The sequence below is a fragment of the Argentina anserina genome, chromosome 2 (assembly GCF_933775445.1).
Source record: "Argentina anserina chromosome 2, drPotAnse1.1, whole genome shotgun sequence".
Lineage (NCBI taxonomy): Eukaryota > Viridiplantae > Streptophyta > Magnoliopsida > Rosales > Rosaceae > Argentina > Argentina anserina.
In genome coordinates, this window is record NC_065873.1 from 26,089,846 (window position 1) to 26,198,293 (window position 108,448).

The 108,448-nt window shown below is 38.7% G+C and overlaps 14 protein-coding genes, 1 non-coding gene and 1 pseudogene across 16 annotated transcripts; 8 read left to right on the forward strand and 8 right to left on the reverse strand.

Annotated features, from left to right (window-relative positions):
- Window positions 1-6,733: 6,733 nt before the first annotated feature.
- Window positions 6,734-8,418, forward strand: LOC126784263 (F-box/kelch-repeat protein At3g06240-like; annotated as a pseudogene).
- Window positions 8,419-9,144: 726 nt separating this feature from the next.
- Window positions 9,145-12,835, forward strand: LOC126783055 (WD repeat-containing protein ATCSA-1-like). The gene is made up of 8 exons (XM_050508437.1): window positions 9,145-9,385; window positions 9,459-9,879; window positions 10,310-10,488; window positions 11,064-11,301; window positions 11,563-11,717; window positions 11,802-11,891; window positions 12,409-12,477; window positions 12,576-12,835. Exons 1-8 carry the CDS (start codon window positions 9,236-9,238, stop codon window positions 12,615-12,617), a joined length of 1,344 nt encoding a protein of 447 aa, XP_050364394.1. The 5' UTR covers window positions 9,145-9,235; the 3' UTR covers window positions 12,618-12,835.
- A 286-nt stretch (window positions 12,836-13,121) lies between these two features.
- Window positions 13,122-15,408, reverse strand: LOC126784264 (increased DNA methylation 1-like). Its single transcript, XM_050509742.1, has 2 exons — window positions 13,340-15,408; window positions 13,122-13,257 (listed from the first exon to the last, which is right to left on the reverse strand). Exon 1 carries the CDS (start codon window positions 15,406-15,408, stop codon window positions 13,360-13,362), a length of 2,049 nt encoding a protein of 682 aa, XP_050365699.1. The 3' UTR covers window positions 13,122-13,257; window positions 13,340-13,359.
- A 27-nt stretch (window positions 15,409-15,435) lies between these two features.
- On the forward strand, window positions 15,436-17,026 carry LOC126784265 (F-box/kelch-repeat protein At5g43190). Its single transcript, XM_050509743.1, has 2 exons — window positions 15,436-15,449; window positions 15,808-17,026. Exons 1-2 carry the CDS (start codon window positions 15,436-15,438, stop codon window positions 16,958-16,960), a joined length of 1,167 nt encoding a protein of 388 aa, XP_050365700.1. The 3' UTR covers window positions 16,961-17,026.
- A 380-nt stretch (window positions 17,027-17,406) lies between these two features.
- On the reverse strand, window positions 17,407-22,427 carry LOC126782617 (mitochondrial outer membrane protein porin 2-like). Of its 2 annotated transcripts, XM_050507896.1 has the most exons (6): window positions 19,778-21,233; window positions 19,607-19,674; window positions 18,715-18,825; window positions 18,534-18,620; window positions 18,233-18,441; window positions 17,407-17,919 (listed from the first exon to the last, which is right to left on the reverse strand). In XM_050507896.1, the coding sequence occupies exons 1-6, from the start codon at window positions 19,827-19,829 to the stop codon at window positions 17,613-17,615; spliced, it is 834 nt and encodes a 277-aa protein (XP_050363853.1). In that variant the 5' UTR covers window positions 19,830-21,233; the 3' UTR covers window positions 17,407-17,612. The 2 variants fall into 2 exon arrangements, with proteins under 2 accessions (XP_050363853.1, XP_050363854.1); XM_050507897.1 differs by lacking the exons at window positions 19,607-19,674; window positions 19,778-21,233 and adding an exon at window positions 22,180-22,427.
- TRNAT-AGU (transfer RNA threonine (anticodon AGU)) lies at window positions 20,068-20,141 on the reverse strand. The gene has a single exon. It is a non-coding gene; the product is annotated as a tRNA-Thr (tRNA).
- Window positions 22,428-26,530: 4,103 nt separating the features above from the next.
- On the forward strand, window positions 26,531-28,736 carry LOC126782947 (U-box domain-containing protein 4). Its single transcript, XM_050508305.1, has 2 exons — window positions 26,531-27,626; window positions 28,024-28,736. The coding sequence occupies exons 1-2, from the start codon at window positions 26,646-26,648 to the stop codon at window positions 28,084-28,086; spliced, it is 1,044 nt and encodes a 347-aa protein (XP_050364262.1). The 5' UTR covers window positions 26,531-26,645; the 3' UTR covers window positions 28,087-28,736.
- Window positions 28,737-31,918: 3,182 nt separating this feature from the next.
- On the reverse strand, window positions 31,919-33,210 carry LOC126782946 (probable strigolactone esterase DAD2). Its single transcript, XM_050508304.1, has 2 exons — window positions 32,656-33,210; window positions 31,919-32,581 (listed from the first exon to the last, which is right to left on the reverse strand). Exons 1-2 carry the CDS (start codon window positions 33,030-33,032, stop codon window positions 32,152-32,154), a joined length of 807 nt encoding a protein of 268 aa, XP_050364261.1. The 5' UTR covers window positions 33,033-33,210; the 3' UTR covers window positions 31,919-32,151.
- Window positions 33,211-53,661: 20,451 nt separating this feature from the next.
- Window positions 53,662-58,953, forward strand: LOC126805566 (calcium-transporting ATPase 1-like). Its single transcript, XM_050532363.1, has 8 exons — window positions 53,662-53,789; window positions 53,886-54,125; window positions 54,589-54,643; window positions 54,760-56,705; window positions 56,878-57,036; window positions 57,188-57,359; window positions 57,464-57,762; window positions 58,074-58,953. Exons 2-8 carry the CDS (start codon window positions 53,952-53,954, stop codon window positions 58,311-58,313), a joined length of 3,045 nt encoding a protein of 1,014 aa, XP_050388320.1. The 5' UTR covers window positions 53,662-53,789; window positions 53,886-53,951; the 3' UTR covers window positions 58,314-58,953.
- A 1,186-nt stretch (window positions 58,954-60,139) lies between these two features.
- On the reverse strand, window positions 60,140-61,592 carry LOC126784822 (cyclin-D5-2-like). The gene is made up of 5 exons (XM_050510331.1): window positions 61,302-61,592; window positions 61,113-61,199; window positions 60,742-61,039; window positions 60,489-60,622; window positions 60,140-60,393 (listed from the first exon to the last, which is right to left on the reverse strand). Exons 1-5 carry the CDS (start codon window positions 61,578-61,580, stop codon window positions 60,262-60,264), a joined length of 930 nt encoding a protein of 309 aa, XP_050366288.1. The 5' UTR covers window positions 61,581-61,592; the 3' UTR covers window positions 60,140-60,261.
- Window positions 61,593-63,144: 1,552 nt separating this feature from the next.
- LOC126782303 (uncharacterized) lies at window positions 63,145-66,794 on the forward strand. Its single transcript, XM_050507522.1, has 13 exons — window positions 63,145-63,510; window positions 63,734-63,908; window positions 64,034-64,114; window positions 64,223-64,305; window positions 64,395-64,510; window positions 64,611-64,721; window positions 64,879-64,988; window positions 65,202-65,511; window positions 65,601-65,678; window positions 65,799-65,849; window positions 65,980-66,066; window positions 66,197-66,274; window positions 66,442-66,794. Exons 1-13 carry the CDS (start codon window positions 63,501-63,503, stop codon window positions 66,487-66,489), a joined length of 1,338 nt encoding a protein of 445 aa, XP_050363479.1. The 5' UTR covers window positions 63,145-63,500; the 3' UTR covers window positions 66,490-66,794.
- A 324-nt stretch (window positions 66,795-67,118) lies between these two features.
- Window positions 67,119-80,108, reverse strand: LOC126781938 (uncharacterized). The gene is given in 17 exon segments (XM_050507062.1): window positions 67,119-68,853; window positions 69,349-69,767; window positions 70,054-70,151; window positions 70,540-70,605; window positions 70,920-71,033; window positions 71,117-71,211; window positions 71,507-71,568; window positions 71,673-71,832; window positions 71,954-72,367; window positions 72,615-72,667; window positions 74,315-74,523; window positions 75,564-75,611; window positions 75,949-76,030; window positions 76,134-76,797; window positions 76,891-78,364; window positions 78,843-79,582; window positions 79,781-80,108. Coding segments are annotated over 17 exon segments (6,312 nt in total). The 5' UTR covers window positions 80,073-80,108; the 3' UTR covers window positions 67,119-67,531.
- A 1,721-nt stretch (window positions 80,109-81,829) lies between these two features.
- LOC126784733 (transcription factor RSL2-like) lies at window positions 81,830-83,278 on the reverse strand. The gene is made up of 4 exons (XM_050510226.1): window positions 82,631-83,278; window positions 82,271-82,552; window positions 82,044-82,175; window positions 81,830-81,955 (listed from the first exon to the last, which is right to left on the reverse strand). The coding sequence occupies exons 1-4, from the start codon at window positions 83,276-83,278 to the stop codon at window positions 81,860-81,862; spliced, it is 1,158 nt and encodes a 385-aa protein (XP_050366183.1). The 3' UTR covers window positions 81,830-81,859.
- A 7,463-nt stretch (window positions 83,279-90,741) lies between these two features.
- LOC126782010 (adenine phosphoribosyltransferase 1-like) lies at window positions 90,742-94,017 on the reverse strand. Its single transcript, XM_050507153.1, has 7 exons — window positions 93,795-94,017; window positions 93,454-93,567; window positions 93,144-93,254; window positions 92,850-92,942; window positions 91,970-92,119; window positions 91,402-91,460; window positions 90,742-91,068 (listed from the first exon to the last, which is right to left on the reverse strand). Exons 1-7 carry the CDS (start codon window positions 93,988-93,990, stop codon window positions 91,009-91,011), a joined length of 783 nt encoding a protein of 260 aa, XP_050363110.1. The 5' UTR covers window positions 93,991-94,017; the 3' UTR covers window positions 90,742-91,008.
- Window positions 94,018-98,060: 4,043 nt separating this feature from the next.
- On the forward strand, window positions 98,061-99,168 carry LOC126782366 (zinc finger protein ZAT10-like). Its single transcript, XM_050507597.1, has one exon. It carries the CDS (start codon window positions 98,175-98,177, stop codon window positions 98,994-98,996), a length of 822 nt encoding a protein of 273 aa, XP_050363554.1. The 5' UTR covers window positions 98,061-98,174; the 3' UTR covers window positions 98,997-99,168.
- A 5,570-nt stretch (window positions 99,169-104,738) lies between these two features.
- On the forward strand, window positions 104,739-105,620 carry LOC126784558 (LOB domain-containing protein 37-like). The gene is made up of 2 exons (XM_050510021.1): window positions 104,739-105,009; window positions 105,120-105,620. The coding sequence occupies exons 1-2, from the start codon at window positions 104,826-104,828 to the stop codon at window positions 105,587-105,589; spliced, it is 654 nt and encodes a 217-aa protein (XP_050365978.1). The 5' UTR covers window positions 104,739-104,825; the 3' UTR covers window positions 105,590-105,620.
- The last annotated feature ends 2,828 nt before the right edge of the window (window positions 105,621-108,448 follow it).

Here is a 108,448-nt window from a genome sequence, read left to right on the forward strand (position 1 = left end):
TCTTGCTGACTCGCTGCGTCGCAACCGGTCAACAGTATCCCGTATCACCTTCTAGTCGCAATCCTCTCTGACTCTCTGTAGACTACCAATATTTCGTCTACCAAGCTTTTTAAGATTTCGTGATCTGAGTTGAGCTCTGTGTTGTTGCCTTGTTCTGGTGATGTCCTCAGTCTTTACTTTCTCTGCCCTTCCTTCGGGAGGTGGTGGAGTTTCAGATCCTATGTTTCTCAATGCAAACGCACTAAGCATGGGGGTGACTGCAAGTCTGATCATGCTCGATCTCAGAATGGAGGAGCTGGCCTCAGCCATTCAAAACTCCATCCCTCCTCTACCGCTGCCTTCTTATGCGAGCACTCTCAAAAATCCTATCGACCGTTTTCACCAAACCATGATTGAGGAATTTGATTTTTCTGATGCTAATTATAGCTACCATGTCGGAAAGCATGGGCAAAATGTCTCATTCTCTGAGAAAGTTCATAACAAGATTGATTATGAGTGGCGTTGTGTTGTGATTGTCAAGCTCATGGGAAAACTAAATTCCACCAACTCTTATGACTTCATGCTTCGTGGACTTCACAAGAAATGGCAGGTAAGAAGAGGCTGACAACTTATTGATCTCCCTAATGACTTTTATATTGTTAAGTTCAATTTAGAAGATGATATGAATTATGCTTTGTGTGAGGGTCCTTGGATTTTAGCTTGTCAAACTATTGTTGTTCGTAAATGGAAGCTTGATTTCAGTCATCTCTGTGATTCTATTGGTAAAATGGTGTTGTGGGTTCGATTTTTTTGTCTGCCTGTTCAGTTATTTAAAGACTTTACTCTTGAGAAAATTGGTAAAACAATGGGTGATGTTGTTAAGGTGGATAAACTGACTTTAGGCCAGTCAAGGGGAAAATTTGCAAGAGTTTGTATTGAAGTTGATTTAAGTAAGCCATTAAGGCATTTTATTGAGGTTGAATCCATTACTTATAATGTGGTATACGAGGGTATATCTCTTATCTGTTTTGAGTGTGGCTGCTTCGGCCATGATAAAGACAAATGTCTCACTCTGAAAAAAGATTTTGTTCATGTAACTTCTCCTAATGCTGGTTATGTTTCTAAGGATTATGTAATGAATAGTGTGGATCATTCTGAGCCTAGTTTGAGTTTCCATCATCATGCTACTACTCCAATATGTGGGGGTGTTCTAAAAGATGATATAGGACATTGGATGCTTATGTCTTATAAGAACAAAAAGTCTAATGCGAACTCCAGTAGTAAAAAGGCTGGCTTTGGTGGGTATCGATTTGCTGTGTTGCAGAAAGACAATTATAATGATGTTGATGCTAATGACTCCAAAATGACTGATTCTAACTTTGTTCATGTTGTAGCACCAACTATTGTGAAAATATGGAATAATTTACAGGAGAAGAAAAATAAATTATCATCAAGTCCTACTAAGAAAAATCAATCTTTTGAGAATTTGAAGCCTACTCATTTGGCTAATCGCTTTGCTTCCAAGCATTCTCCATCAAAAATCAAGTTGCAGCCTAAAGTTCCAATACAAGATGTTTCACGTGTGTGTGAATCTAGTGGCACAAAATCTAGAAAAGTACTCCAAAAAGTGAAGAAAGGTTCATCATCTAAAAAACAAACTCATATCCTTAAGGAACTTCCCTTTGAGTGTGTGAGTTTTGGTGCTATGGGTAGTGGATTTGATGCTAATTTTGGGCATTCACCTCCTGAGGAGTTTCTTGTTGAAACCGGTAAGGATTCTTCTCTTGTTAGGGACTCTGACTCCTTTATCGAAGATGTTTTACTGAAAATGGCAAAGTCAATTGTGATGATAATCTGGCTTCCCCTTCTGGGGAAGATATGATTGATACTTAATTGGGGTTTCCTCCCTCCTTCTTGTTGTTTTCCCAATGATTAAGTCCTTATTTTGGAATGCTAGAGGTGCAGGAAGTGAGAATTTTAGATTAGCTATTGTTGATCTTGTGAAAATTCATTCTATTGATATTTTGGCTATTTGTGAGCCTAGAGTTTCTTTCAACAAAGCTTGGTTTGCTTTAGAAAAAAACTGATTTCACTGATTATAGAGTAGTTGAAGCTAGAGGTTTTTCTGGTGGGCTTTGGCTAGTGTGGAATAAAAACAAGGTGCATATTGATTTTGTTGATGATAATTTTCAGTCTATTACAGTGTTTGTTCAACTCCCTGGTAAACCTAAATGGATGCTTACAGTGATTTATGCTAGTCCTAATCATACCTCTCGAGCTTCTCTTTGCCACTCATGATGTTCTTTGGATTATGAAAGGTGATGTCAATGAGCTTGTTTCTTGTGCTGATAAAAGTAGTGGCTCTCTAACTGGTAGATTTGGTGGCTTGAGAGATTGGATCAATAGAAATGCTATGGTGGATATGGGATTCATTGGTTCTCAGTTTACTTGGAGTAACAATAGAATTAAAGAAAGACTTGACAAAGCTTTTTGCAATGTTTATTGGAGAGTTGTTTTTAGTGAAGCCTTCATACAACATTTTCCTAAGAATAGATCCGATCACCGTCCCATTTTATTGCAGTTGAGGTCTAATAATTTTGTTAACTGTACTGCTTGTCCTTTTCAGTTTCAAGCGATGTGGTTTTCTCATGAAAAATATGCTGAGTTTATTTCTTCAACTTGGAATAGCTTGTCTGGTGATTTCCATTCCAAGATGTGTTGTCTTTCAGCTGCCCTGAGGAAATGGAATAGAGATGTCTTTGATCATTTGTTTCAAAGAAAGAAGAAATTGTTTGCTATAATTGGTGGAATACAAAAGGCTTGTGATAGATTTAGTAACCATTTTTCTTGTTATCCTTGAACCTGAGCTTATCCATAAGTATGAGCAAACATTGAATCAGGAGAATATATGTTCTGAAGGCAGAAGTCCAGAGACTGCTGGTTGCATGGTGGGGACAGAAACACAATTTTTTTTAATATTAATGCTCTCGTCAGACGAAGAAGGAAAAAAATTGAGGGTTTATTTGATAGTAATGGAATCTGGACCATTGTTGCTTCTTCCATGAAAAATATTGCTATTGGTTTTTTCACTGATCTTTTCTCTATGGATTCTCTTGATGATAACAGGTTTAGTATTGGGAACCTTTTTCCTGATCTTAAGCAGGAGGATCGGAATAAACCTTCTAATCTTATTTCTCTATTGGCTGTGAATGACGCTTTATTCTCTATTGGTCATCTTAAAAGCTCCTGGCTATGATGGGTGTCCTGTAAGCTTTTACCAGCATCATTGGCAGTTGTATTCTGGTGATATTTACTCCATTATTCGCAATGCTTTCATTTCTGGTTGCATCCCTTCTGGTCTTAATCATACCATTATCTCTCTAATTCCCAAAGTTGATGGCCCTCAACACATGGTTAATTTCAGGCCAATTAGTCTATGTTCCACCATCTATAAGGTCATCTTTAAACTCATTGTGGCAAAGTTGAGACCTCTTATGATGAAGCTTATAAGTCCTAATCTGGTTAGTTATGTCCCTAGAAGATACATTTCAGATAATGTCATGATAGCTCAGGAGATGTTATTCAAGTTCAAGAAGTCTAAGGGAATTATAGGTTTCTTAGCTTGGAAGGTGGACTTATCTAAAACTTATGATAGACTTAGTTAGAGTTTTATTGAGCATGTGCTTTGTGAAATTAAGCTTCTCTATATGCTAATCAAATTGATCATGAGCTGTGTTTCCTCTACTAGTTTTCAAATCTGCTTTAATGGTGAACTCACTGACTCTTTTAAGGCTCGAAGAGGAATTAGGCAGGGGATCATCTCTCTCCCTACCTTTTTGTGTTGTGCATGGAGAAATTATCTCACCTAATTAAGTATGTTGTTGATTCTGGGAGTTGGAAAGCTGTTAAAGCTTCTCAATCTGGGCCAAGAATTTCTCATCTCTTTTTTGTAGATGATTTGATGTTGTTTGCTGAGGCTTCCTCTATATAAGCTTCTGTTTTAAAGGGTATTCTTGATGCCTTCTGCTCTCTGTCTGGCCAGACTGTTAGTTATGAGAAATCTCTTATATATTGCTCTCCTAACACTGATAGAAAGCTTGCTAATGATATTAGTAGGACTTGTGGCTCCCCCTTGACTGCTGATTTGGGCAAGTATCTTGGTATGCCTTTAGTTCATTCTCGAATCAACAAGCATACTTATGATGGTTTGTTTAGTAAAGCTCAAGGTAGATTAGCTAATTGGAAAGTAACACTCTCAGCCTTGCTGGTAGACTCACTTTGATCCAATATGTTACTTCTGCCATCTCAATTTATGTCATGCAGACTACTAAACTTCCCATCAGTTTTTGTGAGAAGATGGATAAGTTAAATCGAAATTTCCTATGGGGGGACACTCAGGCTAAGAAAAAAGTTCACTTAATCAATTGGGATATTGTTTGTAAACCTAAGTCCATTTGGGGTCTTGGTATTAAGAAAACTTCTTAGATGAATCAAGCCATGTTGGCTGAGGTCAGTTGGAGATTTCTGCAAAAGAATGCTAGTTTGTGGGCTAATATGTTTCAGAAGAAATATTTAAAGGATATGGACATTACTGATCATGATTTTTGTGCTCCTTCTTATTGCTCTTCAGTTTGGAGAAGTATTTTGCATAGTGCTCATTTATTCAGGAAAAATCTTATATGGAGAGTGGGGAATGGTAAAAAGATTAATTTTTGACATGATGTGTGGGTTGATTCTCTACCTCTTATTGATTGTGCTCTTTCTTATGTTCATATTGATCATAATGCTCTGGTTTGTGACTTCTGGGGTGATTATGGGTGAAATATTTAGCTTTTAAACTATGTGATGCCTTCTTATGTTGTTATTCAAATTGTTAATGTTCCAACTGGTTTTTGTGATGATGATGTTGACTGACTTATTTGGGGGCTTACTTCTAATTGTTGTTTCTCTGTCAAGTCTGCTTATAACTCTATTTTTGAGATAAATAGCGCTCAAAACCCTATGTGGAAACTTATTTGGAAGGTGAGTTGTTCCCCAAGCTGAAATTTTTTCTTTGGTTTGTGATTCACAAGAAAATTCTAACTAATGTTCAAAGAGCTAGAAGAAGGTTTACTACAAGTGCTACATGTCATATTTGTAATTCTGCAGATGAAAGCCTCATTCACCTTTTTAGAGATTGTTGCATATCTAAGGCTATTTGGAATGATATGAGTCCTCATGTTTCAATTGCTAATTAATTTTCTCTTGATTGGAATGGTTGGTTGGCGGCTCAGCTTCACTGTCGTCTTAAAATCAAGAATAACATTTGGTAGTGCAATATTTTTGTCTTTGTTTGCCGGTTTATATGGAAGTGGAGAAAAAAATGTGTTTTTGATACCTCATTTACCATGTCTGTTTACACTGCTAAAATCATTTGGGATTATGCTGAAGAGTGGAGTTGTTCTATAAGCAAGGCTAAAGTGAGTTCTTTTTAAAGTTATACTATGTTTTCCTGGTCTAGGCCTCCTGCAGGTTGGTATATGTTGAATATTGATGGCACTAGAATTTCTAACTCTGGGAAAATTGGTGTTGAAAGGGTGATTAGAGATCAGCATGGGCATTGGATTCATGGTTTTCAAATGAACTTGGGGATTGAGGAGATTTTGGATGCTGAGGCTTGGGGTTTTTTTTTTCTGAAACTCATTGCCAAACAGTACTGTGGAAATGTTGAAATTGAGTCTGACTCTGTTATTCTTATCCAACTTATGCAAATAGATAACACTACTATGCATCCTCTTGAGTCCCTACTTGCTAGTTGTGATTCTATGATTTCCACACTACAATGTGAAGCTCTCTCATATTTTTAAAGAATGTTACAAGGTTGTTGATGTCTTGGCCAAACATAGTATTTCTCATGAGTTTGAGCTGATTGAGTTTGTTAATCCTCCTGCACATGTTGCGCAGGCTTTCTTGGACGATCTAGCCAGTGTTGCTAAATGTAGGCGCACATAAGTCTGTTTTAATATTTAGTCTATGTGGTTTTTATTTCTGGGCCTTTTAGGTCCCCTTTGTAACCAAAAGAAAATTAATACAAGCAAAATTCAAATGAATAATATGGTGAATCTGTTTTACTCTCTTACGAAAACCATAATGCATGTATGGTAGTTAAATATAGCAACAACAATCTTACGAAAACCATTATGCATGTATGGTAGTTAAATATAGCAACAACAATCTTACGAAAACCATTATGCATGTATGGTAGTTAAATATAGCAACAACAATCTTACGAAAACCATTATGCATCTATGGTAGTTAAATATAGCAACAATGATAGTGAGCTCGTATGGTTGTTTTAGCCAAGATCCCCGCAGCCATGTTTGTATCACAAGGTAGTTCACTTGATATTCCACTTGCCATTGGAGTTTCCAAAGAACGTAGAAAATATAGCGCTTTGTAGTGTGTAACCCGTTTTTTCGACTCGAAAATCCTAACTTGCGTTGACATATAAGCCTAGCCCTAGCCTAAACCCTAATTAAGGGGAAAAAAAGACATATTGTCGTGTGCCCTAATCAGATGCTCATTTATGATCCTTCAATTGTAAATTACAAGAACCCGACTCATAGAACCCGCCGAACTCCGTTGGTTTATATATATTTACGTACGTAGCAGTTTAATTAGGGTTTTCAACCTGAGCGGCTTAATTTTGGTAAGCTTTTGCCGTTGGAGATCTCTTAACCCGATCTCATCGATCCCATATCCAATCTAGTGATTGATGAGAGGAAAGAGGCAAAAACTTTTTCGCATATTGTCACTAAGGAAACCAGATGAGAGAGAAGAACGGCAACCTGATTTTCCATGCAAATTTGACTCACTCCCACAAGTCTTAGTAATTGCTATTCTCTCAAGTCTTTGTTTCAAGACAGTCGGCATATGCAGGTGCGTTTGCAAAACCTGGCTTTCTATAACTTCCGGCCCCAAATTCGCTCATCTCCACTATTCAAAATCGATCGACAACCCCGGTTTTTCAAGCGACCGCGGGTGCACATACGTAAAAGAAGACTGTGCTAGTTCTCATAAGTATATAGAATTCACTTTCGAAGATATCTGAAGCGATATGTTTCCCGTCGATATGTCTTATCATGTTTATTATCGGTTGAAAAAATTCATGCAATGGTTTTATTTGCTTAAAAGGAAACAGGAGAACTACTGGTATAGATGAATCATACACCGGATTTATGTGCAATCCGGTTACGCGTGAGTTCATTACTATCCCCCTACGTCAGGAAAAACTTAGGGCTTTTGGACTTGTGGGACTTGGTTTTAGCGCTGTGACCAATGAGTACAAGGTGTTGGGAATAGGGAGCACCGACATTTTCCTTCTCAACTATGAGGCTGAGATTTATACAATCCGAAGTGGAGAAGGGTGGAGGAGTATTGGAAGGCTCTTGTAGCAGAAAGAATTGAAATAATTCTTATCTGCATGGAGCTCTTCACTGGTTCACAGACGAGTGTATACATGCTTTCGATTTCGAAACAGAAGAGTTTCGACAACTCGCCCTGCCTAACTCCGTTGTACCCTCGAAGGAGCGGTGGAGGTTACAAGTGATGCAAGATCGTCTCTATATAGGTGTGGTACCTGATAGACCTGATAGAGAAAATCATTGCCAATGTGACTTGTGGGTTATGAAGGATTACGGTGTTCAAGAGTCTTGGACTAAAGTTTTTGTTCTAAAGAATTTGATTCATCTTCCAAAACCAGCGAAAACATGGTATGAACCAATTATGTTTCTGAGTTATGGTTACATTCTACTCTCATGTGGTAATTACTTTTTCTTGTCTTATAACCAAGAAACGGAGAGTTACTTGAAAATTGAAGACACTTAGCGGGGTGGGTTTGCTTACCACCCAAGCTTTGTTTCACTTCGCGCTGTTTCAAATGGAGCAAGAGTTGAAAGGTACTTCTTTTACATCAGTGTCACAAGTTTCGCCACATTTATTTTCTTAATAGGCTGAGATCGAGGTTTTTTATGCTCTTGCTCCCGTACGTAAAACATTGTAATGCTCTATGCTAGCTGTTGAGTTTTGAGGGTATTAACAGAACAATGTATGCAGAATTCCTTCATATATGTGCTTATTACAGAAAACTTGGACTAGTGATTGAATGCCTATGATATAGAGCTAGGGGCGCGCAGGCCGGGAGCTATATATATATTCACCAAGTTTAAATGTCACTCGTTAGGTCTAAAATGGATTGACTATAGGTTTTGAGCTTTTTGTTCACAGTGAATTTGTAAGATACATGATCGTGCTCAGTTACTCCCCATGATATGCAGGATAAGAGACAATAAGATGTATGACAAGTTGTGTGCTCAATCTTATGATGATTATACTGTCTCTAAGGTGGTGACCTCCTCCGACCAGTCAGCTTATGCAGTGGATCATTTCAAGGCTACGTGATCATCTGTAAGTTACCATATTTCGTATCACATCCCGCCCTGTTTAACTGAAGCTATATCAACTTGTTTTACTGAAATCTTTCGCTTGTCGTTAGCGTTTCTTTTACTGAACAAGTTTGTTTCAAAACTTTCATTTCAGCTGGATCCCCTGGGAGGTTTGGGACTCAATATGCTCGATCGATGTCATTGGTACTTAATTATGTGTGAAAATTTCTATTACAAAGGTACCTCTAGAGGTCAATTGGTTGGAAGAGTGCACGTTTAAGGGTTCTTCCATTTAATGTCTTTTTTTTCCTACTAATTGTTGATGGAAATGAGTGTATAAATCGATGAAATGAGTTTTTATATATGTTGTAAGGTTAAAATATGCAAGTATTTTTATTTCATGCGAATTTCAAGAGGTGTTTTTCGAAAACGGCATGAATATCACATCACATCTACTACCCGTCTGGGCTGAACCAGGATCATTGGTTCCAGCCCCTCTGGTATGGCTAGATGCCTAGATCACAACCTCAATCTTACTTGGGCTGCTCTTTCACTGGTCCACAACAGACGAGATTACCCTCGCTTATCATCGCTCAAAATACCAAACCACCCCCATAGTACCCCTTATTGGTCAACCGCACAATCCACGTGACACGGCCGACGTACTAAACAACACAGTCCCTCATCCACGGCAGTGGGCACGAGGCAGCCTCTTGAAACCGAAACCGAAGAAGAAGAAGAAGAAGAAGAAGAACCAGGTCAAGTTTTAGGGAGCGCGATTAAGAATCGAAACACCGAGAATATTCTCTCTGCCGATTGAAGATGCTCCGAAAATGTGGCGGGGAATCGGCGACAGAGAAGCGGGGAAGCTCCGCCCAAGTTCGTTCTCGAATCGGGTCAAGTCAAATCGGATCCAGACGCTCCAGCTCTCCAATCAGAAAGAAATCGTCTCCCCTCACCGCGGCTCCATCAACTCTCTCCAGGTAAAAAAAAACCTCTCTCACTGTAAATTTTCCAATTCAATTCACCGCTGTTAAAATCAACGGTTCCTTCCAGGTCGATTTGACGGAGGGGCGGTACCTGCTGTCCGGCGCCTCCGACGCGTCGGCCGCCGTATACGACATCCAGCGCGGCACGGACCACGAGGGCGGCGGAGCTATTTCGAAGCACGAGGCGGTTTTCGTGGTGGATAAGCAACATGAGAACGGGCACAAGTACGCCGTGTCGTCGGCGATTTGGTACCCGGTGGACACCGGACTGTTTGTGACGGGGTCTTATGATCATCACATTAATGTTTGGGATACGAATTCAGCTCAGGTGGTGGTCAATTTCAAAATGCCTGGCAAGGTTTATAGGACTGCCATGTCTTCTTTGGCAACTTCGCATATGTTGATTGCTGCTGGGACTGAAGATGTGCAGGTTCGGCTCTGTGATATTGCTTCCGGGGCGTTTGCTCACACTTTGTCCGGTCACCGCGGTATGTGGCATTGCAGTGTATTTGCTTGTAGCTTAGCTTATATTGGGAGCAAAAAATGATACATTTTGAGAAATTGTGAAAATAGTGGCAAATATAAGAGCATTTTTAATTGGAGAATCATGAATATCGTGTGTGAGTTTGTAACACTGAAATAGTACGATTTGAATGATGGTTTAATTGGAGAATCATGAATATCAGTATTTTGTACCATTCGAATAGTAGACTAGCCTGGAGTCCGCATATGATGGCAGGAATATAGTATGTTACTGGACTTCATGCAAGTCTTGGAGTTGAGCATAAGATTCAGTTATTGTCTTAGTTCCTTTAATCTTATTGAATTTATATGTGGTTTAATAACTACAGCAGATGTGTTATTTTTGTTAGCTTTCTTTTATCCGTCTAAGTGGATTATCTGTTTTCATGATGCCAGATGGTGTAATGACAGTGGAATGGTCTACTTCTAGCGAATGGGTTTTGGTTACAGGGGGATGTGATGGTGCAATCCGTTTTTGGGACATTAGACGTGCTGGATCTTATCTTGTTTTAGATCAGTCCCAGTCTCAGCTCGGGAGACGCCCTCCAATCCTGCAACGCTCTGCCTTAAATAAGGTCATCTTTATTTCTTTGCTGCACCAAAGCCATTGGGTTTTATAGTATTAATCACTTTTATTGCGGTCTTTTTCACATTTATTGTAGCCACCATCTCTGACGCCTTTGCATATATCCATTTTTCTAATGATTCTAGGTGTCTTTTAGGAATTATATTTCCACTTTGGTCACCATGATAAGGTAAAGTTTTGTGATGGTTTAACAGTATCCTTTCTATTGTTCTTGTCCATTTTACTGAATATGGACGTTGGCCAACTCTAGTTGATATTGAGTATGCATATGACCTTTTCAACTTAATGAGATCCAAACTATTTTCTTCTTATGATGAGCATGCATCCAAACTTCAAAGTACAAAACTATAGTGTGGATGCATGCTCATTAGTGCATATAAATGTGTTTATCTTGGAAGAGTCCGGAATTACTTCTTTGATTACTTTTGACACATTATTAAAGGAACAGATGTAGCTGGTAGTGTTGTACTAAATTTCTAGAACACTTTTCCAAGTAATAGTAGAATTCCATTATGTTGAAGGCTGACTGTTGTACTCTTGCAACATCTTACCTGTTCTACTCAGGGTTCAACAGTCAAGCCCTTGTTAGCCAATCAAAGCTCACTTGCAAAAGCACGGCATAGGAAACATACTAATGGAAATGGTGTCAAGCAATCGTCCACCAGTAAAAGCCAAGTAAAAGGATCTATGAAGCAAAGATTACATCCAGGAATGTTGTCAAGTCAGGATCGTGCTACTGCTCATTATGGTGCTGTTACTGGGTTAAAAGTTACTGATGACGGCATGTACCTGCTTAGTGCAGGTAGAGTTTTTTAATAAGCTTGAAGTTTGATATACTTTAAGTTGAACCCATTGAATTTTTAATTCTACATTCAAAGTGGATTGACTTATTAATACGTAGTGTCTAGATTCGCCCTTTCCCTTTTTGAATATATCGATCGGTTAATAGCATTGTCGGATAATGATGTTTCAATTCCTATAGTGAACAAGTCAGTTAGATACTCAATCTCAATGCATACTGGTATTGAAGAAATAATCAATTGTTCTTCCATTTGCATTTCAGGTTCTGATTCAAGACTAAGATTGTGGGATGTAGAATCTGGCTGCAATACTTTGGTGAACTTTGAAACTGTGCGTCTGCAGACAAGCAGGCCCATACAGTTGGCCACAAGCCCAAGTTCACCGCTTGCTTTTGTTCCATGCATGGCAACTGTGAAGGTAATGCATTCTTTGTAGGTTTGAATTTGTCGTGATGTGATTGAAATTATATGGTTTTGCTAACTTCAGAGCTTGGCTTTTTAGGCATTTGATATGTGGTCAGGTAGGACGGCCCTGACATTTCGTGGTCACTATGAACATGTGAACTGTTGCTGGTTTAGTTCACAGGATCAGGTACAAGCTGAATCATCTTTTGAAAGTTGTATTTACTTAAAAAATGCTTTATAAACTTAAATAGGCAATGAATTTGTTATTTGTCATTAAATAATTCCTTATCCCATTACAGGAAGTACGAAACCTTTCTAACCATGTTGAATTTACCCATTCCCCAAGTTCACATTATTATCTTCAGATTATTGATTGTGCCCCTGGAATAGATGATGGAATATGAACTGATTGGCATATATCTTATTTTACATTAAGGGGAAGAACATCTATGCAATGGACAAAATTAAGGTTTACAAAGTATTAAACAGCTGAATCAGCTTTTAGAATAACTCATTAAGACAGCAGGGAATTCTTATTCAGATGGAACTATGATTTTTTATGATGATAGGGGGAAATGTGGATTTTTATTCCTGATTCACCAAAGAAAACTGAACTATGACATTTGGTGTTTAATGTATTGTTGCTGTTATTGATCAACATAAACTGCAAGAGTTGTTTAACGGATGAGTGTCTGTCCTTACAGGAACTATACACGGGTGGCAATGACAGAAAAATTTTAGTATGGTCACCATCCAGATTGATTTCTGATGAGGTGGTAAACATGATTGATTTGATGAAGTTCATGAAAACTTGGTTCCCAAGTGAATAATATAGTAATATCTTATATGTTGTTTTTGGATGGAAATGCAGGATGAAGGGCCTGGTGAGGATGAAGATAACTGGAGCGACTGACACGTCCCGAAGTTGCATGAAATGAGTATTTCAGAAGATGGAAGAAATGGAGCTCCATTACTGCAGAAAAGTGAAATAAGTTTCTTACCCTGGAGTTTTAAATTTTCTGGTTGTAACTTGACTTGCACAAATAACAAGCACATAGACTGTATATACAAGTTGAGGTTTATTTGTGAAACCAGACAGAAAAATAAAAGTTATTGAAAGCAAATTTTTCCGCCGAGATAACGCTCTCCTGTTTTTGGTCCGAGATAACGCTCTCCTGTTTTGAGTTTGGCTAATGAATGCTCGTTCAAAACCGGAATACTAATTATGAAAAGAAATAGCTGATGATAATCATATTGTAAGTGCAGTAGCTGATACAGGGTTACAGACACAAACTTCCTGATTATGATATTGAGGACAAACGCGTTGCATCAAATATAGAAGGAAAATTTGATGGTATATGCAGTTACTGCGTACTCATTATGAACAAACAACAACCATATTTCAGCAGTCGGTCACATATGTAATTACCTCCAGACTTGTACCATTAAGTATCCAGTCATCCTCAGATTTGTACCCTTGAATTGCCAAGGGTTTGAAGAAGTAATTTAATAGGGAGTGGAGACCGATAAGAAAGAGGAGAAATCGTTGGTTCCTGTAAAGAGAATTTGTTCTGTCAAATGATTCTTCACTATTCGTTAATTCTGAAAAAAACAAAAAAACAAATGCTATCTTACAATGCCATAAAAACTTGTTATCAGTCTTCTGCCTGTGTTAATATAGAGATGCCACCAGAAGACTCATCAAGTTCCATGTTTTCTTCTAGGACTGTTGCTTCTGTTGTAGCACTCTTCTGCTTCAAAAACTTGTGACACATGATAGTACCTTGAAAGTACAGGAAAAAATAATTGACAAACTGTGGTTTTTCATCTTCAGGCATCTTCGAAAACCCAATCGAAGTGTTAGTCCATGTATCCAGTGCAGCATGAGCAGAAGGCAAAACCAGTCTCAAGACTCCCAACTTAGTAAGCTGCTTTTCCAGCTCATTCATCAAAATTCGACACATCCCAAGTCTCCGGTGCTGGAACATGGTGGCTACAAGAGGTACTTCTGCCACTTCCCCATAGACCCTCACAGTAGCCACACAGATGACTTCCTTATTCCTCTCCAAAAGCACAGTGTAAAAGCCTTGGAAATTCAAGCGCCTCAGCTTCGACTCTTTGTTAAACACAATGTCTTCGACGAGGTCTGTGTTTGTGTATGGATCGACAGACGGCTCAAAACACTTATGCAAAACGTTGAGAGCCGATCTGAGCTTTTTCTGAGTTTGTCTGATGTCTGTCCTGTTACCGGAGGAAGATTTCCATAGTGTCCATGTGAGATTGTTGTCACCTACTACAATTGGCTGTCCCAAAAGTCCTTTGAGCCCAGACATAATACTTTGACATTTACTGCTGCAAAACCAGTTCTGTTCACAAACCACATGATTGTTTCTCAAGCACCCAACATGGTACTTGTGCTCACACTGATCACATTTCCTAATTTCACCAGGAATAGTTCCTTCTTCAACTTGTCCACTGCCACAGATTCCACAAGAACACGCCGGGCAGAACCATTCGCCATCTGTTACTTCACTCAAACACAAACAGCTAGCATGGAATGCAGAAGGACATCTATCACACAGAATCAGCTCACCCTCATTATGACACAAGCTGCATAAATCATCAATCTTATCCTTCTTGTTACTACTCTTAATCACCTTCTTCTCATCCTTTAAACTTTTCATCTTTTGTTGGCAATCTGCAATCGTCCTCCCATCTTCATCGAGAATGATGTTGGCACCCGGCCTGTGATTCGTGCTACCAGCATGTGCTTCAAAAGCGGTGAGAGCAAACACCTTACTGCAACAATCACACATGATCCCTTCACGAGTAAGGTGGCCCGTGGCCAGTGGACTGTCACCGCTTCTTCTCCCACGGTAGTGCACTTTAGCATTTTGCATAACAATCTTCTGGTCTATCAAAGAAGAAACAATTGTTCTTGGACTTCGAATCTGTAACCTTGGATGTTCTTCAAGTCTAAGCCTCTTCAACTGTGCCAGAACCTTCCTTGGTTTCTTGGGACCAAGACTGTCTATCTTCCTCTTTCTTCCTCTCTTTTTCGGCTTCGATTCAGGGGAATTAGTATACGACATTGATTCCTTACAATCTTCTTCCATAGTATAATCAGGATCAGAACTTAATGACGAATCAACGATCTCATGTTCTTCCTCCTCCGGCGTTTTCGGCTCCCTAGGGCCAATATCAGTGCTCTGATGAACCTCCTCCGGCGCTACCGAATCAATCTTCCTCTTTCTTGCTCTCTTTTGCGCCATTACTGTATCAATTTTCCTTGGCCTTCCTCTCTTTCTTGGCGTTGTTTCGGTGGAACTTGGCCAAGTTTTTGGCTCCATAACTACCTTACATTCTTCCAAAGGAGAATTAGGATCAGAACTATTTGAACCAATGCTTTCGAAACTGGCGTTTAGGTCGTCCAGATCCACGCAGGCTTTGCAGGCCGTTTTAAGCGAGTAGTAAAACTTTCCGGCCGGAGATTGGTACCTAAACTCAACCGGTTTATTGCCCTGAAGCCTGGCGTGCCAGAATTTCCAGCCCACGGCGGACATGTGTTTTCTGGCCGCCTCACGCACCTTCATAGATTTCTTCTCATACTTGGCCACCCCTTCCATCCACCACCGGACAGCCTCCGGGCAGAATTGGGGTTCCACGGCCACCGGAATCATTGGCACTGTTCTTCTTTTGGTCATCTTGATTCATGCAAAAGCGAAACCCTAATGGGGAGAGAATTGTAGAGGCGGTTGGGGGTAGATAAGAAAATATAACCTTGAAATAGAGTTTCTATTTGTAAAGGAAATCCATATAGAACAATCGCCTTAGGGCTTATATTCTATTTCCTCGCCCTATAAGGAAGCCTGGTGCTTATATAAAAAATCTCTTGGTACTAATCCTAATCCTCCTTAGATTATGAATGGTATTCAATAACCGCGTTGGGCCAACCCAAATTGTAACAGCCCAATTATTTTTCTAGCTCAAGAAGAGGTTCACTTGATTAGTCAAAATTTCTAATTAATTATAAATAAAAGTCTAAGAAAATGACCCCTTCGAAAGTGTGTGGCTGATCAAGGCTTCATGTTCTGTTCTTAAAGCCCCTGTTTTCGTGTGAATCAAAATTCCAACCAATACTTGCCTAAATCCCCAATGATATCGCCGGAGATGGACGCCGGAATATGGAGCAAGTTACCGGAGGAGGTCTTGGAGCGTATTCTCTCCATGTTACCTCTCAAAACCTTCATGGTGCTGAGGTCAACTTGCAAGCATTTCAAGTCTCTGTTATTCTCTCCCACTTTCATTTCCAAGCACTCGTCTTCCTCCTCCAATTCCTCACCCTTCTCTTCTTTTCTCATGCTTTCTCACTCCCAGTGCTACCCCTTCTTTCCTCTCTACGATTCGCCACTCGGGGCGTGGCGCAGCTTCGCTCTTTCACTCTCGGACTTGCTGCCCTGCGCTTCAGGGCCGGTCTCTCTGCTCTCCATCTCCAAAGGGCTGCTCTGTTTCTCTCTCCCCAGCTCGTCTTCCTTTGTTGTCTGTAACTTCTTGACCAAGTCATCGAGGGTGATCAACTTCCCTACCTGTCCTTTTGGTTTTGAGCTCCTTACTTTGGTTTCCACTCCACTTGGGTACAACATTTTCATGCTCTCTTCTGGGTCTTCCACCAAGACTAGAACCTTTTTGTATGATTCCAAGGTCCAATCTTGGAAAAGCTTCAGCGCATTGGATACAGTTCTCAGTGACAATTATCATCAACAAGGTGTTCTTTTCAATGGTTATCTCTACTTCACTACCCCGGAGCCATTCTCACTAGTCAACTTTGATTTGGAGACTGGTATGTGGGAGAGACACAACACTGAACTACCCGGTGAGCTAGTTTTTGTTCGGCTAGTAAGTGATGAAGGAAATGGGAGGATGTATTTGATTGGTGGGATTGGTAGGAATGGGATTTCAAGGAGCATGAAAATCTGGGAATTGTGTGAAGGCAAGAACTGGGTGGAGTTTGACAGGGTGCCTGAAATGATGTGTAGAAAGATAATGTCAGTTTGTTACCATAATTACGAGCATCTCTATTGCTTTTGGCATCAGGGTTTGATCTGTGTTTGCTGCTACGCGTGGCCTGAGATTTTGTATTACAAGGTTTCGAGGAGGACTTGGCATTGGCTTCCGAAAAGCCCTTCAGTGCCAGAAAGATCGGCTTGCGGCTTCAGGTGGTTTTCCTTTGTGCCGGAGTTGTATGCTTCAGTGTGATTAGTTCGATCCAGTCCCCAATTTCTGCTTGTGAGTTTTTGTTAGTCTTTGTTTTCTTGTTTTTGATTCTGGTTCTGTACACAGCTATACTCTGTTCTTTCTTATGGGATTTGAGAATTATGTGTTGAATAATCATCACGGCCTTCAACAATGTTAAATTTGGAGTGGGAAAGCAGACTGCGCAATTAGCCTGTAAGACAGTTTCTTTGTTGCTATCAAACAACTGTCATGAGTATAGAAATTTGCAGGAGTTTGAATATTAAAAGCAAAAGTCGTCTATCTAATAAGTGTTGATGAGGAAATTACAGCAATGGAACAAGAAGCATGTCACCTCTTCTAGTGTTCTAGGTTATCATTTTCAACTAAAGGCAACGTATGCTTGATTGCTTCAAGGTACATAATCAAAGAAAAATATTAACAACAGAAATCTGTGAAGCAAGTTGACAAAGAGAATAACGAGGGGATGAATAACATTTAACAATATGAAAGGTTCATTATCAATACCAAACTGCTTAACATAGTTCTATGACAACCAGGACATAGCCTACATAAAAACTAATATATAGGTTTCTATTCGAACCACACCAGAAAACTCACAATTTGTGTGGAGCTAACCAATTGAATAATCTATCTTAAATGTCAAAATATCTTCTCAAGGCTTGAGGGAGAGTGCCAAACCAAACTTCGGCTCCTTTTGTAATGTCTTGGTCTCTAAAGCACCAGAGAGTGTGAAGGTAGATTTGGGACTAATCTCGTGCTGCAAAAGAGCTGAAAGGTTGCCGTGGTTGTTAAGCCTTGCCTTCACTGTAGTCTGAGGATCAACCACAAACGAGCCTCCGACTGTAAGTGTGTTCTCATTTGTCGAGAATCTTCTACTTACCTCTCCCACAACAGCACCCCCATTCAGCTTGCTTAGATGATGAAGGTATGATGCCGAAAGCGAGTCTCCTTTGTCAGCCCTACAAAATGAAAAGGAAACAATTATCTACTACACAGTAATACATATCCAGTAGTCTTTCAAACTTCTTAATCAAATCCATATCTTCATTATGAGAGATAAAACTCTCCATATTCCTCTCTCCCAGTCCGAGGGTATCAAATTCCTAAAATGAAAATATAAACTTTGCAAAATTGATATGCAAATTTTTTTCCCTCTTACATAAGATTTACTCTCCTCAATGTAACATATAGATCAAAAAGTTGGCTAAAAAAGAGAACAAATATATCAAAGCATACAGTTCAATTATAGTGGACTAAATGTCTGGAACTTACAGAATTACTGATGCGGAGGAATCTGGCTTTGACAAGCTGACACCAGCAGTATATTTAGTGAAATTTCTGGAAACTGTTGAGTAACAACCTTCAGCTCCAAAAGCAATGGCAGGCGTACCGATGGTAGCTGAAAAGTCAATGGCAGGGGACTTGTTCAAACCAACGGCCGTTGTGAAAGCTGCATGTTCATGAAGATATTGTGCTTCCAACTGCAATTATAGACCATATGCATGAATACGCAGCTATAATTATAAACTCATATTCCACTTCCCTCATTCAACAAAATAACATAAGTTATTACCTTGCCAGATTTGCAGTCAGGTAATTTGATTGAAGCAGTGGCTTTTGTTGAAGGCAGGATGTCTGTGACACTAAGCTTTGTTGAGACCTGCACATTACAGAGTCACCTATTAGTACAAAAAAGTCTGTTTGCATCAAACACTATACAGTATAAGGTAAACTAAACGCGGGGAAAACTTTACATTTGAATCTGTATCAACTTTGAAATCAACCACAGCATTCTGGTATTTGTACTGAGCTGCTACATTCCCGAGAGAGAGACCCCCTTTATTGGCCAAACAGGAGCTGATAGCCTAAAATCAAAGACATAATTCATGATTACTTACCACCATTACATATGCACACAAGAAATTTAATAAATTCACTACAGTCTTGCGAGAAAAAGCAGCAACAAAAATTCACTTCAGATAGGCAAGAAAAAACTAATCCCTGCTAGCTTAACTTATTGGGGACACTCACAGGATCAACAAAACTGTGAACAAAAATAGATTTGTACCTCCACTTGTATTTGGTTAAGTTGAAAGCAACTGGGAACCGCAATATATCAAGCAAACAACAATAGGGCACCTGATAAATTCTAATTCGAAAACAGTTTAAACAATCACTGAAAAGATATATATGCGGAGGTCCGTACCTTAGCTTAAGGTACGGATTTTTTATCAACTTTTCGATTGAGTTTTCACATCTCCACCGTACAATATCTAGCTTATAATGTATAGATCATCTCCACAAAATTTCAGCCGATTTCATGATCGTTAAGTTATCAAACTAATCAAAACCAATGGACGGATTGAATTTGCCGAACCTGAACCGTTCATATTTTGAGTAGAAAATTGAATTTATGAGTAACTTAGCTGTGATGGAATTTTGTGGAGATGATCTATACGTTATAGCCTAGATATTGGACGGTGTAGATGTGAAAACTCGATCGAAAAGTTAGTTAAAAATGAAAATCCGTAGCTTAAAATGGTCTCCTTACCTGAAAAGCCTCGTGTGTGTATATATATATATATATATATATAAATTCAGAAAAACAGTGAAAAGCTTCTTGGAATACAATGGGATTGAGCTTACAAGGCCAGTTTCACTGTTAGTGGTGATAATGATCTTCTGATCAGAGCTGTAATCCTTGTTGAGCAAATCTATAAAATCAGAAACAATATATCACTGACCCGAAACAAAGAAAAAATTCAAAATTCAAAATACAAAATACAAAAGTGACTGAACAGAGAGAGAGAGAGAGACCTCTGGCTCTTTTGCCAATGTCAGAGAAGAGAGCAGGGCCTTTGGTCGACATAGCGAAACGAGAGAGCTAAGGAGATGAAAAAAGAACTCGGGGGTTTAGGGTTTATCAGATTTTGGGACACAAAGAGGGAGAGGGGGAGTTGGGGTTTATATAAAACCCTGGTATTCTAGATTCTTGGGGTAATGGGGTTTCTCCATTCAAAAAAAAAAGTCTTGGGGTTTGCGCTATACGACATCATCTGACCTTGCAGGAGGGGAAAAGAAAACTCGCGAATATTTTAATAAAACTCTGCTCTCGTTGAGAGTCGAACTCAAGACCTCCCGCTTACTAAACGGGTGCTCTAACCAACTGAGCTACGAGAGCTTGTTGTTCAACCTGCATGATTTTCTCGCTAAAGAGAATACAGACTAAGGATTATTCTGTTTTTTGTTTTGCTGAATGAACTAAAAACCAGTTGCTCGAGCAGAAAGCAAACTAGCTCTACTGTGCCTTTGGTGTGTATTCAACGTGTTTTGAAAACACATTATGTTTTCAACTGGTCCCTATGAAATTGAGTAGCAAATAGCAATGGTTTGGAAGGGTTTAACATAAGGGGTTCCAATTAGAAGTCTGTCTAAATGCAGCAAAGCATTCTGATTTGCAAGGGTCCATTGTTGTTTCCTTAAAGTCGCACATATAAAAGTTCACTCTGGAACCTCCTTTAATTTGGATTTCATAGTTGTTGACATACATATACAGAGGAATGGAAACAAACATATATACAGAACAAAACTTGCTCCCCAAAACAATAGAAATGGGGAACTGCAGCCTATCAGTGACTTCTCATTGTTAGCACATTGAGCCTGTAATAGTGTATTGTCATTACATCACCTTGTTGTTCCTGCTTTCAGTCCATCTATATCAACAATAGCACTTCCTTCTTACAAGGATAATGCTAATAATTTAACTTGGAAGTCACAATCAAAACCCATAAGATATTATGGGCCACTTTCTTTCTTAATTTTCTCCTTTCAGCACTTGATTGTAACATTAGAACTAAAGTATCTATAGAGAATTTTTGTTCTTGGTTGAATCCAAATATGTTTGCTGATATTTTAGGCAAAATTCAACTCATTTTTTGGAAACTGGTTTCATCATTGAATTTTTCTTTCCTTCTTTGAGAAAAATAGAGAAACTCCCAAAGTAGGAGACCCATTTTAAGATAAACCCACACCTTTAATTTACACTCAATTCATATTTTACACCTTCCATATAAATTATATATTTATAATTAATATTTTTATAAAGTCTAATTTTCCCTTTAGTGTCTTTTTAGCATCTTTTTATTTGAATTTGAAATTTTTAACTAAACTTGAATCTTATTAACTCTACTTCATTAATTTCATCCATAAATTTATCATAATTTAGTGACTTGAGCATATATATATATATATATATATATATATATATACTCATTACATAATTATTTCATTTGTAACAAAAGTTTGAAGTTTTTGATCTATTTAGTAGGTATATTCCTTCCAATATTGTAAGATTGAGATATTTGATATGAAGACATAGATATACTTTGAAAAAATGATGAGGCTGACTATGTATATGGTTGAAAGAGCGTTCTAAGACGTCTATAATAAACTCTGCAAAAGATCATATTAGCATAAGATAATTCAGTCCGGGAAATTAAAGGGAACTCAACATTCATCATGTTATAAGGGGGGTTTTAAGATTGGTTATTTAATTACTAAAATGAAACTTAAACAACTATTTACATGATTGACTTTCCTTAGCTAACTCTCACACAAAACACTCCTAACACATAACAATCACATGCTTGGACTCAGAAACACGTTAAGCATTGTTAATTACATGTTTTTGTTCTGATCTAATTAGAGCCTCAATAGTCATCTAATCGTTATAGACTTTTTATATGTTTAGAACTAACTCAGTGTTGAATCCTAAATTTATGCTAATTCGTTTAAAGACACTCAGTGTAGAAATTAAACAAAAAAACATATAAGCACAAAAGTCTTTATCGGAGACATGTTAACACAACGGCGTCACTCACCATGAGATACATGCAAATTTCCATATTATATATACTTCTAAATACCAACACAAACTGAATCTACTCAGTGCATGATTCGATTCATATTGATAAAGCTAATGAAACGATACTCAAATAACAATCATGGTCAGGTTGCATTCAAGCACCAAATTCGTTTGCACAAATTTAGAAATTAACTAAAAACATATAAAGAACTATGAAGAACACATAAACTGAAATCCAAACAATGAAATCATCACATGATTAGGCAGCAAATTGCCTTTAATAATCAAATAAGATCTGAAAATTTATTAACAACATACAATACCAAACTCTAAACATAAACACGAATTCACATACTTCATAGATAAAGGATTGTGAAACTACAAAATCAGATGATGTCATAATGAAGGGTTGTGAGAATCATATTTTGGAGTGGTTTTTGGATGACTCGGCTGCAAAGAGGACTGCTCGTTTGGATTGTGGAGTGTCACACGGCTATGGCTCAATGTTCAAGTCATGAGAGTGGTGGTAAAGAGATGGTAATGGAGGGTGGAACGGCTGCTAATTTGGTAGGTGAATATGGAGATAATTTGGCAGAGTTTCGACTTGTGTTTGCAAAGGAGAAGTGATCCCTTTATGTGGTGAATGTCGTGCTATATATAGAGGAACGAGGAAGAGATAGCTGCTCGGTTTTGGACTGGATCCTCCTTGAATGCACGGCTGAGATCTTTCTTGATTGATTAGATTACTCGGCCCTCCTTTATTCTCTTGTTGCTCAGCCTTTATCTCTTTCTTTTCCTCTCATATGCATGGCTTATCTCCTTATCTCTTGGGATAATCACTTGAATGGATAGCACGTCATCTCTCCTGATTTATCTCAAGAGTTTCACATGGCATGGCCTCTCCTTCTCTCCCTTACATCCAGTCGTGCACACTATTATCTCATCATTTATCTCTTCACAAAAATATATAATCTTCTCATTTATTTTCTGAATAGGCAGCATGGCATTTGACTATTTCTTTCTCTCTTTCTTGCCATGTGAAGCTCTCTTCATTGTGCACGACATCTCCTTGATTCTCTCTATGCCTTGATATGCCTTATCTTCAGCTGATCCTTTGATGCACGGCTTGGTTGCTGCTAGGACTCTTTTATTTTCTCGTGAATTATATCTTCAAATCTGAAAATAAGAAAAGAAAAGAATAAGTAAAAGATAATTCATTTAGTAAACTTGTCCTAATCTAGACAATTGTTGTCTTAAAAAGACACACATGTAATAGATGAGCTCACCTAGATTAGGAAAATTTATATTTTACAACATGATACTTACTAGAATAAGTAAGTTACTAGAACATGAAAGTTCAATTATGACAGTTTTAGAATAAGAGTTTCAGTCCAAGTAGGATTTTCCCAAATGGTACGTTTCTTAGTATAAAAATGATTCCTAATGTAAGTATGATTCTCAATATATCACGAATGTTACAGAAACGTCGAAAGATAAAGACTCTTAATCCAACTAGATTTCTTAGTTCAACAAGGATTTCTACTCAAAATATGACTCTATACCATTTATGCGTTTTCAACCTGTTTAAGCACAAAATGCAACTATTGCCACCAAAGACTCCTACTTTGACTCAATGAATCAATATTACAACAATAAGGGCTAAGTAAAGTACAATTGGAGGTAAAAACATGTTAAGAACGTCACACAAATTGCTCATATCAATGGTAGTTTCCGCCATTTTTCCGAGTTATAGTTGAGGACTTGAAAAAATGTTTTGAATAATACAAGACAAGTCATGGATTCCACGAACATGTTTACACTTTGTGTTTTTTATCATAAGGTACATATCTTGTTATTAGATTACTTTTTCATATATATAGGTATATATTGTCATCTTTTAAACAAATCTCTATTTTAGTTTACTAATAAATCACACAACTATGCGAGGTATCTAAACTAATTTACATTTTGACAAAATATTGAGAAAAACCTAAAGGATTAGAGTTACCTTCTGAATAGATATCTTACATGTATAGTAGAAATACGTAACTTACATATATAGTAAAAATATATAGCTTACTAATTTAATATAGTTTAATACAACATACCTACATAGATAACCAACGTCATTTACGAAGTTGAAACAAGTTATTTTCAAAAATAACTTACTTATATAGTATGACTAATTAAATAATATACATATATGGCATAATTAAATCATTTACCTATATAGTAGGTTTAATTAAATAATATACTTATATGGAAAAATTAAATAACTTACCTATATATTATGTTTAATTAAATAATATACCTATATGATATAAATATTTTTAAAATACAAAAGAATACATAATACCAGCTCATTTAACTTTAGTTTTCAAATCTAGATTGCATTACTTTGGCACAATTAATAGTTACATTAAGGTTACGAATTACAAATTTGTGATTCATATTTATTTGAATGTAATAAGCTTTGGTTATGTAATAGATTTAAGTTAATTATTAGTAAATTAGGTAGGTTACAAATTTGACTTTAGTGGCAAGTTTTGTAATTTTGAGAAAATACATGATTTAATATTAATCCTACATGGCAACAATTGGGTGTAAATAGAATTGCCCCGTTTTCTTTTGGAAATGTATAGCCATGGTAAATATTAATGTTCTAAAAAACGGTCGTCTAGGCGGCGCCTAGGCGCTAGGCGCTAGGCAACGGTCACCGTTGCATTTTTTAAATTTATTCGGTTATCCGTGGCGGTGGGGTGATTAGGCGGCCGCCTAGGCGGGCTTAAACGGTCCTAAGCGGCCTACCTAAGCGGTTTGACTTTTAATTTTTTTTTAATCTCATTTTTTTTGGATTTGGGGGTTAGGCCATTTGTGATTGTAAACAATATTTACTTTTTGTTATAAATTTCTAATATTATAGTATGAACTTTGGATGAGTTTAGACTATTTTAATTTTAAAACATTCATATTGAACATTTTTTTACTTATTATATATTTAAATTATATAAGTAGTATAAAATACATGTATAAAAATAAAAAAATATTTAATGATTCGAAACCGCCTAGGGGCTAGGCGGTGACTGTCCGCCCGGCTACCGCCTAATATTTTTTCGAACCTTGGTAAATACAAAGGTGATCATGTTTGACACATTTCTTCTAAGAAGCTTAAACAAGGTTCCTCATAGTTAAGGTTCATAAGCCAAACTTGACTGCAACTTGATCGCGAGACATTCGTTCGAGCTTGAACTAGAGTTGACCAAATCGAATCAACCATAAAGAAGATTCTTTTAGTTTTAATTCTCAAATATTATATGTTACCTATTACAAACAGCTCAAAACATAATACTTTTATTTAATTAATCTAATTTATACGAGCTATTAATACAACTAACACATAATTAACTTGATGAGTTTTTTTATGCGCTTCATAACCTTTATTACACAGTTAGATTAACTTTTACACAACAAATCATAATTGTGTTGAGCTTCTTTTTTTTATATAGAGAAAACAAAAAGATATTACAATTACACCAATAGGAACACTCAGTAGAAGAACAAAATTTCAGACGCTCGTTCAAAAAAAAAACTAGTCACAAAACTATTGCAAGAAGCAATAGACATGATTCAAGAAAGCCAAATCGTAAACCAATAAAAAACCAATTATAGAAGTAGTTGATATCATATTTGCCGCCAATCTGAAGATAAGAACTACTCCAATAGTATCACATACTAATACCTATGGCTTATTTGCAGAGACAACCTCCCAATTACATTGACAAAAAAAACCGACAAGTAAATAATCTCTGGAAGTGACATGCACCATAACCATGTGCACTCAACGACTCGACTAAACCCACGCCCAAGGAGCAGGGACCAAAACCAAAAGCTGAAAACCTAATTAAAGAACAAAACAAACGGGGTTCTTGATCGACAACTAGTTCCTGATTGAACCGCTCCGTCAGCGCACCAGATTTCGCAGCAACCGCTCCAACCACATCACCAGATGCCACAATCATTCAACCACCATCATCCATCACCCGGCCGGCCTCTCCCACTAGACTCTCGTTCGACGATGTCGTCCAAAGACACGTTGTCGGACGAGAAAAAAACTCTCAAAGCAAAAAAACCATCGAAAGGCCGGTTTTTAAGGAGCAAACCTAGTCAAAACCAAAAATAAGTTGTTCCTACAAAAGTTAGATTTAACGTATAGAAAGACATAAACGTGGTATGTCTTTCATACTATGTTCATAATTGTGTTGAGTCGATGCCCCTTCGACCTTTTGTATAGATGCACCTTTCGATCAGACGTGAGAGCATGTGCAAGCCATTCAGACCATGACCAGAAACTCCATGTGGCAAGCTTTTAGGCCACCGTCGAACTTAAACATGCCGGAATGCCGAAGCTTCAAGTTAACAAAAGAAAAAAAGAAAAAAATTCCCAGAGATTACAGGCCCTGGGTTCGAAGCCGGTCTTTATGGAATTGTGAACCTTCCCCGCACGCGTTTAAAGCGACCCTTCGTACGTGCTCGCTCACTGCTCCCTCCCTCGGACAGACCGGGTCTGTTTTACAATGGTGTACCGTCAATTAGGCGAACGTGTCAACCCCAAACCCCAAGACCCTTGTCCACGTGTTGCCCATCACACCCTCCTTATATTTTCTCCTTCATCTCTATCTCCGCTCCCATTTAAGCCTCAAATGAACCTGAACCCCCCAATAGCCTTTTTCAGCCTTCACTCTCACTATCACACCCTAAACAGAATCCCCCCGCTTTCTGATATCCGAATACGAATTTTGTTATTCAGCGAAAATTTCGGTTATGGCAGCTGAAAATCCAACGAATTTCAGTTACATGGGGCTGAATTTCAGTGACCTCAGTATCGGCGACAGCTCCTCTGCTTTCAGTGATTGCAACAGTGACAGATCCGGCGAGTTCCAAACGGCGTCGTCTCAGAGCCGCCGCTTTCTGATTGCCTGCGCTTCCGATAACTCCGACGATCAGATACGTCAGCTCGTCGGCGTCCTCGAGTCCGATTCGATTGACGAGCAGAAGCAAGCGGCGATGGAGATCAGGCTCCTCGCCAAGAACACGTCGGAAAACCGCATCAAAATCGCCAAGTCCGGCGCGATTAGGCCGTTGATTTCGCTCTTGTCGTCCTCCGATCTCCAGCTGCAAGAGTACGGTGTCACGGCGATACTGAACCTCTCGCTCTGCGATGAGAACAAGGAGCTCATAGCGTCCTCCGGCGCGATCAAGCCTCTGGTCCGAGCGCTCAAGACGGGGAATCCGACGGCGAAGGAGAACGCCGCGTGCGCTCTGCTGCGTTTGTCTCAGATAGAGGAGAATAAAGTCGCAATCGGACGGTCGGGAGCTCTGCCGCTGCTGGTGAATCTTCTAGAGAACGGCGGAATTCGCGGCAAGAAGGACGCGTCGACGGCGCTGTACTCGCTCTGTTCTGTTAAAGAGAACAAAATCAGAGCCGTCCAGGCTGGTATCATGAAGCCGTTGGTGGAATTGATGGCGGATTTCGAGTCAAACATGGTGGACAAGTCAGCGTACGTGATGAGCGTGCTGGTTTCGGTGCCGGAGGCTCGGACGGCGCTGGTGGAGGAAGGCGGGATTCCGGTGCTGGTGGAGATCGTGGAGGTTGGGTCGCAGAGGCAGAAGGAGATATCGGTGGCGATACTGCTTCAGCTTTGCGAGAATAACGCGGTCCACCGTAACATGGTGGCCCGCGAAGGAGCGATACCTCCCCTGGTGGCTTTGTCTCAGTCCGGCACCAATCGCGCCAAGCAAAAGGTTAGAGGATTTTCCGGCAACTTTTTTTTTCGGTCGAACTGGTCAGCTAGTCGAGGACCCGGCATGCTGGGTGACGTGGCATTGGCTTTTTTGCAAATATTCCCGAAATTAATGGGTTTTCTGGTTGGCTGTTAAGCCACGTCACAATCACGGCCTATGTTAGTTATGTAGAACTGCATTCTTTATACAGTTGGGGCGAAAATACTAGAATGGAAAAGCGAATCCCAGTTACTATAATGGCGTTATGCACGTAGATCAGGGCTAGAAATGTCATTTAGTCGGACATTATTGGTTTTATTTTTTATAACTGAGTTATGTTTTTTGTATTGGAATTATGTTGATGGTATCTCATGGGGAGTGGTTATGTTTGTCGTTTTGTGTGTGTTTATGGGAACAGGCGGAGACATTGACAGAGCTTCTACGGCAACCGAGATCCGGCAAAGTCGCTGCACGAGCCTGAAGATGATTGTGCTAGTGTAAATTCCCATTTCGCCCCTCATGGCCCCTATTGCCGTGCCCATAGCCCCATACCATCTGTAGGATTTGTACTCACACACAAAAAGGAAAATACGAGAAGAAGAAACAACCGAAAACTTGTAAATATCTTTGTGGCGGGAGCATGTTGTATGATATGTGATGAAGCATTGGAAGTGAGCTTAAGAGTTTGGTTTTCCCTTTTGGCTATTATCGTTTGTTTAAGAGTGATGTGTCCCTTAGCCTAACCACTAAGGCTTTTGCAGTGGTTTACTTAGTGTGTTGTTTATCTTTGTAAGTCTTCGAGTAAAGTGTGCTGATATTTGCTGATTCGAAATGAGGAGCTAGGAGACCATAGAAGATAATGGAAAGTCTGCTAATGGGGTAGTCAGTAGTGGCTCTCATTCTTCGTTTAAAACGAATTAGAAGAAGAAAGGTGAGTGTTACCTACCAACAAACAAAGAAAGAAGAAAAAGATTAGAATCAAGTGGATGAAAAAGCGGTATGGGGGAGACTCTGGAAGGTGGCCGGTGCGTGTTTTTGGTTTGGAAAAATAAAAAATCAGTGTTGTTATTCAAAGTCCACGAGCTTCGCGTACATGAAATGTTATGATTTTTTTTCTCTTTTTGAATGTAATTACCGCCACGTGTAATATTTGCAGATACTCTGGCGGTTGGTCGTTTAGTCCCATCGATTATGGCCTTGGGGGTCCCATTCTTCTTGACGGCCTATCTATCATCTTCGAGCAACGGGTTTGGGTTGGCCACTATAATCGTCACACGTATACTCATTTATGAGTTTATTGTTTCTTCTTCCCCTCCTGTTGTTCTGTATTCCGGGTGTGAGGGATTTAATTAAGGCGAGAATGGGGCCTGAGGTTCCTGAATTTGAAATGTGTGACCAATATGCAGCCGGCGATCTTAATCACATCTAGTTCAGCACTAATCATGCTGGAATAACTGGACACCGTGAAGGAGTAATGATAATCTATACGATAATAGGGACGGTGAAAATGTGTTTCACCCTTGCGACTCATGTTTCAGGGAGATTAACATTGTAATTCACGTATAATATAACCATATGTTTTTGGTTGTAGTACTATTTTCACAAAAACTAACACAACTTTGCCATCCGGACATTCTTGTATGCACGGCTGAGTAAGTACGTCATCAAATCTTAACTCAACTAATCTTCCCTTGTAAATCTTCTTCCACTTCCCTTGTAAAGGGTTTTGTTTGTAATTTTTGTTTTATTGTATAGGAAAAACCACTTGTAGCGAGAATGATGCATACAACATTCTTCCTTACGGAGGTGGTCAAGGTAGAGACCGTAATGAGCAAACATGGCGTCTGAATAAACCCATAATCTCATCTAAGTTATTAGGTTCCCACATGAATTTAGAGTACCTGATGCATCCAAATGAGAGGCTAAGTTGGTACTCCACACCAGATGCCGCTAAATCAGTCAACCTAAAGCTTAAGGTATGAAAAGACGATGCAAATCAATTGTGTGTGCGTGTGTGATATGTGCCCAACTTGGAACCAAGAAACTTGAGAGATTGTACTAATTAGAGATTAATTACGGGTCCATTCCACCTATCGACAGTATCGAGCTATAAATACCATTAAGCTTTTGTAGATAACCCAAGCCTAAACCAATGGGAGGATATGGTCCATTAATATTATTTAGATATGCAATATATTATTTAGTTACACTCTTTCGAATTGGTCAATTTATTAGGCGAAGCTCCTTTCTCATTAGCTCAAAAATTCCAAACCCTGTGAAAATGACTGGTTGGATAATTTTGACATGACTATGAGAATGTCATTATCGAAGAATGTTGAAGTTTTGTATTATATTCATCTGTTCTGAATTATTTAAACAACAATCTTGAGTATGAGCAATTCAACTTCTCCAAGTTTCACAATAAGCATTGTATTTATAAGAATAGAACGTATGCATTTTGCCTTTGATCAAACGTCTAGACTTTGGGGTTCCACATTAAGATCACTAAAACTAGTGATAAATGGCTTTCCACATCACTCTTGCCTGAATGATCCCCTATAATTCAATTCTGTTAACAAGTATATTTAATGAGAAGTATGTAACGTTGGCATTGCATGAAATTGGGTGCGATGTCGTTTTGGTGGCCCATTGTTCGCATAAGGAGCCTGAAGGTGTTTCGTCACAATCGCGTTTATGACTAAGAAGATGACCAAGTCTGCTACAAGTCATGCGGCATTGCGGCGGCGATGACCGTCTACCACCCACGTAATATCAAAGGTCAGAAGGGCTTCATCCGCCAATAGCTGTAGTATGTCCTAAGCAACTTCGTCTTTTACTTCTCGAGTATTTTGACCTTGTCACGGTAAAATATATGTGTGAATGTGACAATACCTAACTAGCACCCGATTTTTGACCCCGGGGAACTTAACGTCAGCTTCATATACATGGATAAGATGAATGCAGAAGTGCAGAACTAGCGAGGATTCCCAAGTATCGATCGTGACATACGGGATTACTATAGCACTTGGATACAGATTGGAAATGTATGACAAGTTACTGACTACTGAATGAGTGGAACTATTCAAGTTTATTGAGAATTTCCAACTACTACTATAAACATATATGTCCGAAATTATTTAGTTAGTAATTGTGGCCTTAATTTAATATGATAGTTATTGGTCCATATATTCTCTCATATACTAGAAAAGCTCTATGGTTCACAACTCAACACCTCTTAAACCAAGTTTTCGAACAATATCGTATCATTCGGTTGTTATTTTCATTTCATATATGTATATTTTTTGTGAAATTTTTTTCAGATAGATTATATTTATAATTATTTGGGGTTTCATAATTGTTATTCAAAATACGAACGGCTAAATTTAAACAACTTTAGCTTGAAAATGCCATCGGAGATGTAACAAATTCCGATCCACTCCCTGAGTCAACGATCAGTTTATTTGGGCATACTTCTCGTTGGGTTACCAGTGTATCCCACCTTCCCACTGGGCAAGTTTATTTGGGCTTTCTTCTTGTTTTTTGAAATAGTTGTGATTTCTTATTGGGAAAAAACCGAAAAATTATTCAAGGTTGGGCTCAGTCTAAGCGAAAATTATTCAGTATGCCATTTTGTTACTCCTAGCCCCCCTGTTTTCGGCTCCTGACATCCAGATTTCGACTTCCTGAAGTTGATCTAAGAAATGAAGTTTTACAAGAGTTAGTTAACTGGTGGTTTAGACATAATGATCATATGTATCATCTATTACTCATTTGAATGGATATGTCACTCAAACGTTGTGGTAAGATAATCGAAATGAAATTTATCTGATGTTAGGTATGTGCCGTATGTTTATTTGCATGTGATATCTACAAATATACTTTCATTTAACAATTGAAATGTAGGCATAATCGATACACAAAACATGGAGTCAAGGACATTAGTTAGGTATGCCATACATCTTTACAGAGGTGAAATATTAGAAGAAATTAAAATGATATATTTTATTACTTTTGTATACAATATTTCTCGCAGACTGGTTTAGTAAGCTAAATGATTGGTGATATATCTATGGTCATATATTTTACATGTACAGGAGAGTTCATTATTTTTCAATACATTGATATATTAATCTTGAGTCATTGTTTGAGAGTAATGCAAACTTGCAAAGTAAGTCGGTTATAGACTAACAAGATACCAAAACCCAAACGAGAAAAAGAAACTGAGCAAAAACCAAAGAGAATAATAAGGCGCAAGGAATTGAACCCAAAAAAAAAAGGCGCAAGAAAATAAAATAAAAACAAAAAAGAGTGAGGCCAAATTGACAAAAGGGGCATATCACCACGTGACAATCACATGGGAGATTCTTATCCTTACGCAGATTATATAATCCAAAGTGGAGGAAAGCCCAAAAGGACTACCCTCCACAGGTTATCATACACGTGTCGTCTATCTTTAGCCTTATTCAATTTTCTCCTCCGGGGCCCACCTTGAAGTTGGGCCAAGTCGTCGGGCACACATTCGGAGCCCGGGTCATTATGATCGATACTATGATGAAAGACACTGCCGGAGCCTCCGGGCCAACAGACCTGGCGCGCTCAAATGCGGCAAGTGGCCCTCCGTCTCCAGCATAACGATGGTATTCCGGCCACCGAGATGCTCCTTCAGGTAGGTCGCCACCGAGGCAGGGACAGAATGGTCTCTTGTCGTCTGGATTATGTAACACGGCACCCGGACAAAACCCAAGAACTCCCTCAGGTCGCTGTTGAAGACGGCCCGGGAAACGAATAGCGAAATATCAGGGCGCATGTTGAACAGGGTCCGGCTGAATTCTCGGACGGCGGCTGGCACATCAGCTCCAACGGCTAGTGGTGCGAAGCCGTTGACCCAGGCCGAGTAATTCGCCTCCATCGCCGAGAACAGTTTCTCAATCTCCTCCAGTTCGAACCCTCCGTGGTAGTCTCTGTCGTTCAGAAACCTAACTCCAAAGAAAACAAAATCAGCTGAAAAAATAATCGGATGATGAATTTGAGTGATTCTTGAATTGTTTACCTTGGAGAAGCGCCGAGGAGGATGAGCTTGGAGAAGAGCTCGGGGCGGCGAATGGCGGCGAGGATGCCGATCATGGCGGAGACGGAGTGGCCGACGTAGGAGCACTTTTTGACCCCGACGGCGTCGAGAATGTTGAGCAAGTCGTCGACGAAGGCATCGAGGTTGGTGTAGCGGCTGAAATCGAAGTAGTCGGGGTTGACACTTCCGGCGCAGACGAGGTCGTATAAAACGATGCGGTAGTTAGGTCTGAAGAAAGGGAGAATTCGATTCCAGGCGGACTGGTCAGTGCCGAAGCCATGGGCCAGGACCAGGTACTGCTCGCCTGACCCGGTTACCCGGACATTCAGAGCTTCCAAGATTTTGGAGTTGCTGGGCATGTCTTTGTTTGTTTAAGTTTATTCTGTATGCAGGATCGAATTATGGATTGGCTAATGGGTTACTGTATGTGGTTGTGGATTGTGAGAAAATTAATGGAGAATAGGTGGGGGAGTGATGAGTAGGTGTGGGTGTTTAGTTTGGTTTCTGGTGTTTGAAGAGTTAGGCAATTGTATTTATATAGACCAAGGAGTATTAGGGGAAGATGTAGGTTTGACAGACTTGTTTCTATTATATCCCATACTGCTTTTACTTTACATTTTGTCTCCGAGCTTAAAATCGAGTGTTTTATAGTGACTTTTTAATATTTCAACTCCGTAGTTTCAGTACTCGAAGCTTCGGAGCAGCGTGAAATGTTTGGAGCTTAGCAATACATCTTTGATCTTTGACGAGCTTTGTCCTTGAATTGAAGCTGTGTGTGATCTCTTTCATTGTCGTGGCCTAGCCTAAAACCTGTGGCCCATGTCATCTTAGCTGATGGATATGGTGCTCTTTCCTCTCTGGATTATCTTCTCATTAAGAAATATTATAGCAATGCGTTAGATTTTGGGGTTGTTGAAGTGGACAAGCATGTAGGGTTTGTTCATATAAGGGAAACACAGAGCCAGGAGTTAAGGGCGCCCTTCAATCACTCCTACGTGTTAAGGATACCGAATGAAGATTTTTCATATATTTTTGTGTCAATTTTTCTGGGTGAAACGAGTTTTGGCGTATGTTATTGCAGTTTCAGTTGGACAAAACTTAATATCTATTGATTCAATTCGACTATTACATGCAGTTTTTTCACAGTGGTCCTGCGAGCAAGTACAAGATATAAATCGAAAAACCAAAACAACTTGCAGAGGCAATTCATACGCTTTCATAGGGCTTCATGGCGACATCCCAGATGGTGATGGCGTAGCTAGCTGGTACTTCAAAGGCAGCAATTAGTCTTTCTGGCAAATTAATGATTCTTAATGATCAGGATTTAGTTTAATTTGTTTAGTATGAGTGAACCAGACGTACTTCTATAATTGTCTGAAAAGCATGGTTCATCGATAAGAAGCATGCGACGTGGCGTTGGTGGCACCATTGGTTGATTGGTGCTGGCTACAGACTTCTGGGTGCCCTAGAACTTACGTACGTGATGATTGATTAGGTTGAGGGTACAAAGTGCTGGGAAAAGCTGACGTACCTGAACCATGATGACGATAATAATGGACTTAAGAGCATCCGCAGCGGCGAGCAATTTTGCCGGCGTGCTCGAGCAGGAGGAGGGACTAGCCGGAGGACCTCGAGCAGGAGAAGGGGAGGCTCGCACCGGCGAGCAGGAGGAGGCGAGCTGCTCGCCCAGTCAACCCAGCCGCGGTGCTCGTCCGATCGCTCGAGCAAATTTTGCTCCGGCGTTTGCTCGATCGCCTGGCGGAGCCCACCGCCCGTGGGTGACGTCAGGCACGGGCGAATTTTTTTTATGTTAGGCGCGTGCAACGCACGCGCCAAAAAAAAAAGCGAGCCAATGAATGGCTGCCACGTGTCAAGCAGATTGGCCAACGGTCCAATTGATCTGGGCCTTCCATTTTGAATCAGAAATTTCGATCCAACGGTCAGAATTAATTGGCAACGGCTACTATTTGATCATAACGGAAATAAACCCAAAAAAATGTAAAAAAATCCCCAAATTTTCAAAATTCTCCCAAAAAATTGCCTATAAATACTACTTCAATTTGTTATGAACTCACACCAATTTGTGCACAACAAATTTCACATCTTCCTCCATCTCCTCTCTCTTTTCGTATCTCCTCTCTCTTTTCGTTTAGCATTTTTTTCTCAAACAATGGGCACCCATTGGCTTCCTTCCGAAGATTTACAAATGTGCATTTCTTTTGTCCGTCATAGCATTGATGAATATGACGGTAACAAACAAAAGAGGGATAAATTGTGGGAGACAATTCATGGCGATTATATGCAAAATTGGGTGCTAGCACCGGGTGAGAAACCTCCGAATGAGCCAAGGACCCGAATCGCGCTCGCTTCTCACTACAACAAGTTCAAGCTACTCTTGCAAAAATGGGGCGAATGTTTGGCGGCATCACGACAACGTATAGCTAGCGGCACTTCGCTAATGGACGAAGTAAGTACATTGTGTTATCATATATTATAATTTTTATTTGATTATATGAATTAAATTATGTAATTTATATCTAATTTGTTTAAATATATAACATTGTTTACATATTTAATTATTTGAATATATCTAATTTTATTTACATTATTTATTTTATTTAATTTGTTTAAATATGTAGCATTGTTTACATTATTTGTTTTAATATATCTAATTGGTTACATTATTTGTTTTATCTAATTTATTTAAATTATGTAATTAAATAAATACCTAATATAAGTTTTTTACATCAGGAACGACAAGCTCAATCATGTTACTATAATGCCAAGAAGAAAAAGTTTACACACTTTGAATGTTGGGAAGTGGTTAAAGATCATCCATCTTTCGTTGCGGTGCTACCTACTACTCCATCTCCATATGCAAGTAGTTACCACGGTACTCCTTCCGCAACTGAATCATCTCCAACCATCAATTTGGATGGCGACCAATTGAATGAGACACCTCAAAACAACACGGCAACTCCATCGAGTCCACCTAGACCAATGGGAACCAAGGCGGCAAAGGAAGCTAGGCGCCAAAAGAAACATGGTAAGACTCCTATTGAGCAACGGGTGGAGGTTTTGCATACCATTGCAAGTGACCAAGCATCATGGCATACCAAGAGGCTAGCCCATAATGAAAGTGAGCTTAATTATTATGCGGAGTACATAGACATTCAAAAGCGAAAAGAAGCAAGGGCGGAAGAAGAGTTACGATTGAAGAAACAAGAGAATGACACAAGGATCATGACAATGGATTTGGAGGCTATGACCCCAATCTCGAAAAGGTATTTTACCAAGAGGAAACTAGCAATCCTTAATGAAGGAGAAGCTAGTCAAGATCAACCTACCGATGAAACATATTCGGATTGTTATCACCCAAATCGCGTGCTTTTTCCATAGTAGTTATAGTATTGTACTAAGAATAAATCTGGGCTTGGCTAGTCATTTTATGTAATTTAAATTTTTCGAGAAATAAAATGCAATTTATTTATTAAGTTGAAATTGAAATACACATTAAATTAAAACACATACTGAAATTAAACACAAGCTTAATAATTAAACACAAACATCATGAAAACACACAATAAAACATATTTAAAGTATTTCACCGGTTTTCACTCTCCAAATGTGTTTCACCAAGTCTTTCTGGAGCTCTCGATGGATGTAAGCGGATTCGAGATCGGCAACACGGTCGTGAAACCGTTGTATATTAGCTCCATCTCTACTGATTGGCTCAAAAAGAACTCGATTCCCTTGTGCATTCACCGGCCCATCATAAACCCGGAAAGCCCTCGATGGGTTTTGCAAGTCTTCTTCTTCTTCCTCATCATCATCCTCATCATCCACATACTCTTCCTCAACAATCATGTTATGCAATATAATTCAAGCTAACATGATGGTAGTCATTACCGATTTGTGGTGCAATGTACAACTATGACGTATAATTGCCCATCGAGATTGCAAGATGCCAAATGCCCTCTCCACATCTTTCCGGTATGCCTCTTGTTTCTTTGCGAAGAGCTTATCTTGCGGCGTCTGGGGATTGGAAATTGTTTTGACAAATGTAGAGTACCTTGGATATATTCCGTCAGCCAGATAATAAGCTGTGGTGTACCTCTGTCCGTGGACTTCGTAGACGACAGTTGGGCCTCTTCCGGCAAGGATCTCTGAGAACACATTCGATAGGTGGAGCACATTAATGTCATTTTTAGCTCCAGGACAGCCAAAAAAACTGTGCCATATCCACGTATCATACGAGGCCACTGCCTCTAGGATAACCGTTGGGCGACCCTTTCGGCCCGAGTATGCCCCTTGATAGGCGGTTGGACAGTTCTTCCACTCCCAATGCATGCAGTCGATGCTTCCAATCATACCTGGAAAACCTCGGCGTTCTGCTTTAGCTAATAGTCGCGTGAGGTCTGCCGGTGTTGGACTGCGGAGGTATCTTGGACCATAGAGATGAACAATTTGGCTGCAAAACTCCTTCATACATTTCAGGGTAGTCGATTCCCCCATCCTTGTAATTTCAGTACACTGATCTGCGGCTGACCCGTACGCTAGCATTCGTAGAGCCCGGTCATCTTTTGTTGGGGAAGTAGCCCTAGCAAACCAGTGGCGTCTTCTCTTTGATGCCAAGACATGTCGTGGTTGCAGAGGTCCGTCATGATAATGTTGAATCGGTCTCTGCTCATCCTGTACCTCCGACGAAAGTCTTGAGCGTCGAAAATTGGACGTTCGATGAAGTAATCTTCCATGAGATTGTGTCCCCTAGATAGCCTTTGACGTGGCTTATTCGGTTTTTTACCGCGACGTGAACCGCTTGGTCGTGTTGATTCATCATCGTGTTGTGCTTCCGCCATGACCACCTGATTCACGAATGATTGCTCCATATCGTCATCCTCTTCTTGTTGACGTTGTCTCCGCCTGAAAAAATTGTGAAAGCTGAAAGGATTCATCAGAGTGATGAACAAGGAAATGTTGCTAAGTGTTTAGATTGAAGGATGAGTTATAATGAGTGATATTAGACGTTTTTATAGCAAATTGGTCGAAAATCTTATCAGAAATTTGGTCCAATTATTTTGATGACAGTGACACGTGTCAATTCTCTACTAGTCGAAAATCTTATCGGAAATCTGCTCCAATTATTTTAGCGACAATGACACGTGGTAGTGACACGTGTCAATTATCTATTAGTCGAAAATCTTATCGGAAATTTTGAATAATATCGAGTCGATAATGACACGTGGCACATTATTATTGGTTGTAAATATATCTGATAAAAAAATTTAATTATTTCACAACAAGACAAAATTAAATTGCTCAAGCAAATTGTAAATGGGTGTGTGAAAAAATCGATTTGCTTGAGCAAAATATGAAATCGATTTGCTTGAAGCAAAATTTGCTTCTGACCCTACCATTTGCTTGAGCAAATGCAATTTATGGGTGCGGATGCTCTAAGGGAAGCACATTAGCAACGTAACACTGTTCGATCAAAATCTCGACTATAATAAAAGATCGATGTACAGCACATGAAGTATGTCATAACTCATAAGATAAGGTAGAACGATCATTGATCTACAGTAAGGCATTCTCCGATCGATCCAGCTGCTTTTCCTTTTTCTAGTTTGGTGTTATGTTAGATGAATCGAACTTCCAAACCCTATTCCATACTCTCCCTTCGATCACGGCAGAATCAGAACCATAGATTTTTATCTTTATGTGGATGACTCTGATGAGTAGTTCTCATATGAACAGATCGATCAGGGCACAAGAGTGCGTCGTCCGAGAGCAATATTGAATAATAATAGGTTTGGGTTCTCAGCTAGTGTTTAGCTAATTAACCAGCAGATCGAGTATATTTAAAACTTTTGATACATACAGGAGAATCAGATTCATTTTCTGAATGGAGGTAGCCTTCAATCCGAAAGAACAACAGATATACTGCAAAAATCAGGTCCAATCTATTTTCTCGTTGCCGCATCCATTATCTCTGATCTGTGATTAGCTGCAAACTTGACATTCTCCAATCTCCATTCATATATTTCCTAATTCTCTTACATTTTTCCACAGTAATTCACTATCTCTGACAAAGACTGCTCATGCCAAAGCCTAACAAAACGAGATCCCTATCTCGCAGAGGCTCTCATACCCCTTTTTACCAGGAATGAAACAATGCATGATTGTTGCCCTAACCGCGTGGATTAGCATCCATTAACATCAATTAAGCTTTATTAATCAGGCGAGCTAGCTTTTATCATGGGATAAGGGCATCTGTGAGAGAACATGATTAATTTTTTGATGGATACAGAAAGATTAATTAAAACCGAGAGTTAAGTGGATAGGGTGACTCAGGTCCCCTTCCAGACCTAACAATGACGTACGGTCAAGAATCCAAGAGGCTAGGGGTATGTATATACGTATTGAAATACATGCATGTATTTTGGAGAGGTCGATAAACAAGGCAGCTGTTGAATGGTCGTACATTGGTTTGGTGACTCGGAGTCTAGTAAGGATTATCATGATGAGATCTTATCTATTTGGCTTTTGAGTTTTGAGGGGCCTATCATATCTCCATCTACTTTGCTGTTTAGCATCTTCCTCGTATTCCCTCGACTCCCCTGGCCTGTATCGATTTATGTATCTCTGCCTAGCTATAACGGCATATCTAGCTATATATCACTTATGGCTGATCGATGGGCCTAGCTAGCTAACTATACATGACCTCCTCGTTGTATGCACGTAGTCCTTCTATCTATTTATATGTTTGCAAAATGGTTGATCCGCGCGAAAATATTATGATTATGGTGGATATATAAACGATTGACAATTAACTCGAAGCTTACGTAAGAATTGTAATATGTGCCATCACCAATTAGTTTCAAAAAAAATTATTATATATACCCGTTACATAGTTTACGTGACGTATCATTTTAATATTATTAGTCTATTTTTTTATTGTAATTATTTTTTATTAGTTACTCATATTTAAAATAATCTTTTTTCCATTTCACCGCGTACATATTACTAGGGGTGGGCATAAAAAGTCGAAATCTTGATCCCGTCCTGAAATTCATAGAGATGGGACGGATGTCTAAAAATATTTGTCCCGTCCCGTTTCATAATAGTGGGACGAAACATGAGACGAATAATTTATATATCACTTCGTCTCGTCCCGTCCCACTTTAAATTTCATTTGAATTTCAACTATCAAATATTTCATCATCATCATATATTTATAATTTATGAGAACACCCTAGATGCATTTGATAAGAAAATGACTAACTTCAAAAAATGAATCTTGGACATTGGTTCATTTCTTAAAGATAAACAAGTCCCGGTTAATTTTCTCATTAATATATGGTTAAAATATATGAAATAAATAAATTAAGTATAAATTTTAGAATATATAATTATATAAATTTTATTTATAGTAAATTAAGTATTTATTATTTAAAGTCTAAAAATGTGGGATATGCCCGGTCTCATCTCAATCCCGACGGGATTAATCCTTGGTGGGACGAACTTTTAAAAACACAAATTTTGTCATGATCTGGTCCTCAATTTAATAAGTGGGACGAGACGCATGATTAGTTTTATCTCGTCTCGTCTCATTTCGTGCACACCTCTAATATTTATCACATTATGGAGTAATATAATTATTTAGGTAAACCACATAACGGTGTCACATGATATTCCGTATATACCGAATAATTACTCTTCAATGGTCCGTTGTTTTCTACAAAAGTAAAGCCTAGCGTGGTACAACATAATGAATTTATATATATAGTGCTTAATACTATGGTGCTCTATGGTCTCAACAGAATTCGTGTAGAAACAAGAAGAGTTTATAGTGGAATACTATTGCACTTGAAATTATTTTCACTTTCCACTATCCTAAGTGACTTCTCATGTTATGATAGATAATGCAACAAATAATTGTTTATATATTTATGGTTAAGCAATATCCACAACATCCTCTTTATAAGCCATCATATTTTATAAAGGAGCACAAAAGTATGTTCATTACAGAACTCGAAATAGTTTACTTTTATAAGTGAACCAACTTAACTACGTACTGAAGTCCTCTATTGATTCCATGTCACGTCGGGAAAAGATAGGTTTGGATAATTCTTGCATAGAATGGAAATTACTTGAGCTCAATTTTTGGACATAATCATTATAAATTATGTAAATCCATTTTGCTTTAATTTGAGTATGTTCCATGTCCATTGGTATCATTCCATGTGCCTAATTGGTAATTAGTTTCCTCACTTTTCAGTATGAAATCAAACCCCATACAAAAACTATAAATCATGAATTTAGATGCGTGATAAAGAAGTCTGAGATTTCTTTTCTGAGGCACGCGTGTACGCTCTTTTGCAGTTTTGCTTCCCACTCCGATATTGCTTTCCCAAGCTAGGTGGTGACTGCCTGTGACTTCTTAGATGGTTGCATTTTCAGTTTTCGCATGGATTTGATGGACTTGGATAAGGGAGACATGACATATGACACGATTTAGTACTTGACTAATCATGATTACGACTAAAACCAATTTCCTTCCGAAGAATTTAAGTCGACCATTGCGTGGCTAGCAAGTGTGTTGATCATCAATTCATTGTCGGCTTAGTTAGTTTCACATTCATGTACTATTGGAACAAACACATAAATCAAATTACCAACTCGACCGTTGAATTACCTTACGGGGGAGCCGTATTAGTCTGTTTCCCTGTCAACTGTGTATTAAACTTCAAAAAAAATATTATATATATTCGGTATATAATGTATGTGTTATATTTCTTTAACGTTATTGATCTATTTTTCGTTATATTTGTTTCTGGTTGGTTACTCATATTTAAATAATCTTAACTTTTTTCACCGCGTGTATGTTTATCACACTATGAAGTAATATAATTGACTGAGTACACCACATGATAGTGCTACGTAATATTTCGAGTAAATATAATAATTACTCAAGAACGTCACTTAGAGTACCAAGGTCGCTCAAGGTCAATGTTTATTATATTCTTCGTACCAACCTATCAATGGAACATCGATCATTTAGCTGAGGTTTTTCTAACTATATGTAATATTCATCAGGATTATGATCCTATATATGAAATTGTCATTGTATGTTACATACGTTCTTGTGGTTTTATTCTCTACCGCCAGGCCCGCCTTGCATGAATGCATGATTGAGTGAGGATCTCCCATTTCATCGCTCTCCCAACACATAAAGATCAGATTTAGGTTGCGTTGGCGGGGCTTATAAGCCCATTAACTTATAAGTTGAAGAAGTTTTGTCGTTTGGTAAAAAAAAAAAAGCATGTGACTTTTCTTAAAAGTCAAGATGGTTTCTAAAAGGAAAATGATAACTTACTAAGACCCTCCTTTGGCTTATAAGCATAAGTCAGGAAAACACAGGTTATTGTAGTGATTAAATGATATTTTTGAAATACGGTTGAGTACCTTTGTGAACTTCAATAAATTACCCAAGACCCATTTCATTTATTGTCAACAACTCTTCTCCGTCTCTCTCCATGTTCTATCTTTGTTCTCTCTCTGGATACTCACCGGAGTCCGGTCAACGACGTCGTTCCTCCGGAGCCTTCGACTCCTCCGACGTTGCCCTCACCTGTGGCTACGAGTTTGGTAATGGGGTTTTGATCTGATGAGTTTGAAATCAAATGTTCTTTCCTTTTTGCTAAGATTCCAGACTTTGAGATTAGGTAATTGGTCTTGGTGTATGTTTGTATATAAAATTAAGGATTTCTTCAAATTGGGTATTAGTTGGTTATAAATCCTTATCATATTGAAAATTTTGGTTAATTTTCTATTGATATATGTTTGCATAGTTTAATTGGGTATTAATAGTGGTTGTGATGGGATTGAGTTTTGAGTTTTGGTGGAATTGGGTATCAATCGGGAATTGAGTTTTGCCGATGATGTAAAAAAAATCTCAGATCAGGTACTTTGTTTAATTGTATTGTACCTTTGCTATGTAATAATACGATTGTGAAGCTTTTTTTTCTCTCAATTTGTGTATGTATTTAGAATCATATTCATCCATTCACGCTTTGTTTATTTGTCTTATACCTCTGCTTTGTATTAATATGTTTTGTTTTTCCACCTCTTGTTGTTGTGATCATAATTTTACTAGTCCAGTCTGTAATTTATGACTTATTCTGCAATTTATGTGATTATAATTAAGTTTTATGCTGGCTGTAGCATAAAAGAGATAATTGGGAACTGAATTGAAGTGCAAATCTAATGTTTCCATCCCTAAGGGTGATATTAAAATTTCATGAAGACTACAAAGGTGAGGGACTTGAACCAAGATGGCTATGAGAGGCTTCAACTTTTATGGGGGAGCTGGAGGAATCTGTTTTTGGTATGAAGAACTTGGCAGGAAAAGTGTCAATATTTTGGATAATGAAATAGTCGTTGCAGCTGCAGAGATTGCAGAGTTAGACCTTGAGAAAGCGAAAGAGGATTTGGCAAAGGCATTGTAATAACCCTAGATTTTTGAAACGATATTTGAACATCGAATTGAATTCTATATAGTTATGAAATTCAATTAAAAGGAAATTGATTGTTTGCTAACGTTACGAAACGGAAACGGAAACGTTCCGAGAACGTTTAATAAGAAAACGTTACGTTTCCGAACGAATTTATCGACTTTTATTTAGTCGATCGGTCGCGAAAACTTCCTTCATGAAAGTTGTAGAGCTCGTCGATACGAGTTCGTGAGTATGTGACGCGTTCGAAACGGACATCGTACGTAAAAGTTATTCACGTCGGAAGTTAGTTTCCGATTTGGAAACTAGTATAAAAAGGAAATTTTCTTAACTAGGGTTTCCATAACAGGAAACCCTTTCATTTCCGCCGCTCTCTCCCCTCTTCTCTCTCTCTCTCTCTCTCTCTCTCTCTCTCCCCGACCTTCACTCTCTCTCCCCGATCTCCGGCCTCCAGCTCTCCGTGGCCTGCACCGCCGACTCCATCAACCTTGCAAGCTCGACGCGGCCCCCCTCCAAGCAAGCCACAGCCTCCAGCGCCGACGTGAAGCTCCGATCGTCCCTCAAGAAATCGAACCAGTCGGTCCGAACTCTCCGACGAGTTTCGGCACTCCCAAGGCCGAAATAGGTGAGGTTTCCATCAAATAGGATGTAGTGATGCTTGTTGTGTGATTTTTGTGTTGTTTTTGGTTGGATTGATGGAGATTTGGAGGAGATCGGAGGGGGAGGAAAGGGGGGGAGACACCGTCGCGATGAGTGGCGCGTGTGAGGGCGTGGGTAGGCTAGGGGCGGCGTGAGGCCGTGGGGAAGGAGAGGGAAGGAAGAGGGTGGTTTTGGAGGCGGCGGTGGCGTGATACGCGCCGTGGTTAGCCTCGGCGCGTGGGCCCCACGCGCGGCCCGCCGGAGGTGGCGCGTGTGCCACACGCGCCGCCACGTGCGGCGGTGGGAACAGATTTGACAGAAGAGTATTTTGGTAATTTACTGTGTACGGTAAATGTAAATGTAATTTTTATTTACTACGGTAAATGTAATTAAATTTTACCTTCGGTAAATGTAAATATAAATTACTTTCAGTAAATGTAAAAAGTAATTTGTAAAAGGTAAATAGTAAATTTTATTTACTGAGATTGTATTTACATTTAAATCGTACGTATACGTACAGAAATACGTATTAATATTTATACGTACAGAAATACGTATTAATATTTATACGTACAGAAATACGTATTAATATTTATACGTACATAAATACGTATATAATATTTATACGTATAGAAATACGTATTAATATTTATACGTACAGAAATACATATGTAGTATTTATACGTACAGAAAATACTTATATAGTACTTATACGTACGGAATACGTATTAATTGAGTATTGTACAGTAACCGTGAATAGTGAACAGTGAACAGTAACTTCGTAAAATCCAAAAATTGCTGAACAGTAATCGATTATTACTGTTTCGGCATTTAAAGGTTTACGAAACGATTCTAAAATTCTTTTCTTATCTTTTCAAGGTGATCGTTAAATCGAGGAAAGGAATTATCATCAGGAATTGTGGAATTACGCTCGAGTCGATAAGGTGAGTAAAATCTCACTGAATTACGAATCTACCCTCGTGGTGATTCAACATTTTTGCAAGTGTGTTTATCAAATGAATTACAACATGTATATAATTTAGTGGACTACGTATATACAGTATAATGGTAATAAATACATATATATATATATATAGTTCATTAAATTACATACTGTTATTAATTCATTAAAAATAGTCATTTCGGTGACAGAAAAATTGTGCATGTGTGATTTTAATAGTATGATATGATGTGAGATTATTGTACGTAATTTTTCAGGCGTTTATGAAATATGACATGTATAGGATATAGTGGACTATGTATATATTGTATAAATGGTAAATAAATACGAATATATATAGTTTGCTATATAATATACTGTTATGATTTTTATTATGGATATATCGTGAAAGTTTTAAAACGTACAATATGATGTGTGATTATTGTACATGATTTTATCACGAAGAATGTGAAATATTGTGATTTGTCTTCGGACGTGATGTGTGGTACAATATGATGTGAGATTATTGTACATGTTCGGCAAGTCGGAACCTAGCCTTTGGCCGGGCGAAAGTTACGATACAGTTAGAGCTCTAGTCTGTCTACCATAGTACTGCATGAAGGTAACGGGTGGTTATCTGCTCATGGGTACTCAGCTTGTTGTGGATGTTGGGTGGCGGGTGGTTACCCAACATCAGCGGTATACTAAGTGAGGGGTAACAGATGTGTACCAGCGCTCATTAGTTACCATTTTGTGAAAGTATTAGAGTAACCAGATGGGTTGCTCGTTTGCTCATGATTGTCATTATCCTGTGTTGATGTGGAGTTGTGTCTTTTATGAGACGAGAGCTATTTTAATATTTTACTCATACGAGCTGTAAAGCTTACCGGGTTTATGTTGCAATCCCGGTGCACCAATATCAATGGTGTAGGGGATACTTCCGCAGGTGCTGAGTAGTGGTGATTGTGTGACGACTCCGAAGACTCGAAGTCGATCGCATCCAGTCGTGGTGAGGTTCCAGCGTGGATTGTGTGTGAGATTTGTTGTGATTTTATTTGTGAGGTTGTTGTGAGGATTATACAATTCCATTTGTTATATGTTGAATTATCTTTTGGGTTTGTAATAATCGGCTTGACTGAGTTATATTTTAAACTCAGATGTGATCCGCTGCGACATTTAAATGATTTCGATTTATTTGAGATTATTTGTGTTTAACGACTTTAGAATTTTGAGTTTTTAGGCTCAAAATTTTGGGGTCGTTACAGGCATAACAAGGGTTTTACAAGACACATGATGTGGATTGTGTAATAGGCTATCCGTTAGCTTAAATATATGTAGAATTTGAATCGTATCCAGTAAAGTACTAGCTTGTTCAATTAAGATTGTTTGTTCTTATAAGACTCAGTTATGATATGTTTGTTTTTCTATTATTTCTAGAGTTCCAGTTAGGGCTGGATTGGTTGGTATACCAGTCTTAATTTTCCAATACCATATACCAACTAATATATATTTGGTATGAAAAATCCATAATTTATACTAACCAATAACGTTGGTATACCAATTAAGTGGTACGGTTGGTACGGTTGGTAATGGGATTGTACCAACATATTTAAGGCCCATAAATTTAAATGCTAAATCCAAATAAATAATAACAAATAAGTGAAATAGAATAGAATTCCAAAGTCTTATATAACTTCAACCAAATTACCAAATACAAAGTCATAAATAGAAAGCCAACGTCCAAATAGTCAAACTGTTAAAGTACTTATAAATTCTCAAAACAATTGAAAAAATAAATGATAGGTTTAAATGCGATATATGTTGACATGCTGTAAGCAGTGATGGTGCTACTGATAAGTCTAAGCATTTGTACTTGAGAATTCGATTGAATCGATTCATTCATAATTAAAAAAAAATGAAGACGAGAAAAAGAGTGTACTTGAGAAAAAAACTCAAAGAGATTAGATTAAGGTTAGTAGATTTATATGGTTTGGATTTATTTTTCAATAAATCTACGGTTGAAATTTAAAGATATATATCTATATATATTTTTAATTAAATAATTTAATATAATATAAGTTGGTAGGTACGATATACCATGGTATATGAAAAATCTATACCATATACCTACCATATTTTAAATGTTGGTACGGTATATTATACCATATACCGTGTATTTGGTATACTAACGTATTTGGTACGGTTGATACACAAATTGGTTGGGATAGTTTTATATACCATTGTCACCTCTAGTTCCAGTAGGGTTAGGCCAATGAGTTCTGAATTGCTTGCATTTAAAATATCATGTTTTGTATTCTTCATTACTTCACTTCATTATAGTGAGCTTTTGTTATCATGTGTGTATTTTATATTCTATGATTCACTTGTGTTAATTTTTGTAATTCAAGAACTCTGAATTTCTCGCTTTATTTAAAAGTGTTAAGCAAGTTTTCAATAAGAAAGTAAAAGTTAAAATAATAATAAAAAAAAGTGATAGAAAAAATAGAAAATTAAAAATTTATAGAGAAAATATAAATATATTAAAAGTGAAAAACGATTGAAATCATTTGATGTCTAAAATTGTCACTGTGATGTTTAAAAAATAAGTTAGTTTAAATTTACCCAAACACTATGTACAACTTATGTCATCAAAAGTCATTTATAATGAATCAGTTTACCAAACAGTTAACTACTTAACTTATCAATAACTTATTCTCATAAACAATTATAAGTCACGTCTGGCGGCAAACACAAACTTAATTTGTCCACTCCATTAATAAGTCAATGCGAGTTAATTTATTCTTTAAGAACGAAGATCAATCCGAGTGATATATAATAACGTCGGCAATATCGACTGGGAATATCCCATCTCATTCTTCATCAATGTGATTTGCAAGTGCGCGCATATGCATTGGCAGTATATGTACGTCCACACATTCTTAGATGGCCTAGGAATTATAATACTCTTGTTGGGTTTCTGACTTTCTGTCTTGTCTTCTGCTTAGTGTCCTTATTACTGTGTTATCTCTTAGCTGACGATTTATTCGAGCTATTTATAATATTAACCTATAATGTTTGACGTGAAAAGCATAACCTATAAAGTATAATGTTTCATTAAGCTAGTTTTAACGAAGGTACTGTTATATAAAGATTATTACGTATATAACGAACTTGGCCCAACTTAACTGTACCAAAGGAAAGACACGGGTAGGGGTGTTAATTGAAAACCGAAAACCGAAAAAAAATCGTACCATAATTGAAATATAACCGAAAAAAACCGAAGAAAAAAAAAACCGCACCAAATCGCAAAAAAAAACGCACCAAACTGAAATATTTGGTGTGGTTTTAGTTTGGGATGTTTGGAAACCGAAACCGAACCGAAAAACCGAATATATATATATTATAAAGAAATTATATTATTTATAGATATATTTAATATACATAATTAAATATGTTATCGATCGAGACCCAAACTTTATCAAAATTCGGTGAATTTTTTACTATATATGTATTTATATATGCTGATCACATCCGACGGTCGAAATTTAATAATTTGAATTTTAGACATTGGAACCACAACATGCCTACTAATGTGGTATAACTTGTTTAGTGGCTTTTTGCAAATGTATGCATTTGTGAAGCAACTATATATTATAAATAGAATTTTACAAATATGTCCACATGATGCGTTACATATTGTGAAATATGGTTATGGTAAAAAAATCACATATTTTCGATAACGTTTGTGTCCCGATCGAGGCGGTCAACCCTTTTTACGCTTTTTATCCCCTATGGGCCTATGGGTAGCCCTATCCTTGAAAGGTAAAATTTTTGAAAATTTTACACGAGCTGCTACATCACATATATATGAGAGTGTGTGCGTGAAAGAATCTACCAAAACTAGTCAAGAACGAGGGGGTAAGAACAAATTCACACTTAATTATATGAAATTAAGTTAATGTTGACCACGTCGATCGAGACCCAAATTTTATCAAAATTAGATAAATTTCTTACCATATCCGTATTTAAATATGCTGATCACATCTGACGGTCAAAATTTAATATTTTGAATTTTAGACATTGGAACCACAACATGCCTACTAATGTGGTATAACTTGTTTAGTGGTTTTTTTACAAATGCATGCATTTGTGAAGTAACTATATATTATAAATAGAATTTTGCAAATATGTCTGCATGATGCGTTACGTATAGTGAAATATTGTTGTGGTAAAAAAATCATATATTTTCGATAACGTTTGTGTCCCGATCAAGGCGGTCAACCGTTTTTTACGCTTATTATCCCCTATGGGCCTATTGGTAGTTTTATCCCTGGAAGGTAAAATTTTTGAAAATTTTACACGAGCTGCTACATCACATATATGTGAGAGTGTGTGCGTGAAAGAATCCACCAAAACTAGTCAAGAAGGAGGGGGTAAGAACGAATTCACACTTAATTAGATGAAATTAAGTTAATGTTGACCACATCGATCGAGACCCAAATTTTATCAAAATTAGATGAATTTTTTACCATATCCGTATTTAAATATGCTGATCACATCTGACGGTCAAAATTTAATATTTTGAATTTTAGACATTGGAACCACAACATGCCTACTAATGTGGTATAACTTGTTTAGTGGCTTTTTACAATTGTATGCATTTGTGAAGCAACTATATCTTGTAAATAGAATTTTGCAAATATGTCCGCATGTTCTTTTTATTTCGTTAAGAATCAAGTAGATAGATAAGGAAAGAAACTCCGATTTTTTTTACAAAATAACTGAAAGAAAAACCGATATAAACCAGAGAAAAACCAAACCGAACCAAACCGAACACAATTGATTTTTGAAAAAAAAGTGAAAAACCAAACCGAATAAATAGAACGGTTTGGTGTTCAGTATCACCTATAAACCGCACCATTGACACCGATTAACACCCCTAGACACGGGACAAAATGGGGCGGGACGAGGCTCATTTCACGTCTCGTCTCACTTTTTTGAATCGGGACGGGATCGAGACGGTACGAGAGTTTTTAAGAATGCATCACACTCGAGATTAATCTCGGTTGAGACGGGACGAGATCGGGACGGGACGGGACAAATCACACCTTCCTATGAAGTTAAATAAAAACCTATATTTTTACTTTTTCATTAACAAAGTAACATTCAATAATGAAATTTTAACAAAAAAATGCATATTATGTTCAAAATATTATAATATACCATTATTATTTGAGTTGATATAATTTTAGAGTTAATAAGAACATAAATTAGTTTCATTTTGATACAAATATATAAGAATTTTTATGTTTTCATTAAAGGTGGGACGAGACGAAACGGGATAGAAATTATTCGTCCCACGCCCCATCCCACTATTATGAAATGGGACGGGATCGGGACGGGACGAACGTTTTTAGACCTCCGTCCCATCTCGTCTCTATGAATTTCAGGAAGAAATCGGGACGGAATCGGGATTTTCATTTTTTATACCCACCCCTACTCCGTACCTTAAGCAGTACTTCGAACTCAATTACGTACAAGTCGTAGAGCAAAGCTATATATTTATTTCTCTAGAGTGTTTGCATGCATCTTGTTTGCATGAGAATAAAATATAGAATTGGAAGAATAAATGTAAAATTAGTCTTGTTGTATTCGCTTACAAGGTACTGTAGACTAATTCTGCTCGTATAAAATAGTTTTTTATGGTACACTTCACGTATTTGTACATCAAAGGTTCTGTAGACTAACTCTCTGCTCGTATAAATTAGCTTGAACTTCTAACCTAGTTTTTGTTTATTTGATGATGGAAATACATGGAATGAAAAAAAACAACAAAATTACTAAGAGAAATTAAACTAACCCAATTATTAGTTCATCAATGCATGACGTTCAAAATAAAATAAAATATTATTATAAAGAGAACCCACTTTGTTTGTGAAATAACATAAATAACCTCGATTATAGTTTAATTTTAAACAGATTTTAATATACGAAGGTTATATTATGATAAATTGAAAAATAATGAATAAAAATAAATAAATCAGAAAATGAAGAAAATTGTTTTTAACTCCCATTTCACTATCAACTACACAATAACTTCCCATTATCTATACACCTTCCACTTTTTTTGTATAAATAAAAATGAAACAAAAAACTGATTCGCACGTGAATGTGTAATAAGACTGGTATATATATAACCAACTTATCTACTTGATGTATCAATGTGTCAGTAATAAATTTCACTCACAGAGTGGACAAGAATAAGATTAGAAACTTAGTCAAAGAACTTTGATATGTTTGGTCAGTTTGGATGATAGCTGTTGCATTTCTTTATTCCGGGCCTCTTGGCCTCATCCAAGCAGAGCTCGGTCATGACCCAAATTTGTTGGACCCTGTCTTCTAAAGTTCTAAAGGGATCAGAGCAAAAGAAAGGCTGATTGATGCATGGCTACTTAGAGCATCCAGCGGTGGTGTCAAAATCCACCGTGGAGCTTCAATGGTAAGATTTGACTGTTTTCCTCCTCTCCAATCCAGCCTTCAATTCCACAATGGAAGACAGTTCGGGGTTCAGGCTGCCAAATTTGACAACCTCCAAGCCTGGGGTCTTTTCCTTTTTTATTGTTTCTTCGTTTTGGCTCATTCTCGCTCTTGGTCGTCTTGCATCTTCGCATAGTACCAAACTCCAGAGTACAAATCCTCACAAGCAACCCATTGGAGATAGGATTTGGTTTGTAGTTTACTGGATAGAAATGAGTATGTGAATAACCGAATGAAATTGTATGGAGATTTTGCTGGGTGGGTGAGTTTTCTCTAGATTTTGTTGTTCAAGAACATGCCCATAACCATTAGAGAAAACTTCCAATGTGATCTGCCATGACCCAATTACTTAAAGTCTTAAAGCCAAACAAATTTAATCATATTAGGGTAGCAATTGATCTCACTGAGATAAGGTACATTCTAACATAATTGCAGAAAGAAATGAAGGGACGAAGAAAGAAAGAGTGTTTTGGGTTTTGGAGATGAGGATGAAGAAAGAGAAAAAGCTCTCTTTTTATCTTTGATATAACATAAATTTTTTTTTTCAAAAAAAAAAATGTTCAAATCTAACCATCGGATTGGAGTGAAATTTTGTCAAAAATAACAATGCTCTATCAGCAGCCAAATTTAAAATTTGACAATTTTTTTTACTCTCCTACTGGAGATGCTCTTAATTTCCTCAAGAACCTTGTAGATTCTGCTTGTCAATTCGAATCTTAACCTCTAGCTTTACATTCCCAGGCCCTGCACATATCAATCTTCTTCCAGTTATTTTACGAATACGAGATAAATACACAGTTTTCGGCTAGCAAAACCATATACGTACTCAGCTCATTATAAATTTATAATTAACTTTTCATATTTCAGTAAGGCCAATCTACTGCTATTCTGAAACCTCTTTGATTATTAAATTTTGGTATTGAAAACAAATTCTTCCGATTACACTTGTGAATAGAAATTATTGCTAGCTAGAGAATTCGAGAAAAAAGGTCACATCGAGGAGAACCCTCAAGTCTCCGCTGCATTATAAGGATGAACAAATGGCAAGTTTCCAAAATTCGCAGGCACTTGCCTGCACGTCAAGTACCCAAAAAGCACGACGGACCACTTGATCAGCTTTATTTCTTATTCAAAATTCGCATGGTTTCCACTATCCTAAAGAAAGCCGGCTTTGAAAATTAGTCATTATGTTTCAAGGTATCTTTAGGAATTTTTTTATCAACACTATAGGAAATTAGTACTAAAATACTCGGAACATGCATGATAGATGTTTATAACGTTTTTGACTTATTATAACCGGTGGACCTTGAAGACCAAAAAAAGAAGAAGAAGAAGGTAATGATCTTAGAAGTAATGGAGTCCCATTATGCTGTGTATCGAACGAAATATTTGAAACTGGTATTGGCTGAGAGGAATTGTCCAAATACAGTAATATATAACTAGCAATCATCATCCACCTACGTGTGTGGGTAAATAAAGTGGGAAATTATCCGCAAATGAATTTTTTTTTTTCAGATTCAGATTTTAATTTTATATTCTTATCTATAAATTATATAATTTTATTTTCAAATAACATACGGTGAAAAAATATTAATTTAATTTCACATACGTTTTAATTGAAAAAGCATGTTTCAGCTATTAATAGTATAAATATATGACGCTTTTATTTTCTAATCGTTATATTTTAATGAACAAAACGTGTTATCAGTAATGTAACAAAAAAAAAACTTGTTATCAGTAAAGATTAAACTGTGTTTTTACATTATATATCACAAACATTTTCAACTATCTTACTACAAGTTTGTTTGATCTAATAAATTGTCCCAAGACTTGTATGATAATTAGTATTACTCAGTAAATTCACATTCGAATTCCATGTGTTTTGAACATTGCGTTGAGTATGAACTTGATAAAAACGTTAGTTTGTATCCTCTCTGTTTTTTTTTGTTTTCTGGTCGCGAATGGAGGATTTAATTTCTCTTTCTCCAAAATGATCTGAAATGAATTTTTTTTCCCATGTGATCTCCATAACCACAGACCGTAGTACAGACACATTTTAGAAAAGAAGAGAACAAATTACCCTCATTATTATTGGGGTCGTTCTCAGAAACATGCAAAAGTAATGGGGCCAATATTCTATTTCCACATTTCCACCAGCCCTTTTTCATATTCCCCATCGTCCACATGCCCCTAACGCGAATCCCGTTCACCGTCCAATCACGCGCCATTATTTTATAAACTTAACGCGGCTAAAAAAAACACATATTTTAAGCAGCCTCCCACGCGCCCCCTAAGCACTCGCAGACTGCGTAGCCTTGGCCGTTTTAACCACAGCAAGAACGAAGAAGAAGAAGACCGAGTCCGGTTTTTCAAAGGTCAATACCGGTCGTTTGATCCTTCTCGTAAATTTGACGGTACCAATCAAAAGCTTGAGTCGTCACATTTCTACGAGAGAGAGCTTTTGAATATTATTGCTCGATTCAAAGGTTGAGTTGGATTTAGTAAAAGTTTGTGTGCGAGTTTGTTTGATTTAATCTCGCGGTGTGCTTATTGCTCTGGTTTTGTGTGCGTGGATTATATAGTGTTGGTTGAAGAAGACGAAGAAGAAGAAGAAGTGCCCAAGAGGTTTGGTTTGGGCGAAGAAGAAGATGGAGAGCTATTTGAACGAGAACTTCGATTTGAAGGCCAAGAACTCATCGGATGAGGCGCTTCAGAGATGGAGGCAGCTGTGCTGGGTGGTTAAGAACAAGAAGCGCAGGTTTCGATTCACTGCTAATCTCGACAAGCGTTCCGAAGCTCAGACTATTCGACGCTCTAATCAGGTTTCCATTTTCGCCTTTTACTTTTTGAATTTTTAGTGTTCATGATGATTAGAGCTTTGGATCTGTAGCACAGTAGTGAAGGAAATGCAAGAATAGATCCATCCATCTAGTTTTCTTGGTTTGCTTTTCTTTTTGTGTTAGATTTACATGTTGTGCTTGCTGATAACTATATGAAATTTACGCTGATGTGGTTTAGGTTGATGTTATTCACTGCTATTGCGGCAATGTTATTACTTTCGAACTCATTTTCGGCAAATTTGACAGCAGTAAACGAGTTTATGCTGCATTTTTTGTGAACATAAGTTCGGTGTTGTGAAATAAACACGGACAATGAGGATTTTAGTCAAGGATTCTGTTAGATTTATAGAAATGACAATTCTACCGTATTTTATGTATCCATAATGCGGCCTGTACTGATCATATAATCAATTGATTTATTCTTGTCACCATTATCTCTTCTTAGGAGAAGTTTAGACTCGCAATCTTGGTTTCACAAGCCGCACTACAGTTTATCCAAGGTAAGAATCTCATCAACAATTTAGGTTTAATGTTGCTTAAGTTTATAAATAAAAAGGTAGTAATTCTGTTTTATTCGTCTGTTTGCATGTTTTTCAAATTTGATCCAACGTTGCAGGACTAATATTATCAAGCGATTACACTGTACCTGAGGAAGTTGAAGCTGCAGGCTTTCAAATTGATGCTGATGAGCTGGCTTCCATTGTTGAAGGTCGTGATGTCAAGAAGCTCATAATACATGATGGTGTGGAGGGTCTTGTAGGCAAGCTTGGAACATCAACTGTTGATGGCATTTCCACGTCAGAGCAATTGATTAATAAGAGAAAGGAGATTTATGGAGTTAATAAATTCACTGAGAGCCCATCTCGTGGATTTTTGCTATTTGTATGGGAAGCCCTTCAAGACACCACCCTCATGATACTGGGAGTTTGTGCCTTTGTCTCCCTGCTTGTTGGGATAATGACAGAAGGATGGCCACAGGGTGCCCATGATGGACTTGGAATTGTTGCAAGCATTTTGCTTGTCGTATTTGTGACTGCCACTAGCGATTATAAACAGTCATTGCAGTTCAAGGATTTGGATAAGGAGAAGAAAAAGATTACAGTTCATGTTACTAGAAATGGATTCAGACAGAAGTTGTCGATATATGATTTACTTCCTGGTGACATTGTTCATCTCAATATTGGAGATCTAGTCCCAGCTGATGGACTATTCATTTCTGGCTTTTCTATGCTGATAAACGAATCCAGCTTAACTGGAGAGAGTGAACCGGTTAACATTAATGATGTCAATCCTTTCCTCCTCTCTGGAACTAAAGTTCAAGATGGATCCTGCAAGATGCTTGTGACTACTGTTGGAATGAGAACCCAGTGGGGTAAATTGATGGCTACTCTTACTGAAGGTGGAGATGATGAAACCCCCTTGCAGGTGAAACTAAACGGTGTGGCAACTATCATTGGTAAAATAGGCCTGTTCTTTGCTGTAGTGACATTTGCTGTATTAGTTCAAGGGTTGTTCAGCCGCAAACTGCAACACGGATTAACATGGTCTGGAGATGATGCAATTGTGATATTGGAATTTTTTGCTATAGCTGTTACAATTGTAGTTGTTGCTGTTCCTGAAGGTTTGCCCTTGGCTGTAACGTTAAGCCTTGCTTTTGCCATGAAGAAAATGATGAACGATAAGGCACTTGTTCGACATTTGGCTGCTTGTGAGACAATGGGATCGGCCACAACTATCTGTAGTGACAAGACTGGAACACTAACTACTAACCGGATGACGGTTGTCAAAACTTGCATTTGTTTGAAAATCAAAGAAGTGGCTAGCTCTACGGAATCATCTGACCTCTGCTCTGAAATACCTGATTCTACTTTGAAAGTTCTACTACAGTGCATATTTAACAATACTGGAGGAGACATTGTTAAAAACAAAGATGACAAGATTGAGATACTGGGAACACCCACTGATGCTGCTGTTTTGGGATTTGGGATGTCACTTGGTGGAGATTTTAAGGCAGAACGACAATCATCAAAACTTGTGAAAGTTGAGCCCTTCAATTCTACTAAGAAGCGTATGGCTGTAGTTCTCCAGCTCCCTGAGGGTGGCTTCCGAGTTTATTGTAAAGGTGCTTCTGAGATAATTTTAGCTGCTTGTGACAAATACATGGGACCAAATGGCGAGGTAGCTCCCCTTGATATAGCTTCCATCAATCTTTTGAATGGTATCATAGAACAGTTTGCTAGTGAAGCCCTTAGAACTCTATGCCTGGCATACATGGACATTGGAAGTGAGTTCTCTGCTGAAAGTCCTATTCCTGTCAATGGATATACATGTATAGGAATTGTGGGTATTAAAGATCCAGTTCGTTCTGGTGTCAAGGAATCGGTTGCGATCTGTAGGTCTGCTGGTATTACTGTCCGAATGGTGACCGGTGATAACATAAACACTGCAAAAGCAATTGCAAGAGAATGTGGAATTTTGACTGATGAAGGTTTAGCAATTGAAGGCCCAGAATTTCGTGAGAAGAGTGAGGAAGAACTACAAAAACTTATTCCCAAACTTCAGGTACATTTTCTCATCTTTTTTACTATCCAATATGTTTCTATGTGAAGGTTTTCACACTAATCATTGATGATAAAGTAGACATGCATACCAATCATTGAAGTTGGTTTACCTCTATGGTTGGTGTGAAGTGAATTCTTTTGCTGACCGCAGTTTGATATCATTGTATGAGCAGGTAATGGCTCGATCTTCGCCAATGGATAAGCATACCCTTGTAAAACACTTGAGAACCACTTTTGGAGAAGTTGTTGCCGTGACAGGTGATGGTACAAATGATGCTCCAGCACTTCATGAAGCTGATATAGGACTTGCAATGGGAATCGCTGGAACTGAGGTACATATCAATATGCTGTGCCTTCTTGTGTGAAGAAAAAGTCATCTTTTTTTTTTTGTAAAATATATTTTATTTCATATCTTTTAGCAGCTGTCAGTCATAGGTTCACTATTTTGTAGATATGTGATTGACCATGTTCTAAATGTATCAGGTGGCTAAAGAGAGTGCTGATGTGATAATTCTGGATGATAACTTCTCTACAATTGTGACTGTGGCCAAATGGGGGCGTTCAGTTTACTTGAACATACAGAAATTTGTTCAGTTCCAGTTGACAGTTAATGTGGTTGCCCTTGTAGTTAACTTTACTTCAGCATGTTTGACTGGTAAGCTGGCTGCAACTGTTTATGTCTTTTATGGTTTTCAGTTTTAATCAGGCCAATCCCTTTTAAGTCTTGACATTTTTTTTTTGGTTTTGTAATGCTTCTAGGAAGTGCTCCTCTTACCGCTGTTCAGCTTCTCTGGGTCAACATGATCATGGACACTCTAGGAGCCCTTGCATTAGCCACTGAGCCCCCTAATGATGATTTGATGAAGAGAACACCAGTTGGGAGGACAGGAAACTTCATTACAAATGTGATGTGGAGAAACATCATGGGGCAGTCACTGTATCAGTTTGTGGTCATATGGTATCTGCAGAGTAGAGGAAAAGAAGCTTTTCAGCTTGTTGGCCCAGATTCTGATTTGATTTTAAACACCCTGATTTTCAACTCATTTGTCTTCTGTCAGGTAATTATTCGTTATCCATATCACAATTTTAGGTTCAGTTTTTCAGTAAAACTGTATTCTTGATTGATTAGAGTTTTTACAAGCTTTAGGGCATGGCATGTATGCATGTGATAGTTTATTATTGCTCTCGTCAGTTTCATTTGGGGGAATAAGTTTCCAAATACAAAGTATTTAGTCATTTTACGAGAATTACACTATTTACAACACATCCAGTAGACATAATGGTGAATATGTTGGCAAATATGGAAAAAAGAAAGCAGAGTAAGGATTTTCTTAAATGAAATATTGGGATAACTGTTGTCTTCTTTCAGGCATTTAATGAGATCAGTTCAAGGGAAATGGAGAAGGTCAACGTCTTCAAAGGCATACTGCAGAATTATGTCTTCGTGTCTGTTCTCTCTTGCACTGTAATCTTCCAAGTCATAATCATTGAATTTCTGGGTACATTTGCAAGCACATCTCCTCTCACTTGGCAGCAATGGTTTGTCAGTGTTACACTTGGATTTCTGGGCATGCCTGTTGCAGCAGCTTTGAAATTTATTCCTGTGTAATGAAGCTGGATCAATTGAAACCGGATAGGTATTGCGATTACTGACCTGTAGATGAATGTTTTCTCACCTCATTCACGGTTATTTTGTGGCATCATTCCAAAGATCAGTCCTATCGTACTGTAGAAAAGTCTGGAAGCTAGCCAAGTTCAAGTCCAAACGATATGCTCTCACTTCCGCAAGAATGGTGCAGGCTTTTGTAAACATGAATATGTGATACATGCGCAGCTATCCTGACTTCTAACTAGTGGAGAAATTTTACAAGGATATTACTGTGCTTAGGGATTGAATTCTTTTGTTTGATTTTTCATTCTTTCCGTGAAGTGCTGCCCCTTATAATTTTAATAGCTTTTGCAAGTGCTTTTGGGCCAGGCTGGTAGTATAACCCCCCCCAAAACACCAAAATGCCTATCGAAGTGTGTCCTAGGACCATGTCAATCATGGTTTAATTACAGTGTCAACCATGGTTAAGGTGTATATGACTGAAGGAGTTGAGGTACACATGGATAGGATGATAAGCGCATTTTGTTAGCGTCATCAATATTCAAGTGTGGGCAGAGTGAATGCAGATAGGAGGAAGAAAAAAAAAATTGTACTAGACGTTTATACCAACATATTAATGTATTCATTTCACAATTAGTAATCTTTTTGCCAGATAGAAAGATACTAGAGATTTTTTCACTTTGGAAACTAAGATATTGGAAGAAACTACTATGTTAATGATGAGGTAAACAAATACGCACTAACGCATAAGGTTGAGTATTTTTTCCGACTAATGCAAATTCACTTCTAAGGGATAAGTACATGGCTTGTAATGAAGAATGTATTGAAAAAGTATATAAATTTTAAGATGGCAGGAAACTTCGCATGGCTTCGAGTTTAGTTCAATAGCTTATTACAACATCATGCGCAGTATCAAGCTCTCTCTCTCTCCATTTGGATGTTGAGAGGTATTACTTTTAAGATGAGGAAGCAATAATGTATTTCTACTTCTAGTCCGCTAGCATTGAAAAACCAATCCAGCTCAATAGTTGTACAACAATAATAAAAAGAAGTGTTTAAAATTTACAGTTTAAATGAAGTAATGCAAGCATCATATAAATAGTTATAAATTGTGGTAAGATTATGATGATGAACAATATTATGTATGAAAACAAAAACCAAAAGCAACAAATTATTTGATGCGCATTTTGATCTTTTCATCTAAGTTTCTAAACCGTATGTTAAATTTGGTGTTAATTGATCACAAATTCTTAGTTTAACATGAAGAGTTGAACATTATTTGTGATTCCAACGAAACAAAACAAACCGGGAGTCTCAGGCAGTCAGACATCTAAGAGTAACTGAGTCTATGTCACTGATTTTACCCAAATTAATCCAGAAACCTTTTGATTCCAATAATGTAAATCAGAGCCAAATATTACTACTGGGTTTTATCACTTTATGATCCCTCACAACAATGCACAGCTTCGAATGGAAAAGAGTATATGGCCCCCTTGCCATAAAAGGCAAAACCAGAACAGTCAAAACAAATCAAATCAAATCAAATCAGACCTTTACAAAACTATTTGTGATTGATGGCCAACATCCAACATGGATGCATCAAATCACAGGAACAGTCTCCTACCTCTACCTCACCTCATCTCTCGATTTTCAAAGACAACAATAAGGCATCCCAAGCACCCCATCAGAATGTAGGGTTCCAGACATCAGTAACCCAGAACCAAACCCCATCCAACTATCCAAGAACCACTAAGATATATTGGAAACCCTTTAAGAAAACAACTGAAAGAAAGGAAAAGAAGCAAACCAGCTTTGACATGGCCCTTTATGGTTCTTTTTTATCATTTGCTTTCTACTTTCTGTGCTCGGAGGTGTTTCTAATCAACTCCAAATCATGTCTGTGAAGTAATTGTAATTATACAACACTCTTTACACCAAATGACACCTACTAGCTGGTCACAGTTTCTCTAGCTGAATCACTTTCCAGGCTCCAATCTGCCGGTGTGAATTCCGGTAGCCTTGTAGACTTCCCATTGTCCTCCTTGTTCTGCAAGATTTCGTAGATCGAACACACATCTTCCTGAGGCACAACAGTTTTTATCACACATTTATCAGAATCCAATCTTCATTTGATCAATACGTGCATAACTTCTAAGTGTCAAAAAAACCACTCACAATTTCCAGGAACCTCAAATTTGGGAAGGAGTTAATTTTCGTTTCTAGTCCTGCTCTTGTTAATTGGTGATCATATGCCATTATGGTAGCAGCAGCTGCTAAACCAGATGGTCGATGCTGTATGAGATTGATCACTGCATTGAAGAACATAAGTAATTAGTGTTGTAGACTTGTATCTCTAAATCGATCAACCGAGAAATTTATAGATCAAGAACCAACTAATGATACATTGTTCATGGAAATTAATCAATACTTCGGGTAAGATAGAGGAGGAATCCTTCAATGACGTCGTATTTTGTTTCTGCTGGATATGCTTTGTTGAACTGCATCTTTGTGATGAAGTAATCAATAAAAGCAAAAGGAGTTATTGGATCCATCTTCCATTCCAGGGTGGACAATACCGCAAGCTCCATTTCGCTAATCCATTTCCTTTCAATTATGCAATCTTCAACTTCATACTCTGATAGTAATGGACTTCGTTGCTCCTCCATTTTTGCAGCCAAAGATAAGCAGGCCACAGAAAGTGTTCGTAGCCAAGTTGTCTTATGTCCCTGCAAAACTTAACTATCACATTATTTAACGAAAGATCTTTACTTTTGCTGGAAGAAGATAAGTTGAAATTACCTTGAAGGAACGCTTGGAAATGAACTGATCAAAGTATAGAATGGACAAAAATGCTGTTCGGAGTCGAAATCCATAAACAGCTCTGTTCTGAATCAATGAAAAAACAAAAAAAAATTGAACCATTGATCAATATAGCCACTTGTACATTCCATGAAGTATAAGAAAATGGTTTGGGACTGACTAACTAACTCTGAGAATCCATGTAATAGCGTCAGATCGATCATCTCTCAACTCAGTCCATTTGAAGAATCCTTGATCATCTTTTCTGAACCCAAAATCAATCTCCTTATCAAGTAAAACTCTGACGTGTTCTTCTTGCAATGCAGGATCATGGTAGACGTCAATGGTATTATGTGATGTGTTTTCATCAACCAGCTCCGAGTTACTAGCCAAAAAGGCAGGACTTTCTTGACAAGAAAAGTCGGTTGAGAAATGATCAACTTCCATGGCTCTCTGTTCAAGATACATATACTTTCTCAGATATTACATCCACGCAGAGAATCTAGAGGAAGAAGAGTGAGATAGAACCCTATATATGAATGCTAGATGTGGAGAGAGAACCTGAATAGATGGTTGAAACAGAGAAAAATGTGGAGGTGGAGACGGAGACGGAGACGAAAGAAAGAAGTGGGGGGAGATAGTTTAGTAAGATAAGTGACACCGTTTTAACGGTTATGGATTCTATCTTGTGGAGTGAAAATTGCACTTGTGGAGTTGTGGTAAGCAAAGACTAAAGTTTGACTGGGAAAGAGGAAGCTGTTTGTCGAAGAGGGGCTTAGTTTGGGCTTCCAGAACCTGTAACCCAGGTTACTTGGTTTGTTTATGGTGGGCTTTGGTGGGCTCCGTACCTGTAACCTGTCGGGCTTGTTTATGATTGGATAAGTATTCATCAATTATTATTATTGTTATTATTTTTCTAAATATGTAGGAAAAATAATAATAATTCAGAGGTGGTAGTGTTTGTGCCTTGTGGTAGTAGTTTTCTAAGTTATGTTGAGCATATCATGATATGTAAGCTGTTAAGAGGCCATTAACAGGGGTATGGACGTTTGTGGACAAATGTTTAACTGTTTAAGCAGGTCACATAATTTGTTTCGTGATTTTAGATGCATGATCATTAGATTATCAACTCGGTCCACTGTTTTTGGAATTTAGCACTTTGAGAAATTCTGACACACAACATTGAGAAATACACCAACACCTGTTCTATGCCAGAAGTAACTGTTAATCTTTTCTTATATTTCAGTGCCCGAGCAAGCTGGGTAGGATTAGGAATGAGCTGGGAATTCTAAGAGGGCTCCTGAAACACTGACCCACATCTCCTATTTCAACCATGCTATGGAAATATGGAGAAATTTGCCTCCCATATTTATCTTTTATCTATCACTTATTTAATGTCGCATGTCTCTTTTCTTGACAATCAAAATCGAACATATTAAACAGACAAATGCATTAATTCAACGCTCAATAGAAAATAAATCGAGAATAAAATTCAATCAAACACAATAACGGTAACCGATCCGGTATCGTTTTCTTGGCAACTTAGTTTGATTGAATTAGTGTGTACGGCTACGCCAGTGTGAGACATGATCTCAAGTTACCATCAAAGATTAGTTTCTCGGGACTCTTGATCAAAGAAGAAAAACATAAAACATTTATAAAATCATCGACACGTTTATTACAAATTATCTAACATTTCTATAACAAGTCAAATGAAGCTACACGCCTACACCCACTTCCAGAAAAGGCAGTCTTTCAAGACTCCGACTCAACCCGCGCACCGCTTCTTCCAATCACATAAATCCACGTGTCTCATTCCTAAGCCAGCTAACTCCACCTCACAACTGGCACGTGCCATTACCGGCGTGTTGGCTCCATCGACCTCCCTACCCTCTCTAATCGACGGCCCTGGTAGTACCGCCACGTAGTGGCCCACGCCACATAATATCCGAATATTCCAAAGCACCCAATAAGCATCGAATAAAATAGGAAGGTCCGTGTAGATTGAGAGATTAAATCACATGTGGTTCGCGACTTCGACCATTGAAGCCTTCTCCGTCTTCTCTCCTTTGTTACGTAATTAAAACGCCCTCCTCTTCTTCTCCCTCGTCCCCAATTTCGTTCCCCAGGCCCTATTTTTACCCTACAATTCTCGATCCAATTCTTTTAATGGCTAAATTGTCCCTACGATTCTCAGATTCATCCAAATTCTTCAATCTCGTACCCAATCGATTCGATTCTTCCGCCTTCAACCTCATACCTTACTTTCGGCAAACCTCCTTTTCTCGTCCTCAGATCCTTAGTCGGCCTTGTAGCTCCTTCTGACGCAGCTCGGATCTTAGTCTCTTACATTTCCAGAAACTTCGAGGGCCTCACGGAAGCTCACAGATGGGGAAGCGTAAGTCATTTCTGCTTCTCTCTTTACTTTTTTGCTTCAGCTTATTGTCGATTAGGTTTTGAATTTTTTTCTGCTAATTTCGTTATTGTTTATGTCTAATTGCGTGGTTTAATTGTAATTTGGAAGCTTGAGATAATAATTTTGGATTCAATTTCACTAAGTTAATGATATAATTGGTTGCCGGAGCTCAATGTGGAGGTTGAGTTTAGATTGATTTTGGCAGGCAATAATCAACGCAAGAATGCAGCGATGATGTTAGATAGCGATGATGATAATAGTAGCGTGAGTTCGACGTCGACTATGCGGTCTGACTTTATGGTGGCGCCAGGGAATGATGAAATGCAAGTCGAAAAGGATAGCTTGCTTGACCAAGCTCTCGATGCTCTGTTTGAGAAGAGGTGCTCATTTTTTTTTTTAAGTTTTGTTGTGTATTATCAATGTTTGTGTGTTAATTGGTTGAAGGATGACAGAGCTGGTTGCATTGTTCCCGGTTTTGCTTATACATGTCGTTTTGTGTATGTAGGGCTTCCACTAGGGAGAAGGCTCTGGCTTCAATCTTGGAAGCGTTTAATAGCAGCTTGCAGCATGAGTTTGTGGAAAAGAAGTAAGTACTGGTTTCGGAGTGTTTGCTGACACTATGTCTCATGTCTGTATATTTTGGATTGTTAATAAACTTTTTGAAATGCTATGAACTTATACGGTATATTTTCAGATTTGCCACTTTATTGCATCAGTGTCTGAATTGCATCAAAAAGGGTTCTTCCAGAGAGATATGCTTGGCATCTCATGTGATTGGTTTGTTCCTTTGGTCCCCTTTTTTTTTTCTCTGGTCAGTTGCAACATGTTCTTGCTATCAAGCTCAGTTTTCAATTTTGTTGTTGTAGGATTGCTGGCTTTGACCGTTGGATGTGGGGACAATGCTAACGAAATGCTTGAAGAATCCTTACCTGTGATTCAACAGGCTGTCAAATCTGGATTTGAATCCACAAAGACGATAGCGGTATAATCTCTTTAGGTTTTGAGTGTACGGGATTTCTTTGGTGTGGACACTTTCCTTTTAAGTCTTTTAACTGAAGAATGAATTTGGTTTATGATTGCAGTTGCTTGAGTGTCTAGCTATTATCACTTTCGTAGGTGGTAATGACCCAGATCAAACAGAAAAATCAATGCAAGTTATGTGGCAAGTGGTTCATCCAAAACTGAAATCAAACGTAAGTATTTTTGTGTCTTAGCTTTTATGTTTTGTATTGTTCATATAAATTCTTTAGAGATTAGGTATCAGTGAGAGCTCGTGTATCTATTCTTTCCTCATTTGGTGGATGAATAAAATTTCATGATATGATTTTTCTCCGGTCATTTTCTTTTCAGGTAATTGCAGTTAAACCTTCATCGGCTATAATAACCACAATGGTGTTTGCATGGTCCTTTCTTCTTACAACTGTAGATGGATGGAAACTTAATGCTAAAGATTGGCAAGAGTGAGTACAATTCTTGAGGTTATTATTTGAGGTTTATAATTAAGAATTCTTAGACAACTGATCCTCTTGGAAACAATCCAGTTTGCATCCCAGTTTATGATATGGATTGTGTTCACTTAGCCTAGTGTGGTCACTGGTCACTACTATAGGATAGATACTATAGATGGTTTCTGGTTGAACTGACCATCTCCTTCCTTTTGTAAAAAAATGCAGGTCCATATCTTATTTGTCTAGTCTTCTGGACAAGGATGATCGCTCTGTGCGGATAGCCGCAGGTGAAGCTCTGGCATTAATTTTTGAGATGGGAAGCTTAGAGAAGTTTTCTGTTGGCTTGAAAAATTCAGATGATGGCTCAACTGAGGACGGAAATAAGCCTCGAGAGTATGTCCATATTCAAGGATTGAAAGCAAAGATCATTAATCAAGCCAGAGACCTTTCAGCCGAGGCCGGTGGCAGAAGTTCTGCGAAGAAAGATCTTACCAATCAAAGGAACATGTTTCGGGATATCTTGGAATATTTTGAGGTGCAAATTCTTGTTTCTTTTTTTTCTTTTCCAGTTTACTATTGATGCTTATGCTGATCCTGGTTATTGATCTTTTTCTTCAATACCAGGATGGTTATTCTCCTGAAATTTCAATTAAGATTGGTAGTGATTCACTACAGACATCAACCTGGTCGCAGCTGATACAGGTCCTTTCTTCTCATTCCTCATCCCTTTTTTCTCATTTTTCTTTGTATCCCTTTTTCACTCACAAACTAATACTGGCTTGATAGTTTCATTAACTTTAACTAATTTCCTGATGATTACAGTTGAACTTTTTGAGGCACTTCCTTGGAGGAGGGTTTATAAAGCATATGCAGGTTGGTTCTGTTGCCCTTCTGGTACAGCCAGCTTTTTTCAATTCTCTAAAACGTGCAGCCATGTATGTTGTTTAGTATTTCTGTTACAAAAGCTGATACTTATGATGAGGAATCTAATTCTCCGAGACAGGAAAACGAACTCCTTCAGGATGTCTTAGGCTTCACACCCAAGAAAAAGTCACTAGATTCAGAAAATCGTCTATCTGGTAGTGAAAAGGTATGTCGTAGGCCATCAGTAATTTATTCTCGTGTCAGCTGTTTTGTGGCTTGATGGGACATTTCTGTCTACTACTATGCGTTTTGGTTTCTTGTTCTTTCTGTTAGTAATATGTGGTTGCTTCTTACAGAGGATGTTTAAGTCACCAAACTCAGCTCTCAACAAAGCAAGGACCCAGCAACTTAATAAGCAGAGGATGTTATCGGCTGTATGTCTTCATAAACTGCTAGAATACATGCTCTTAAGTTTTCTTGAGCACCTGCATTGTTTTTTGGCTGATCTTTAAAAGCAACTGATGTGCATTCTTAGGATGTACGTATGCATGCTGATGATTGCTTGGTACTTTCTTATTTTTGTTTCTCCCTTGTTTTCCAGGGCAAAAATATTGGTCGCTTTGCAGCTACTGCAGGGGATGATATGTAGTTGGACGAGTCATTTCGAGACGCTATGCTGGAAACGTAATATATTCTGGTTAAGAACACCAGACAATATTTCAAAATAGTCTGTTCGTGACCATGTGGAACATTGGAAGCTAATATTTGAGTTTCAACATTGGCTTTGTCACTTAGTTTCAACATTGGATGGTTATTTTTAGGCACAATTGTGTGCGCGTGTTGGTAACTGGCGAATATTAAGTTGTTTTGGTGGTCAGTCAAGGCCGCTTTTGGGTTACGGGCCAAAAGATAGGTGCCCACAGCATCAAAATTGGAAAATTTGGCTTTAGTTGGTGTCTTGTGAGTTCAGTGTGGAATTAAAGTCTGAGCCCAATGAACGTAACTCCTTCCCATAGAATTGGAACAGACGTATAAACTTAAAAGTTATAAACCTTGTCATCGTAGGTACAAAAATTACTGCCGTCCTGTTAAATTGCCAAATACAACCACGAGCAAGTGCACCCAAACCCTTGTAAAGTGCACCTCCAACTGGTGTATATACCAGGACTATTGTAAAGTACCAAAGGTCCCTTCTCGGCTTTCTCGTTTTGGCATTTCTGCTCGTCTTTCCCTAATAGTGTCTTTTAAAAACAAGTGCGTAGCTGTTTTAGAAAGAAATAACAGTTGGGACTTGGGACTAGGTCACAAATGGCCAAACGAAATGGCTGTGTTTGAACTGATTGTAGCTCATTACACACGGAAGAAGAAAAAGTAAAACTATTTAGATGGGACATACAAAAATACGAAGACAACTCTGCAATTTTCGGACGGTGAATATCAAAACCTGTAATATGCAGTTACCTTGCGACTTACGTTTGGCAGGGAAGAAACTGGAGACTATAAGAGACGAGATACGCCAACCAAGAGGCGCTCCCAAAGTCTCATGCTATTATCTTGCTGCCGTAACTAGAGCTAGAAGGGTTTCTTGCTTTTCTAGTTAGTTTTTAGTTTTTCTGTGTTTGGGCTGTTGAGCCTCGTCTGTAACCAAAAAAAAGTCTCATGCTATTATAAGTTTACAACTCTGTATACCCCTAAAGACCACCCACACTAGAAAAGTGTTTCTTCATGGCTTGGTCCTTCCTGTAATTATTACTCCTTCCCCCTCCCCTACCTCTTCTCCCTCTTCCCCTTTGATTATCAGCATTTTCTCTCCCTTCTACTTTAGGTTGCTCCTCACCTGAGTCCCCTAGACTTCTTTCTCCTCCTCTTCCCCGGCCTCTGGAATTCCGATTGTACCCTCTCCCGTTCCCTTCTGCTGGCTGAGAATTATCAGAGTACTTATCTTGCTCCTCAGTTCTTCTTTCTCCTTCTCTTCCCCATCCCTTGGATTTCCTAACATACCCTCTTCCTCTCCCTTCTGTCTGAAAATTATCAGAGTGCTTATCTTGCTCCTCACTTCTTCTGGCTGAGTGATTATCCTGCTGCTCAGAGTACTCTGTCAGCTTCTTAACTGCACCAAGAGGCAGATTTCCACCACGACCAAGACCATGAATCAATTCTTGTTGTGCTTGTGTAATTAGCGATGCCTCACCTGCATTTGCAACTGCAACCGAACCTGCTACCTTGTAACTATAATTTTTCCCGTCTTTGACATAATATTGGGGGTTCTGCCTCGAACCCCATCTTGAACTAGTAGGATTCTGAGATGAACTTTCAGTCCGTGACTCCCATGGTTTCATCAATTTTGAGCTGCTTTTTTCACCGAACGACTCAATTTCCCCTGCTCCTGAATCTGCAACACTCAATCCTAGATCATCAAAAGAGTCATCATACTCATCTTCATACTCGTATTGGGAAATAAGGGCAGCAGTTTTTGCCGTATATTTTTCGTTTTTGTCATCAAGTGTATCAGAAGCAGGCATGTCAGCTTTGGACTTCCTAATATATCTTCCCTGTGAAGATGTAGATGAAACTGAAGTGAGCCCAATTTTTTGATCTCTGCTGGCAGCCACTTTAGTTGTAGTGGTGGATTCGGTAGGTTCAACCAGTATTCCTTTTCCCTTATCTTTCATACTAGCAATAGCACTCCTGGGCTTTGGCATAGTCTCTGATTTCGTATCCAAAGACTGCAGATCCTCATGAAGTGTTCCCTCAAGAATCCTTTGTATCACCTCCTCAGGATTCTGGTTATATGCTTCTAGACAGGCAGCTAAATAACCTTTTCCATAATCAGGGAAGAGGTCCTTCACTTGACTAATCTTGGACTCCTTAATTGCAAAATCTTCATCCACAGCTACCTTGTTGTTTGTTATAGGGATTGTCGCATTGGTGTGCAACTTACTGATGACCTTCTGAGAACACATCAGTATACCAGATAGATACCCAAACTGTTCATCATCCATGATTATCCATCCTGCATGAACAGAATTGAAAATATAATTTTCAAGCAAGAACTTTAAGCTTCGTTGATGAGATAATTTGATTAAAAAATTTGTCCATCGATTGTACTTGATGAGAACACATTCCTATAAGCTTTCACCTCGTTTGATCCCAGATGTTCTCAGTATATAAAATGGGACTACAAGAAAAAGGAGGACCAACACTCAAATATAAAAAGAGGGGGCAACAAATACATAATATATGTTCCTTTTAATATATTCCAGGTTCAAGATTTCAAACTATCGTATATAGTCTATATGTTTCTCAAGTACTGCAGTCAGTATTGACCTCTACCACTTTCTTTGTTTTCTCCTTCTAAGGAATTTTTAGCTATTTTACTAAATTCAAAACCAATTGCCTCATGATCTGTAGCCAACCCCTATATTTCTACGTTTATAACCTATTAATTAGAAAACCTCAGCTCTGCACTTACAAGTAAATCAAGATGTAAAAGCATATACTTGCTTACCATGATTTTGTAAACTCTCCACTTTGCCCATAATATTGAAGTTCTTCTCAACGTCTTGAAGAAATGTCTCCCTATTCTGGTTTTCTCGAACGGCTAGTGAAATTCCATTAATCTGTCTCAACATTTGAACCAAGATGTCTGCTCTAATAAAAGGATCCTCTAGTTTAGCTGGGAACATCTCTGCGGCAGCTGGAATGGTGGGACTATCTCTGAAGACCTCATCACTTAGATAGCATGAGTCCAATAATTTCCATCCGAATTTGACAACTCTCATTGATAGCATTTTCAAACTAATGGCAACATTTGATACCATTTTATCTTCTCCAGCAGCTAGTATCATTTGAAACCCATGCTGCAAAGATGGAAGTAACGAATCATGCAATCTTGCTAGTGTGCTCAGTAATTCCTCATTCCCATAACTGCATACACAGAAATAATATACAATACATTATCTCATATTTTTACCGAAAACATGTAAATTAACTCCTCGATAAAACACAAAACATGATAAAATTCCTGTCAGATACTCGACTGTGAATAGCCAAAGTGGATTTTAAAAAAACTGATTGTGAACCCACAAGAAGCCAATTCCATGGGAAAAATCAAATCCCTTATTCATCCACAGGAACTTGCTGCAGACTACACCTACAAATAAGTAAGCATGCTCTGACCACAAATTTTGAAAATCCAACACTAGAAAGGTACCTTTTTTCAACAGGGCACAAGAAGAATAATGCGGATGGTCTATATGCAGTTAGGAAAGCATCCATGGATACAATTGCATCGTTTATGAAGTCCATAACCTACAAAGAAAAAATAATAAAAGAGAGACAATATCTCAATTCATGTACCACAGAAATCATGTCCAACAGTTTGAACACTAATATCAATGATCAACTATAAAAAGAAGAGATTCAAGAACCATTGAAAAAAAAATTCATAAAATATCCTTTAACGAGTATCAACCAACGATATTGCAGCTCAGAACTTTTTAAATAGAACTTCCATATACCACATTGCATGTTACTGTTAATATATAACTGAAACTTTAGCAAAGAAAACTGGCAAACAGTATGAAGCATGACGCATCCAGTATATACCACTCAACTTGAAACTCTCTAAGACAAGCTGGAAGAAGAGAATAAAGAATTGGACTGAAGAGAGCTAAAGGAATAAGATGAAGCAACTTACCTCCAGTAAATCAGCAAGAAGACGGGCAGATCCGTGTTCTCCAGGATCTCCAGAGAGAAAAAGGGCCTGTACATGAAATTAGGACATCCTTCCTGTCAGGTATCCAGCTTGCAGAACACTTTATTGAAAAATCTACTTACAAAGCCACAACAAATATAAAGACGAAAATAAAAACATAACATAACAAAGAACCATCAAACAAATACAAAAGAGGTCAACTGTTATTTAATAAACATAGAATTTGGATCAGCCCAAGCTTCTTGACTCCTTTATGTAGAGTTCATAATATGTATAAATAACCCAAACGACCAACCCTCAGGCTGCAAATAGATTTGGAGCATTACAATTTATGGTGGTATAGTAAGATTTTGGACGACTACCTCTAATGCTGTGCTGCTGCGCTGATACATTGTCTGTACAATGCTCAGGAAATGTGATGCCGCAGCAGTCATGCTGTCACAGATTGTAGGTTGGGCTTTCACTGCATTGCCAACCTGAAAGACGTGATAAAATGAGAGAGAGAAGATGGTGTGTAACAATAATATAACCCACTATCTATAAAAAAAATTATGCTCACCAACACTCCCGTCAAATTTTCATTCTCATGACTATATATAGCACATATGTCCAGCAGCTTAGGCAAGTCCAGCAACTTCTTCTCCTGCAAAAGAGCTACATATGGAATTAGTGAATAAGTATAATCAGTACACAATATAAGTGATGATAGATTAAGAAAATAAAAAAAACAATCTCACTAATTGATTAATGAGAGACAAGTACCAGTAAGGGACAAGTACATGCCAAACTACGTACAAACTGTACCATCTCCATGATAACTTAATCTAGTGTGTTACATCTTTTATACAATATCTCCTCGAAGCACGAATTTGATTATTTCAATAATTTTGTCAATGGAACTGGTCTACCACTTCATCATCTAAAATTTTACAAAGACTGAGAGACACACCTGCATGGTCTCTCGGACTGAGACTATCAGCAGCCCGAGCACCAGGCTCCCTGTTAGAAGAACTGCAACATTAAGACCAAGACAGTCCATATCAAAATCAATGCACTAGTGATTTTTCTATACCAGCGATAGGTGGGACAGTATAAAAAGCTGAAACTAAACTTACACTCTATACAGCACCATAAAAACGCGGCGGCTTAGTTCTAATTCCCCTACAATGACACCTGCCACCGTGTCCTTGGCTCCTCGATGAGGAAAATCATACCACCTGCTACGAAACTGCAGAAAGCTCTCCATAAATTCATGCAGGGAAGTATCACTAGCCACTGACAGTAACGTGAGCCAACAATCAACAATTACAGCAGTCAGATATCAATAAACAACAATCGCAAGCTTAGAAAACAGAAATGCTATCGAAATGTGACGGGATGAAGCCTAGAACAATACCTTGCCTCCAGAATTCCTTAGGGTTTAGCTTGAGCAACCGAGAGAGCTCTCTATTGAGAAGATCGACGACTCTCTGAGACTCCAAGGCGTCCAATCCACCTTCGTCGGCGCCGAGGCCGGCCACGACAGCTTCATCTTGGGGCAGGTAATTGACGAAATTGCCCTTGGTCGACACCCACTCGCCTTTCTCTCCCATCCGAACCCTACTGCTAGTCGCGGGAGCAGCGGCGGCGGTTGAAGCTCCGGCATTGGAGGGATGCGATTGCGATTGCGATTGACGGAGGGAGGCGGAGAGTGTGGGATTTGGGGGACGATTCTGGTCTGGAAATTTGGGGACGAAGACCTTTTGGGACTTGGTGAAACCTTTGCTTCCTCCGGCTTGCCTGTTAGTGTTGCCCTGAGGGTTCCGGTGGCCTGACATGGTGCGGAAGGTTCCGATCGAATCTGAAGAGCTCAGAGGATGAGGAGGCGGAGTGAGATAATTATATGTAAAGCTTTTCCTTGGGGAGCACTCAGAACTCCTACACTGACCCCTCGGCACCTTCCTGCGTCTTTCAACTCGCTCAGGCTGTTGGTAACTTGGGCCTTAGTGCAGTCGGGCCTGAGTTTAGGCCCATTCAGTATCCTTCGGTTTTGCTTCCCTCCATTTTGACAAGGCGACATTGCAAGTATCTCCGCGAAACAATCTCTGATTTTTTTTACCAAGAAAACAAACTTGTATAAAACCACAACAATTCACCAAAAACGTGGACTATAACACACGTTTTCGGTGAAAATTGAACTTTTGTTCGTCTTCCAACAAAATTAAAAGAAAATTTTTAGAAACGGTACATCAACCAAAGACCACTAATAATATATGTACATGAAATTCTAAATCAAACATTTTAGTACATAAAATTGACCCACTATATAGACATATGTCAATAACACTGTTAAAACTTAAAAGCTCTGTAACATTGGCATAATCTGAGGGGCAAATTGGTCTATGTGTTTCTTTATGATTAGTTATCCATCTCTCTCTCACCTGCTTGAACATTGGAAAGACAAATCTTTGCAATCTAAAAAAAAACTGGGCAAGGCTACCTACAACCATGCATGGTCGGCATGGAGCTCTCGAACCATTGTCATTCCCTCCACTCCGTCCTTCCGTCTCCTTCTATGTTTCCCAAAACCCACTCGCCAAAATCCTCTAACTCACCACTTCTTTGGTCCTCTTCGACCGGAACCCGACTTGCTCCTAGTTTTATATGAGTATTGAGTAATTAGTTTTATTTATTTATATTGGATTGGACTTTAAGTTTTTAACACTTACGATTCAATCTTTTAATTTGCCCATGCAAGTTTAGTACTTTTTGATTGTCGGTGATTTTAGAAGGTGGAGGAGATGTCATGCTCGCCCATATGTCGTGGTACGATGGTTGTTGGTGGTGGGGATGGGGGGCATGAGGCAGGGGTAGGAATTAGAATTAGAGTCAAGCCGGAATAAAAGTGAGGATAAGCTTTGTGGATGCAGATTTGGAAGATAGAGGGGAATGACATGCATCAAGGTCATAGAGAGATTTATGGGTTTTGGGAATGGGGGGGGGGGCATGAGGCAGGGGTAAGAGATCGATCTTTGAGGAAGTACTAAATTACCCTTTCACAGTTGAAAATATGACATACAGTTAATATCAACATTGACGTCGTGCACAAATAGTAGGTCGGGTTTCGAATTTCATGTACCAAAACGCTTGATTTAAAACTTTATGAACGGATTTTATAAGTGACCATAAGTTGGTGTACTGTTGTTAAAATTTAGCCAAATTAAAATGTAATCATGATTTTAAGCAATGATCGGATCGACAAAACTCAAAAATATCAACTCAGACTTTTTTATACATATGATTTTCCAAATTTTCCAACTATAAAAAATCGTGAACTGCCAAGTTTGCATTTGGAACAATTCTATAGAAATGATGTATAACCAATAATGAATTATGACTCAGGAGAATGGATATAAAGAGTAACATGTTGACAAAAATGCAAGGTTAGGGCAGCCTTTACAATTTACTACAAAAATGGAGAAATAGTCTGATGGTTAAACTAGAACTGAAAGAGAACTCCGTTGCACGACTTAGTAGCTTAAAACTGTAAAAAGGTTCAGAACAACCAACAGTATACACAGCAGAAGCTCCACACGATCAGCCCCAAGGGAATGTACACTGGTTTATGCCAGTGTATGATCAAGTAATAAATTACTGGCATAAATTTTGCTCAAACCAGAGCAGTGAAACTCAACTACGATAAAGGCATAACAATTGTTTCTGTACTGTGTCATCAGACTGCCATTATGAACACTAAAAGCACACCTATATCCTAAACTCAGATCATACCCACTCAAAATTTGTTTCTTTAGGTAGAATTAAAGCAATGAGGCAATCAGGTTGGCATGGTGCAATAGAGAGCATAGAGCAAGTCTCTTCCGAATATGGAAGTATGAAGAGAAGTCTGGCCCACATGGAATTCATTGCTGGGATCTTGATCACTCCAGAGCAGTCTCTCTGCTTCAAGTATGACAAGAAATCCTGAAACTGAAGAGCAATATTGTAAGTCTTAAGGTAATTGCGAAGTTTTAAGGCTTCAGAACATTTCCCAATTATATTTGTTTTGTCTGATCTAAATGTACAATATGAAGCTCATATATCTTCCTCTTACAAACATGATTTGTCATTCACTGCTTAGATAGCTGGATGACCGACTTCTAGAAAGGCACACTACGAGAATTGAAATTGCTGAGTCCAGATGTAATGATTGGGATGCTTATCTACATCGATTAAACTCGTTTATAAACTAGGTTTGGCTTCCATATATCCAGGCACGGATCTAGGTAATGGTTTGGTTGGGCTCAAGCCCTACCAAGATTTTTGAATAAATTTTTTTAACATGCACTCAAAGTACATATGTGAAGCCTTGGCAAGCTTGGTCTAGTATAATTACTAGTACCAAGTCCATCTGGGTTCGAGTCCCAGCCTCAGCAATTTTTTTTTCTTTTTCCTTCTTTACTTTTCTGATTTCTATTAAGCTTTTTTTTATTTCTCTCAATATAAACTGGGTTTAAAGTTTAAAAATAAGTAGTCTGTCCATACTTAGGGCAAAACATCTACGTTAGATTTTGTATTAATTAATCTCATTGAGTTCTTTTCATAGCCACTCCTCTATTATATAAAAGGATCGGACCTAATTACCTAAATAAAAATGATTTCAGAAAAATATTCTTTCTAGTAATTGGTTTAACGGTTCTTTTGGATGGGTTTAATTTTTTTAGCATCGTAAAATTTTGCTTATTGCTTCAGTTAAAAGAAAAAAAAAGTTCAAGCCAACCCCAGTCTTGAATCCTGGATCTGCCACTGCATATATCTAACTCTTGAACTATTCATACATAAGTTACTTAATTTAATTAGGTAGTATTCATTTCAGAATTCATCAATTTTGCAATTCAGTTCAGAGGTACAATCACTTTATGTAGGCAATAGCAAGACGAGTCTCCAAGATAAAAAGAACCAGTTCCCATCTAGTACTCAAAGCAGATGCTACAGAGCTACAATACAAAACATGAAAAGAGAGAACTTACTCCTTTCTGGTCAGCTGCAGACGATGGGATCAATCGACACACTTCCCGCTGCAACAAACATCAAAGAACAGACAGTGCAAACAATTAAATTCAGCAAGGGAAAAGAAGAACAACAATAAATAAATGTTAAAAGTATAGAACGGGATCAATTTTTCTACTTGTGGAATACACGTATTAAGGTAAGTTACTGAACTGTCCCATTTTCTTCTCAACGAATCCATTAGTATTTTATAATTTTTAACTGAGTTGTCCTATATTCATTTTGGTCCTACAAGCCATTAGTATCAGAAATCTGGTTTACATGGATTTCCCAATTTGTTTTACCAATTTATCGAGGTCAAAAAATGAACTTGTGAAAGCGGAATTAAAATATTCAAGAGCTAACCTTATGTGGTGGGGTGCTAGTAAATGTAGACTTCACGTGCCGAAAATCTGTACGCTTGGTCATGTCTAACTTAAAAGGCCATCTGCAAAAATTAGCCATGAATGTATTATTAGACATCCGTATACATTTGCAAGAGTTAATGAAAGCCAGAAAGCATGGTTAAAATATAAGAGGTGATGCCTTACTCTATAGGTTCAGAAGTGGCATTGGAATATTTGCATATATCGGAATCCACTCTATATGCATTAACTGTACTGTAATGAACTCCACTCTTGCACAATGTCCCCTGCCACTGATATTGTGAGGGTTGTCTAGAAGTTTCCACAGCAGATGGTTCTGAAATAGCAACAGGAGGAGAGGGTGAAGAAGGCGGAGGGGGAACAAAAGGCGGCTGTGATTGAGGCAAAGGCGGTGGAGGTGGGGACAATGGAGGTGGCATGTCAGGTAGAGGAGGTGGCAGAGATGATAATGGTTGTGGTGCCATAGGCACTGAATACATATGGTCAAATTGTTGCCCTGGAGTTCCCTGTATTTGTGCAAGTGGAGTCACAGAAGCAGGAATGAAGGGAGGTACAATAGCATTACCATGAAAATTGTTTGGGGCTACAGCAGGTGAGATTGTGTTCACAGGACGATTATGACTTGAACCCCGTGGATCCCATGAACTATGTGGAGGGAAGTAAACAGGTCGCATAAATGGAGCTGAGGAAATTTGTGGAAGTGGTGGAGCAGCTGGTCCCTGTGTTGGTACAGGAACGCATGGAACACTTCCTGGTGCAGAATGCAGCTCCATTCCAGGTTTTGAATACAACCACCTAGGTTCACTGGCATGAGAAGCAACATGACCGCCTAGAGTAAAAGAATTGATATAAAATCTATCAGTATTAAAGAAAATGGAGAACATTAATTTCAGTGAAAACTTATATGAAAAGGTAAACTCACCTTGCGTAGAATTCACAGCTAAGTTACTGTCATAACCATCAACTCTCCTAGTGCCAGCTTCAAGCATCTCTGCAGAGCCCGTAACAGCTCTGTTTGACTGAAGCATGCATCCACTTTGTGCATTCCCCTGATTTTCAGATTTAACTCTAGGCGAGACAATCTCCATTGAGTGGTTCTCCTGTTTTGCAGTGAATGGTGTAGCAGCAGCGTACAACACGTTTCCCTGGTTGCTTCTCATGTCAACATGGGTAGTGGTAGGTACAGGTCTGGCACCATCAATGTGAGGTACTACAAGATTAGTTGGTCCAGCACCGTATGGTGCCCTGTGGTTACTCCTTTCCTTGCGATGTTGTCTGAGGTGTGACATCACAGCAGCAGCTTCTTCTGGAGTATCAAATTCCATCAGTAACGCACCTTCATTGCTAAAATCAGTGACTGAGTAAGGACTCTTGTGAAGCACTCTCCTTGATTCATGAAGAATCTCATCCTTCGCCCATTGACTTAAAACATGTCCAACATAAACATGGCAGCTAGAACCAACTGCAACACCATTCATAGCACCTCTAGTTCCCAACCCTGTATCCATGAACTTTACGCACCAAGGAAAATGTCTGCGTGTATATTCACGAGCCTTTATGGCATCAAGAATGTTTCTATACTCAACCAAGGCAAATCCTTTGTGAGGAAAGAAAAAAAATTGTTCCATGGCACCAAATCTCTCTAACTGAAATCTTACATGGGCTTCTGATACATCAGAACTGAAAATGCCCAGCCAGAGTTGTTTTGATGCAGAGAAAATGTCCATGGCTGCAATATCCCCATCAGAATACCAAACAATTTGAGTTCTGGGGGAACCATATGACGAAACAGACTGGCATTTGGGAGATTCCAAAGAACTGCTAACGCCTCCACTTGAAGATCTCACGGAAGGTGAACCAAATTCAATATTTGCATCTTTGCTTTTCTCAAAATGAACATGGTTTCTCCCATCAAAAGAGTTACTCCTGAAGTTTAATGGAGACCTTGCGACAGGGGAAGGCATCTGGTGGTTCACCAAGTCCCTCGGCATAGAAGACCTGCCATGTGGCATATCTCCATGTTCTCTAATATCATAATCCATGGGCCTTGCACCACCACTCTCCTGATTGGACCCCGTTGAATGGCGGTTAGCTTCAAAAGGCCTTACAGAGCTGCGAGCTTTCATATGTTGACTGGACACTCTACCAGAATAACCATCACTGCCGGTTTGTGAGTTAGAAAACCTAGGCACCAGATATGGTCGATTGATAGATCTCGATGGATCAGAGCTGTCCTCATCACTGCCTACTTGATTACCCTCTACATCCATTACATCTATAAAAGATCGAAAGATGCCCTCCAAAGCAGATTTAAAATCTGAAATAGCTGGCAACCTACGTAACTTTTTATATTTTGAGAGCATCCAAGTTTGCAATAATGGATCTTTACTAAGAACCTGCAGGTTTAGAAAAAGAACAAGCTCAAACTAGTAGTCAACAGGAAAACAAGAAAGAGAACCTTATCTTCAAGCAAAAACATGATATTTTTCATCAGCAATTACAGGGAATAAAATGCATATAAATGTGCAAACCCCCTATTAACATGTGTCTACTCCTAAAACAAATCCCCCTACGTGTCCCTTGGTTTAAATTTTGTCTAGAAATACATCAACTAATACAACAAGGCCCTCTAATGCCATTGTATTGAACTGTACTCCATTTATATTTTTAGATTGGTGGAAACAAGGAAGCATGCGAATTCATTATTATGTATTAATTTGCTACTATCAAACACGAAAAAGAACAAGAGTTTGTGACTGATTTTATCTTCATCCACTAGCAAATGTCAGGAATAACATGTACATTCTCATAAATCAAGCAACCACATTTCAGAATCGATGCATCATAATTTATAGAAGAAAGACAAGGAATTACCAGTTCTAACAAGCAGCTCTTTGAAACTGAAATTGAATCTCCAGATAAGTAGTTTCCATCTGATGCTAGCTGCTCGGAACTAAAATTGTTGCCTGCATTGCTTGTTTCAACAGAAACCATACTTGTTTTGGGTTCATCACTAGTTTTTCCCAAATGATCCCCGCCATCCTGATCAAGTTTGCTTGTTAATTGACTTAGGAAATACTGCCCTTTAAGAACTCCCTCTGATGCGGTGGATTTCAAAAGTTCAAAGCAGGCTGCAAGTGAATCTTTAGGACAACAAAACAAAACCCGCAGCAAACAAAGAGCACGTAACTGGGATAGCTTAGTAACCGCAGATTCATTTCCATCAGAAAACTTCTCCTTCAGCTCATCAAAAATATCAGCATTGTCTTGCATTCTCACAGTCTCTTTACCAACAATCAGAAACACATCCTTCCCCTCAAACGATGATATAAAGAAACTAAGCACATTCTGGAAAACACCAGAGCAAATACCGCGAATGACAGACGATGCTGACGCCACCGAGGAAGCAGTGCAGCAAATATCGGACAGGCCGAGTATACAGGACCTCGCGGTCTGAAATGCAAATCCATCAGTGTCCTCTCCTCTATGGATCAGCCCCACACTCCAGTTGTGCATATTGACAACAACTCTCACCGCGGCTTCGAGAGCAGTGGGACATTTGGAAGCATATCTAGGAATAAGATCAGCCACAATGCGTTGTACACTCGTACAGCCTGTGAATTTTTAGCCTGATGATTAACACATTGAGCAAAAAATTATACAATCTACACTACAAAGCTCACTAACTCATTCTCAAGTTCTTTCAGCAAATCCTAAATCATCAACGCTCTTATCATACTTAACTGAGGATTAGCACTAACTCACTAAGAATTGAAACAAGCAAGGGCAAAAGAGTCAAAACTGAGACTGACCTCTGGAGGCGGAGATGAGGGAGAGGTAAGCTTGCTCGAGATCGGCGGTGAGAGCCGAGTCGGTCTTGGAGAGGCAGAACTTGATGCGCTTATAGCAGTCGTAAACGCCTCGAATCTCGTCGCGGTGCCTTCGTTTGGTGAGGATTTCATCCTGGGAGAGGGATGAGTCTGGAGCTAGGGTTTGTGGAGGCGGTGGCGGAGGTGGCGGCGATGTTGGCGGAGGTGAGGAAGGGGGATGTGCTTCGGATTCGTGCAGCCTTCGCTTCTTCGGGGGCTGCTCTACGGAGGCCATGGGAGAAACGACGTCGTGCTCAGAATTCTACCTAGGTATTTGCGGTTGCAACTCCGGAGTCGAACAACTGTCCTACGTGGCTTTAGTTTTATTGGCCCTATACTGTGAAAATCAAAATCTCTACTCAGTAAAAAGGAAAATCATATTTTTAGAATTCCGGTAAAGTTTCAGTTTCTTGGTGTCCTCACTCCATCATACATCATATTTTCCGACAGGTGAACAAAGTTCGTCGTTGATAGGATTGCTGCCGTATATATGATATTCTTATGCTGGCACTTGTTAAACGCCGGTCTCTTTTCTTTTCTGTGTACTCAATATTTCGTTTGAATTAATAGAGAAATGACATATATAATTAGATTATACATATCTCCAATAATTTGTTGCTGGAGAATACTCGTACTTATCTACTTTGTCATTCCATTGAGTGCATATTATTGTAGTAATTCACTACTAATTCTATAGCCAAGAGAATGATGAACCTCTGGTACATCCACTTACTTGCACACGAACTTTTACATCTTCTATCGTGTACTTTTAACTAGTTTGGTATTGTAGCATTAGACTTAACCAATTCAAATCGTTATTCAATTTCTGTCAATCTTTCTTGTACTGTTATGCTATGTGATAAATAAAGATACCTAACTATTATACATTTATACCTAACTATTAGTTCATCCCCATGTTTATTTTGATCAACCATTGTAAGGTCGAAGATGCATGTTTGCACATATTTTTTCAAGAAAATTAGAGATACATCTATTTTTCATACCTGCGATCCCCGTATTCTTAAACAATGTTAAAGGATATATAGCTGGAAAGCCTGCTATAACATCTACTCAGGGCAGGCGCCTGCTATAACTATTAGTTCATGACAAAATTATACTTATTATTATTTTTGCTTAGTAATCAATAATTCAATTTGATATATTTAAAAAAATAAAATCATCATTTTCAGCCTTTTATAATTAAATTGTTCTAAGAAAATCTCACTGTTTTCATTCTTCTATCTTTTTATCTCTTAAATTTTTTATTTTCTTCATTTATTATGAATAAGATCCATTGCAAGAATCAAATAATTTGGCTTCAAATTTCCAAAAAAATAATAATTTGGCTTCAAAAAAACTTATTAAGGGCCATTTTTTTCCGCACTAGGCCTCGAATCCCTCATGGCCGGCCCTGTATCTACTAAACATATGATTAAGATCTTTATCAAATTAAAAGATTTCATACCTAAATTAGATGCTCCATATATGATCAAATTACATGAATAAGACCCATTGCAATAATCAAAGAATTTGGCTTCAAAAAAACTTAATAAGGGTCTTTTTTTCCGCACTAGGCCTCGAATCCCTCAGGGCCAGCCCTGCATCTACTAAACATATGATTAAGATCTTTATCAAATCAAAAGATTTCATACCCTAAATTAGATGCTCTCATAGTATCATATATATACAGGAAGTATAGAGATATTATGGTCAGTGATAATATATAAATACTTTGTATTTGGTTCTCCAGGGGGTCTGTTCTGTAAAGTTCATAATCAATTAAGACCAAGGAAACACATCTGTGAATCTAAAATCAGAGACCAGACGTGTTCATATATTAAAAAACTGAGGATTCTCCTCGTAATAGAAATTGGAGCTTATTTAACTCAATTCATTACAAGTTAGGAATTTAAATTAATATACATTTTGTTCTTTTTTTTTTGTTCTTCTCTGCTATATTGATAATTATCAATTAGAAAGGGAATGGCGGAAAAAAAATTCAGATCTTGTTGCTGCACTGCGTCATAGAAGTGTAGACATCTTGTGCAGATCGAGACCGATATCCATACCATTATAAGCAATAGGAGCATACATCCACATATCCTCGGAGCTCAAAAGCTGCATAAATGAACCGAAATCAGTAGCTGTTGAAGCAAGAAATTCATTTTAATAAATTTTTTTAAAACATTGTTGGACCAAGTCTCACCTTGATTTGGAGCTGTAAAAACTTGACATAATGGACTGCCTCTTCCAGCATTGTGCTGATGTCAACCTTTGTTCCGTTAGGAACAAGATTCTGCAGTACTCTCAACCGCTCGTTGATTCTCTCCCTTCGTTTCTGCAAGATTCAAAAGATCATGAGAAACTGTATTCACAAGTGAGTGTTCGTTTGAGAAAGATCTCAGATGAAAATTTAAATAATAACGTACGTACCCTAGCATACAAGCTCTGAGGATCAGTTGCAGACCCTCTATTGGCTCTTATCTTGCCATTCGAGTTAAGGGCCGATGATGTCGGGTCTGAGATTTCTCCGGCTCCATTTGTCTCTTGAGAAGCATTGTCATCCTCAGAGCTGTTGTAAGAGCTAGACCTATGTCTATCCACTCCTGTGTTACTCTCGTCTTCGTCTTTTTCCTTCGCATCTGAGTTCGCCTTTTGGCCCTTCTTTGACCTCACATTCCTCTTCTTGGTTTTCTGTTCCATTAATTGAGAAAGCTGACAATTAGAAACACACCTTCACAAAAAGAACCAATATGTCATCGACTATAAAAACTTCGAGTGATCAATGCTTACATCTTTCGACAAACGGGGTTTCTTTTTCGGGTTACTCTCAGATGCATCTTCAGTGCTGGATTTTTCTTTTGTAACATCATGCATCCTTTTGAGCTGCAGTTCCTTTGGTTGTTGACTGTCTTCTGAAGTTCCCATATTGCCATTGCCTGAATCTTCAGTGTTACATACAGCTCCTTCCATCCCAATGTCACTAATTGCCGGGATGAATGACAGAAAATTGCTTTCAATATTCCCAGTCATAGAAACATCAATGGATGAAGAAATGTCATTGCTCATTGGGGTATGGCAAGAGTTACCACCAAGGTAGTAACTCTCCGGGTTCAGAATGGCAGAAAGAATGCCACTGCTAGCACTATAAGCAGAATTAATTTCTTGAGGAAGATAATGCACATTACTGTTGAGAGTGTCTAAAGAGTGACAGAAGCTCTGATTGAACCTGCTCATCAATCCCATTTCATCACCAGCTTCAGGATTGGGGCAAAGGGTGATTGGGGTTTCAAAATTGAATCCCTCATTGTGTTGGAAAGGAAATGAACCATCATGACCAAGAAAATGTGGTGTGAAATCGAGCTCCTGATCTTCATGAGAGAACAATCTGCTGAGACACTCCCATTGATCTCCCTCAGCAAAAACACCAAGAGACTCCATTAGTATGTGTGAGTATCTGTGTAGACTGTAGAGTGCTATAAGACTAAGGGTGTGAAAAGCTCAATTGCACTGAGAACAAGCAAAGCTATGGAAACATATTTATACCCAAGCTCCCCAGAAGCCCTACACAAGAATGTTAGCAAGTGATTGACTTCATTTCTTAATTCCCCTATAGCCATAATCATTGATGATGGGGGATGGTCCTCATCTTCTGCAAGTTATCAGTTGATATCAGGAGTCCACTGTGGGCCCCATATCCCGCCAATTCCAACTCATAAGTGGGTCCGACTTGGCCCAGTTCATGAAATTATAGGATTAGAATAACTATGAACCTTGAATGAGATTAAAACACCTAAGACCCTCTGAAGCTCCCATAATTATGAGAGAAAATGGTCCAAGCCAAATGATTGAAGGGTCAGTTAACTGTGATTAGTTAGTCTCAAAATTGTGATAACGTTATTAATTTAACGACGGCTAGCGGATTAAGACGGGTGGAATTAGAGACCACAGCATGCGCAAAGATGAAGATTAAAACTGGCATTCTTGTGAAACTGTGAGAACGTGGATGAGTATAATAAGAGTTGGCGGAATAAAGAAAACGATGGGAGAGGTCGGCAACATCGTGGAGCTGAGTCTGAAATTTGATTAAGCTCCGACAAGGTAACCGCAAAACTCGTTCTTGGTCTTCTTCATCAAGACCTTAACCTAACAAGTGTTTTGGATCCGAGTTCTGCAACTCAAGGAGTATCGACCATTAACGATATACAATCCCAGAAGGTTAAATATCTTTGCTAGCTAGCTAGTATCCTGTATACAACTCATCTGTAGTACCATATCCTATGTACTTCCAAAGTCAGCCGCCCATATATATAATAGAGAAAATGATAATTATCCTCTGGCATAGGTCTAGGCAGTACAGTTATATATACGGAATAATTATCTTCGTGGTGAAGGCAATAACACGTATTACGTACACGCCTTCAATGCACTAGTCTTCCGCTTTGCTTGCTGATTGAGGTTTTTTGGCATTTCATCAATCATTACTCATTTTTGGATTTCATTTTCCTGTTAATTACGCATCGATCTCACTACCAGTAGGGCTTTTCCCGTTAAACATAATAAGTATATATCGAACTCTACATTTTCATACCAAATTACTTAACAAGTTAGATAAATATTACTCTGGATATGAACTATATATATATATTACTCGATAATGGTTCAATTAACAGCTAACTATCGAATTTGTCTGATAAAACCATTTTACTTGCCTAGTAATGCTAAACAGATGACATTGGTGAATCATTATATGAATAACCAGTGCGTTATCCCACAACAATTCAAAAATATCATCTAATCATCAAACATAATCCAAATATAAGTGTCATCGATCATACAGCATTATTCCTAGCATCATATCCTTGATTCAAGAGCTTATATTAACATGTGCTCTGTTCACTTAGCACATCGAGCAGGGTAATCATCAACAAACAGAAACTCAAAAATGGATTCTGCAATTTACATACAACGATATGCCGGGATTCGACTAGTTGTATTCTCTTTGGTGCATAACTTTGATTTGCTCGTGTGTCTGTTTGATGCAATCCCTCTGGCCTATATTAGAGCCATAATAAACACGTACGAACGTACCCAACTGTCGTTTCTGTATTCTGCCGAGTCTTGCGGTTTTCAGTCTATATTAGTTCCCACGCGGCAGAAAGATGTCATTTTTGCAAGTTTTCTAATCATATTATGTTCTCCATCTGTTCCACGAAAGTTCGATAAGGTCTTTGTTGTAATTCATTGTTTGCAGAATTTGGCACCGGCCATTGCACGACCTTTGGAGGAACCAAGGAAAACCAGAAAAACCATAAGAACACAGCAAGGGAATAAAATCTATACCGGATATATATATATATATATATATATATGGAACTCCCTTAATATCTGATTTTATTCCTTAATCAGAGAAATGAAACTCTGGCTAATACATTCATCGCCTCTTCGCACGATTTTAGGGTTAATTTATGTTTTCGGGTTCTGCCATTTGTGCATTGAAATAGGCAAAGAATAGCTACCCATATCCAGTGATAAGATGACACGTGTCCTTTTGTAATTTATTTTTATTCGACCGATATTTAACTTTAAGATGATATCCGAATTCAAGACCACACCCCTCCTCTTTCAAGCTCCAAATGCAGGCGTCACCTCTCCTCGACGAGTAAAAACTTATATTTTTAGGTGAATATTGTTTTGAATTTTGAATCAAAGGCTAATCAAAACTCAGTTTTCTATTTTCCCAAAAAAAAACCCTTGTTTTTTTAGTCCCCTCATTATACAAACACAGACCCTTTGAAAAACTACCCAAAAAAGCTCCTAAACTAAGATGTAAGAACAAAGATCGAGTCTAAGAATAAAGCAAGCTATCAAATGACCAAAGTTCTAATAGACCCCACATAAAAAACCCAGAAAACCTAGATAAAAAATAAATTGAAGCATGGATGAAAACTTCGATGTTGGTTAACCTGTTCTCCATTTGCATTTAGTAAATAGATGTTGCAATTGTACACATGTCTGCTTATTAGTGGCCATGGTCAGCTATAGCTGATCAGAGCTGGGCTGCCAGTTTTTTCCAACTATTTATATCTTTCTTTCGTTTTTCGAAGAGAACAACTATATCTATATACATACGAAACTCAAACTAAACTAAATTAAGTTCATGATTTTGTTTCAGCCACCAAGCCACGTGACCCTTTTCATAACCATAACCTTCATTTTGATTATTATTAGGTTTGCAAGACAAATGCATTCATAAGCTGATATCTATCATAAGCTTTCTCATTCGATTCGTACGTGTAAATCCATTCGACCGGATCATGTAATCTGGGTTTACACATACGAATCGAATGAGAAAGCTGATATTTACTGTAATGAGAAAGCTGACATTCGATTCGTACCTTCATTTATATATAAGCTGATATTTACTCTCTTCCTTTTGATGGATTAATAGGAAGCATGTAATGTCAAACTTAGCTTGTATATAAGATATGTGTCTCTGTCGCTTCTGTTCTGTCATCGGATGGAAGCCAAGGAGAATAATAGAGACGTCCTTGCAGAGACGGGCGCCTAAACAACACTTTTAATGACCTTAACCCTAATGTCCCACACCTAATTAGCACTAAACCTTCTAAACTAATTCAGTAATCCCTCAAAAATCGATAAGACTTGTTTGCTTAAAGTATTGCTTTCCTAATTCTTTATACTGACTCGCTCATTAACTAAAGAATTCGGAGGTCTTAAACAGCAACGAAGTGATAGTATAATTTCATGGCGGCATGGTTTGGACCTCTAGATAGAGCCACATGAGTGACGTGATTCTTAAACTAATTTCGGTAACCCGTAACCATACTTCCATTTGCTCGGTATATACTACACTTATATTAAACTAATTAATTATGTAGCAGAATTTACGAATTCGATCTCTGAACTCTCGTATAGCTTCATTATTTTTTTTTTTTTTTAAGAAGGGCCGGTGCGAGCTTCATGATCTTAAAGAAAGAGACTAATTAAGAATGTGAAGAAATTAAGCTTAATTACTACTTCCATCTCAACTTCTCATATCCGAATTTAAGCCTCATAATTTATTCATTGTCATCGCGCGCACACAAATATAGGCGTGTATATCATTTCTCTAACTAGCTAATATGTAGCTCCCCAACAAAACAAAACGTATAGGAAAGATTCGAGGAAAAAAAACTCATAGGAAAAAGATTAGTCGTCAACAGCACTTTTAATGACTCAAACTCCTATACCTAATCACATTATTAAGGAATATAATGATGCTCTAATTCCTTTAATCTAATCAGAAAACGACAAGCTTAAAGTTTAGAGTATTATATAATCATGCTCTTATATGATAATTCCCATAATAACTTATATATACAGCAACTTCTGGAAAGAAAACGTACTTTTCATATTTGTATATCGGATTTATTGTGATTTGTGAGTAGTATATATATGAACTGATGAGTTTATGTAAAGTAACTTAATTTCAGTATTAATCGAAACATTTAGAATGTTTACAAGCCTTCATTCATGGAGAGCCAAAATTATTTGAAGGACCTGTTCCAACGTCCACGCCAGAAGAAAGTCAGAAAGAATGCAGACGAGTGATAGTTTAATCGACTGGTTGACTCCCATGCGTCATACTTATGATTTCCCCATCTAATTTGTATTAATTGATTAAGTATATCATTAAGCAAACGAAGAGCATTTTGCCAATGAGGCAAGAGTATATATTATTAAACCCGTCTCTAATGAATAGCTGATTCTTTAGATTAGCTGGCGAATTATTTCATACGCTTTAGCGTTAATATTAGTTTTAGGCTTATGAATCTATAATCTATTAATACAATCGTTACAATGCAGTGATTTAAACACTGAGCTTCTCATCGTCTTTCACAGGTTGCATACTACATTTCAAAATTTAGGGCGGAAGCCAAGAATAACGTGTTGAAGATGCAAGTACGCACCATCGAAATGTTCATGCTATATAATATATAAAATCATCTCAATCCTCACCACAAAGAGAATAATGAAACTTCGAAATCTTCAGAGTAGTCATCCAATTCTTTTAATCCACACCTGCAGAACTATCTCATACACTATCGAATAGATGCATCGGGATTATAAACACAAACCCGGTAAGCTTTGCAGCTCGTATGAATAAAACATCAATATAACACGCATAGTAATACAAGAGAAAAATACTGAAAACATTTAATTATAAATGCACTCATGAGTCACATGACGGCCCATCTGGATGTCCAATAATATCTGAAAATATAAGTGTTCAAGAGAAATTGGGCAACCCATATGTTTACTCGAATACAATTTATAATACGGGTACTCATGAGACCCAGATACTCATCTGTTACCCCTCATTTCGTACGCCGTCGGACATTGGGCAACTCATCTGTTACCCAATATCTCAAAAATATGGGTACTCATAAGCAGGTAACTCATCTATTACCCCTCATGCAGTACACCGGCAGACAGAAGAGCTCTAACTGAATCGTAACTGTCACTCGGCCATGGCTAGGTTCTCATATGCCAACACGTCCGAAGACAGAAAAACGTTTTAACATAACATAAGTTAAAACCACGTACAATACAATCCTCACATGTTATTGTACAAAAATCAAGCTACTTATGCTCAAATAACATAAAATATTAGTGCTATAAATAAACTCATTTGGAAATATGAATATGACAGTATATAATATAGCAACCCATATATATGTATCGTTTTTACCATTATACACATACACAACCCACTATATCATATACGTATCATAGTTCGGTCTTTTAAAATAAAGCTTAATTATGAATCACCGCCAAGTGTAGACTCGTCATAGTGAGATTTACTCACCTTATTTTCCTGAGTGTAATTTCTACAAGACCGAAAGCAAATCCTTCACTTGTTTTGTCGATCACCTAGTTGTATAAAAAGTGGTTAGAAACGTTACGTAAAACCTCAATGCCGAATCAGTACTACTTTTTACTATTAAGCAATTTACGGTTTTACGTAATTATTGTTCACTGTTCATGTACGTATTGTTTTACGTATTACTGTACCAATATACTATTTCAGTAAATACTAATCACCGATTTACTATTTCAGAAAATTACTTTTACAATTAATGTACCGAAATTACTTTTTACAATTACCGTACATAAATTACATTTTACAATTAATGTACAGAACTTACTTTTTTTACAAAATTTACTGTTCGGAATCACTGTTCACGCGACGCCGCACGTGGCGGCGCGTGGGGTTCAGGCGCCACCCTCCAGCAGCCATGCGTGGCGCTCATGCGCCACCTATAGTAGCAGCGCGTGGAGCTCACGCGCCACCCATAGTAGCAGCGTGGCTTGCCCACCGCCTCCCAAAAGTCCAAAACTGACTCATTTCCTCTCCTCCTCCCTTCCACGGCCTACTGCCACCCTTGCACCACTCCACACGCCATCACGCGCCGCCACAGACGGCGACACGCGCCCATCCACTACCTCCGGCCAAACCCATCCAATCAACACACAATCAACATGAAAATCGAAGAATAGGAGGAGGAGATCACAAACGTACCTTCAGCTTATCCAGAACCGGCCGGAGACCGCCGCAATCGCCGCTGTAATGTCTCATATCGAGGAGTGGAGGTCGACGGCGTTGCAGCTCGATTCGAGCCTCACCGCAGGTGGAATCGCGTTAAGGAGGAAGAGGGAGGGCTCGCCGTCGTGACTCCGAACTCCTGCGACGCCGGCGATGTCGTGATCGACGGAGCCGAGGCTGTGCTTCGTCGGCGCTGCTGGATCTCCGCCTGGGGTGCGTCGCTGTCACCACCGGTCGACGCGTCGTGGCCTTGCGGTCCCAATGACACCGGCGGTGTCGTGCACGGTGGCCGGTGAAGGGAGATCTCCGGCGAGACGAGAGGGAAGGAGAGAGGGTCGGGGAGAGAGAGAAGAGGGCTGCGGGGTGAGAGAGAGAGAGAGAGAAATTACCCGGTTTCCAATTTTGGAAACTAGGGTTTCCCAACTTCCCTTTTATATTTTTTTTTTCCAATTTCGGAAACTAACTTCCGTTGATAATAACTTCCACATACGACATCCGATTAGAATGCGTGAAGTGTCCACGAACTCGTATCAACGAGTTCTACAACTTCCGTAAATGAAGTTTTTGGAAACGAGCAACGGAGTAAAAGTCGACTCCGGTGTTGTAGAAACATTACGTTTTTAACTTATAAATTTCTGAATACGGTTTCGTTTCGTTTGACATCGTCGACTAAAGCAAAAAATATGCGATTTATTCAATTTTCAAGTTTAATAATTTCCAAGAATTCATACAATTTGAACCCGAAAATTCGAGGTATTACAAAAAGATATTTCATGTGTTTCAAGAGATCACCAGACGAGTAAGCTGGACCGCATGCAAAGTAAGAGGCTTAATTTCACTGTTGAGGAACCAACACTGTCACAATTTCATAAAGTTGGATCTTGTGGTCTTTTCTACAGGAACCAACATTGTCCTCATTACATCTCTTTCTCCATTTTTTTGGTCTTTTCTTTTTTGCACACATAGAAATTGATCTACATAGTCTGCATGTTAGAATTTTCCCTCAATCAGCCACCAGATGCATTACTAGGACGAAGACCTCTCAGGCTCTGACCTCAAATACAGAGTTGATAGCCATCAACAAGGGTACGGAAGCCGCTCATGGGAAGCTCCCTGTGTGGCCTTCGGACTCTAATTGCCCATTTCACTTACTAAAACCCAAAAGGCAAGACAGGTCTGAGTTTTTTCCTTGGGGCAAAACGAATGTATCATCTGTTAACAAGTAATGCTCAGTGATCATTATACCATTAGTCGATTAAGTAAATCATATATTGATATTGAAGCAACTACATACTGCTTAGTAACCACCTACAAAGTCATCATCATCACTTCGCAGTACTATTATCATACACATGATAATAATAATAAAAACCGAGTACTTATTTATGCTCAGTACATGCCATCTACCAAGTTTTATCAGTTCTTCAATCACCAAATTTAAACAAATCCCTTAAATCAGCCATAAGCGCCGCGGTAAAATTCAATTTTTTGAAACTGTGCAGCTCCAATAAAAGCTCCAGAGTCTAAGAACTCATATGGCAGAGAGCATCAATTCCATCACTCATGCTCCAGGTGCATTGACGAGAACAAATACTGGATTGTCTCCCAATTTTTCCTGACCCTGAAAACATGCAATTGCAAGCAAATCAGCACCGAATCAATGAAGAAACTAAGCATCGAGAATAAAAGATGTGTCTTTTTAATTGTGAGGGTAATGATGTGCAAGAAATTATTAAGTAGGTTGCTGGCCAACACATCTGCCATTACTAGATCAATGTTCATACACAGTCAAACACGGCCCAAACTTGATGTTTGAACTTCTACAAGTCAGTTCGTGAAAAATCAAGCACTTCGGTTAAGTGTATGTGAATAACATAATAATTTGTGGCAACTAAGAGCTGCCTTAAATTAATCAAACATGAGTGTTTATAGTACTGTGTATGCAATTTTATACCTTTAGCTCTGGCAGAGCAATTACACAGGCACATTCAACCACCTTCACCCCAACTCGTTCTGCAACAAGAAATTAAGACTGAGCCACCAAACAAGAGTCTTTCAGCTGTAAATTAGTAAGATTATACGATGCTACACAAAACCAGCCAAGGGGTATGGCGGTAAGACTTGAAAGGATATCGGAACATAGCACCATTATCAAATCATCACCATTTTGTCACACCCTTGTCTCTTGATAAGTTGTTATCAAATCTGAACAAATGAAGGCTTTTGAATCAAAAGATGGTTCAGTTTTTTTTTGTGTGCTTGACCATGTAAGTAATGAGCCAAAATTTGTGCTGAATCAATTGTGAATCCATATTTTTAATTGCTTCTGAGCCCAACTATCTAATAATAATAGTCACACTTTTACCCAGAGCGGACATGAGAGGTCCTATTGCAAGACACCTGGGTTACATTTTGAAAGGAGTAAAATAATTTTTGGACTGAGAGTCTGGGATGATTTGTAAAAAAGAATAGGCAGGGGAAAACAATTAAAAATCATGTAATATTAAGGCTTTGATACACACCAAGTAGCCTGATTGCAGCACCCAAAGTTCCTCCAGTTGCAATGAGATCATCAATGATCAAGGCGCGTTCTCCTGCTTCTACAGCTCCCACATGCATCTCCATCGAGTCTGTTCCATACTCCAAAGAGTACTCTTCAGAAATAACCTTCCCTGGCAATATCAAAATATAAGGCATGTATGTATTAGTGAGAGTGTGACAATTACATTCATTCAAGCACCAAATGCTTATGGCACATTAACAATCACACTGTTGTCATTTCACCAACATGCAGTAATTCATATAGAAACACCACAATAGATAACATAAACGCTTTTGAAAATAAACCACAGAAACAAACAAAGTCTGTACATATTACATATTCTGTATTCAAGGTTTGTATTTGTTTAGATTTTACTGTATTGTTTTGAAACTGAGAAAAATATAGCTTTGATACCCATATTTTGGTTATTTCTTAAACCCAAGTGGGATGTGACTACCTACTTTTGTACCCAAAGTTTAAACAAAGCTTTATTCAACCATGATTGCAAAGATCAGTGGTTTGAGCTCAAAGTTTTATTTATACAGTCTGAAGGGTTGCTATTCACTTTGTAAAACTACCCATCTCCTCTGAATCAAAATTTATCAACTAAAGTAGCCTATATTTCCTTTGCATAAGTGAAAGGTGATCTTAGTTAAATAAGGCTAGAAAATTCAGTCAATGTGTCCTTAAATCATTGATGGAAGATTTCTGTTTTGAAGAAGCAAAACTGTAATATAAATTATCCCGGTCTGCCAGTAAGTCAATACCTAAGCAATGGATAAGTAGAGCAAATGAACTTCTGACAGCAAAGGAAACTAATGAGTTTCAGATGGAATGTACAAACAGTGTGATCAACATACCAGGCAACTTATTCGGCTTCCTCATAGGTACAAATTTAGCCCCAATGGCCAATGCAATGGGAGGGCCAAAGATAAAACCTCTAGCTTCAATACCTACACATGATGCCGTCCATAGAATTCATCATAATAAGCATCAAGCAAAAATACAATAGATACAGCAAACATAGCCACGAAAACTGTTAAGAACTCCCTAAACAAGGATTGTGAGACGATCCCACAAAACAATGCTGAATACTAGGACTTGGAATGAATGAACTACGAATTGGACTAGCTACAAGTGAAGATTGAAATTACCTACAACAACAGAGATTTCCTTGTCTTTGTACCTCTCAACAAACAAATCAATGGTATCCTTGAAAGCCTGTGTATCCAGAAGTAAGGTAGTAATATCTTGGAACATAATCCCTGCCACGCGTAAAACCACAATCTATCTCAACACAAAAACTCCAATAACAACCAAAACTACCCAGCATCCAGATTACAAATTGGATCCCTTGTACTCAAACCATTAACCCAAAACCGGTCAAACTCCAATATGACTTTTGCATCTCACAAAACCCAAACTAAAACGTTGAACAAAGAAAGAAAGAAATTAAGAGTGTACCAGGCTTGGGAAAGTCGGGTATGACTCTGATTGAGGAGGCGATTCTAGCCAGGCGAGGATCTTGGGCATCTTCGGCGGCCATCTTTTGAACTTGCACAGAGTCACTCTCACTCACTAGACCACACAAAAAGACGCACGCACCAAAATATGAGTGGGACTCAGAGAGAGAGGCCTCTCTCTTCTCTATATTACAGTGGACTTCGAAATTGCTTTTGTTTTCATTTTGATCAAAATTAAAAATCACCCACCAACCCCAAAAATATTTTTTTTTTCATGACCAAATTGCCCATCCCTTTTCTATAATTCCGTCGGACACACGATCAATCAACACCAGAACTTACCGGAGCAGCGAGGAGGAGGGAGGGTAGATCTGTAATTTCGGAGGGCAGCTAGATATTTGGGTGTGGAGGGTTTAAATGGAGCTACTGCGAGCGTGGGAGAGGTGGCGGCGACGGTGCGAGTGGTGGAGGCTGGTGGGGGAGTCAACGAGTTTGACCGGAGAAGATTTGCGCTGGCGGTGGAGCGCAGCAGCATCATGAGGTCATGGACCGGGATCGTGTGAGATGTTGAAATGAAGAAAAAGAAGAAGAAGACGAAGAGGAGCGAGATACGCGATTTGGCACCATGATCTGAGGGGTGTTTTGGTCTATTTTTTGGTAACTAGATAACCGTACGCAGAGATTAGGTTAAATGTATTTTTTATTGGCATAGAGTGAGCTGGAGAAAACATCAAGAGCATGGAGCAGCATCACACAAGTTGGGCGGTGTTTTGTTTATAACTTTTAGGGGGGAGGTGCTGTTGGGGGCTTATTCTGATGTCACGCCCCAGTTTCATGCCTCTTTAGACCTTAGTGATCGTTCTCATTTCTCTCACGACCAGGGATGAATCATCATTCACCTATAGAAATGAAAGTAACTCAATACTTAATGAATGTTGTGGGATAATCATAACATATGTATCATGAATGGAGGACTCAAAAGAGCTAGAAAAACAATAACACAAACCGTAAGCGACTTAATCGGGGTTTTGATTCATATAGCCAAGGGCCCTATGCAGATGTCTCGGTGGGGAAAACTTAAACTAGAATGATCTTTCAATCTTTTGGTCACTAACATGTGTTTTTTTTTACCGACAATAATGCACCGGATATCACCAGCACTCTGATGTTAAATTAAGTAAAGGTTAAACAAAGATGTTCCGTCTTTTTATTACTGGGCCTCGGATGTTCCTAGGCCATCGGCCTTTAAGGTAGTGCATTGATCACCATCAAGCAAATTGCCCAGTCGCGGACTAGGCCCGGAACACATGAGGAGGTCACTCTACGACTTATGCAAATACGAAATTGCCCATCCGCCACTCCGAAAATGCCGCCTTATTCTGTGAAGGTGAACGTATCCAAAGTTCCAAACGACTGCTTCCTTTCGACCAAAAAAAAAAACGACTGCTTCCTTCAACCTTCTTCTTCCAAAACTAACAGAATCAGACTTCTCTTCTTCTCTTTGATCACTTGACATATTTCTTTCCTTCTTTAAATATCCCACCAGCTTCTCACTTATCATTTATCAAATCATTAATTTAATAAAATTATTTTCTCATTGGAATACCAAGTCCAAGGAAATAAAGTAAAAGCTCACATGTTTTTCATTTTCATTTCGTATACTTCTTCTTAGGGGGAGAGAACCTTGTGGGCTATATATGCGTAAATGCATGTATTTCTTCTAATATGAAATCTGAAACCCGTGTGTGTTACGGAAGGCACAAGGTGAGTAAGCAGATGGAACTAGATTACCATGTAAACTGCGTGCTGAAAATACTTCGCGCGCGAAATCGTATATTCGTAGAAACCATAGCTTGTTTCTTTTGTATTCTCTTCCCGATCATCATATTCACATAGAGGAATATTGTATTCCTAATTAGTTGCTGAGTGGCATCTCTACTGTCTTTTGAGTTGTTATTATTTCATGGAAGCGTACCAACATGCAAATTGCTATGGAAAGCACTAAGCTGGATATAAACCGGCGCCATACATGCATGATACATACCATGACATATGTTGCTTCTAACCAAAAGAATTGTTTTATGCTTTCTTATCTCCATTTTCCTTATCTTCAGCCAATAATAATATGGAGTCATTATACTCCCGTTTTTGTCATTCGAAGTTCAAAAACTAGCAATAACGAAAAAACTGTGCCCAAGCATAAACAAGTTGAAAATTAAGGGTGATGATCGATTTTGTCACCGTTGTTATACACTGCACAACTTGCACTTCATATATGTGTAATCTAAAGTGACATGCAATGATAAACCGGGGTGCTTAAATCGCGCCCAAGTTTAAATTGTTTTCTTATGATTTCGATGACTTTGCGAAAAAAGCTACATTAATCGATCCAAAATCTGAATGAGTGAACTCGTTGTTCATCCTGGCTCACTGTTTTCGTTTGTTTCTTTAGTTTACTCGTCAGAAACTATGAGGGTTCTCTATTGGGAGTGTTGTTGCTTATAATAATAAGAGGCAAATATCCAAAAGGGCACCAATCGCTTATTAGAGAATAGCTTTCATCGGCAAATTTTTTATAAGAGTGCCAGAGCAGCTCTTTTTTCTTGTCCTTTTTGAAGGGTTTGGTGTCGCGTTCGAATCCTTGATGCGTCCACGTAATGCATTAGGGGATAAGGCTTCAGTGCTTCACTCTCTTTTCCATTTAACTTTCATCCAATATAAACACACAAGCTAGCGCAGTAACTTCCACGATACAGCATAATTAACCTCAGACATTTCTTCCCAAATTATCACAACTATTAGAAGTCAGAGAAATATGTTGACAACGTCATAAGACCCGGTACAGATTAGGTCAAATTCCGTTAAAAATCGACCCCGATGACTAACTAATCAAATCTGGATTACTAATTAGAGTAAATTACGGGCCTGGTGAAAATTATAGATTAATCTGGGCGATGATAGACGCAACTAGTCAGCTAAAACCCCCCAAACTTTTCCTCTGATTACTTCACTGATGATCCATAAATAGTCGGCGGGGGCTACGTGTCGTTATCGAAGAAGTTGAGGCATATGTTCGTCTCACTTTTCTAGCGTCATTATACGAAGGCCAACCATAGAAGAAAAGCCAGCCGACCCTCCAAATTGAGAGTCAAACAGATAAGAAGAAGCTGAAGAGGAAGAAGAAATCAACTTGAATAGTACTTAATTCACGATGACTATTACTACGTACTGAACTCTCTCTACTTCGAAGAACCACTCGCTATTTCTAGAAGTATCAAGTGTGATCAATATATATCGTCAATTTATATTCCAGGTGTGACGCAATCCTGAACGCAACCTCTCAATTTTTTTTTGGGTGTGAGGCTGCGAAAACATGTGCATTGAATTACAACATTCACAACTAGCAACCAAATGCTCAGCCATATATATACATATATATATATATATATATATGTATGTGTATAACTAACCTCATTTCATATGAATTGTATACATCGATCTCTATTGTTACGAATTAACACTGCAAATATTTAAGGAGGAGTACAATTAGCATTTAACTACTATCGCTGCATATCTCTACCGTTCAAAAAATTATATTAAGGGGTACAATTAAAACACTTGATTTTCTGGGATAGATGTGTCGGGAAAGGTCACAGTTCCTTCCTAATATCAAATTCAATGGATGTGCTTGTTTTTGAATGAAATAGTGTATACATTAGGCTAATCTCAATTGGAAACTCCAGTGATTGAAGGGAAACATAGGCAAATGGTGTGCCTAATTTTAGGCTGCATAAACTACCCCACAAGCTCTCAAGTCTCAACCACTAGTTTGAAGCACAGTGTTGTCCACCACCACTAACTCACTAACCAAACCTCCCATGTGATCATCGACATGGCTAAGCAAGCCCTTAATCAAATCACTAAATTTCTTAACACATTCATGCATGACGTTACACTATACCCAACACCGCCAAAAAGATATCCCAACTAACTACAGTGTGTGAAGTGATCCAAGGAAAATTCCCATACTCTAATGTGAATCAGTGATAGCTTCAGACCACAAAATCGCCGGGGGTTCACAAAAATTAGTGTACGTACGTTAAGGAAGTTTTACGGCCGAGAGGCGCTAATGCATGTTCTTTGTAAATCTGTATCGTATTGTTGAAGTTTGAATACTCCAAAACAGTGCTATAAATATCTAAACTGAGCTTGCTAATCAGAGCCGCCTGTGGACCGACGACCGGACCGCGTTTATTTGGAAATTTTTGCAATAGAGATTTGACTTTGAAGATGTCTATGGCCTGGGGTCCAGGAACTTCTTTGGAGTTAAATTAGGGTGAAAACGGAGTCTGAGGCCTCCGGTCGAACACTTCCACTCTTTGACCGGCTTCATATTTTTTGGTCATCCTTGGCCACCAAGAAAAGTAAAACGTGCTATACTCACTAACTTAGGTAAGTCTTTAATTTCGCAAATAGAGAAAAATGATAATAAATGAATAATAGGACACTTGGCCTTGGACGACACTACTACTACTTTCCTACCACTTGTCACGCAACTTCCAACTCTCCCATGCCGCCCCCTCCCTTATAAACCCCCCACTCTCTCCATTTCTCTTCACTCTCTCACTCAAACCAATCCTCTCTTCTCTCTTATTCACAGAATACTAAATCACTCTCATCTCTTCTTCTCTGTTTTCAACCAACTCCAACTTACAGTTTGCTATGGCTTTAGAAGCTCTGAACTCTCCCACCGCCGCAGGCCAAGGGTTTCACTTTGATGAGCCCAAGCTCCAGTACTCGGAGCCATGGACCAAGCGCAAGCGCTCCAAGCGTCCACGCAGTGTCGAGCAGGCTCAGGTCTCCGAGGAGGAGTATCTCGCTCTCTGCCTCATCATGCTCGCTCGCGGCGGTAACAGAGGAGAACCCTTCACCACAACCTCCGCCGCCGTCGCCTCACACCGTAGCCAGTCCTCATCCCCCAGTGTTTCTCCGGTAGTCGAACAGGCCACGTCAGCGCCGGCTAAGGAGAATCAGCATCAGCAGCTCAGTTACAAGTGCTCTGTTTGTGACAAGTCTTTTCCTTCATACCAAGCACTCGGTGGACACAAGGCCAGCCACAGGAAGGGGTCTTCCGCTGTCACCGGTGGAGACGGACCCTCTACCTCATCGACCACCACCACCACATCCGCTGCCACCGTCTCTAACGCCTCCGGCAGATCCCACGAGTGCTCTATCTGCCACAAGTCTTTCCCCACCGGCCAGGCCTTGGGCGGACACAAGCGTTGCCACTACGAGGGCAGCATCACCACCACCAAGTCCGCCGCAACCACCACCAGCGCCGTGACAACCTCCGAGGGAGTCGGGTCCACTACTCATACCGTCAGCCAACAACACCGTGAAACGTTTGATCTAAACTTACCTGCCTTCCCAGAGCCGCTGTCACGGAACTTCTTCATGTCCGGCGACGACGAGGTGGAGAGCCCTCACCCGACGAAGAAGCCCCGTCTATTCGTGACCCCCAAAGTTGAGATTTCACTCCACTAGGGCGGCCGGTCACGATGACGACACCTATAGAAAGATTAATTAGGAAATTATCATTTTCATTAATCAATTAGCTTGTATTTTTCCTTTTATTGTATGAATTCAATTTGTTTGTTATGTACATACAATATTAGCTCCCTATTGAAACTTCAATGAAATTCAATTGATTTGATTATTTCCCGAAACCAACACCAATTCCTTAATTTCACTTCTCTCATCACATAATTTTCCACATCATACGAAATCAACATTATACAAAATACAAATAGCGTGATCATCATTGTCGCCTGGAAATCGCGGTGAGTTGGAGCTCACTCCTTTGAGCATGTTGGGGACAAATTCAGGAAGACAGTGCAGGCCAAAGTGCGTGTTCTGTTTTTATTTATCAACCGACTAACTGAAAATGCAACACAACACACTTGTTTTAGCTCACACCGAGCGGCATTCTTTCTCCTGCTATGATCCATGAGGTTCACGCGGAATTATATGTCGGCGATTTTCTTTAAATTCGATTCATAAATCAAAACTATAGTGAGTGAATCGGATAAGAAGATAGGTTCGGGGCTTATGGCTATTATTTTGGTTTTGTGTTCGCGTGTGGGGCTGATGGAATAGATTTGGGCGGGTCAGGTATCATTACTAGAGATGACTTTTGGATTTTTGTTTAAGGAGATGCCTGCACCGGGATGGAGAGACACGTGTGAGGGTAGCGCTGTCTAAAATGACACGAACGACCGCCGCGGACAACACTGAACGCCGAGGAACGTTTACCATGCATGTGTGTTCAAAATGGGTGAATTGTATGCCACGCTTCATCTCTATCTTCCTCTACTCTCGTCCAGATATATTCCTCTCTACTAAATTCCATTGCGTCTGGATTTATATGTTCGATTTACCGAGATGGCCGGGTTAAAATGTTAAACAAAAGGGAAGCTTAAGTGCAAATTAAGTAACCAGAAGGAAACATTCTCTACACTTCTGGGATATTGTATTGTGCATCTGGCTGTGGTGACCTGGCGAGTTCTTGGTAAGAGCTTGTGGTGAATGTTCACATTAGTTCTTGAAAAGTCTAGATACAGCTCAACGGGGCTGACCTTTTCTACAACTCAAATAGTCAACAGCTGGGGGTTTACCAAACTAAGAGATAGGTTCTCTGAGCTTAGCCAACTAGATACAACTCCCCTCTAAGGTAGAGTGCTGAGAAATTTAAGCAAAATCTCTACACGGGTTAGGGGAGAAGATTTTGGACATATGAAAGGAAAATTTGCTTCAGGTAACTTGATCAAGGCAAATGAATTAAAGTTGCTTGTGACATGAACAATTTTTCGTGGAGGAATTTCAGAAGAGGAAGAAGAAGAAGAAGAAGCAGCAATAGTGATAATGAGGTAGCATTTGCGTGTACGTAGGAGAATGTAATATTTAACGTACGTACATCTTTAATTTTTTTTTTTTTGAAAATACGAAAAAAGGGAAACGTACATCTTTAATTCATCCCATGCCAACCTTCTTAAATCGAAGGTATAAAGTTGGACATTGAACGCAGACAAACTTGTTTTACGGGTTATCTGCAATGGTTTGACCAACGAATGAATGTTGAGTCTCACATTAGATATGTGCAAGTTGGATCTCAACTCTCAATTTTCAACATGATCATTGAGGGAAATTATCATGTTAATTACATTTATCGTAGAACTGTTGAGTAGGTTAATATGAATTCAAAGATTGGTCTCACAGCCTAAAATGTATTTGTCAATGTTAACACCACCCCTTGAATTGGGTGATCTCCGACTTAATCTCCTCCTATTATGACCGTCGGACTGGTAACCGGAACCCTAGTAAGCCCAATTGGTAGGCAATCTGGTCCGGTAGCCTCACTGTTTGCTCGGGTATCACCATTAACGCCACCCACGGTGACTCGCCTAAATGATAAAGACGCTATGTGATGGCACACATTCCCACATTAAATGAAGAGTCAGACACATCTCCCAATGCGCCTATAAATAGATTGCCTAAACCACCTAAAAATAATAATGAATTCTCAAGTCTTTAACTCTCAAACTTAAATTTTGTTCCAAATTATAACTTAAGCTTCAGAGGGTCAAAGGCTGGTGCACCGCTAACTATTTGATTGTGACTCGTGTTGTGTGCATATTCCACTGGACTGACACATTGGACTACAAGGCTACGAGATTAGCTCCCCGGATTTAACTCCCGTACCAGTCAATGCGATCATACGTTGAGGGAAAATATCATCTTAGTTATATCTAGCTATTGTACGTAAAACTGTCGAGCCTCTTTATGTGAATTCAAATATTAGTCTCGCAACCTAAGTTGTATTTGCGGATACCATTTATGATACTATTGACAACACACTCCAGCCATTATGGTACTTCAACAAGGAATGATTCAAAGGTCGTCCGCATCTTCTTGTAATCGTTTACTGAAAATATTGGGAAGATTCCACAGGCTCATGATATTTGTTTATTTGATACTAGCTAGACAATCTCAAGTCAGTCAACTGGCTAATTAAGCAAGTATTATTCAGCAATGCAGCAAGTGCGCAGAATTGAAGAATCTGTAACCGCGTATGAATGGGATTGCAAAGACTTCATCGATATCATCTTCTCGCAAGTCTTGTACAAGGCCAATTGGCCAGCGTACTGGGGCAGAAGGCACGCATGCAATCCATTTGTAATCGTCATATTTCATACTTCACATCCTGACTTAGACATTTGGCAATATATAATGCATTAGGGTCGCTTAATTAATTGAATTATAACAACCTTATCATCCAAATCACGCGCATTGTTTCCTCAGTACTAAATAAACTACTTAGTTATCGTACATCTATCCACAACATATCTAAACTAGCACAAAACCCCACATCTCTATCGCTAAAAGTCTCTAGCTAAAAGGGTTAAAAGCCATATTATCTCTCTTATGGCTTCATCTCATGACCTCATCTGTTCCGATCCCATCCTACTTAACAGTCCTCACTATAGAGATTAGATTACAGATAGCTACTACTGGCATGGCTCAACTGGTATTAGCTAGGTCATTGCATTGCCCAATCCATATCGCAATCAAAGAGAGCTAGGTAGCTGTTTAATTAAGTATATATATAAAACACATAGCTAGCTAGCTAAAGTAGACGAATGAGTAACTAGTTGGTCGGCTAACTAATTGTGCAACTGGAGATGAAAGTAGACCTCTTGGCCTTTGTATGACAGTGGCTTGAGCAAACAGACTGATCAAACCCTACATATATATACACAACAACTAAACAAATAATGCACACCTAATCAGTTAATGCCGCCTACAGACAGTGGAAAATTGATCAACCACACCCACACTATTTAATCAGTTACCTTACTACCTTTGTCATTTCAACGCCTATATATATATATATATATACACACACACACATATATATATATATATATATAAATTAAACTTAACCAATATGCTGAAAGAATAACTTCCAAGATTTTTCACAATTCACGACCTAATGCACGATACACAGGTTTGAGGCAAGTGATTTTAAAAGGAACGTACAATCTAGTTTACGATCGAGTTCGTATCTCACAGCAGCCAATGAACTGATTGTTCGAAGAAGCTTCTACTGCCGGCCAAGTTCTATACTTCTATCTATCAGTTGGCCTCTTCAGTTGGGTACTTGGTTCCTCCCTTGTTTGGTAGGCAGGGCTAGCAAGTAGCAACACCAAATCCCACCACAACTTGAAAAACCCTAAAACCAGATTCTGCGCTAGTTGGAAACTATGTCGACCACAATACAGTGATCCACTACTGGCTTACTACCTAAAGCTTTTCCAAAACGACAAGTTAGCCACACCTTCGCCTACTATATATGTACGGTTTTATTAACCGACCTGGACCACTGAACGTAGTGGCTTATGATCGATGAGTTTGCATGCCCACATTTTTAATGGAAAACGGAGCTTTCATCTATCAGATGGACACGTGGCTTCCTCAGCCACCACCTGAAATGCTTCACCACTCTCACGGGTGAATAAGCTAGGTAGCTAGCTCCATATATGCATCTTCCCCTCTACGTAGCTATCTGCCATGTTTTGTTCAATTCTATATATATTACTCTTGCGCTCTTGTGAGTCACCGGATTACACTAGCATAGCCTATACGGCGATCATTGGGGAGAAGAACACATTATACACGCGTAGTGTTGTTCAATAGTAAATGATGATGGCAGATATGATCAAGAAGAATATTGTTCAAGTGTATCGTGCTATTTTTTTCAAGACTGTCGAGTGTTACACCGTGCTAGCTCTTTCTGAATCAAAAGTCACCCCGTTGTATGTATTTCAACAACCAGTAAAAGAAATAACACATCTGAAAGGTCCGAGTAGTATAAGACTTAAACACGTAGCTACACCCAGATCTCCAATAACCAAAAGTACATATGCAACATGCATTAGTGTGGCCGCAATGGAAACCACTCTTGGTGGGAAATCGCATCACTTTTGCAGAACACAATTAGCCCAATCCAAAAACCAAAGATCAGGTCCATTGTCTACGAAGCTGGCTGAAGCCAGCAACTATCCCCAGTGTTGAGTCGACCACAACGGATCCTTTAAATCTGTCACAGCCCAATTAAAGTTTTCAAAGATAAATAAAAATAAGACTTCAAAGAAAAGGACCCAACACTAGTCCTTCTTCTTTCTTGGAAGCAGGCTTTGGTTGCTTCTTCTAACTACACACAGAATTCGAAAAACTTGGGGGGCATCAAGTATAATTTCCAGTTTCCCTAGGTCCTTTGTGGTCAGAGACATCGACTTATTCTAACTTTCCTAACTATCCCTTGGCAACAAAGGACCCTCTTTCATAAACAAGAGCCTAGTTGTGGTTGAAAGCCTTCTAAGTATAGACACTTGCAATTTAAGTAAGAAAGCTCAATTATTGTTCTACGAAACTCCCATCTTCTGAGCTAAGCATTAGTCTTTGGCGAATACAGACTTTGCTTCTGTGCCTTCTTTTATTGCCAATTTGCCATTATGTTCATTGAATCTTAATTTTTTTTTCACTTAATGATATTAAGATATTGATCAGAACTACGGGCACCATTAGTAGATTCATCAAACTATATAATTTATACACTAATAATTCAGAACTGACTTTACTCTTGACAGATACTTCACACTAAAATAAATATACTGAACTTGTAACTTCATTACCTCTCACACTCAATTTGCGTATACGATTCTTGCATCTACTAAATAATTCAAAGGAATCTCATAATTCAAATAATTTAAGGGATCATCGACCCTAAACTTCTAGGGTAAACGCATAGGTCCTGGATTAGTCATGTTAACACAGTCTATGAGAACCCTAAAGCTGCGGCTAGTTCGTAATGCGCACCCAAATCCACCCCCAAGATTTGAGTACGAAAACCAGCTTAAAAATAAACATAATCCAACGGTTAAAACCCCAAAAAGTCCCCAAATTCAACGGACGGATCGAGGTCGCGGAAACACGGAGCCGCTCGCCCAGAGTTTGGAAGATATTCCCCTCGACAACACAAACCCAACCCGTCCTGTGGGTCCCTCCTCAATAGAGAGGAGAAAAAGTCTTCACCGTAAAAAATCACAACCGCTTAAACTCAACCATGGTTAACGTTGCTTCTATAGTTCTAGTCTATTTCTCTTTCGCTTGCTGCCTTGCTTCATAAATCACAACCCCCCCCCCCCCAGACCCAAAAGATTCTCTCACTCTCTCTCTCTCTCTCAGACATCCGGAGCCATAGACAAAGTGATCACTGACCTGTGTTTAGTTTTGGAGAGAGATCGGACGGCAAAGATGAGCTGCAATGGTTGCCGAGTCCTCCGGAAGGGGTGCAGTGAGACATGCGTACTGAGGTCCTGCCTCCGCTGGATTGACTCTCCCGAATCCCAAGGCAACGCCACCTTGTTCCTCGCCAAGTTCTTCGGCCGTAGCGACCTCTTGTCCTTCATCTCCGCCGTGCCTGAAAACCAACGCCCTGGTAGCTAGTTTATTATTATTATTACTCTTTTGTCCTCAAAACTGAACAAAACAAGAAAAGCGTAATGCGTTGAAGTGAGTTTAATTGTTGTTTGGTTTTTGTTTTGTTAGCTCTGTTTCAGTCTCTGCTTTTTGAAGCGTGCGGCCGTACGGTGAACCCGGTGAGCGGAGCGGTGGGGCTTCTGTCGAGCGGGAACTGGCACGTGTGCCACGCTTCTGTCCAGTCCGTGTTATCTGGCGGCGTTCTGAGACCGTTACCGCCGGCGATGTTGACTCCAAACCTGGAGGAATCCCAAGTCACTATCAATAGAAACTCATGCGGCATACAAAACTTCCACTATGCATCCCTACCGTCCATGTTGTACCACGAGGTGGACCGGAGCCAGCCGTTGGATGTAGGACTCTCCCTGAAGCCGAATCTCGCGGCGGCCGGAGGGAGAGGACGAGCCAGGGGATGGAGCTGCACAGTCGATCGAATGAGGGACACGGTGTCGTTTAACTCTGAAGATTCTATCATGACTACTAGCGGCGGCGGTGGTAATTCAACCGGCGATCACAAGCTTCTGAACCTTTTTGTCTGAGCCAGTCAGAATCAGTGTGTGAAAGCTAAGAGAAGCATAGAGAGACTGGAGAGAGCTATTTTGTTCAGTTATGATAGTAGTGATAATTGGTAAGGTCTAGAAGTGAGTAATGTAATAAGAGGGAAAAATGGTAATCGGAGCACTTCAGTTTTTTGTTGAATTTTTCCGGTGAAACTCTCCCGTTCTCTCTCTCTCTCTCTTCATTTTTATTTTCAACTTTTATTTACGTTGGGAGTTGTTGATAATGATGACGACGTGTCGTAATTGTCTATTTCGGATATGGCTTTGTCTGATACTAGGGTTTGTCCTGGCCGTGTCGTCCAATTAGGAGCATCTGAGAATTACAGTACACTGGTTTTTGAGTAATGAAGCTGTAGATTGCGACGCCTTGTGTTTGCCGGCGAGCATTATCCTTTTGGATTATAAATTACCACATGGTGAAAGTTGACTCTTGTAGTTGTGGTGCCCCATCTCATAAAAAATGGTTTTTCCTAATCCTTTGAGTGTGGGATGGGGTTTACATTAGTGGGAAACTTCCATAATCTGCAAATACACTCAAACTGGGTTTTCAGATTAACTTCTGGTATAGAGATCTGAAGCTATACATGTGCGAGAAAATTAAGGTTTTTTTTTAGACCGGGATGATGAATTGAACTGATTAAAACTGGAGCAAAAGAGTATAATTAATTAGATGTTACATGCCATTTAAGAAAAAAAAAACTAGATGTAATATGTCTTCTGTAAAAGATGGATATGATATTGTATCACAAGCTTCATGTGATCACTGACCATTTTCACTTTGTTTTGATTATATGTAACTTGTTATTGATTTCTTGTGTAGTTCCGAACTACTATGTTCTAATGTTGTGAATTAGATAAGGTCTTGGTCACTCTAGTTATCTTATATAGACTGTTTGGAGAGAAGATCTATCTTGGCGCCTACTGCTTGATTCCCATGCCAATAACTGTCAAAAATGATATGTGAAATACATAGTGGCGTCAAGAAATGAGATCGTGATCGGCGATTGTCCTTATTTTGATCCCTAAGTGAGTCGATGTATTTATATATGTTGACAAAATTGTTATGAGTAAATAGTAATTGCGTACGTAGTTATTATGTAGACAAAAATAAACATTTTATTGGTGTAGGAGTTAATTTAATCACTCTTTACCGTGAGACTTACAAACTTTTTAGAGTTTACGCCCAGCCTTATTAGCGCCGCATGTGTGGGCATGTACGTTTAGGCGTCTCTAGCATCTTGCTCAGTGTGTATCGGAAGCTACTTCTACTACCCTGGCGGCAGGGAGATCAGTTTTTAACTGATCTGTCTATTGAATTACCTCATAAGCCAAGCTGATTAGTGTGTGCATATATAACCCTATGCCATTAAAACTTATCATTCATGGTAGTACTGAGTACTCACTACTGGAGAACCTTTCATACCTCTAGGCACTAGCGTTACGTGGCCCGTGGACCAACTGTACTGATATTGTCTCAACTTAATAACTTCACATGTGTTGAGTTTTAATCACAAAAACCTCGGTGTAATTAGGTATTATCTACCCACTTATAAGCATTATTTTCTTTGTCACTTCTTAGATGTGAGATCTCTCCTCTCCAACACGCCTCCTCACGTGCAACCTAATTTTAAGGTCTGCATGTGACATATTAACATCCCACATACTGGGACGAAATAAACCAATGTCTAGTAACCAACGACACTTGGTGACCATCCAATCGGAAATTCTCCGATGACATGATAATGACACCCATCTTGGGCTCATGACAAAGTGACACCCGACTCAGGCCCACAACAGATTGGAGGCGCGACTGGAGAGCGACCATGTTAAACAGCGACAAGCATGACTCGTGGACCAACTGTACTGATATTGTCTCAACTTAACCACCTCACAAGTGTTGGGTTTTAATCACAAAAGGCCTCGGTACAATTGGGTATTATCCACCCATTTATAAACATTATTTTTTTTGTCACTTTTTAGACGTGGGATCTCTACTCTCTAATAAAGTTCACCTATGAAATTATACTGAATTACCATTTAATGTAAAATGATTACATCTAATGGCAGCTCACACAAATTTCTTGCTGACTTGAGTGACTCCATAGATCTTCCTCTTCTATCTACTGCATTCAAAATCCTACGGACAGACATAGAAACCCTACGTACTTACTGGTGACTGGTGAGAGACACTGGCACGCTCTTTATGTTTTGATCTGCTATCTTGTACTTGAGCTAAATGATGGAACAAAGTACAGATGACCCCTGCAGTTCAAGGCAAGTGCATCGACCCAGTTTCACATGAACGCAGAGAATTCCATTGATAAACGCATCCTTATTATCATTTGTTTTATTAAGAGGTCATCGACGCTATAGTGGAACCAAACTCGATCAATTTTTTAAGGGACTTGACCCAATTGTCTCGGCTTGGCCAAAACAAAGCACAAGGGGAAATTCTTAGACCGAATTGAAGCATATGGAAAATGAAATTTCTGGGTCCCGCCCTGAAATTGTTACTTGGGAATTGGAAAAGGTAGAGTGCTGGATGGTGCGGGGCACGTCAGCCCCTTCACCGCCACTGTCCTCCTCCGTCGGAAGTGGGTTCCACGGCATCCGCCACCACCCAAAATTCCCTTTTCTTTTTCTTTCTTTTTCGTAATCTAGTAAAATGACGTTGCAAATCGTCCTCAAAGGCAAAGACTTTGTTCTAATCCATTCGCTTCCGCCTCGCCGCGTCTCTCAAAGATGCTGTGGGCCTCTCTCTCTCTCTTGCCCACTATACTACAACTTAACCATGGTTACCACTGCGTCAATTTGCTGCTTTTCTCTTTTCTTTATTTG

Bases quoted from the DNA above. Each gene is read 5' to 3' on its own strand.
- LOC126783055 (XM_050508437.1), top strand. From the start codon at position 9,236: ATGTGGCGGGGAATCGGCGACAGAGAAGCGGGGAAGCTCCGCCCAAGT. The intron at 9,386-9,458 runs GTAAAAAAAAAC...GGTTCCTTCCAG, and splicing joins GCTCCATCAACTCTCTCCAG to GTCGATTTGACGGAGGGGCG. The intron at 10,489-11,063 runs GTCATCTTTATT...TGTTCTACTCAG, and splicing joins AACGCTCTGCCTTAAATAAG to GGTTCAACAGTCAAGCCCTT.
- LOC126784264 (XM_050509742.1), bottom strand. From the start codon at position 15,408: ATGACCAAAAGAAGAACAGTGCCAATGATTCCGGTGGCCGTGGAACCC.
- LOC126782617 (XM_050507896.1), bottom strand. From the start codon at position 19,829: ATGTCGACCAAAGGCCCTGCTCTCTTCTCTGACATTGGCAAAAGAGCC. The intron at 18,621-18,714 runs GTAAAGTTTTCC...TGTAATGTGCAG, and splicing joins AAGTTGATACAGATTCAAAT to GTCTCAACAAAGCTTAGTGT. The intron at 18,442-18,533 runs GTAATAACTTAT...CTATAATTGCAG, and splicing joins CTGACTGCAAATCTGGCAAG to TTGGAAGCACAATATCTTCA.
- LOC126782947 (XM_050508305.1), top strand. From the start codon at position 26,646: ATGGCAGCTGAAAATCCAACGAATTTCAGTTACATGGGGCTGAATTTC. The intron at 27,627-28,023 runs GTTAGAGGATTT...TTATGGGAACAG, and splicing joins CCAATCGCGCCAAGCAAAAG to GCGGAGACATTGACAGAGCT.
- LOC126782946 (XM_050508304.1), bottom strand. From the start codon at position 33,032: ATGCCCAGCAACTCCAAAATCTTGGAAGCTCTGAATGTCCGGGTAACC. The intron at 32,582-32,655 runs GTAAACAATTCA...CTTTGGAGTTAG, and splicing joins CTCCTCGGCGCTTCTCCAAG to GTTTCTGAACGACAGAGACT.
- LOC126805566 (XM_050532363.1), top strand. From the start codon at position 53,952: ATGGAGAGCTATTTGAACGAGAACTTCGATTTGAAGGCCAAGAACTCA. The intron at 54,126-54,588 runs GTTTCCATTTTC...ATCTCTTCTTAG, and splicing joins CTATTCGACGCTCTAATCAG to GAGAAGTTTAGACTCGCAAT. The intron at 56,706-56,877 runs GTACATTTTCTC...TTGTATGAGCAG, and splicing joins AACTTATTCCCAAACTTCAG to GTAATGGCTCGATCTTCGCC.
- LOC126784822 (XM_050510331.1), bottom strand. From the start codon at position 61,580: ATGTATCTTGAACAGAGAGCCATGGAAGTTGATCATTTCTCAACCGAC. The intron at 61,040-61,112 runs GTAATTTCAACT...TAAGTTTTGCAG, and splicing joins TTTCCAAGCGTTCCTTCAAG to GGACATAAGACAACTTGGCT. The intron at 60,394-60,488 runs GTGAGTGGTTTT...GTTGTGCCTCAG, and splicing joins ATTTGAGGTTCCTGGAAATT to GAAGATGTGTGTTCGATCTA.
- LOC126782303 (XM_050507522.1), top strand. The intron at 64,115-64,222 runs GTAAGTACTGGT...GTATATTTTCAG, and splicing joins CATGAGTTTGTGGAAAAGAA to ATTTGCCACTTTATTGCATC. The intron at 64,511-64,610 runs GTATAATCTCTT...TTATGATTGCAG, and splicing joins AATCCACAAAGACGATAGCG to TTGCTTGAGTGTCTAGCTAT.
- LOC126784733 (XM_050510226.1), bottom strand. From the start codon at position 83,278: ATGGAGTCTCTTGGTGTTTTTGCTGAGGGAGATCAATGGGAGTGTCTC. The intron at 82,553-82,630 runs GTAAGCATTGAT...TCTAATTGTCAG, and splicing joins AACCCCGTTTGTCGAAAGAT to CTTTCTCAATTAATGGAACA. The intron at 82,176-82,270 runs GTACGTACGTTA...TGAATCTTGCAG, and splicing joins CTCAGAGCTTGTATGCTAGG to AAACGAAGGGAGAGAATCAA.
- LOC126782010 (XM_050507153.1), bottom strand. From the start codon at position 93,990: ATGATGCTGCTGCGCTCCACCGCCAGCGCAAATCTTCTCCGGTCAAAC. The intron at 92,943-93,143 runs GTAATTTCAATC...CATCATGTGTAG, and splicing joins GGAAATCTCTGTTGTTGTAG to GTATTGAAGCTAGAGGTTTT. The intron at 91,461-91,969 runs GTGTGTATCAAA...TTCTTGTTGCAG, and splicing joins TGCTGCAATCAGGCTACTTG to AACGAGTTGGGGTGAAGGTG.
- LOC126782366 (XM_050507597.1), top strand. From the start codon at position 98,175: ATGGCTTTAGAAGCTCTGAACTCTCCCACCGCCGCAGGCCAAGGGTTT.
- LOC126784558 (XM_050510021.1), top strand. From the start codon at position 104,826: ATGAGCTGCAATGGTTGCCGAGTCCTCCGGAAGGGGTGCAGTGAGACA. The intron at 105,010-105,119 runs GTAGCTAGTTTA...TTGTTTTGTTAG, and splicing joins GCCTGAAAACCAACGCCCTG to CTCTGTTTCAGTCTCTGCTT.